The sequence below is a fragment of the Macrotis lagotis genome, chromosome 4 (assembly GCF_037893015.1).
Source record: "Macrotis lagotis isolate mMagLag1 chromosome 4, bilby.v1.9.chrom.fasta, whole genome shotgun sequence".
NCBI classification, from domain to species: domain Eukaryota; kingdom Metazoa; phylum Chordata; class Mammalia; order Peramelemorphia; family Peramelidae; genus Macrotis; species Macrotis lagotis.
The window spans coordinates 35,065,970-35,210,148 of NC_133661.1; the positions used below are offsets into that span (position 1 = coordinate 35,065,970).

The 144,179-nt window shown below is 41.8% G+C and overlaps 4 protein-coding genes across 5 annotated transcripts in view; all 4 read right to left on the reverse strand.

The window, feature by feature from the left end:
- The window catches only part of CHRNA5 (cholinergic receptor nicotinic alpha 5 subunit), a 35,715-nt gene extending 29,980 nt beyond the window's left edge, over positions 1 to 5,735 (reverse strand). The window contains exon 1 of the mRNA XM_074236316.1: positions 5,448 to 5,735. Coding sequence (XP_074092417.1) covers positions 5,448 to 5,583 — 136 coding nt within the window. The 5' untranslated portion in view covers positions 5,584 to 5,735. The remainder of the gene's footprint in view (positions 1 to 5,447) is intronic.
- Positions 5,736 to 19,966: 14,231 nt separating this feature from the next.
- Positions 19,967 to 28,304, reverse strand: PSMA4 (proteasome 20S subunit alpha 4). The gene is made up of 9 exons (XM_074232501.1): positions 28,167 to 28,304; positions 26,917 to 26,942; positions 26,671 to 26,713; positions 26,227 to 26,389; positions 24,692 to 24,769; positions 23,681 to 23,769; positions 23,135 to 23,265; positions 22,679 to 22,802; positions 19,967 to 20,369 (listed from the first exon to the last, which is right to left on the reverse strand). The coding sequence occupies exons 2-9, from the start codon at positions 26,917 to 26,919 to the stop codon at positions 20,215 to 20,217; spliced, it is 786 nt and encodes a 261-aa protein (XP_074088602.1). The 5' UTR covers positions 26,920 to 26,942; positions 28,167 to 28,304; the 3' UTR covers positions 19,967 to 20,214.
- Positions 28,305 to 31,595: 3,291 nt separating this feature from the next.
- On the reverse strand, positions 31,596 to 45,309 carry HYKK (hydroxylysine kinase). Of its 2 annotated transcripts, none has more exons than XM_074232502.1 (5): positions 45,278 to 45,309; positions 42,107 to 42,457; positions 38,387 to 38,526; positions 35,644 to 35,827; positions 31,596 to 33,905 (listed from the first exon to the last, which is right to left on the reverse strand). In XM_074232502.1, exons 2-5 carry the CDS (start codon positions 42,450 to 42,452, stop codon positions 33,451 to 33,453), a joined length of 1,125 nt encoding a protein of 374 aa, XP_074088603.1. In that variant the 5' UTR covers positions 42,453 to 42,457; positions 45,278 to 45,309; the 3' UTR covers positions 31,596 to 33,450. The 2 variants fall into 2 exon arrangements, with proteins under 2 accessions (XP_074088603.1, XP_074088604.1); XM_074232503.1 differs by lacking the exon at positions 45,278 to 45,309 and adding an exon at positions 44,139 to 44,444.
- Positions 45,310 to 46,716: 1,407 nt separating this feature from the next.
- On the reverse strand, positions 46,717 to 81,828 carry IREB2 (iron responsive element binding protein 2). Its single transcript, XM_074232504.1, has 22 exons — positions 81,658 to 81,828; positions 80,834 to 80,923; positions 75,724 to 75,889; positions 74,995 to 75,132; positions 73,668 to 73,889; positions 69,872 to 69,941; positions 69,423 to 69,606; positions 68,134 to 68,273; positions 66,032 to 66,203; positions 64,023 to 64,123; positions 61,714 to 61,830; positions 61,112 to 61,271; positions 59,751 to 59,886; positions 59,375 to 59,459; positions 57,826 to 57,982; positions 57,425 to 57,549; positions 56,259 to 56,363; positions 56,008 to 56,150; positions 54,503 to 54,650; positions 54,290 to 54,412; positions 51,530 to 51,715; positions 46,717 to 49,803 (listed from the first exon to the last, which is right to left on the reverse strand). The coding sequence occupies exons 1-22, from the start codon at positions 81,674 to 81,676 to the stop codon at positions 49,693 to 49,695; spliced, it is 2,898 nt and encodes a 965-aa protein (XP_074088605.1). The 5' UTR covers positions 81,677 to 81,828; the 3' UTR covers positions 46,717 to 49,692.
- Positions 81,829 to 144,179: the final 62,351 nt, after the last annotated feature.

The window sequence follows — 144,179 nt, forward strand, 5'->3', positions numbered from 1 at the left end:
GTGATGTCTACAGGATATCCAGTTCTGAGATATCTAATAGGTAGTTAGAAATGTAAGAATGGAGGTCAACAGAGAGACTAGGACTGGATACATAGATATGAGAATCTTTAGCTCAGAAACAATCATTGAATTCATGGGAGCAGAGGAAAGCTTCAAGTAAAGTGGTATAAAGAGAGAAGAGAAGAGGATGAGTCTTGAGGGACACCTACATTTATTGGGAATGACTTAGATGAAGATCCAACAAGAGACTGCGAGGCAAAGTATGGTGCCATTTATAATATACACCCAACTCCATTAATCCTCTTTGGACCATCGTGACTTGGTTCCTTAGGCAAATAGGTCATGGAACAGAGCAAGAGCTAAACTCAGAAACTATATCTCCCATTCAGCAATATGTCTTGATGGATAGAATGATGGACTTAGAGTCAGTCAACCAGCATCTCAGAACCAGAAACTCAGATTCTAATTCCCAGCATACAATTACACATACAAAAAATGGCAGATAGACCTAGAGGGGAAATCATAACAGTTTGGAGGGATGAGGGAAGGGGGGATACTGGGAAATCCCTTAAAAAGAGGTGGGATTTTAATTGAGGCTTGGGAGAAATCAAGGAAACTTGAAAGTGGAGATGAGGAGAGAGATAACCAAACCAAAGGCATGGAATGTCTGGTAATTGTCTTTCACTCTAATATAGAATATTTTAGAGGAAGGAGCTCCCACACTCACCCAAATTAGACATCCTCAATATGCTGTCTTCACAAGATGAATTTCAGCTTTAAACTATTCAATACACAGGTTTATTTCTTAAAATGCTCACGATTTCTTTTGTGATCTAGTGAAAGGTCACTTGGTCAAATCAGTAGAAAGTTACCAATAGCAAAATACTGACCAAGCAGATGCAAAAAAAAAAAAAACAACAAAAAACAAACCCTTTGCAAAAAATCTTGCAACTTCAGCTTCTCAGATAAGACTAACTGCTCAACATAGACAGGACATAGGAAGGAGCAGAATAGAATGGTATGATGTGGTAAAGGGATGGAGTCAATGAGTGATGGGGGAAAGTCCTGGGAGGAAGGAAAAGGAGATGAAGAAGAAGCTGAGAGATTTCACATAGGAGTCAAGAAAAAGCTTTTTTTCAATGGAGGGGAGGGGGAAGGCAAGGGGGGAATGAGTGAGCCTTCATTCTCATCAGAAATGGCTCAGGGAGGAAATGACATACACACTTAATAGGGTGAGGAAATCTCTCTTACCCTAGAGAAAAATGAGAGGAAAGGGATGGGATAAGGGGGAATGGGGGGAGGGAAGGGGGGAATAGGTGATAGAAGAGAGGGAAAATTGTGGGAGAGGGTACTCAGATACACACACTTTGGAAAGGGCCAGGATGAAATGAGAGAGATAACAGAATAAATGAGAGTGGGGAGGAATAGAGTGGAGGTACAGCTAGTAATAGCAACTCTGGGAAAAATATTGAAGCAACTTCTCTAGTGGACTTATGATAAATTAAGTAACTCACCCCAGAGACAGAGCCATTGGAATCTGAATACAGACTGAAGTACATTTTTTTCTTTCTTACTATTCTTGAGGTTTCTCATATTCCTGGGGGGGGATATGTTTATTCTTATGTTTACTCTTATAACATTCAACTTACATCAACGTATGGCATGGAAACAATGTAGAGACTGTCGGACAGCCTTCTGAGGGGGAAGAGAGGAGGGGGGGGAACTGTAGAGTTCAGGGCCTTGCAAAAAATGATGGGTACATATTACTATTGTATATAATTGGAAAACAAATAAAGTGTTGAAAAAAAGACTTACTGTTCAAAAACATGAATGCACTCATTAGGATGCACTAAGATTATTGTTTGTATTTGAAACAATGCTGATGTTTTTTATATTGCTATTGCAGAATTGTGTTCAAAATGGTCTCTTCGTGCCTTCTGATACATTAAAGAGCACTAGATTTTTAAAGCTGGTGGACCTGGATTTGAATTCCAGCTCAATTACTTACTCTCTGTATGAACAAATCACTTTTCCTCTCTGAGACTCAGTTTCCTCCTCTGTAAAATAGGGGGCTTGAGCTAAATCAGGGTTGTTTTTTTAACTTGGGGTCTATGAGCTCATTAAAAATATTTTAATAACTGCATTTTTTGAATTTTATTTTGTGCATTATAAACATTTATTTTGAGAAGAAAGAGGTTCACAGACTTCATCAGACAGTTAAAGTGGGCCATGATTCAAAAGAGGTTGAGAATTCCTGGACAAAGTAAGCTCCAAGTTCACTATCAACTTTGATATTTGATCAACCTATATTTGCTACCTAGTCTGATTTATGATTATTTTTTTTTTGCTGCCTCCTACAACAGCCCTGACAAGCAAAAGTAAAACAAGTCCCAGTGCTAAATAGAATCCTGAATTTAATGACCTGTCATATTCATGTGCAAGCTTTTTAAAAAAAAAACTGTAACAAAGATAGAAACAAAAGCTATTTTCCAGATCTGTGCTTCCCTTGGATTAAGAATGGAATCTCAACAATTGAAAGAGGAATGATGTCTACCTAATTTCTGAGTTTAGCTCTTGCTCTGTTTCATGCCCTATTGCCTTATGAATATTGACCCTGCTAGTCATCTTTTGGGGTCTTTACTTGTCACTAGTGTGACCCTGGGTTCTTGAACACTCTTCTGACAGAGCATAGACTTCTGGTTAGAAGACTTTGAGGTCAGACCACCTAAATTTAGAGAGGCTTCTCCACAGAGAACCAGCCACCAGATGAAGAATTGTTTTGGCCACAACTCATTAAGGGGTCTAACCAATGCATGGGGGAATTGTACTCTGTTTTCATGAATTCAATCCAGTTTCAATTCAGTTTTTGTGTTTGCTCTTGGGGGTACAAAGAAAAAAGAAAAATCAACCCCTGCCCTCAAGAAGCTTACATTCTGCTGAGACTGGGGGAGGAACACTGAGCACATGAATAATTAAATACAAAATATATGCAAAGTAAAAGTTTCTCAAAGCTTTGAAATAGGGAAAGCTTTTTTCCTATGAGTAAGACTTAAAAACCATATGCCCCTTCCCTTGGGAAAATGTTCTGCCCATCCTTGGCACCCTGCTTTGGTCCCAAGTTATCATAGTTGGTGAGTCAGTGAATGATTAAAAACTCACCTTACCAATAATATTCATTTGGTCCCAGACTGTGCTCGATAATCCACCCACACCTATACATTTTGCCATTTGTCCTGCCCCCAGTCCCAAGAATCAGTTGCTCTATCATTCTATTCTCTAGACCGAGGACTCCACAAACCAGATTTCCCTTCCTTCACAATTAGTTGATAGTTGTCTTCCACTAATAGAAGACAAGCTGCTTGAGGGCAGGGGCTGTCTCACTTTTGTCTTTGAATCCTTCTTAACACATAGTAGGCACTTAATTTTATTTATTTCTTCATTCAAATATTATAGTGAAAAGTACCATGGATAGCTGCTGTTGTCTTTCCCAAACACAAATTTTGGGAGGCTGACATAGAGTTATTCTCCTTGCTGAACTAATGAGGAGCCTGAGAAAGTGACCAGTAAATGAAATTAGAATTAGAATGTCCTGGCAGAGATCCATTGCTCCAGCAAGGTAATGATTCCCAAAGGAATAATAAGATTGTAATGGTGGATGCAGTGAAACATTCTTTTTATATTCTTTTCAAGAAATAAGATTTTAAAAATGAGTACTCTAAGGACTATTCCATTTAATTTAGAAAAAAAGATATCTTATTGTCTGATCTTGTTATTTCCTATACTTTTTGTTTCTTCCTTAAGGATGTGATTTCTCTCTCATCACACTCAGTTTGGATCAATGTACAACATAGAAACAAAATAAAGACTGACAGAGTGCTTTCCCTGGGGGGGGGGGGGGAGTAAGATTGGGAGAAAAATTGTAAAACTCAAAACTCAAATAAAATCTTTAAAAAAATAAATGGAAATGAGTACTCCTGGTCCAAATGAAATGCTAACTTTGTACCCATTTCAAAGACCGTATCCAAGTTTTCAGCTCCCTCTCCCAGCACAAGAAGAGAATCTAGAATCCCTGAAGGGGAAATCAAAGCAGAAAACTCAACCTACAAATTACTACAGATAATAGGTCAGGTAACAATAGACTCTCTCTTAGCTTGAAAAAGTTATACTTAAGGATATAAGCATCGATTTCTATTGCTTCATACCTTGACCTTTCTTTGCATTTTAAACACCAAGTCTCTAGACTTTTAAAGTCCCTAATTAAAGCATTACAGTAATTAAAGTGACAGCAATTAACAAAATGAAGCCCTTAGCCAGATCTCCAAGGGGGAGAAAGTCCTTCCAGCCTTATTTCTAGTCTCTTAAATCTGTCCTTAGCTTTTCCTTAAAAAAAAAATAAAAATGCAACTGATGCTACTTAATTTCTTTTGCAGTCTTTATACAGGACTGCTTTTCTCTTTACATGTAGGCTTTAGTGATTGTACAAAGACAAGTGGAAAGCAGAAAGGTGTGTGCATGTATATTCGGTGGAATGAGCTTTTGGGGGTCACAAGACCAAGACTGAGGTCACAGCTCTGATGCTCTGACCTTGCTTGTTGAGTAAGTTATTTTGATTCTCTGGGCTATTTCTTTACATACCCCTGCATATTTATGGGGAAAGTATGCTCGGACAAAGTCAGCTTCTGCTCCTCAGTTCCTCCCCAGACGCTTCATCATGGCTGTGGAGGTGACCCAGGTCATATTAACCTGATTTGTCCCAGCTGGAAAATCTCCTAGGATGAAGGATGTGCTGGCTGGCTGGCCTCTGAGACCCATCTAGCTAAATGAGTTCTGAGGGGTTCCTCAGCATTTTCAGGGTGACAAAGCTGGAGATCGGGTCAACTCTGAAGAGATTCTAGGAAAGCTGAGAACTACTTATTTCCAAGTGCCTCCACTGAGGCACTTGGACCAGGGAGCTCACAGATCGGTGAAGTCCGGAAACACACTCAGGTGCGGAAACTTGGATTTACATAAAGCAAACACACTCTCCAGAATCTCTCTCTCCCCCACCCCCAGCCTGGCTTGTTCACCGGCACGAGGTCCAAGCGACACCCAGGACAGCTCATTCGGGGGCTTCAGAGCCGGGGAACCGCTTCCTTCTTTGGGGGACTGCGGAAAACGGGTGCTGTCCTCGCACCTGCCCCATCCTTCTCCTGGGCTCCGCGCATCCCGACCCCAAGCGCATCCTCCCCAGTTTCTCTCCGTGGTCCTGAAACTATTACCTCGCCCAAGTTCCTGCGTGGGTCCCAGCCCTTCACCTGCCCGCCCTGCCTCTCCCCTACACCCCCCCCACAGCATCCCCTAGACCCTCTGTCCTACCCCTCCCCCCGCCCCAGGGACCTCTGCCCCCTCCCCCAGACTCCCTGCCTCGCCCCCCGGCCCCAGCCCGGCCCCCTCCCTCCGGCTCTCACCAGTCCACGCAGCGCTGACCGGGGCCCCGGCCCTAAGCAGCAGCAGCAGCAGCTGGAGGAGGAGGAGGAGGAGGAGGCGGCTGCTGGGGGCGAGGGCAGCGGGGAGGGCAGAGAGGAGCCGCCCCGCGGCAGCCATGGCCCCCCGGTCCTTCGGGGCAGGGTCCCGAGGTGGCACGGAGGCTGGAGGTGAAGGGCGCTGGGCGCTGCGTGCGGCCAGTCCGGCTGGAAGCCCGGCTCCAGAGCGGACCCCGCTGAACCCCGCCTCCCGGCAGGCCACGCCCCGGAGGCCACGCCCAGAGCCCCAACAGCATCTTAACCCCCTTGGGGGGCGGGTCTCCGCCCCACTCAGCCTCCCCCAACCCCCCAGCACCCGTCCCCTTCAGTTGCCGCCCCATCTCCTCAGTCCCTCAGTTTCCCGTCCCCCTTTAGTGCCCCGGCCCAGTCAGCCTCCCGACCACACCTTCACCCCAAAGCCCAATCACTACCGAGCTGGGGAGGGGCTCTCAATAATGGGCACGTGTGCAGGGACAGAAAAGAAACAGTGACTTTGCCCCAGTCTGCTAATAAACGTTGATTAAGCGCCCGCTATGGGTTGGGCACTGTGCTAAGAGCTGGAGATACAAAAAGGGGAAAGGCAGTCGCTGTCCCTCAAGGAGCAAACAAATGTGCCAAACACGCCAGAAACCTAGGAGATCATTAAAAGAAGGAAGACATTAGGATTAAGAGAGATCCTGCAGAAGTTGGGCTTTTAGTTGGGATGTCAGTAGGTGGAGAAGAGGAAGAAGAGGACCAGGCATGGAAAGAATGGCCGGTCAAGAGATGGGCTGCCTTGTTCGTGGGAGAGCCAAGAGGCCGGTGTCGCCGAACAGAAGAGTGCGTGCTGGGGACGAAGGTGAAAGAAGACTGGAAAAAGTAGGAAGGGTCAGGTTGTGAAGGGTTTCCAACGCCAAAAAAGGGTTTTGTATTTGAGCCACTAGCCAGGCAGGATCCACTCCCCTTCCCCGGACTTTGTCCATGTGTGCTGATCCTTCCTCCACCCCCACCCCCAGCCCCAAATCTGGACACTGTCCCTCTTCTGTACTTCTGATGGTCTGACTGTCCTTTTGTATTCTAGCCTTTTTTTGTTTGTACTCTGATATTTTTCTCTAGGTTTCAACTTACATTTTGAACGACTACATGAATTTAGAGCAGGAGAGCTTAGTGCCTATTTAGTACAGCCTCCTCAGCTGACAGAGGAGGCATTTAGACTTTCTCATTCCAAAATTCTTTGCATTCAAAATTCTGTAGCTAATCCTGCCTTTGCCTAGGTTGATCCACTATGAATTAATAGTGTATTAGCTAAAAAGATCATCGAAAAGAGGAAAAGACCCACAGGTACAAAAATAGTCATAGAAGCTCTTTTTGAAGTGGCAAAGAATTAGAAATTGGGGGGATGCCCATCAATTAGGGAATGGTTGAACGAGTTATGGTATATGAATGAATATTGTTCTGTAAGAAATCATGAGCAGCTGAGCTTTAGAAAAGCCTGGGGCAGCTAGGTGGCACAGTGGATAGAGAAACAGCCCTGGAGTCAGGAGTACCTGAGTTCAAATCCAGCCTCAGACATTTAATAATTACCTAGCTGTGTGACCTTGGGCAAGCCACTTAACCCCATTGCCTTGCAAAAAAAAAAAACTAAAAAAAAAAGGAAAAGAAAAGCCTGGAAAGATTTGCATGAATGGAAGCTAAGTGAAGCAAGCAGAACCAGGAGAACATTATACACATTAACAGCAATACTGAGATGATCAATTATGATGAGCTTCTCTGAGCAGTTCAATGATCAGGGACAATCCTGAGAGCCTGTTATGGATGCCATCCACATCCAGAGAAAAAACTGTGGTGTGGGAATGCAGAAGCAAAGTATACTATATTCACACTTCCAATTTCTCATGGTTTTTTCCTCCCCTTAGTTCTAATTCCTCTTTCACAATCTAATGTGGAAATGTTAAACACAATTGTAAATATACAACCTAAAAACAAAGCAAAACTGGAGAGAGGCAAGTGGGCTTTGGGTTAGGTGCTCTTGGACACTGATGACATATTGGTTGGTGGTACTTACTTGGTTTTGTTCCTTATCAAAAGGGTGCTCAGTTAGGCTAATGAGGTATATCCAAAAAATGACCATATAGTCAAAAACAAAAGACATCACGACAGGATTAAAAATATACAAGGGAGTGGAAACAGCATTGTCTCTAGGACTGGAAAAGTCCTGAGTTCCAGTCCTGACTCTGTCACTTACCTTGGACACCTTGGGCAAGTCATTTCAGTTCTAGGCTTCTATTTCCTCTCTAAAATGAAAGAAGTGGGTACATTATGTGGCCTCTAAAGTCCTTCTAAGTTCTAATTTATTTTATCCTAAATTGGTAAAAAAAAAAAAGTTTGTTGTGTGAATAAATCAATGAATGAAATTATCCCTTTGTCAAAGTCTGCCTCCAGTGCCTCATCTGAGTGACGTAGTTAGCCCTTCCTTCCCAAGGACTATGCCCAAGGATCAGAGTCTGGCAGAACCTAATTTCAAAAAGTTTTAATGAGGGGCCCTGGACTGTGTCTTTGAGGAGATCCAGGCCATCAAAGGGCAAAAGGCACTCATCCAGAAGGTCAGTCACTACTAGAGAGGATTTCTGACGTTAGCATCCCATGTAGATTATAGTAAGGTGTGGAGGAGTCAAGGAGGAAATCATGGATTCCAGAATTCTGCCTCTTTATGGAAATACTGTTCAAATGTCAGGATATAAAATTATGTATCCTAGAAAGAACACTAGGACCATAAGTCAGACCTGGATTTTAATCGTGTCCCTGTATTTTGTCTTTTTTTGTTTGTTTGTTTTGCAAGGCAATGGGGTTAAGTGGCTTGCCCCAGGCCACACAGCTAGGTGATTATTAAGTGTCAGAGGCTGGATTTGAACTCAGGGACTCCTGACTCCAAGGCCAGTGCTCTATCCACTGCACCACCTAGTCACCCCATGTGTCCCTATATTTTGAAGAAAGATTCTGTGGAGGTGGAGGGTGGTAAGAAGTGAGTGCATTTCAGGCATGAGGGATGGAGTAGTGCCCAATGTGTGAGGGATGGAAGGAAGACCAATCTGACTGGATCACAGTGTATGGGGAGGGTGAAAATATCTTCTAAGTCTGGATAGTTTGGGTACTGTTGGGAAGGACTTTTAAAATTAAGAGAGGAGTTTATATTTAATAAGTCACTTAACCTCCCAGCGTTCCACACTCTCCAAATTACCAAGGAAGTTACTGCATTGACAGGAATCATAGATTCAGAACAAAAAATAATGCTGCTGCAGGGTCAATGCTCCTCCATAGCAACATTAGGCAAGTCACTTTCCATTTGGAGCCCAGTTGATCTGCTTCTAACATGAGGGGATTAGACCAGGTGACCCAAAAGGCCCCTTCCAGCTCTGTCATTCTCTGATATCAGCAGGGATGACACGCAACTCTCTCAGATGTCTAGGTAATCCCAGTACTCTATTATCATCAATTAATATTTATAAATATCACCGGCTCCATCTGTCGCCAATGCTTAGCAATGTGGGCAGTGATTTTCAGTAGCCAGCTAGAAGCCTTTCCAAATCTCCATAGGTCCTCAATTCTGCTGCTACTGTTCATAATTGATTAGAAAGGTCTATTGGCAGGAGAGACACTGACAAATTCTCTCTGAACTTCGGTGGTTGAGAATGCCACAGACTTCTTAGGAAAGAGTCTTTTATCGCTAACTCTTCTCGGCCCATCTTGGAGGACTCTAATTCACAGACCATTGGAAAAACAAACTTCAGGTTTTTCTGGCTGCAAAGAATATGAGTAACACAGAACACAGTTGCAGTGATCTAGTTCTGAACAAAGCCATGAAAATGGAAATAATGGCCAACAGAGCCAACTTCTGTAAATAGCTAGATGTCATAGTGGAGGTCATATCTATGGCAAAGCCAAGAATGAGCCAGTATTAGCAGTGCCAGAGAACTCCTCGACCTGTTTCACATATTAGGCCTCAATCATAGGAACCACTGTCTTTACATCTTGTACAGCATGAAGATGATAGATAGATAGATGATAGATAGATAGATAGACAGACAGATAGATAGAGTTCCCCAGGGAAGGAAAAATGAAAAAACAAAAAATGGAATATATTTAGATTGACATTCTTGTATCTGGCCCAAAAAACAGTGTGATATAATGGAAAGAGGATAGGATTCGTAGTCAGAGAACCTGGGTTCAAATTCTACCTTGTACTACTTGTGTGACCTTGGGCAAGTCACTTAACTTGTCTCTTCTTCAGTTTCCTCATCTATAAAAGGAGAGAGTTGGACTAAATGACCTTCCTAGGTTCTTAATCTGGATCATGAATGCTTTTTTTAATAGTTGAGAACTATATTTCAATATAATTGATTACCTTTATAATCCTACACATATTACTTTGTTGTTATTACTGTTGCTCAGTCATTTCAGTCACATCTGACTCTTGGTGACCCCATTTGGGATTTTCTTGGCAAAAGATGCTGCAGTGCCAATTCCTTTTCCAGTTCATTTGACAGATGAGGAAACAGAGGCAGAGAGATGTCAAGTGACTTAGCCAGGGTCACCCAGTTAGAAGTATCTGAGACCAGAATTGAAGTCAGGAATAGTCTTTCAGACTTCAGACCCAGCCCTCCATGCATTATGGCACCACCCAGCCTTGTATTTTCCTTTATGCATTTCAAAGCATGATTCTTCAAAAGTGCCACCAAACTCCCAAAGGGGTCCAGGACACTTGCTCTACATTAGGGCATGTATTGGGGAACACTGGGGCATTTCTAAAAGATCAGCTATTAAATTTTTGGTGTAAGCATCACACTTCAAATCATAATATTACAAAGCAGGATTTTATTTCTTGTTTTGATAGTCTATGCTTAAGAAAGAGATGTTTAAACTTAAAAATATGTCCTAGGGGCAGCTAGGTGGTGTAGTGGATAAAGCACCAGCCTTGGAGTCAGGAGTACCTGGGTTCAAATCCGGTCTCAGACACTTAATAATTACCTAGCTGTGTGGCCTTGGGCACTTAACCCCATTTGCCTTGCAAAAAACTAAAAAAATAAAAATAAATAAAAATATGTCCTCTGTATTCCCTCCCCCCCCAAAAAATTCCTGGTTAGTCATTTACCAAAAGATTTCTAAGTTTGCTCTGTACTCCCTCTCTAGAGGCCCTTCCTTCTCCAGTGGTTTGCTGGGAGCAGGGCAGGAGTAGAGAGGGGTTTCATAAGACTTTACTAAGTTGGCATATGTTCTTCTTGGTCCTATTAGTTAATTAAAGTAATTAATAATTTAATTATTAAACACCTTCTTGTCCAGGCACTGCACGGAGGGTACAAAGCTATGAAACAGTCAGAGTTGCAGACCACATGGTCCGGTCCAGTCCTGACCCAGCCTGCCCTTGAGTGGCTTCTATTCTATTGAAAGATATGACATGTACACAGAAAAACATAATTCACTGAAGCAAGGTAGCTTAAGTGTTGAACTAAGAGTCAGGACCATGGGACTTTCACTAATTGTGTGACCCCTGTCAGCCTCAACTTTTTCAACTGTAAAATAGAGATAAAAATAGCACCTTTCTTACAGAAATGTGGTGAGGATTAAATGATATAATGATAATATTTGTAATCTTTTGCAAGGCACTTTTCAGAACTCACAGAATTGGATCCACGATGGCAATTATTATAGTACTCCAGACCAAAGCATCGATTAATCATTGTAAGTGATATCTAGAAGAAATAGTTTCTCGTGGTTCATCTAAGAAGCTGTTCATACGAAAATCAAATTCATGAAGGAATGGAGGGAGGGAACAAGAATGCCTGAGTACCAGAAGGCAAGGGTGGTCCAATGTTGAAACATTTAGCCAGCAGGTGGCACTACAGGGCTGTTAACTGCCTCCCAGTTAGTTGTTGGATATTGATAGAACCAGTAGGCAGTGTAGGGATACATAAAAGTAAATAGTGGACAGAGCAAGATCAGAACCAAGATAGGCAGATCAAAGATCAGGGAAATCCAGATGGGTAGATATGGCAGAGATGGATGATGAATACTCCTAGACAGGTATTAGGATGCTGGGCCGTGAAAAGAAAATTATTCCTAAAGGGATCTGTTGCTCAGAGAGGCAAAAGATTTGCCCCTTTTGGGATCAAGTTTGTTATTGTTCCGTGATAATGGGCAGATAGAAATTAAGGTTGCCAAAGATTGGTTCCTTTCCAAAAGGTAAGTCTTGGAGTGTAGGTAACTATCAAGGGTGTAATGTGGAGAGAGGGAAGAAGACAGAGATGTACAATAAGGAAAGACTTTTAAGTATGTTTTATAAGTGCAGATATTGCATATATCCCAACAAGAAGGTCAAAGTAAGACAGTTTCAATTGGCACCAAGAAATTCATAGCAGCACTTTTTTGTGGCAGGGAAGAGCTGAAAGGAAAGTCAATTCCCATCAGTTGGAGAATGGCTAAACCAATTGTGGTACATGAATGTGATGAAATTTTACCTTTTAAGGAGCAATTTGAAGAATTCAGAGAAGCAAGCAAAGATTTATCTGAAATGATGTAGATTGAAGTAACCCAGAATATACACAAAGACTACAACAATATTAATGGAACAAACAAAACACAAAACTGAATTCTCATTATAATGGTTATTTCAATTGTGTCCCCAATTCTTTATGAACCTATTTGGGGTTTTCTAAGCAGAGATACATGAGGGATTTGCCATTTCCTTCTTCAGTTCTTTTTAAAAGTGAGGAAACTGAGGCAAACAAGGTTAAGTGATTGGCCAGGATCACACAGCTAGTAGGCATGAAGCCAGATTTGATTCCAAACCCTATGCTCTCTATCCACTGTGCCACCTAGCTGCCCTAAATTAGCCTGGCTTAGCTTATAATAAAGAGATGAAAAAATGTACCCTACATTTCTTTGCACAAGTGGATGACAATGAATGTGGAAGACTTCCCTCTACTAATTCAGGTCAGCCTCTGCCATTTATAGTCTTAGAAAATTGCCCAGAGGTTGAGTGACTTGCTCAGGATCACAAGCCACTATGTGTCAGACAGAGATGGAACTAACACCAGGTCCTCCTGGCTTCAGAGTCCACCCTCTCAACACATGATTCCAAGCTCCAGCCTCCTGAGAATATCAAAAGTGTTTGGAGTAAAATAGGACACACAGGAAGAGAATCAGGCCAGATGACATTACATTCCAAGTCAGAAATAAACAGAGTTAACTGTGAGCAGCTCCTCGGCCTCACGAGCAGTTATTCACTCTAATGAGGTTGTTTGCTTGTGTAATGAGGTCAGTTGAGCTAAACTTGGAGGACTGAAGAACCTTCCTCCTACCCCCATTCCTCATGGTCGATCTCCAATGTAAAGATTACCAGACTGCCTTCTGTGGGGGGGGGGGGGGAACGGAGGCTGAAGGAAAGACTGTAAAATTCAAAAACCTTACAGAAAATGATGAGTAGAAACTACTATTGTATATAATTGGAAAACACATAAAATATTAATTAAAAATAATGTTCGATCTCAAGCTCTGGTTGTTGCTTAAGAAATTCTGCATGAATCCATAGCCATATGAAAAATTGCTCTAAATCATTAATTATTAGAGAAATGCAAATCAAAGCTTCTCTGAGGTACCACCTCACACCTCCCAGACTGACCAATATGACCAGCAAGGATAATGATCATTGTTGGAAGGGTTGTGGGAAATCTGGGACACTATTACATTGTTGGTGGAGCTGTGAACTTATCCAACCTTTCTGGAGAGAAATTTTGAACTATGCCCAAAGGGCAACAAAAATGAGCATCCACTTTGACCCAGCAATATCACTACTGGGTCTATACCCTGAAGAGATGATGAAAAAGGGTAAAAACATCACTTGTACAAAAAATATTCATAGCAGCCCTGTTTGTGGTGGCAAAGAATTGGAAATTAAGTAAATGTCCTTCAATTGGGGAATGGCTTAGCAAACTGTGGTATATGTACGTCATGGAACACTATTGTTCTATTAGAAACCAGGAGGGATGGGATTTCAGGGAAACCTGGAGGGGTTTGCATGAACTGATGCTGAGTGAGATGAGCAGAACCAGCAAAACACTATACACCCTAACAGCAACATGGGGGTGATGATCAACCTTGATGGACTTGTTCATTCCATCAGTGCAACAACCAGGGACAATTTTGGGCTGTCTGAAAAGGAGAGTGCCATCTGTATCCAGATAAAGAGCCATGGAGTTTGAACAAAGTTCAAGGACTATTCCCTTTAATTTAGAAAAAAAAACATATCTTATTGTCTGATCTTGCTATCTCTCATACTTTTTGTTTCTTCCTTAAGGATGTAATTTCTCTCTCATCACACTCAATTTGGATCAATGTACAACATGGAACCAAAATAAAGACTGACAGATTGCTTTCCATTGGGGCGGTGAGGGGAGGGATGTAAGATTGGGAGAAAAATTGTAAAACTCAAAACTCAAATAAAATCTTTAAAAAAAAATTCTGCATGAAGTCAAGGGCCTGCAAGATGAAAGCCCAACCAAAAAGCTTAATTTAAGATCAGAATTTTGAATGCTTTTCATAAGGCCAGTCTTTCCCCCGAACTCTGAATTCATCTCTTTTTTAAAATTTAAAACAATCTTGTCTTGATAAGACTATAAGTCATGCAATCTCTGAAGAACTCAAGGTTAAAGGTTACCCAAAGGGAACCCAGTAAGCATGAGCTGCAACCCATGACAAGAAAGGTCCGGAGAAGTGACAGATATGATGTCATCGGGTAGCTAAAGGACCAGAACAGGAGACAGAAGAAGAGCAGGGATCTGTATAGGCTGATGAAGAAAAGATAGGTTTGGGGGTCCAGAAGGTGAGACAGAGATAGAAAAGAAAAAAAAGAGACAGAGATAGCGATAGAGACAGATACAGAGAGAGACAGAGACAGAGACAGAGACAGAGAGACAGACAGAGACAGAGACAGAGACAGAGAGACAGAGGGAGACATTGAGAGAACACACCAACAACCAGACTTTATGTTCTTACTTCTGATGCCACGGTGAGACCTAGAGGCTGGTCCAGTGTGTTGAAAGGGCCCCTATTCAGAATTTATGAGTGGATCTAACTAGAAAAGAGTCATGTAGATGGAGAGGGCATGATTAGATCACCAGGGAATATCTAAGAATAAAAGGCATACATTTATGAAGGAAAAATGAAATGTGTTTTTCACCAAGTAAAGCAAAAAGCAAAGATGTACATATTTAAAGGGTGTTCAAATCAGCTTCTTCCAAAAGGCTGTAAAGCCCAATAGGGTTATTACAGTAATCAAAATGTTAAAGAGCTTGTCAATATTTTCATCTGGACAACTCTAAGAAAGGAAACTAATTTGTTTTTATTAGCTTTCAATAACAAAACACAATCCCATGAAAAAAGGTTGGATGGGAGTCTGTGGACAGTGAAGTATATCACCCAGCTGTCTCCAAACACATTCATCACCCAAGCCATTCCTATGCCATAGCAGAGCAATGAGAACAAACTCTCTTGCAGCAAATAATCAGAAATAAAACCAGGCTCAATCTTCATTGCTGCCAAGTTTTCCATTACAGAACCAGTGATTGCTATAGAAATCTAATTGTGGGAGGGGAAAAAAAGCAAAACAAAAAACCAAGTAAATCTCGAGAGGAGCATAATTTATGCCAAATCCTAGCCAGTATTACAAAAGCTCAATATGAAAGAAACCAAATTTGTTTATTATTATTTTATGATGAGATTCCTGTTAGGTACAGGATGTGGGACCCTCACCGAGGGTCCCATTTGTTCTGGACCCAGGCTCATGGCTCAGGTCAAGTTCAATATTGGTGAGCTTTCCCCTCTAATGAGACAGAGGGTATTAGTAGTGTGCTGGGCCAACTCATAGTCATTTTGGAGACCAGATTGCTATAAAGTGAAAAAAAAAGTGGTAATGATGAGACCAACTGGAATGTTATTGCAATAGTCCAGGTGGAGGGAAAAAGAGAAGGGAAGTAGTTAATTGATTTTTTGATGTTTGCCCATCATTCTCAAAGAAGACCACGACATCAGGGAGGTGATGCCATGACAAGCAAGTGAATCGGATATGAGCAAAGGAGGCTGGGCTAAGTCCCCAATCTCCCTTTCTCCTCCAGTCATCTCAGTGCAGTGGCCAGATGTGAATGAGGATGGCTGGAGATGCCCCAGGGTGTGAAGCTGGTGACTTAGCACAGATTCCCTCACTCAAATCCAATACATGTGCTTGTCATGGCGTCACCTCCCTGATGTTGTGTCTTCTTCGAAATGAATACAGTAGAATACAAAAAGTCATTCAGATTAGAAGAGGTTCAGTCTTCTACCTGATGCTGCCATCCCCTCTATAACTTCCTAAACAAGCAGTCAACCATCCTTTCCTTGCATACTTCTAGAGATGAGGAAATCACTACCTAACAAGGTTACACTTTCCTATTCTAAATAAAAATCTTCCTTGCTGTCATCTTGATTTTCTGGTCCTAAAATGTTAATAAATATAGGTTGTTTGCTTTACTAAAATAGGAGACTTAATTCAACAAAACATTAAGCACCTCCTAAGGAGAATGAGATTTCATAAATATTTGTGGAATTGAACTGAATGTATATGCTTTGTCATTGAGGAATTTACAATCTCATAGGGAATAAGGACAGGAACACAAAAACTATAATATAACTAAGAGGCAGTTAAGGGGCACAGCTGGGCAAGTGTTGGGGCTGGAATCAAGATCTGAATTCAAATCAAGTTTCAGACCTTTACTAGTGGAATAATCTTGGGCAAGATAGTCAACCACTGCCTATTTTAGTTTCCCCATCTATAAAATGGAAATAATATTAATAATAATACCTACCTCTTACAATTATTGTGAGGATAAAATGAGTTGAAACTGCTTTGTAAATGGTAAAACACTATATAAATGTGGTTATTATTAAGAAAAAACAAAATGAAAGACTGAGGCGCTTCTAGATGGGAATGCATTTTAAATCTACTTTGTGAAACATATAAATCTGTGTAAATCAAGAAACTTGGATGCTCAGTTCTCTGGATATTGGTGTAAACTTTTGGCTAGTCATATCTTTTGATGACTCAGTTTCCTTCTTTAAAGTGACAGCACTAACAATCAGGCACAATTTGGGGGTATCTGTGATGGAGAATACCATCTGTATCCAGAGATTGTGGGGTTTGAGCAAAAACCTAAGAATATTACCTTTAATTTTAAAAAACCCATTGTCTTATTATGTAATTTTGCTATCTCTTATACTTTATTTTTTTTTTCTTAAGGATATGATTTCTGTCTCATCACACTCAATTTGGATCAATGTATACCATGGAAACAATGTAAAGACTAACAGACTGCCTTCTGTGGGGGTGGGGGAGGGAAACAAGATTGGGGGAAAATTGTAAAATTCAAAATAAATAAATAAAATTTAAAAAATTAAAAAAGCAAAGCGACAGTACTTACTAGTGTAGTTAAATAATGTGAGTTTCTCTTTCAAAAGAGTTTGGGGGTGGCTAGGCGGCACAGTGGATAAAGCACTGGCCCTGGAGTCAGGAGGACCTGTGTTCAAATCCGGCCTCAGACACTTAATTACCTAGCTGTGTGGCCTTGGGCAAGCCACTTAACCCCATTTGCCTTGCAAAAAAAAAAAGTTTGGGTTTTTTGTTGTTGTTCAGTCATGTCTAACCCTTCATGATCCCCTTTGGATTGGGTTTGTTTTGGTTTTGGGGAGCAAAAATACTAGAGTGATTTGTCGCTTCCTTCTTGAGTTTTTCCCAGATGAGTAAACTGAAGCAAACAGGGTTAAATGACTTGCCCAGGCCTCAGTTAGTAAATGTCTGGGGCCAGATCTGAACTCAGGAAGGTGAATCTTCTTGATGAGCCTATTTTGGAAAGTCTTTCCTTCAAATATCTCCAGAGCATCCATCATATGCCATTGGTGAGATCAGGCCGAGGTAGATACAAAGGAAGGACTCTTGGTTCAGTGGATGGAGTGCTAAATTTCCTGTCAGAGGATCCAGGTTTGAGTCTCAGCTCTGCCCTTTAACTCCTGTGACCTTGTACATGTCACCCACTTTTGTGGTCTTCAGGCTCCTTTTCTGCAAAATGAAGGTTTTAAGTGTTCTTTGAATTCTAAATTATAATTCTGATATAATCCTTGGCCTTGAGGAGCTCCATCTGGCTGAAGAGATTATAGAACACTGGACTTGGAGACATAGGTCCTGAGTTCGAACCTGAGGTCTCTGGGTGACTCTTGACAAATGACTTTTATCACTGTGCCTATTTCCCCATGTATAACTGGAGGGATCAAGGGAAGAAAGCTCAGAGCCATGGACCCTCTTTGAGGTGGCCCCCAGAATCAGTCTCTGGGATCCCAGAGTCCTTGTGGGGGATGTAGGGGTAGAGAGAATGCTTGGGATGTGAGCGATACACATATTTGATGAGCGTCCTATCAATGCCTTCATCTGAGGTTTGGGAGATCTATGTCCAATGAACAGGTGATTTCTGTAGCTCACATTATTTCTCCCATCTGAAATGTCTTCCCATCTACTTTGTCCATCTACTCCTTCCTCGAGAATCCTATCTCCACGAAGCTTTCCTTGATCTTTCCAGTCCACTCAGATCTCTCTCCAAAAGCTGAACTATGATGGCTCTCCCACTGTGTCAGGGCTGCCACGTTGGCCCACTTGATTCAGAGCTCCTCGACAGAAGGGCCCACCTGGCCCTCCTATCGTCTGCTAACATTTCACCTTATCACGGCCACACAGATTGGCCCTCAGAGGCGGCCTCTCTTGGAATCCAAAGATTCCTTCAAGTCCCAGCTCAAGTAGTACCTCCTACCAGTGACCCTTCCTCATCTCCCCTATCCCTCGTTATGACTTTATATAGATTTTTCTACTGACTTAGCAGTGCAAATTATCCTCCTTCCCACCTCTCCTGCCCAGAATGGAAGCCTCATGAGGCCAGATACTATTCATTTGTCTTTGTGTTCCTATTATCTGGCACAAAGTAGGCACTTAATAAATGCCTATAAAGTTCCTTTTAGCTCTAAATCTATGATCAGGGCAGAATTCATAAAGACCATGGAGGAGGTAGGGCTTGAACTGAGTCTTGGACTAGAAACATGTGAACAAGGCAGAGGAGGGACTCCTGCCAAGGCTCAGGGTACATCCTGCAGCAATGTGGTCAGGAAAGGGCAAAATGAGATCAGGGAAAGGTGAGAAGCCTTTGGCTGGGTGGGACTTGATAGGGAAAGAGGCTGGAATCACTGTAGAATATGTAAAGGAGGGGTGGCTAGGTGGCATAGTGGATAGAGCACTGGCCCTGGAGTCAGGAGGACCTGAGCTCAAATCCAGTCTCAGACAATAATTACCTAGCTGTGTGGCCTTATGCAAGCCACTTAACCCCTTTGTTTTAAAAAATCTAAAAAAACAAAACAGGGTAATGGGGAGCCACTGAAGGTGTCAGAGCAGGAGTAACAAGGTCACGCATGTGCATTAGAAACTTTATCAGTTTACACAAGGTGGATCGAGAAGGCCCAAGGAAGGCAAGGACATCCAACAGATGGGAGCGAGGCTGAACTAGGGTGACAACAGAGTGAAGACATGAGATGTGGGAAGCAGGAGTTGTAAGGCTTGTCCACACAAGGTTAGGAAGACAGGAGTCAGAGAAGTATGACTGAGAGATACCAGAGGTAGAATCCATAGGACCTGGCTCCATTCATACGTAGGGGTGAGGAGGAAGGTCATGGTCATGCCTCTTCCACAGGCAGATTTAGGATAAGAAAAAAGTCAGAGCAGATTTAGCCTCAACATACAGAAAAGCTTCCTAACCAGAGCAGACCACATCAACACAATGCATAGCCTCAAGAGTCAGTGGGGCATCAAAAAACACAAACGTACTGAACAAAAATGTTGGGAAAGTATGATCAAGAAGCCTTGTTAACTGGACATTAGGGGCAAGAGAGGGCTAACTTCAAAGTGACAAACAAGAGAGCAAGTGAATGTTGTGTCCCAAGGAACAGACTAAGAGGGGCAAGGAATGAGTGGTTTTTAACAGGTTCTGTTTTGAGGTGACAATGAAGCATTTGTGTGGTCAGTAAAGCAGGTCTTAACTGTGAAACCTCACAACAGGTTATTTCCCTAGCTGGTGGCACTGACTACCTAAGTGATTCCTCATTCTTCACCTTTAACTGCCAATACTGCTCCTCCATGTATTCCCCCCCCCACCCTGCCCCCCAATTTCTACTCTGATGGCACTGAAACCTGTCCCCGGCCTTTGGTTCCCACCAAGGTGCAAATTCATGAAGTATCTAGACTATGCTCTACAACCACCAGGGTCTTTTCCTAATGCATCCCTCTCAACATGGTACTGTTCTATCAGACGGATGGATCTGCCTCCTCTAAAAGCATTGTTTTCAGCAACAAAGCTAGAATAAACACACAGTTCTCAGTCTTTTCAAGTTTTATTCAAAAAGCAGACATAAGAAGTCTATGAGGAATAATAATCATCACTGAAGTACTGAGGGGCACAGAAATGACAAGGACCCCATCCAGTAAGTAATGTCCTATTTCCTCACTGAAGATAAGAAAAACCAGATTGAGGCTTCTTCTGGGTGGAATTTTAAGAGCAGCTTGTTAAGCTGAAAAGAAACCCTAAGGTTATCTATAAAAAAAAAATCCTGATTTCAGATTCTATTTCTCCTTTTCTTTCTGTTCTTTTTCCTTCTTCTCACGTTCTGCTTTTGCTTCTTCCTCTTCGTGTTTCTTAATCAACTGTTCCACTTCTTTCTGTTTTAGAACTCGTATTATTGTCTTCCCATTTTCTCTTGTTAATGTTGCAATTTCAACTATAAACGAAACAAAGGAATGTTGATCCCAGATAATAACTTACTTTGAAAACTCTCAACAACTCCACTCTTAACCAAGCATCTTCCAATGTTCTAATATACTACTTGAGCCCAGCTCACGGTGCCTTCTCCACATTTCTAAACAACATGCCGCTGGCCCACACAGGATCTCTTCAGCCACCTCTCAACATTTAAGAGGCTGGAGAGACTAGTGACCTGGGCCCATCGGGACCCCAATGCCCAAGGACCAGCCACACGGTGACACCTGAGGCCTGAAGGGCCTGGGAGCCATGCTGGAGTCAGTTGAAGGAAAGGCTGACTTCCTATCTCCCCATCAGACCTAGCTGTTCCACCATGTGCTGACGGGGTCCACCAGAACTTCCTTCTCAGAGCCTTGCAGAGGATCAATGACTTTGAACTGGAAGTGACCGTGGCGATCATCTAGTGCACATTTTACAGTTAAGGAAAGGAGGGCCCAAGAGATTAGTGCCATTCCCAAGGTCCCAAACTGGGACTCAAATCCAGAACTTCTAGTTCCAGCTGTAGACAGGATTCCTATCCCTCCTCTCATGCTGCATTAGGACCACTCTGAGCACTTTTCCTTTCTACTTCTTACATCAAGACCTTCCAAATTTCATTAACTGCTCTTATGCCCCTTCCTGAAGGAGAGGATCTCCTGCTATGGCCAAGCAAAACAATCTGGGCCCTGTGAATGACAGTGCAAATACACAGTGTGGAAAAAAGCAAGAGAGATAGGGCACATTTCTACTACAACTCAAGAGGCTAACTTCTAACTCAACTGAACCAAGAAGGTACAAAAAAGTGGTTTTTTAAACTGAACTCTTGCTTTAATATTTCAAAGAGTCTATGATTTTACCTATATGGCACAATTCCAATACCTCAGTGCAAGGCTTCAAGAACTGCTCTGGCCAAAACACCTCCTACTTGGGAAGCAGCCTTTGGGTGTCATCCCACTTGGTAAGGCCAATTCTTATGACACTAGCATGGTGACAGAACCAGAAGCCTTTTTAGCTTGGTGGGTGACTACCTACAGTTCTATTTATTATTGTTGCTGTTTTTCAGTCATGCCCAACTCATCATGAGCCTGTTTGAGCTTTTCTTGGCAAAGATACTGGAATGATATGCCATTTCCTTCTCCAACGCATTGTATAGATGAGGAAACTGAGACAAACAAGGTTAAGTAACTTGCCAAGGGTCACCCAATTACTAAGAGTCTGAGACCAGGTTTGAATTCAGGAAGATGAGTCTTCCTGACTCTAGGCCTAGCATTCTAACCACTGTACCACCTAGCTATATTAAGGTTCTATTTTCTCCCCTTTGTAGTCTTAAGATCTCTGGGCATCTACCTGACCCAAAGAGACAGTGGTAGATTTCAGTGGAGGTTTTGAATCCACAATAAATTTGCTACGAGTATTAGATTCCTACTTGCCATTATTCATAGTAACAATAACAATAATGACAATAGTAGCACATACAATGTTTTAAAGTTTATATGACATTTGCTCCACAACAGCCCTATTTATGGCTAATTAATATAAATTAACAATGTCCCCATTTCACAAGAGACTGAGGAAAGTTATAACTTGCAGAAATTCATAGTGCCGATCTTGAACCCAGAATCCCCGATGCCATGTCCAGATCTCTTTTCACTCCCCTAGTATTCTCCAAAGGCCTAACATAAAGATAACTACAAAAGCCAGAAGAGACTAGGAGAAAAGTCATCCAGTTTTCAAAGTTAAAGACCAGCTATGCCAAGACTCCTTTATTCACTTATTAAATTCTTATACTACTCAAGTTTTCTGTGAAATGATTCCTAGTCCTACCTCTTCAACATAAGACCTGAGCTCTCGACCCCTTCTCTCACTTTATACTTGGTTCACACCTTTCTTTTTTACTTATTTCTTAAGGCTTTGAATTTTATTTAAAAAAAACATTAGTTAAAAGTGAGACAGTTCCACTATGGAAACAATGTAAAGACTGGCAAACTGCCTTCTGTAGGGAGTGGGGGGAGGGAAGTAAGATTAAGGGAAAAATTATAAAACTCAAAATAAATAAAATCTTTATAACAAAAAAAAAAAAACAACGTTAAGGCAGTTCTTCAGAATAAGACATGTACAAGGTCCGAGGGCTTTCCACACTTTTACGTTCCCCAGTACTAAACACAGCCTGGCCCTGAGCAAGCAGTCTGTTGAATCTTAACAAACACATCCACTCCTTTTAACTGGGATGGGAATTTTCAGCACAAGACAATTAGCTCATTGGACAGGTAAAGGTGAGGCAGGGGTTACCTTTTTCAGCAGAAAGTTTACTAACATCCATGGTTTTATTTAGCACTTTAATTGCTAAAGCAAGTGCTGACTTCAGAGTCATTCCTCCTTCCTTGTAGTCTTGCTTTAACATGGACACAGCCGCCTATAAGATACAGAGAGATCAATCAAAGCCCCGAATTTCCTCTAAGTTTCAAAGATAAAGTTCTTAAAATATACATGTCAGAAGACAAGCATTATCATAGGTGTTCGATGTAGAGAGTTTTCAAAGCACTTTCCTTGCCATCACCCTGTGAGGCAGCTAGTATTCAGAACCAACTTCAGCAGAGGAAGCTGAGGCTCAAAGAGATTCAAGTCTCTAGCCAAATGAACCCAGGTCACAAAGGTCAGACTTAAGTCTGTGAAACAATCCTCTCTTTCCATGACAACTCTGTCTCTAGGCAGTGCTTGGTGTTCCTGCAATTAGAGAATACTCACCGCACTATTATTCCCAATGCAAGTGGCCTTCCAGCCTCCATAATTTCCACTAGGGTCACTCTGATAGAGCTGGAAACCATAATGCTTATCCCAGCCAATGTAGAGCAGTGAAACACCAAAAGGGCGTTTTCCTAGAAAAACAGATCAAAACTGGTAAAGTAAATTTAGGATCCAAAATCATTAACACCAAACTCTTTTTCTGTAAACTAAGATTTTCATCAATTGTTGCTAAGTTCTACCATAAATCTTCCTGATGTTCATGGGAAAGACACAGAGCCATTAGACAGAATAATATTTATGGCATTCTTATGTAAACAGAAATTCCCCTGCCATATGTGAATATGTTGATTTTACTCTCAAGAGTTTAGAAACAAAATTTCAGGCCTAAATCACATGCCTGCAATAAGTAGTTGAAGAAGCAAGAATACTGTAAAAAATGGCTAATAAACATAATTTTGACCTTTTTGCTGTCAAAACAAGTAGTTTCTTATAAGCTTTTATACTTTAACATTTTTTAGAAAGTTTCAAATGATCAATAATCAGTACCTCCAAACTGTGTATAAGCTTGTTTGATATCACATAGTGCTGTAACCAACTGCTCACAAGGAATAGGCTCTTGATACTGTAAGAGATACCTAGAATGCAAAGGACTGACATATCAATATTTAAAATAAACCAAAAAACCACTCTCTGCTGTTTGGAGACATTATATTAAAGTCCTACTTCAGAGAAGCAAATGGCAATATGAAGGAATACTAACAAGTTCCCCAAGATTACAATCATATATTAAATCAAAATTGAGATTAAGGCAGTTGGGTGGTATCTTTTTTTTTTTTAGTTTTTGCAAGGCAATGGGGTTAAAGTGACTTGCCCAAGGCCACACAGCCAGGTAATTAAGTGCCTGAGGCTGGATTTGAACTCAGGTCCTCCTGACTCCAGGGCCGGTGCTCTATCTACTGCAACACCTGGCTGCCCTTGTTGGGTGATATCTTGAGAGGAACCAGGAAGACCTGGATTCAAACACTTTGCCTGGGGAAGCCACATAGCCTCTCTTTTCTCATCTGTAAAAGGGGGCTTAATAATATCCCCTATTTCTTACAGTCGATGTTGGGACAAAACGAGATAATGTAAAAAGCTCTGTTATCCTTCAAATTCTACATACATATATGTTAGCTAATAGGAGAAAAGGTTTGGTATTATGTTACGATGCAGACCAATTCTCAATTTTTGATATGTGTTAATATTTTTAATAACAATAAAAAAGGCGTGGGTTTGGCTTTGGTTTGTATGAAATGATGAAATTGTGAATCGTCTGCAAATTGAAAATATACAGTTCTGTGACTGACAATGATCTGCTTATCTTAATAGATCCCAACACCACAAAATCCATAACAAAAGCCTTTAAGTGGAAGTAATCTTTGAAGTTCTTTAGTCTTTTTTGGAGGGGAGATCTTTTCAATGATCTTTAACAACATGGACCCAACACTATGCCACAGATGAGTTCTCCCATGTATCAAATACAAACTGTTGCATGCTCTCCTCATCCTATGAACTTACCTTTGAGCAATGAGTCTCAGTTCATTAGTTAAAACATTAGCATCAGATGTGATACCTGCCACACTGCAGGCCATATCCCTGAAAGAAAAAACAAAAGGAGGTTTTAATCACAGATAAACAAGGAAAATTCCAGTAGAGAATATCTGAAAGTGTTAAAGAATATTAGTAAACATCTAATAATATTGACTCTAGCTCTGCTCAACACCATGACAAGTAAAGTTGGTTACCATCTATTATTTCTGAATGCATTATTAAGCCAAAATGTTTTCTTCAGAACATCAACATATAAAGGAAATTACAGAAACTTTACCTTTGTCATTGCAAAAGACCTTTGAAATAGCATTTTGTTTTGGGAAACTCAACCCATGTTGTTCCTGAATACTAGAGGGACCCCATTCCCCACCTGCTCAGAGTCCACTCTGATCCCCCTTCCTCATTGTTGTTGGAGCTCTTGGAAGCAGCAAGATACAGCTACTCACATCAACTATAATCTTTCTGGTAGGACAGCAGGGCACCAAGTCTCATCACTGGACCTGCTGCTGTTCCTTCAAAACCCTGGGCCATGCCATATACCCTGCTCAAAAGATACTTCTGTGTAATGTTTCTTTCAATTAGAACCTGCATTCTTTGAGAACAGGGGCCATTTCACATATTCATATTCATATACATATACATATTATATATATATCTGTATGTATATTTTCCCCCCCCTAACACACTCTGGAGCTTGGCATAAACTTAAGCACTTAATACAAATGTATTTCCTCCACTGTGTGACATTGACCTTACTGTGAATGGGAAAATGCTGGTGACATGACGTTAACAATCTGTGCTACATACCTACTATGAAGGAAATGCCAGTATTGTCAGGGGTAGGACTGAACATTATGGAATATTAGTTGAAAAGGACCTTGAAACTCATGTAAACTAGCTTCAACCTTTTAGAGAGTAGGAGATTTTAGGCCCACAGGGCAACCCAAACACAGTGAAGTTGGGGTGAGGTCAGGAGCAAACCTGATCTTCCTGCTCCTAGTCACTGCTATGTCAAGGCTACAGGCAGTTCCACTCCAGGTTTTTCTCCCTTTTCAGGCTGTCACTTGGGGACACTGCCTGAGATGTAGCAGAGAAAGTTCTCACCTCACAAAGGAAAGGCCATAGTACAGTATACACTGGACCAAGGGCCAAGGACACTGCTCAGGTCCTGGCTCTGGCACAAAGGAGCTGGACAACACCTCAGGCAGCTCTGCAACTACAAGTTACTGGTGAGGTGTGCTCCAGATCCTGTACAGATGAAATCTCAGGCTTTTTTCCCTATGGTAGTTTCCCATGGTCCCTTACATATGTCCTGAGTGTAGGCTAAGTTTCTCTCCCTGTGCCAAGTGCTGCAGAACTGAACTCAAGACTGCCCTTCACTCTGGATAACAGACAATTTGAGCCACTCACTTCTACAGAAGACCTGACCAGGGGCCTTAAAGCCTCATTTTACTCCACCATGACGTACTCTAATGTCCATTGTCACAGACCTTCTCACTTACTCATTGAGTTTGTAAATCTTTTCTGAAAAAAAGACTTCATCCAGAAGCTTGTGGATGTTTCGTCGCTCAGCCGCTAGCAAAACACCATCATTTGCTAAAATTCCCAGGCAAGTGCCGGCATGTCCGATGGCTTCCATGGCATATTCCACCTGGTACAAGCGACCTACAAAATAGGATCATTAAGCAAACTTTGTCACTGCTGACATTCAAGAGACTCCAGAGAAACCCAAAGGGACAGTTGTGGATGATGCCTTTAACTTTTTCTACACAGAATATTAGATTAATTTAGAAGAAAGTTCCACTGTGCCACCTAGCTGCCCTGAAAGTTCCATTTTTGACAAGTGAACTTAAGTGTTTTAAGAGCATCAAACAGTTTTGTTACTTTAAAAAAAAAGATGAATAGCTTTCTTATGATTTTAGATAAACTAATGGATTTCAACTTACCTTCTGGTGAAAATATAGTGGTCCTTGAGTCATATCTTCGAGACTATAAAAGAAATGTAAACAATGAAATTTTGCTATTCTCAAACACCTCCTGACCCACACCCATGAAACCTAGATGGTTCCATGCACACTGAATGAAAAGATAAGTTTAACAAATCTTGGAGAACTGCCTCCACCTTCTAACAGACTATGGTTTTGTTATGCTAAACAGATGTGAGGAACAATGTTCTTTATGACAAGACTTACCATGTTTCCTGTATTTTATGTTTTTCCTAGAAAAATAAAATAAGTTTATTAGTAAGAAAATATTATAACAGTTTTCTAGATATTTTAAAGTTTTTTATGCCAGTAACTGATAACAAATGTCTGAATTTTTTAAATTTAAAAGTACTACTGGGGGAGCAGTTAGGTGGCACCATGGTTAGAGCATCAGTCCTGGAATACAGAGAACCTGAGCTCAAATCCAGTCTTAGAGGCTTAATAATTACTTAGCTGTATGATCTTGGAAAAGCCTTGTGAAAAAAAATAATGCTGGACCAAAAAAACCACAGAGATCTCTTATCAAAAGGTTTTACTGACTGAAATTAGGATGGGAGTCTTAGGAAACTAACAATGGAAGGGAAGTGGGGAAAACCAACATTTATTTTTTTGCGAGGCAAGGGGGTCAAGCGGCTTGGCCTGGGCCGCACAGCCAGGTCATTATTAAGTGTCTGAGGCCGGATGTGAACTCGGATCCTCCTGGCTCCAAGGCCGGTGCCCTGTGCACTGTGCCAACCCGCTGCCTCCTAAAACCAACACTTATTAAGCATCAGTCCGGTACTATTAAGCATTTGATAAAGATCTGATTTGCTCCTGCGGGCGGCCCTGGGCGGGGGACAGGCCCATTTTACAGCTGAGGATCCGTGGGCTCAGTGACTCGGCCAAGGTCACACTCCGCGGGGGGCTCGGCCTCGCCACCCTGCCTGCCACCCTGCCCGCCACCCTGCCCAACACCCTGCCCGCGGGGGCTCGGCCCCGCCACCCTGCCTGCCACCCTGCCCGCCACCCTGCCCGCGGGGGCCCGGCCCCGCCACCCTGCCCGCGGGGGCCCGGCCCCGCCACCCTGCCCGCCACCCTGCCCGCCACCCTGCCCGCGGGGCTGAGCTGTGACCGCGGCTCGAGGAGTGCGGAGGCTCCGGGGCGCCTCCCGGGCCGCTCCCCGCTCCCTTCCCTCCCTCTCGGGCCGAGCCGCCCCGGGCCCGGCTCCCCGGAAGCGCCGCGGCCGAGGTCGGGCCCCGCTTGGCCCCCGCAGCCTCCCGCTCGGGCCTCGGGCCCAGACTGAGGCGATGCCGAGCCCGCGGGGCCCGGGGCCCGGGAGGAGGAGGAGGGAGCCGGGCCGGGCCGCGGGGCCAGGCGGGGGCGCGGCTCCTGCACCGTCATCGCGCCGGGCCCGTGCCCCGAGCGGGGCCGGGCAGTGTCCGGCCGCGGCCGGCCCGGGGGGGGCGGCGGCTCCTCACCTCCGCGGGGCCGGGCCGGGCAGGGGCCGGGGTCGGGTCCTCCGGAAGCGCCGCCGCTGGCTCCGCCGGTCCGGGACGAGGCGCCGCGAGTCACCGGCCGAACTCGGCTCTCACAAATGGCCGCCCGCGCCTGCGCACTGGCCTGGGGGCGGGGCCGCGCAGGCGCAGAGGGGGCGGGGAGCACGCGGCGCCGGGCCCGGCTGCGCGAAGGGGACTGCGGGGCCGGGGGCGGGGCTGGGGGCGGGGCCGGGGAGGGGCAGGGGCCGGGGGCGGGGCCGGGGCCGCGGAGAGGGGCAGAGGGCCGGGCCGGGCCGGGGCCGCGGAGAGGGGCAGAGGGCCGGGCCGGGCCGGGGCCGCGGAGAGGGGCTGGGGGCCGCGGAGAGGGGCAGAGGGCCGGGGGTGGGGCCGGGGCCGCGGAGAGGGGCAGAGGGCCGGGGGTGGGGCCGGGGCCGCGGAGAGGGGCAGAGGGCCGGGCCGGGCCGGGGCCGCGGAGAGGGGCAGAGGGCCGGGCCGGGCCGGGGCCGCGGAGAGGGGCTGGGGGCCGCGGAGAGGGGCAGAGGGCCGGGGGTGGGGCCGGGGCCGCGGAGAGGGGCAGAGGGCCGGGCCGGGCCGGGGCCGCGGAGAGGGGCAGAGGGCCGGGCCGGGCCGGGGCCGCGGAGAGGGGCAGAGGGCCGGGCCGGGCCGGGGCCGCGGAGAGGGGCTGGGGGCCGCGGAGAGGGGCAGAGGGCCGGGCCGGGCCGGGGCCGCGGAGAGGGGCAGAGGGCCGGGGGTGGGGCCGGGGCCGCGGAGAGGGGCAGAGGGCCGGGCCGGGCCGGGGCCGCGGAGAGGGGCAGAGGGCCGGGCCGGGCCGGGGCCGCGGAGAGGGGCAGAGGGCCGGGCCGGGGCCGCGGAGAGGGGCAGAGGGCCGGGCCGGGCCGGGGCCGCGGAGAGGGGCAGAGGGCCGGGCCGGGCCGGGGCCGCGGAGAGGGGCAGAGGGCCGGGCCGGGCCGGGCCGCGGAGAGGGGCAGAGGGCCGGGCCGGGCCGGGCCGCGGAGAGGGGCTGGGGGCCGCGGAGAGGGGCAGAGGGCCGGGCCGGGCCGGGGCCGCGGAGAGGGGCAGAGGGCCGGGGGTGGGGCCGGGGCCGCGGAGAGGGGCAGAGGGCCGGGCCGGGCCGGGGCCGCGGAGAGGGGCAGAGGGCCGGGCCGGGCCGGGGCCGCGGAGAGGGGCAGAGGGCCGGGCCGGGGCCGCGGAGAGGGGCAGAGGGCCGGGCCGGGCCGGGGCCGCGGAGAGGGGCAGAGGGCCGGGCCGGGCCGGGCCGCGGAGAGGGGCAGAGGGCCGGGCCGGGCCGCGGAGAGGGGCAGCGGGCCGGGCCGGGCCGCGGAGAGGGGCAGCGGGCCGGGCCGGGCCGGGGCCGCGGAGAGGGGCAGAGGGCCGGGCCGGGCCGGGGCCGCGGAGAGGGGCAGAGGGCCGGGCCGGGCCGGGCCGCGGAGAGGGGCAGAGGGCCGGGCCGGGCCGCGGAGAGGGGCAGAGGGCCGGGCCGGGCCGGGGCCGCGGAGAGGGGCAGCGGCCCGGGCGGCCGGGGCTGGGCAGGGAGGGCAGGGCCGGCAAGCCGGGCAGGCGGGACCCCACAGAGAACGGAGGCGCGGCAGGGGCCACGCGGCCATGTGTGGCCGCGCCACCGCACTCCCACTGGGGAGGCCCCTAGACCCCCCGGGGGTGAAGCTGGCATGCCGGCCCCGAGATCCCGAGCTTGCTCTCCCCGGGGTGCCAGGGCACCCCCGGGGGCGGGGCCCCTTCTCCAACGCAGCAGCCTCCTGTGCCCCCCACTGCTGGCCGCCAGAGAGCAGCCCCCTCCTCCCTCGTGACGCCTGACATCAATCAGCTTTTATATAAGGAGACTGGGTGTGAAGGGTTGAGAGTGCACACCCAGACTTAAAGCAGTGCCCAGAGCCGTAGTGTTCACCCCGCCAGGTCGGCTGCCAGCTGTGGCGGGCCAAGGACTGAGCTGGCAACATCACTCCTCCGTCTGCTTCCCAGGAATTTCAGTATGTGCCCCGGATCTTCCAAAGTGTTCCAGGGCACTTCTCTCTTTGATCTCCTTCACCTTCAAGGAGCAAAGAATAAGAATGCAAGGCAGAGACAGGAGCAGGGTCTGGAGCAGGTGCTCGCTCATGGGCCCTGCTCCACGGCCCCCAGCTCAGGTAAAGGCCCGAGGCTCATCTCTCCACCAGCTCTGCCTCTCCTCGAACCCACCCAGATAAGAATGGGGACAACCTTGCTTTGGCCCATTAGTGAGTGTCTTCTGAGGGCACTCCAGGCCCAGCTCCACAGCCCATTGATGGTCCTTCCCATCCTCATGCACCACAACTATTTAAAGACCACCTGCACATTCCCTGGGGTGAGCAGGACACTTCCCTTTCCCATCCTGTCTTTTTGGAAGCCGGCTCCTCAGTTGTGACACCATTGTACTGAATACCACTGGGACTGCTCTCACACAGATCACTTTTATTTCTTTCTGTTTTCTCTATTCTAGTCCCTCTGTCACATTGTTTTCTCAAACCATACTTTCAGATGGTCCAGTTTCTCCTGGCCTTCTCCAGGCTAATTGGTTCTAGATCACAATACAGCCACACCTACCTCCCCAAACCTGGGCCTCTGGCTCTAAGTCTAACCAGCCTAATTGCTTTGGGACAAAGGCCAAACCCAAGTGAAAGCAGCCCAGCCCAGTCCAGGAGGTCCCAGACATGGTGATACATCCTCCTGCACTTAGCCCAACAGACATCCCTGAGGCATCTACCCCGTGCAAGTACTGAGGAATACAAGGATGAAGACAGACCCCATCCCAATACAAGGAAGGGTCCCAGAACCATCCTGGGTGGCCGACAAGGCTCAGTCCTTGTTATATTGTTATTCAATGACATAGTCTATAGATGCTGAACTTGGCTCAGGGGCTTTAAACGTGCCTGGCACAGAAGGGAAGATACCACACATTCTAAGCTCTCAGGTAGCTCACAGTCCAATGGGGGAGCCAATGTGCAAATAGTATACATAAAATGTTTTAGTTGGGACTTAAAGGAAGCTGGGGAGGTCAGAGAAGCTCAGTGAACTGCCCCCAACCCTCTAAATGTACACATTTAAGTTTAATAAACATTATTTTCTCACTTTCTTAAGGCCAGATAACACTAGAACAATAAACCAAGCCCTGATTTGCAGTGTTTGTGGATTTCTGAGGTGGAAAGGCTAACACCAGATGGTTAAGAGTGACAAGTGGCTATCTCCAGCACCAGCCAGCCTGGGCTTTGCCAGTGGTCTATTCAGTTGTTGAAGTTTTTTTCAGTCACAGAAACTCATAAAGTCCTGTCTACTAAGTCTTGGACCAGTTGTGATCGGTGTTGGTTCCTCACCCTGATTCCTCATCAATAAAGTATCTTTACTTAAAATAATGTAAATAGCATTTATTTAGTGCTTTGAGGTTTACAACAAAGAATTATAACAAAGATTTTTTAGAAAAGAAAAAAATTTCAATAAAACTGAGTAAAATATTGAAAAAATTGATCTCCTATATAATGTTCCACACTCAGAGAACATTAGCAGCCCATTAGCATATCATCAGCATCCCATCAGCATCCCACCTCTGCGGCAAAGATGATGAATCTTTTCATGTTTCTCAGAGAAGAATCTTTTGAAGAAATATATTGACAAGGTTATATGGAAATATCAGAGGTCCAGCCATGAAGAGCTTGGAAGAGCCTGTGGGCAATGGAAGCTGATGATTTTTTGAGAAGGGGAGCTGATTAAAGAGATGGTACTGCCTTCAATAACTGGAATGGATCAGAGGGAAACAAAAACCACCTTCACGGATTAGGTAGGAAGTGTCAAGGCTCTCCAAAGGATCTGGGAAAGGACTGCAAACATCATCTAGCCTAAGCAACCCCCTTCCATTTTACAGATGAAGAAACCCAAGATCTAGAGAAGAGCCAAGTTGCCCAAGGTCACACAGGTTGTAAGTAGTAGGAAAAAAATGTGGCCCTCTGATGCTAAAGCCTGGGCTTCTCTGCTTAATGCCACAAGTCTTAAGAGACATTTGAAATACATTCAGTTGGAAGACATATTTTGCTGCATTTCAGGTGACACTGGCCTTCAGGGCCCCTCCCAGTTCTAATCTATAAATTGTTCAACAGATTTTTTGGGATTGAAGCTTAGAAGAAAGGCCGGGGGGGGGGGCGGCGGCTAGGTGGCACAGTGGATACAGCACTGGCCATGGAGTCAGGAGGACCTGGGTTCAAATCCGATCTCAGACACTTAATAATTACCTAGCTGTGTGGCCTTGGGCAAGCCACTTAACTCCAATGCCTTGCAAAAACACCCCCAAAACCCAAAACATCCAAATGTATGAAATCCAGTCCGGCTCCTTGATATTTTTATCAGGGTCTAAACTCTTTTATAATCCTCTATGGACTTCTCCCATGGCTGTATGTGATGGCCTTCTAATGGTGATGCTCTCTGCTACATCTTCGTATACATAATGTCTTTTGTTCACCTCACTAGTGCTAGTCACCAGAACATATTCTTTCTTTTCCTTTTGGTCCAGGCTTTGTCTTGTGATCAAACGAACACAGATTGTACTGTGTATTGTGTCTTCCCTGATCTGTCTTCTGAAAATGTTATATTTATACATTCAGTTTTTCATTTTTTAAATGGAGTAATACTATTATACCTTTCACAGCTAAAGACAAGAGTTCCAGAATTCAGAGTAGGAAGCAATTTAGGCAGACATGGTGGTATCTTCCCCCATTTTGTACAACAGGGTGCTCACTGTCCAACTCATGGTCACATCACTAGTGTTGGGGTAGCTCCTTCCTCCTCATGAAGTATTTTCTATCCTTAATCCCATGAGAGGGGCGGCTAGGTGGCACGGGATAGAACACCAGCCTCGGAGTCAGGAGTACCTGGGTTCAAATCTGACCTCAGACACTTCATAATTACCTAGCTGTGTGGCCTTGAGCAAGCCATTAAACTCCATTGCCTTGAAAAAATCTTTAAAAAAAAGTACCTTAATCTCATGAGAATTAGATTATGTGAGAATTCCACAGATATCCTATGTTCCATGGCATTATTATTAATATAAAAATCATTTCAATTAACTCATGTCTCATAGATCGATCATGAAACTAGATGAAGACTTAGGCCCAATCAAATAATTCCCAACCTATTTTGTGTAACAAAGAAATGTGGATTTCTGCCTTTACTGTGAATCCTAATTAATATCTTGTGCTTGAATAGCACTTCATTTGTGGTGATGTTTTTATATGGCTGCTGTGTAGGACTTGGCAGTCTCAAACCAGATGTCTTCCACGGCCTTCTGACCCACATCGAGCAGGTTCTGCAAGTGCTTCCAGCCTGTTTTGGCAGTGATCATGAGATAGTCTTTGTTCTCGGGGTAGAGCTGGCAGGTATAGGCAGCCATCACGAGTGACTGAGAAAATCGACTGCTCACCAGTAAAAAGAGAGCACCCCGTTCTTCAGCTGTCAGTGGGATGACGCTCTCGAAGCCAGCTAGCACATGGCCACCTGCGGCAAGGGAGTCCTTGCTCTCTATCATCATATACATGATGGTGATGGCTAACTCAAACACGTAGTAGCCTTGGCTCATGTCCTCAAAGTCCAGGACTCCAGACACATGATATGCTGGGTCTCCAGAAGCCTCGCTGCTGGCCTCCACCAAGATGTTATAGCCATTCAGATCCCCATGATTGATGCCTGAAAGGAGAGCAATGAGCAATGAAACCAATGGAAATAGGGCAGGGGGCAACAGAAAGGGAGTTAAGCCCTTTCTCTTCTATATTTTCACTCTCACTAAGATCATTCACACTTTTTCAAAAGTCAGGAAAAAATGAAATAATACTCCACAAAAGCTCAGCCCTGAGTACAGAAAGGCCAGCCAAGAGATGGGAACTAAAGGAATGTGGATGGTCTGAGCATGACCACTAAAAGCAAAGAGAAAAATAACTTCACAGAAAGCTGATATTTGAAAAAATCATAAATTGTATTTCCACAGAAATTCAAAAAGGAAATTAAGATTAGAGAGCATTTTATCCGAGTTTCTCTTGGTGAAGAATAATTTTGATTTCACCCCAAAATCTTAACACCACTCCTGTGGGACAAATGCTGATGGATGGTGGTAATGGGAGGGGAGGATCCTCTAATGGGAGGCCTGAGTCATGGGAGGGGAGCCAGAGCAGGAGCCAAATCTGGAGGCTTCACCCTCAGGCAGCTCCAGAGCCAAGGGTTGGAATCCCTGTTTTACTCCATTTTCCCTGAAGGCTGTAGTACATGGTGCAGTTATACCCTCCTGTGCTTTGGGCACAATAAGATGCACAATTCCAGAAGTTCTCGGGGCATTCAGTTGCCACTGAAATCCTTCCTGTGATTTATTCAAAGCACTTTGTCTGGCCCTTATTACTTCTACCTTATTTAAGAATATGTCCCCTACCCTCTCCAACTAACATGTAATAATGCCATTATAAAACATTACTGAAAAAATAGCAACGATGTAGGACCAAGCTGATCCTAGGACAATAGATGGATGGTCTGGGTGGGCCCAGCAATGAAGACCCTTCCAAATCTAGACAAGCACTGATCACTGGGGAGGAGGGGGAGTGGTGAATTTTCTGGCCAGAGCCCCTCTTTAAGATCATTCAATCAGTTCCCTAGGGGCCACAATCTGCCTGAGAGAAGATGTTTTCATCCTGACACAATGGCAGATGTTTGCATGACTGGAGGAGGAACGTTGCACCCCTCACCTGCCCTCCAGAGTCCTGTGTTTGGGCCCCATCACTGGCCATGCCACAAAGCATATCCCTGCCAGTGGGAGAGGCTCCTGGGTTGGTCCTGGCAAAGGCTAGATCTTGGATCCAAGTGAAATTCGGTTCCAGACAGGGACTGACAAAGAACTCTGGCCCCAGGGCCCAGGGATGGTGGAAAGCCTCACAAAGCTAGACATTTATTTTCCTCTTGGGGTTCTCCTGGTATGTTTCGGCACACATCTGAAGAAATAGATGGTCCCACTGGGCATGTCTTGTATGGAAGACAAGAGCTAGGGGCGGCTAGGTGGCACAGTGGACAAAGCACCGGCCCTGGAGTCAGGAGTGCCTGGGTTCAAATCCGGTCTCAGACACTTAATAATTACCTAGCTGTGTGGCCTTGGGCAAGCCACTTAACCCCATTGCCTTGCAAAAACCTAACAAAAAAAAAAAAAAAAAAAAAGGAAGACAAGAGCTAAAGCAGATGGGAAGGGGAGGGGCCACAGTCTGAATGGGCAAGAGGAGGAATGATGAGACCACAGATTCATAAGATTTTGGACAACCGGTATCTGGGGAAACCTTGTCCATCTCATTTCACCACCTCCTCCTGTCTAATAACCATTTAATGCCCTGGATAGAGATGACAGTCATCACTAATTTTGGGGGCTAATCTCCCAAGAGCAGGAAATACTCACATTCTCGGAAATGGCTTAACTTTGTCACAATCTCATCCTTGAAGCGTTGGAGCACCTGGTCTACCATCTCTCGGTTTTTGCCTTGTCCCAAGGCATGAATATATTTTTCTAGAAGAGGAGTATTTCTCAGGTTCCAGATGAAGTCCCCTCGCTGCAGGCTTCTCATCTTGGGATGATGGAATTTCTAAGGAAAAACCACACAAGCATGGTCAATACTGAGATGAAAAGAGGGATGAAAAGTGCTTTCCAACCCCATGGATCTTGCAGTCTAGTGGGGGGCTAGGGGAGCTGAGAGGGGAAAGACACTTGGATCCTTCTTCGTGGTGGAATTCAGTAGAGACAAAAGAGGTCCAAAGTACTCAAGGAAATATAGAGGAAGAGATCCTTCTTGTGGAGGAGGATGCCAGGGAAAGTTTTAAAAAAAGGAGGTATGTCCCGAGATGGAGGATTTTAAGGCAGAGATGAATGAGAAGGTAGAAAATTTATAGGATCCGAGATTTAGAAACAAAAGGGAGATGAGCGATCATATAACCCAACCTCCTCATCTTAAAGATTTATCTGTATAGTAGTATATGGTAAGAAATAGGAAAGTTGGGATTTGGACCCGTCTTCAGGGAAGATAAGTGAATCCAAGGGACTAACCATGGACAAACTGTATCCTACTGTACTGAAAGAAATGGGATTGCTGAGCTGTGGTCACAGGTAGATGTCCCACCATGGTGAGTGGGAGAGGAATGGTAGGGGAAAAAATGAGGGAAATGTCCAGATTTTTAAAAAAAGAGGAAGGACAAACTATGGGTCAGTGAGTTTCCTGGAAAAATTATTGAAGGATGGGTTCGGAGAGGCAGGATGTTGTGGACTTGTGAGTCAAGAGACCTGGGTTCTTGTGGTACTTTGGACACATAACTACCCTGTGGACCCAGGGAAGTCATAATCTCTAAGAGCCTCAGTGTTCTCATCTGTGAAAATGGGCTAATGTGTATATTTCCTACCTCATCAATGCTATGTATATTTAGATTATATTTATTTAGAATGGGAAGCTATAATCACCAAAAGCCAGAAGGGTTTCATCAGAACAATTCATACCATACCTTAGATTTTAGCAGACCATTCAGGATAGCTAGGTGATGCAGTGGATAGAGCACTGGCCTTGGAATCAGGAGGATGGGAACTCAAATCCAATCTCAGACACTTGCCACTCACTAGCTATGTGACCCTTGGCAAGTCATTTCACCTTGATTGCCTCACATCGGGGACTATCTCTAATTGTCCTGATCCATATCTGGCCACTGGACCCAGATGGCTCTGGAGGAGAAAGTGAGGCTTGTTACGTAGCACAGCCCCCCTCCCTCAAATCCAATTTATGTGATTGACACGGTATCATCTCCCTGATGTTGTGGTGGTCTTTGAGAACAAAGGACCAACCAGTCTCTCCTGGTATGCTTGTGGACAAAATGTGGAGATGTGGGCCTAGTGATGACTCCCTCAGATCAGCTCAGAGCTTGAGTTTGGCTGGACCCAGAGAGATATTTATGGTTCAATGTCAACCTGGAAGGAGGTTTTCCTTGGGATTTGTCTTGGGCCTTTAATGATAGAACATTGTTATCAATGACTTGGAAAAAAGCACAGATGCGAGACCAGTCCTTTCAGCTTCCACTCAACTCTGTGATTCAGTCAGACTGACCTCTCTGAGCTGGAGTGCCTCAGATGTTCTTCCTCCTCACCTCTGCCTCCTGCAAGATGCCACCCAAGGACCCCCTCCTGCTCCAAACCTTTCTACCCACAACCTCCCCAGCTACCTTTTATTAAACTACTTTGTATTTTAGATTTATTCTCTTCATATTTATTCCATATGTAGTTAGAATATAAAATTTATTGGTGACCTAAAATCTCAGTCTATAAACTCCTGGTTACTAGAGAATATTCTGTGCATTGTTTATGCTCCTTCAGCATGCTACACACAGCAGGCACTTAATAAATACTTATTGCTTGATGGATAGCTGAAAAACTAGGAGGGGCTAGGTGGGACAGCCAAACTGCCGGATAATATAAAGAGTCCGGCAGACTAGGATGCTGGGTCTAATCTAAAGGATGAAGTTTAATGAGGATAAATGAAAAAGCTTTAAAATGGCCTCAGAAAATGGGTATTTTCAATACCAATAAATACCAGTTTCTATAGACAGCAGAATTTTAAAAACTCATGGAGTGAGAAGAGAGCTCAGCAGCTACCCAGAGCCCCTGGGGGTCATCCCACCTTTGTCTGAAGAACTCCATCACACTTTAGGACAACTCTGATGTTAGGAAGCTCCTCCTCCTTACATCTTGCATCAGCTTCAGTGTTCTCCAAACGCACAAACCGGCCAACTGCAGCCAGACCAGACTCAAACATGCACCAGCTTTTTCAGGCTCTGGGTTCAGGGGGCTTTCTCTCCACATCCACCTCTGTTCCTCCCCATCCTTCAAGGTCCAATTCAGGTAACAACAGCCCCCTTCAGCCAGCCTGCCTCAATGAAAGGCTCCCACACAGTACTTCCACTTTCACCTTATACCTTGCATTATAAGTTTTGCTTATACATCTTATCTTTCCTGCGAGATGGATGCTTCTGGAGGGGCCCCTGACCTAGCTCCTCTTCTACCCCCAAGTATCTAACAATACATACCCAGTGATCATCTGGTGAATGACTGAAAAGCCACAAGGCTGAACCTAGTAGAGAAGAGCACCACCCATGAGCTTAGCCCTTACCTCCAGACTTCTATCCATCTGGGCCGCTAGTTTGCCAACGTCATATAAGAGCTTCGGAGTGACGGGAACCTGGGCTATGGGTCTTCCTGGCAGGTAAGTGAACAGCCTCACCAAGTAACTTTTGGTCCCAGAGCCACTGTCTAGTGAATGGAGAGAGATGATCAAGACTTCAGGAGGCTCACATCTCAACTCTGATTCATCAGAGGCACCTGGGTGACCATGGGCAAATAAATCACTAAATGTCTATGATGCTGCATTTCCTCATCTTAAAATAGGGAGAAAACACTAGCCACCTCAGCAACCCATTGCAAGACTTCACACACCATAAAACATTCTATAGTAGTTCTCTATATTCTCTTTATTAAGACAAAGACTAATCTTCCTGGAAATAATTGTTAAATTTTTTTTAAACGATGGGAAAATAAACTAGAAAGCAGGGAAGGCCAAGTCTATAGAACTCAAAGCCCCAAAGTCTCTACAAGATACAGTAGTCTGACAATTAGCCTGGGACTGGCCCAGCTGTGGACTTTCTGCAAAGAAAGGGCAGCAAACCCCATCGGTGGACATGGTGATCCTTGCACCCACATGCCTCATGGAGCTGTTGGGAGGAAGGTTTGTGTCAGCACGCCTAGGATGCAAACAAGATTGAATCACTGTGGGAGAGGGGTCAGAGCCCCTGAAGACAGGCATTAGGATGGTGGAAGCCTTCCTAAACTGCCTTCCTCAACTCTTGGTTCTAACCACTAATGAATGATCTCTCATCAGCTGTAGCCCTCACTGGACCCTTAACTAACAAAAGGAAGAAGAATATGCTACCTTTTCAGGTCTAGATCAGCTAGACTTGCACCCCATAAACTACATCATCTCTTAGAAAACTAGGCTTCTGTCCTCCCATTGTCCATCCCTACACCCGTCACCCTCTCAGGGTAGATGTCCGAAGGTACCACCCAGGTTCTCTCGTTATCAAGGCTATGGCCAAAGGGTGCAAGTGATAAAGAGAAGAACCTGGGATGTGCAGAAATACGTGTGTCCAGGGTCTGTGCAGCCATACCCCATTCCCTTCATGGCCCCCAAGGCAGCAACCAATACCCCCTCTGCTGCCTGCAGGGCCTCCCTCCTTCTCCTGGCTTCCACCCCCAAGTACTGTCAATCAAAGGATCATTTGGCTCCTTTTTCCATTTCTCCAGGAGACTGGGAGGCTCTTTACATATCCACAAGAGGAAGACCTGTCCATTCTGCTCCATAAGAGCTTAGGTTAAGCTGCCTTTTTCCTGACCTGAGTCCAAGGGTTAGTAAGAACAAAACAATGATCACTGAGGGCTCTCATCTTCTCTATCCACTTATATCCACTGTACAAGAGTAAAGGCGGGTTTGCTATAGAAACCCACTTCTCCTAGATTTCAAGGCTGCTGTCAAGGTGTGTGCAGCAGGTGCACCTGTAAAAAGGTAGAAAGATAAGGGAGGAGGTCGTTGCCGGCATTCTCTAGATCACTTCTTTGGGAAGCAGGGGTTTCTGTGAGCCCTGCCTCAATCACTCAGGATCTTCCCTTCTTTGAGAAAACTTTAAAATCCATCCTTTCAAAATTGTGTCTCTGGCAGCAGAAGTTTCATCTGCGTGTCTGGTCGGGTCCAGTTGTTACAGTTATAAGAAAAGAAACAAACCCAGAATACAGAGAGAAAAAGAGTCCAAAGGGGTCACTGAGGCAGTGGGAGTTCCTGTTATTATCCTGAAGTTGGCAAACATGGTTTTTAAACCAAAGATAAATAAAAAGCTTCATCTGTGATTGTTTTTTCTTCTTATTCCTGTATCAAAAATGTTTGTTTTGTGACAGTTGCTAAGTTTGGAATAGATAATAAAAACCATGAGCAAGTCCATCTGATGCACATTTAATGGTATACACAATTGTTACTGAATTGTGCCTGATGAATGTTTCAACAGAAATATCATTGATTGGGAGTGGGGAAACACATTCACGTTCAAAAAAGAGCACTAATTCCATTCTTGAGGTTCCTTCCATCCAGACACCAGAACTGTCCCTGCCAGGGGGTGATTTTCACTATTACCCTAGCTTGTCTTCCCTCCATCATCCAGGTCCCCACATCCTCTCTTGTATCTCTCCCTCCCCTTCTCCTCTTACTGAAAATACTGAGGTCCTATGACCCAAGCTTCCATTTCTTCCATTCTGTGTCTCTCAAAATGCATTGTCATCACCTCTCCAGGTCTCCTACTTTACCCCAGGCTCTGACCAAGACGGGGCTATAGTTTATGGCAACAGCTCTTAAATGGGTCTCTAGCCTTCTGGTCTCTCCAAACCCATGTCCACCTTCCCCCCTGCCGCCAAAGTAATTTTCCTTGAGTGAAGATTTGACCCTGGGACTCCCCTTATCAATCAACTCCAATGGCCTCTGATCTCTCTGGGCTAAAATATAAACCCCTCTGGTGAGCACAATGAGGGGTTCAAGGAGTACAGGACATGGCCTAGTTGGATGAGTCCTGAGATGTATCTCTTCTGAGAAGCCTGGCCTGACCTAGGGGAGTCCAGAAGCACATCTCCTCACTCCAGATTATCAGATACCCCCACTGTGTAGATCTGGTCAGAGTAAGCTGCCTTCCATGGATAGAGTGTAGGGGTTATTAGGAAGTCACATCAGTGCTGAAAAGACCTTGTTCAAAATAATTTTAATGAGTTCCAGAATCACACCAGTTGTAGAACCAGTGTTAGGTGGGCTTAAGTGGTCACCTACTAGCCTAAGGATGCCTTGACCATCTAGTCTCATCTACTTCTAATGATGGGCAGCTCTCTACCCTCACAAGGTAACCCTTGCCTTCTAGGATACCCTGCCTCAATCTGCCTCTTGGCATCACCCCACTGCACTCTACCCTTCTTTCCAAATACTAGAAGCCAGCAACACGGCCCCTCCATCTTGGGTCAAATATACCCAGCACCTTCAGCCAATGCACCCAGAGCAGCCCCTTTGTCCACTGGAAGCCTTTGGTGACCAATGACAAGGCCAAAGTGCCCATGTCTTTATGAGGGAGCTCACCCGTGTTTTGGGGGAAAGCTCAGCTGCTTTTAACTTTTTTTTTTAGGTTTTTGCAAGGCAAATGGGGTTAAGTGGCCTGCCCAAGGCCACACAGCTAGGTAATTATTAAGTGTCTGAGACCAGATTTGAACCCAGGTACTTCTGACTCTAGGGCTGGTGCTTTATCCACTACGTCACCTAGCTGCCCCTCAGCTGCTTTTAATGACACAAATTCTAACCACAGAATTGAGAAAGCTGGGGAGTAGTGTCGTGTTCAGTTCGATTTCCTAGAATTAGGCAATCATTTTATTTAGCTGGCTGGAGAACTAGATAAGAGTGCAGCGTGCTACAGAACTGACCAGCAGGAACCTTTAGGACCCAGGTCTGGTAAGGAAGCCCCCTATGGTCTTCACAAAATGCTCTGCTCACAGCAAAAATCCATCACATCTCATTTGGTACCACCGCTAGTGCCTGGCTATGAGTGCTGCTAGGCTATAAGGTCCCTGAGGGCAGGGATCAAGTCTCTTCTAAACTTGTGTCTACAGAAGTAGATAAGAGACATAACAAATTCCTTGGTCATCAGAATTCCCTGGCCTGACCGTATTATAATCAGAAGCCTCAAAGTGGGGTCCCCTGCTCCTTCTGTCATGATTTGCATGGGTAGTCCTGGCCATCGAGGGATGGGTCACCGCTTACCTATGGACATCAGAGAGGTCAGGCTGCCTCCTTTGGTGGGATGCACAGAGGCAATTGGAAAGCCTTCTGCCTTCAGAAACATCATGATGTGGCTCTGCACCTCAACCAGGTCTAAGTTCTTGCTGGATTCAGTGTTGTTCACTTTGAGAACATACTCGAGGGGGCTGCCATTTGTTTCAGTGGCCCTCGGAACACACACATGGAAGTTCTGATCATCGTAGCTGGGAAGAGGCTGGATCTGGGTCACCTTTAACCCGAACACTGACTCCACGAGGGCTGAGGCTTGGAGCTCACTGAAGGCAGGCTTGCTGAGGTCCTGGGAAGGCTCATGCTCCGGGCCGGACATGGTGTCTGGGAGGCAGATGGAGAAAGAGGCTCAGAGCAGGCCATCAGGATACCTTGTTCTCAAAGCAGATCCTGCCCCCACCTTTATCCCAAGCCCTCTTGGGTTACCTTATAACCTTACCCTTCACTAGACTAAATTAGGAAAGATTAACAGATTAAAGGGTGGCTTTTCCCAGGGTGATTTACATTGTCACAAGTTAAAAACATGAATTTAAAAAAGATGAAGGCTGGCAGATAGAATTTCTGGTCTCAGTTACAGGTGTGACAGAGATCCTGTGGGAACATCTCAGTTCTTCCCACTTATCCCTAAGACTGAACCAGAGATCAGGATTGTGGATCCAGTTTTCTTTGATACTACTAAAAAAGTTTCCTTGTTTATTTTCTAACCAGAGGGGTTTCTTTTGTCAGAAATGAGCTAAATAATCTCCCTTGTTTACTCCATACAGTATAAAGAAGTCTGCTTTGGGGATTAAAATATTCTTTGTCCTTGAATAGGTTAAGGCCTTTCATATCTTGGTAAATAGCTTAATGTTCTACTGAGTGACTTATTTGGGTGGCTTAGGCACTGGAAGTGATCTAGGATAATTTTTAGAGTCATGCAAATTAAAAATCTAATTTATGGCCTGTTTTGTTTCCTGGAAAGATCTGTCAGTTTTCAGAAGCTATACATCTCTGAATGAGAATCACAGAATCATGATAATGTGAAGGGCCCGTCCACCCAATGCTTAGAGGATTCCTTCTCCAGCACCTCTAATGGTGATCATTAAGCTTTTGTCTGGAATTTTCCAGAAACAGAAGCTTAGTTCCTCATGAAAAAAATCCCTGCAACTGCTGAAGAATGGAAATCTGATTCTTGGACATTGAAACTCTTGGTGCTGTTCAGTGGACCTAAAAATTACACATCGGGGATGGTCACATGCTCCTTTCAAAGACTTGCCACAGCAAATCAAAAAGCTTCCTGCATCATTTGCTGACAGGTATTACCTTAGGAAAATGAAAGCTCAATGATTTTCTTATTGTGAGATCTCCTTCTGCTGAAGGCCCCAACCAAGTCCTACCGCCCTCCTCCTTCCCTGGGCTGTATGCTTCAAATAAACTGAACTATTTGCTGTCCCCCAACACACTTGGCAAAATACTGCCTCCAAGTCTGCTAGTCTTTATGTCTGGAACTTCCTCCTTCCACATTTTGACTTGTTCTTTAAAGACCAAGTCAAATGCCACCCACTCCCTAAAACTTCCTACCTTTCCCCCCACCTTCACCTTCAAATTGGAAAAAGATATCTCCTTCCTCAAACTGCAAAGAATTTACTTGTTTTGCATCCAATAATTGTAGTGCAAAATGACACCTGCCTAATATTGGGCATCTATCGATTCTCTGTTGGGGTTTCTGTTCTCTCTAGATATTATAATACAGTAATAATGTTTCTTTCATTCTTGAAGATCATGCTATCAGGGAGGCGAGGCCACGACAAGCTCATGAATTAAATTTTGGTTGGGGGGGGCTGTGCTAAGTCCCCAGCAACCTCACTTTCTCCTCCAGAGCCACCCAGTTCAGTGGCCAGAGGAATCAGGACCCCCATGCCAGAGTAAAATGACTTTCCCAAGGTCACACAGCTAGTAAGCGTCAAGTGTCTGAGGCCGGATTGGAAAGCCCTCCTCCCGACCTGAAGGCCAGTGTTGTACCCACCGTGCCACCGGGCTGCCCCTCCTTGAAGAAAAGGACTTTGCTCAATGCCGTCTCTTCCTGGTCCCCAGGACACCCGGTAGGCTCATTCCTAACGAGGGTTTCCCTGAGTTCCTTCAGACAAGGCTGGCCTACAGGCTGGCCCCAGGGCCCTTCCTGACAGGTGGGGGCCCGGCATCTGCTCCCCTGAGAACACACTTCCTCGGGGGGTTCTCAGGCGCCTCCTCCCCCTCCTCTGGGATTCCAGTCTTCAAGGGCAATGTGATGTGGGGCGAGCTCTGGAACGACGGGGAGGGGGCTGCGGCCCCGGGCCCTGCAGAGGGGGGGGACACCGGCTCCGGGCCCTGCAGGGGGGGAGACACCGGCCCCGGGCCCTGCAGAGGTGGGGGACACCGGCCCCGGAGGGGGGGGACACCGGCCCCGGAGGGGGGGGACACCGGCCCCGGGCCAGCCGGCCCCGGGGGGGGGGGGGACACCGGCCCCGGAGGGGGGGGGACACCGGCCCCGGAGGGGGGGACACCGGCCCCGGGCCAGCCGGCCCCGGAGGGGGGGGGGACACCGGCCCCGGAGGGGGGGGGACACCGGCCCCGGAGGGGGGGACACCGGCCCCGGAGGGGGGGACACCGGCCCCGGGCCAGCCGGCCCCGGGCCCTGCAGAGCCGAGCAGAAAGGCCCGGGGCCGGTGTCCGCGCCGGGCCGGGCCGGGCCGGGCCGGGCCGGGGGAGGGCCTTCTTGCTTTCACTTTTCAGCTGGGGCATGAAGGGCCCCAGGCCACACAGCGAGCTCCTTATTAAGTGGCTGCGGCCGCACTTGAACTCGGGGCCTCCGGACTCCGGGGCCGGGCTCTGTCCATGCCGCCGGAAAGGCCATTCTGGAAGGGGTGGGGGGCCCCAAGGCGCCCCGTGCCCCAGCCCCGACCCCCCCAAGGCGGGCAGCTGGGCCAGGCCGCCGGCTCGGGGGCCGTTTGGCGGAGGCGCGGGGTGCAGGGGGGCTCAGGGGGCGGGGTTCGGACCCAGCCTCGGCGCCAGATTCCCGCCTGGCCCGGGGGGCTCTGGAGGTCCCCTCCGCGCCCTGCCCCCGGCAGCGGGCGCTCCCCTCGGGCCGGCCTCAGTTTCCCTGGGGCACGGGGCGCGGGCACCTACCTCCGGGCCGGGGGCCGAGGGCGCTCCGAAGGCCGGGGGGGGGGCTGCAGCGCCCCCCCGCCCCGCGCCGGGCCCCGCCCCCTCCGAGTTCCGCTCCTGGATTGGCCCGAGCAGCCCGAGGGCGGGGCGGGGCGCAGGGCACGCCCACCGCTGATTGACGGCTTCGGGCGGTGGGGGCCGGAGTGTGCAAAGGAAGGAGATTCTGATTGGTCGAGGCTCGGCCACGTCCCCCGAGGGCGCTTCTGTCCCCGCCCCACGCCGCACGCCGGACCCGGATTGGCCGGCGCCCCTCCTCCGCTCAGCCTCTCTCGCCCGACCTTTCACCCCAGAGGCGCTCGGCCCGGGGCCCCCAGCCCGCCTGGGGCCGCCCTTCCCGCGCGCGCCGCTCCCTCCCCCGGCCCCGCCCCCCGGACGCCGCGTTCCCCACCTTCACACCCCGGCCTTGCTCCACATGCTTCATCTTAGGAATTTAAGTACTATTTTTCTTGGAAAAAAAATAATTATTTTGGCAGTTTGGTATGGCGCTGAATAAGCAATTTTGGGTACAATTGTCTTTTTTAAAATTTATTTTGAATTTTACAATTTTCCATTTATTCAAGCTCTAATGGTTTTAATAGGAATGTCATTTCTTACCAAACTCTCACATTAACTGTTCCTACATATCAATCACAGTTTTCTCAGTGGTGCCCTTGCTGATGAGTAGAGAAGAATGACCCAGGTCACCAGTTTAAATCTTGGGAGTTTGACATTTGCTTTGTGAGCCTAGGATGGGCAAGTCACAGTAAGCTGCTTCTTAATAAAATAAGGATAATACTTGTAGTATCTCACAGGGTTTATATTATCACACAGGAGCCACAAGCTTAAAGTACTTTGCAGACTTTAAATATTGGCAATTAAGTTTATTAAAAAAAAAATTAACCACAGCACCTTGGAAAATGACATAACTTTTTTGGATCCCAGTTGGTCAAATAAATGAACAATTATGAGTCTCTGGGGTAAAATAGAAGAATGCCACACTTGGGGGGGGGGGTCACAGAACTACAGGATTTAGAACTTTAGGGCCCTTAAGAAAGCTAAATGCAAAACCTCTGTTTGTTGGAGGACCAAGCTAGAATCATCATCTTCCCAAAACCTTGGTCTGAGGACTTCAAAGCCAATTCTTTGCAGTGGTGTTCGTCTACTGCCCTTCCCAAGTCCCGCTATTTCTTTCCCAGTCACTCAATATCCTCATTTAGAAACAAGTGGCTTAAGTGATCCCTCATTTCAAAACTCTTAGAATTGGATGATCCTTATGAACAAATAGAGGTTAAGACTAAGAAGGTTGTGTGGGGTAGAGAGTAAACCTTAAGGCTTATTTTCATCTGATTTTACAAAAAGGATTTCTACTATCCTTAAGTATTTTTAAATAGAAAAAACAAAATCATTGATAATACAATTTTCTTTATTAAAAATAATTTACAACATTGGTAACATTATATGCACAATTGTCATCAATTGAACTTTGCCTCCAGATATATTTCTATACAATACTTAACATTGTTGAACTTAAAACTGTTATACTGTTTTGTTGGCTTTAAACAGTAGACATTGATTTGCAATTATTCAAATGTGATTACTATACATATGGTTCTATAGCCATATACTAGATGTCAAATGGATAGAAACAGCAACACTATCACAATTCGGGGAATAAACATTTCAAAAGCCCAAATAATAAAGTTTTTGTTTTGTTCTCCCAAATTAAACAAACCAAGGAAGGCTCAGGGTGTCCATTTTATTTCCCCTACCATCCTCAAGGATAAATTAAATGCTTAAAGAAAAACGTTGCCTTTAATTGGGACCACACCCACAGAGTGGCCAAATAAATTCTCTCCGCCCTACTACATAGGTAGGTGCAAAGGATGCTGGCAACACTGCTACTGTCAAGGTGGGGAATCTTCCAGGTAGCTGAGGCAGCTGCTGCAACTGTCTCAGTGCTTCATCTATATAGGAATGCCCCCTCCCCGCCACGTGTACAACCAACTGAGGTCAGGAGGCTGTGGGGACCACAGTCCTGCCCTCCAATCACAGGGATGCAGCTCATTTTCTTCCCTTCAGAAGGCAGACACAGAGAATAAACAACTACAACTTCTCAGGGGGTTAGTGTGGTTATTCATGGATGAACAAGAGAGCTTTCTCACTGATTTCATATCAAAGAGCAGCAGACCGATAAGTCATGAAATTGGGCGTTCTACTTAGCATAATTTATGGTTAAAGTATAAAAAAATTCAGATGCTAGGCTTTTACAACTGTATTTGAGGTGCCTCTGTGACGTATCCAGAGAACTTCCTTTTCTCAAACATTGTTTTATTTCTTCTCGTTTCAGTGTACAAGAGGCATTTTTCATACAAGAAATAGGGGCATCTAAAGGAACAACAGGACAGTTGGCCAATAGCAGTTCTTACTGAGAAGATGGACTGCTACTTCCACTATACAAACAGGAGATCCAGATACCTGGGATTAGACAACAAATTAAGGCTGGCGACCCACCACAACTGCCAGTGAACCACCCAGAATGTCCGTAAATGCTTTACTTCTAATGGAGAATTCCAAACGGCCTCTTCTGGGCCGCACAGCTCATTTGTCCAAGTTCTAGCTCCATCAGACGTTGCCAGATGGCACCAACCAAATGGTTTGCAATTACTGAAGTCAAGCATTTCCTTTTGAAAATCACCAGGGCCATTTTAACATTTAGAGTGTAATATTTCCAATATAACACAAATCTCCATGTAATTTAAAAAAATACAATGACAAAAATACACAAGAGCATGATAAAATATTGAAAAAACATGGTTTAAAAGTGAGAGGAAATAAATACTATTAGACAAAAATTTGTTTTTAATAAAGGGAGGAGGGAGGAGGAGAGAAGAAAAGTCATTTAGCTTCAATCTAGGACATTTTATCGCCCAAATATATATTTATGACTTATCTGTAAACTCTCACACTGGTAATTATGTGCAATAGTTATTCAGTGGTCCTTGTCCACTGGTTTAAATAGTTGGAAGGGTTTTTTTTTAATCATTCCTTATATATGCAATGTTAATTGATTTAAAATTGTAATAATAATATTTCAAAGTGAATACATTACCTTTGCTTTCACTCAGCTTTACTTCTTAAAATAAAATTCCTTAAATTTTAAAATAACTTATAAAAAGCTTCAGAAATAATCAACAAATCCCTTGGGTAATAGAAAAGTGGTTCAACTTCTTTGGGTTATATCAAGGAATTCATTCTGGTAAGCAAGAATATATGCTTGCAAGATAAGAGTGGTGTTCAGAATATGTTAAATAGTGCTGCCCTCAAATAGGGTAATAAAACAATTAGTATGAAAACTGACCCAAAGAAATAAAAGGATGACTCAAAGGAATAGAAAATGTTTTTAAATAATTCGAAAGGTGACCAAAACATTAAAATTAAAACTGCTTAGACCACTCATTCACCTTACACTCTGTAATTTTAGGCCATCTCCAAAAGCCCGGAGATCATTTTTCTTTTGCAGATTTTGAACTACAGTAAAAAGGTGAGTTAATGGTAAATGATGGATACTTGGAAGCAAGTCTCACATAATGGTGGATAACTTTTGTTTCACCTGTGATTCTATTCCATGCTTTGCAATTTAACCAGCAAATTACTAAACATCTATAATATGTTTGACTACTATGGAATAGACTAGTCTCACCTTTCTCCTGGATCCTCATGGATAAAAGCAGGCCCCAATCTGGAAAGGTCCCTCCTCATCTACACAAAACCCTTGTTTCTCAAGGCCGTACCCCTTGGATGAAGGCTGAAGCTAGCTCTGGACTCTATTTCCAGACAAAAGCAGACACCTACCTAAGTATGCCAGCTTTGCTTACCTCAATTCTAAGGCTACAGAATAAAAGCTGGATGTCCATTTAGACCCCAGCTTCTCAGCTTCCAGAATTCGAAAATCCAATTTGGCTTCTCTTACATCAATCTGTCACTCTTAAACCAACAAACAGTAGTACCCAGTTTTAAAGGTGCAAAACTAAAGGAAAACAACTGCAGGAAGGCTGCTCTTACATAATAGTCTTCACCACAATTCAAGTTCAAACTCTGCCTTGTTTATTTACAAAATGGTTTGATAAAATATCCCCCCCATCCCACCCCCCCCATACTTACAGCTCTCTTCCACAACACACTTAGGCTGATTTTAGCAATGTTAATAGCACCATTCGTATAGTATTTAAAATCAAGAAAGATCTCATTGTGGTCACTACGATGATTGACAATCATTTACACCCATGGATGAGATAAGTGAGCATACTGAGACTGTAGCTCCATGGTATGAATTCCTGGGTCCATCTCACAAGGCATTTGCAGTTACCAATTATGGAAGGATCCATGTTCAGTAGATACTAGGAGAATTTTCGAGCCACATAGTTTAATAATCCGCCATGTTTGTATAATGTAATTTCCACATCATTTTCAAACGAAGCAATCACGCTGAATACTTTTCCAGTGCTTGTCTTTAAAAGCAAACAAACAAAAACCCATTACCTACTAAGAACAAATTGTTGTTCCTCCTAAATAAGGCATTCTCTGAACCTTCTTCACCCCTCCCCTGGAGCATACTGCACTCTTGTTTCACAACTTATTCCCTCAGCATTATTAATGTTCTATTTCCCTGCCAGAATCAACACCATAAAGGTAGGTGCCAGGTAAACAGTTTTTAATAAAGGTCTGAATGAATTAATGGGAAATCCTCCAAATTGCCAGACAATGTTTCTTATTGCCTAAAGTCCTCCCTGTCAATGAAGCTCTTCTTGGTACCAAATGTCTTCCACAAGTCTGGATCTTTTTCTATTCTAGAAGAAGCCATTAAACCAACAAACAGATGCTTAATTCTTCTACCACTAATTCCGAAGGCAATCCTGGGCTCCCAGAGGTCATTATGCCAATGCCAGAGGGCATCGTATCTGGTAGGTCTGACATGGCAACCAATTGTGCATCAGCTACCCAAAATTTACTCCAGCTAAATGTGGGTGGGATCCATCAGGAGAAAAGAAGGCATTAGGTGAGGTTTTGCTTTGACCACATGTGGCAGACAATGCATCTGCCTGGTGAGCCCTGCCATTCCAGGGGACACCAGAGAACAAGGGGAGTTTCTTTCCCAATATAACAGAGATAAAACTTAGGCTAAGTTGCTCACTTTGCTCCAAGACTCAAATGATATAAAACATGAGGAAGATTTTTACAAATCTCCAAGGGTTATACAATGTTAGTTACTGCTAGAATCATCTGTAACTTTTAATTTTAGGGAGAAGCTGAAAGTGGACTTTCTTTCCTTGTCCCAGCCTCAGGACTAGTTGTGGGATGCCTCCACTCTACAATGAGCCAGAATTCCTGACTGGCACTCGACCATGCACAGCCTGGGTCTCCGTCAAGTTGTATAAACAGATTTTTCCTACCCAGTAAAATGAGGGATTAGAGTGTTTTTTATGTAACAGACCCCTTTCGGTAATCTGATGAAATCAAGGGATCCCAAAGGACACCCCCCCCACACACACAGCATAAAAGGAAAAGCTAAAATTCAGCTAAAGACGAGTGAAACAAAAATGTAATTCCATCTACAGATCTGCGGTATTTTTACTGCTAGAAATTTTAACACACAACACCAACATTAGGAGACATATCAGAACTGGAGGTTTTATACAATTTAAGGATCCTGTGAAGAACCATGAGAATTTATTCAACAAAGCCATGTGACTTATTGCTTAAGGACAGCAAGGTAATTAATGACAATAGAACGGCCACAGAAATAGTTTTGCTATGATATTAGGACTCAAGGCATGAAGTCTCACAGTGACATTAGAAAAGATGATCAACACCAAGTGGTTGAAAAACAAATTTATATCACCTCTCCCTAAGGTTCTAACTGGGGGCACTAAAATATAGATCTCAAAAAACTATCAACACAGGTCACAAGTACAGGAAAGCCTTGACTACCCATGAACTCCTGGGAGATGCAAACCTACAGGGTCTACAGCATCATCTGTGGCCTGCTTTGTCCCCTGCCTAGAACCTTGGTCAGGCTTTCTGTAGTGAGGATGTCAGAATGCAAAGGTGTGACAGGAATTAAGAAAGTAACCCAAGACTCCACTGATGCCCAGTGATGATCTGAGAGGAGGACCCTGTTCTCCCAGCTTCCCTTTGGAAGATACACAGACAAAGACTTGAAAACCTTGCAGATACCTTTATGTTTAAGGTGACTCCTGGTGACAGATCTTCAGGGAATGAAAAAGAAAACTGCTCTCTGCCAGAAAGGCCCAAGGAACTGGCATTTTCTCCTGGAAGAAACTGCAGGGGAGCGATGCCGATTCCAATCAAATGGTCTTTGTGAATCTTTTCATAACTCTCAGCTACCACAGCTTTCACACCCTATAATGAATATTTATTTCCATCAAACTCTTAAGAAAAGAGAAATGGTATATGATATGCCCCCAAAGAAGAATCTCCAACCCGCAGAGCCATGGCAGCAACTTCTCAAAAGCTCTCAAGACGAGTCTTCTACATTCTGACCTAGAGTGGGACCATTATCACCTCCTGTGACAGGTGTGGTAAAGGTGCTTTTCTTCCCAATGTAGTCTAAAGGTTCCAAACCAGTCTCCCAATACGTAAAAATATTCTTCTCGGTACTACTGAGATTATGGCCCTTGCACGAAATATGGCATTTTTTTCTCAAGGCTGGCACCACTGTGATGATGGTAGTCTACTGATCCTTCTTAGTACTCCTTAGGAAAATTTACATTTAAAAAGCTGAATCAAGACTGAAAAACTAAAAAACAAACTAACAATGGCCAAATGAAAGGTGCTAAGATCAACCAGTTTGAAAAGTTGGGCATCAACCTACAGTTAATCACAAACTTACTTTTCTCCAGTCATAAGGTGAATACAGAAGGATCTAGAGGGAAAGGCACAATGACTGATGCACCATCTCTTTATCCATTTTTAAATAACAACAAAATCCCAACCCAAACCTTCTTCCTTATTTTTTATTTGTAAGACAAAATTTTCTTTCTTTTCTTTTTTTTTTTTAGATTTTCCCCCCCAAGGCAATGGGGTTAAGTGGCTTGCCCAAGGCCACACAACTAGGTAAGTATTAAGTGTCTGAGGGTGGATTTGAACTCAGGTACTCCTGAATCCAGGGCCAGTGTTCTATCCACTGTGCCACCTAGCTGCTCCTCAAAATTTTCTTTATTACTAAGTTTAAGCACTAGAGACTTTTCATACATAAAACATGCTACATATAAAAGGACTGCAAATGAAAATATGAATTCAATTACATTCTACTGCTATCTAGAATTCTGTACCTTCAATTCAAAGCACCTCTCCAAGTTGTTAGTCGAATTTTTGTTTGAATTTAAAATATTATAACAGCCCTGTACAGAATCATTACTATTATTACATTATTTTTGAAACAAGTTTCTCTTGACCCTTTCAGTTTCCAAATAAAAAAAACGAAAAGGGCCTGGGTGGGGTGGAGTTGTAAAACAATCAAAATTAATCCACAAACTAGGCATGTCTAAAAATCACTTGCTACTTTTCCCATCCCATCCCTTTTGCCTGAAGCAAGATAATTCCCTCAAGAGTACTGTCAGATCTTCTGCAGCCTTAGCTGTTTAGTTGTATTCTTTAGTTTGAAAGTTGGGGCCCCAACTTTCTTAGTGCATAAAGACAAAATGTTTGTCCAGCCCTACTTAGCCAATACTTGTAAGAACATTAACATTTAACCCCAATCTTCTTTAAAAATGTCCTAATAAACAATCTAATGTTTCTGACAAAGAAATTTCTAAAATATACAGCTGAGTCAATTAAAAAAAAAAGACATTCCCCAACTGACAAACGGTCAAAGGATCTGAAAAAGGCAATTTACAGATGAGATCAAAGCAATCTATAGTCATATGAAAAATTGCTCTAAATCAATACTTATTAGAGAAATATAAATTAAAGCTTCTCTGAGATACCACCTCACACCTCTCAGACTGGCCAATATGACCAGAAAGGATAATGATCATTGTTGGAAGGTTTGTGGGAAGTCTGGGACACTATTACATTGTTGGTGGAGCTGTGAAGTCATCCAACCCTTCTGGAGAGAAATTTGGAACTATGCCCAAAGGGCAACAAAAATGTGCATATTCTTTGATCCAGCAATACCACTATTGGATCTATACCCTGAAGAGATGATGAAAAAGGGTAAAAACATCACTTGTACAAAAATATTCATAGCAGCCCTGTTTGTGGTGGCAAAGAATTGGAAATCATGTAAATGTCCTTCAACTGGGGAATGGCTGAACAAACTGTGGTATATGTATGTGATGGAACACTATTGTTCTATTAGAAACCAGGAGGGATGGGAATTCAGGGAAGCCTGAAGGGATTTACATGAACTGATGCTGAGTGAGAGGAGCAGAACCAGAAAAACACCGTACACCCTAACAGCAACATGGGAGTGATGATCAACCTTGATGGACTTGCTCTTTCTATCAGTGCAACAATCAGAGACAACTTGGGGCTGTCTGCAATGGAGAATTCCATCTGTATCCAGAGAAACAACTGTGGAGTTTGAACAAAGACCAAGGACTATTGCCTTAAATTTAGAAATTTGTCTGATCTTGCTATCTCTTATACTTTATGTTCCTTTCTTAAGGATATGAATTCTCTCTCATCACATTCAATTTGGATCAATGTATACCATGGAAACAAAGTAAAGACTGGCAAATTGCCTTCTGTGAGGGGTGGGGGGAGGGAAGTAGGATTAGGGGAAAAATTGTAAAACTCAAAATAATTAAAATCTTTAAAAAGGGAAAAAAGTCCTAATAATTGATTAACCATAGGCAAACATCATACAAATGTCTAGAAGGCATTTTAAATTTAGAAAGCTGCAGATAGATTTAAGGAAATTTATACTCCCACCTCTAAATTCTTTAAGAAAAGTTTCAAAGTATAAAATACCATTAAATATGGTCCTTTGGCAGCCCAGTCTCTTGAATTTCCAGAGCCATATTTCTTCCCTGCTAAAATAATCAATGGAATACCTTCTCTCTGGTAGAGTTCTGCAGCCTCAAATACATCCAACTAGAGATTAAAAACAAACAAATAAAAATTCACTGTTAAGTCCTTGGGCAGAGTCCTAGTAAATAATTAGCACAATCAATCTATCCTCACCGTTTGTCCTGATGGAAAATGAATGGTTTTGGGAGCTGGTTTTCCAATAAACTTATTGAGAAGTTTGATATTTGCAAAGGTGCCTCTTGTCATCACAGCATCATTACCCCTCCGGGCTCCGTAAGAATTAAATTCACGAGGTGTAAGGCTATAAAATAAGATAGAAATCTCATATTCTAAACTGGATAGGGGAAAAAAAAAAGATATAACTTACCTTCCCCTTGCTCCCAGCTGAGGCAAAAGAGAAATAATTATTGATTGTTGGGATGTTCATATTTAACACTTAATTAATTTTGCTCTATGCTTTCACCACAAGAAAATCACTTGATTTCCTTGGGTTTTGGTTTCCTCATCAACAAAGCAGTTCAACTATGACTTTCTGAGGTTCCTTGTAGGAGACTGTGAATTTTTATGGTTAAATTTGTCTACTAGACTGGATACACAAAGTTATAACAAGTAAAAAAATTAACGAAATTGTTGATTTTATTCCTACAGTTTAGAGCTGAGGAAAAAAAATAGAATAGAAAACCTTCCTTTCCTCAAAATACTTCCAATCTTATGGCCACAGTGAAGATCCTAAAAATGAGGGGAATATGACATTACTCTAGTTCTTGTTAAAGTATCAGAAATCTCCATAAAAATCCCAAAGTTCCTTCATGAGAAGGATTCTAGATCTAACAGGATCATAATCTAAAAATATTTATTGTTTTCTTTAAAAAACGTTTTTTAAAGACCCAATAGCAGAAATTTAAGAAACTGTAGAATATGACAACTCACCTTTCTAGAGAATAGCTATTTATTTACTTTTCAAAAAGCATGTTCAATAAATTCTTTCAATGAATGATTTAATTCACCAAGTAAGTGTAAACTTAGTAAATCCTTTCTAAGGTAACCTGAAGATAGCTCTGCAAAGAAAGTTCTGTGCATAATTTTTCACTCTGGTGCCAAGGTACTTCCTAGGTAACAAGCCAATGTCTACATTATTAATCAGTAAAAAGTGAAATAAGATCTACCTACCCTCAGATTATGATCTCATGAATTAACGACTATTTTCACTGTAAATTCCCAAGCATTATCAGGATGCAGAGAGCCATCACCCTTTGATGTCATCTACCCCAGGTTGCCTGTGACCAACTCACTCCAAATTGTATGTACAATTCCATGCATTCCTCATAATGGGCATGTAATAGGACCCGAATGATCAATCTTTATTCTGGCAGGGCACACTAAACTAGTCTCTTAAATGAACAAAATTTAGGTTAAAAAAAAGGGAAAATTGCTATTTTTTTTTCTGAGTAGCTGTCTATTTAGACAAAGGCTCAAATTAAGTGAGTTCCACAGTCAAAGGACCCAACAAGCAAAGATCTAACTGGGAGTCTGGCTCCCCTTTGACTCAAGCACACCCACAATATCAGCATAGATGTATGGGGATGGTCTTGGCAAGAAGCAGCCTTATGACTGGGTGACAAAGATCCCCTTTAGATCAAGTCTTTTAAAATACACACCCTCTATTTGTTAGATACTTAGCAGCGGCGCTACTCCGAGCAATGCTTCCAGCTGGAGATATATGATCTGTGGTGACTGAGTCTCCCAAATAGAGCAAGACATGGGCATTTTCAATGGGCTGCAGTGAAACTGGCTCTTTGGCCTATAAGATAAACAACGAAGATGTTTAAAGATCACAAATAACTTAACAAAACATAACTCCCATCAGAGAAACAATATTGTCTTTTAAAGTTTATAACTGAATACTTACAAGTTTATCAAAAAAGGATGGACATCTGATATAAGTCGATTTTGAATCCCATGGGAACAAAATAGAATCTGGTGCATCTAAGGAATTCCACCGCTTATTTCCTTTCTGTGAAGAAAAATCACAATAAAAAAATAGGCAAGTCACGTACATCTATAAATCTTGAATGGAAGGGCAGGCTAAATAATTTGATCCTTACTAAATCCCAGGATATAAGAACAAAAGGTCACCTCCAAATGTTGAAGGTAAGTTTTATGACCAAAAGAAGGGGGGAAAAAGGGGGGGGGGGGAAGAAAAGGAAATAAAACTTTTATATACAGTCAACAATTTTAAAAAACACAACCCCAACAAAAAGGACATAAAATATAAAACAAGTTGGGATAATATAGGCAGGCTTTGGAAAAAATTGTGGATGACAGATTTATAACAAATAATATTAAAAGAGAATTAGCCATGAGGATCTCTATTACAAAGAATGTCAACACAGAAATATATCACCATATCCTTCATTAAAAAAATTCAAGATAGTCTGAAAATAGCTTCTGACCTACTCAATAAAACCTATATTAAAACTGGAATTTTAATTTCCATATCAATATATATAGCTTCAATTTTAATTCACTATGCTTTGCAGTATTTTTGAATGTTAAGTTCTTTAACTTTTATTTGGAAATAAATTTAAGTCTACAAACTCTCCTAATGCTGGTAACTACTATCTTGCTTCACAGCACAGTCCAGCTGAAGTTACTTTAATATAACCAGATGGCTTCTCTTCTCTCTCCTACTTGCTCATTACGTATGGCCACTGAGCACTCTTTGAAAGTAAAAATCAGGAAAGGACCTAAACACTGCAATTCCTTCTACTCTATGAGCTCAGCTTCCTGACTCTCTCCTTCCCCCAACCCCATGAAAGTCCACAGCAGTAAATTGAACCTACCTGTAGTGGTCTTCATCATTCATTAAAATAATGGCAATTATTTTCCTTAACTAAACGTGATCAGATTCCTTTCTGAGGTCCTTAAATTATTTTAAAACCAGTCATGTCAGATCTGACACTGAAAACATTCCATACCAAACAATTATTTTCTAAACAAAATGCCTGTGACAGAAATCCAAGTGCATGGCAGAACTCTGGCACTATTTAAGAGAGCATTCTCCATTTTTTTTACCTCCATTTTTTCTTTCAATTCTTTAAACATAGAGAATATCACATGTTCTTCCTCTACTTGATGAAGTTCCTCTCGATTAGGCCAAATATCACATAGATAAATATTTCTTCCTTGAGGATCAGTTCCTATTTGAAAAGGTTTAAAACAGTGTTCAATGTAAATGAAGAAGGATAAAATGCTTATTGCTTTACAAAGATAGTAACCATTACCCAAGTAAATAATTTACCTATATATTGCTTCAGATTAAGCAACAGAATGTATGTACTATAGTATTCATGTAAGCTGATATATAATACAAAGAAAATAAATGTATCAGTCATATTTTCCTCTAGTAAAAATGATAATGTTTCAGAGAATAAAAACTACTTCCTGAAAGACTGTAAATTAGGAAATCAAATTACCTAAAGGTTCGGTCTGGAAATCTATATTCACCGTTCCTGCAATGGCATAAGCTACGACTAGAGGTGGTGAGGCAAGGTAATTGGCACGGACACAATCGCAAAGACGACCTTCAAAATTCTTATTGCCAGATAATACTCCACAGGCAACTAAGTCACCCTTAAATAAAGGGGAAAAACACTTCATGTCAAGAGAAGAAATAATCTGGATATAAGCAAAAGCAAGGAGGAACAAGATAAGTAAAACAGGTTCTATTACCAACTAAATAGAAACCTCAGAATGACCATGTGAAATCCTAGCATTTCTGTGATGGAAAATGTCATCCATGTCCAAAGAAAAAATTATGGAGTCTAAATGCAGACTAAAGTCAAATATATTCACTTTTTTTAAACTTATGTTTTATTTTCCCTTTCATTTCTGATTCTTCTTTTATAACGTGACTAATATGGAAATATGTTGAACATGACTGTATATGCATAGCCTGTATCAGCTTGCTCGCTGTCATAGGCAGAGGGAAGAGAAGGGAGGAAAGTAGAAAAATGTGAACTCAAAAGCTTACAAAAAATGAATAATAAAAACTATTTTTGCCTATAATTGGAAAAAATAACTGGAAGGGACCTAAGCAATCACTTAATCCATCCCTTCATTTTACAGCTGAAGGAGCTTAAGGAAGAGAGAAGAAGGAACAGCCAACTTGAAATAGTCTTAGACCTCCTGTCACCCAGCCCCGAATTCTCTCAAACCTCAACAAAGGAGGGGAAGAGAATCATAGACAGCTATATTTCATGGACCCAACGCTTCCCATATGAAACAAGGAGCAGTTATGAGGATGTTAGAAGGAATGGAGCTCATGACCAAAGTGAACCACTTAAAGGATCGAGAATATTTAATTGGAAGACAACAAAACCTGGGAGAGCATGGATGACATAATTTCTTCAATGTTTTCAAGTTATCTGAAAGGCTATTATGCAAAAAATTAAAATAATTTGCTTGTTGGGACAGATATGGAACAATAAGGAGAGTTGTAGAGTAGGATGAGGCTTCATTTCTAAGACTAGGGGCTACTTAAAAGTGGAACAGGTCATGTCAAGCTTTCCCCAATCAGCTCTCTGTTAGAGGCCTTCAAGCCAAGGCTGGTTGGAATTCTCACTGAGGGGGTTTATGGAGGAAATTCCTTTTAGGAATTTCAGGAACAATTTGAGTTAGACAAACTTCAAGATGTTTGCAACTTCCTGATTCCACAATAATGATTCCAATGGGCTAATTCACAAGGGAGCCCCCATTACTAGAGAGCGATCTTCAAGTACTGATGACATAATCACTTGTGAGCAAAGTTAGAGAGGAAATTTCGGTCCAGCCACAAATTGGATCAAAGCACCTTCTACTTCCCTTCTAACTTGGAAATTTAACATACCCTCTAGATATTATCATTTCGTTCTGAGCAAAAGCAGCCTATCCTTGACTCCTGTTTCTAGAAAAGTAGTACAGTGACACCAAAGTATGTTGCAAATTTCTTTCAAGATTATAAAAATAATTACTGACTTATGTTACCTCTTTTATTGCATTCAGAACAGTTTCTGGCAAGGGAGCTGTATTTCCAACACAGGTTGAACATCCATAACCAACAACTTCAAATCTACATTTAAAAAAAAAAAGGAAAATTTATCATATAGATGCATGTTTTTTTTCATTCTGCACTTATCCTTGTATCTCAGAGCCCAGCAGGTTACCCATCCTTCATGCTAGAGACTGAGACTCACCCATCATTTAGTTCTGGCCAAAAAATTGTAACTGCCCATTTTAGGGTTGCAAAGTGCTTTTCTCAATGAGTGGCAAGGGGGGGGGGGTGCAAACCATGCCTCCACCTCCCAATTTCCTACCCTTGAGGTTGTGTGATGGACTCATCACTCTAATATTTGTCACTCACCCAAGTCTGCTGAGGTAAGGTACCACTCCACTTGAACTGAGGTAATGTGTAACCATTCCACTACCAGGAGATAAGCTTGTTCTGATATAAGGCTTTACCCGGAGACCAGCTTCAACAGCTTTTTTTGCCAACAGACCTATATAAAGTCAACGCGTCACATAAACACCAGTTTTCAAATAAGAATAAGCTTCAGAACAAAAAAAAAATCGCTATTTCAAAGATATTTTAATAAAGTCTAGCTCTCTGCCTCAAGACTCACCAGAAGGTAATAAAGTGCTTTCTGGCATTGAGAAGGGATGACAGACAGTACTTCCTCTTCAAGGCAGAAGGAAAGGGCATGGCGAGATCTTTCACTGTGTATAAAGTACACCCAGCACTCCCATAATTTATTGGAGTCATTGCCTTCCTCCTGAGTTAAAACCCTACTCTTATAGCTCATTGCAATACAGAAATGGATGCAAGTTCTTGAAGGCCACACTAGATATAACTTCACCATGCCTCTCCCCAAGCCAGAAAGACCTCAGACAAACCACCTGCCTATCAAAGACTAGCCTTATTGAGCTCAAAAAGGTTCAGAATAAGTTTGGTTTTAAGATAATTTATTTTAAAATGACAGTAACTTAGGACAGCAAGGTGGTGCAGTAGACCACCAGTCTTGGAGTCAGGAGGACCTGAGTTCAAATCCAACCTCAGGCAATCACCTAGATGTGTGACCTCGGGCAAAGTCATTTAACCCCATTGCCTTGCAAAAAACAAAAACAAAAACAATTAAAAATTCAAAAAAAGTAATCCATAATACAGGAATTTCCAGCTTTCTACACAGTTTAGTACTTAAATGCATATACAAAGACATTAAAAATAATATTCACAAAAATAACTCAAGTTTTACGTTCAATTTTACACAAACACATTCACTAATTGCTTTGCAATTATTTTGAACTTTTCAGATCAGGCGCCATTTCTGATGATTTTTTTTAACACCTTTTTACAGAATCAGAGATAACATAAATAAACTAAGACCCATTGAGTAATTATCATGATTCCAGATTTGAAAATGAAATAGTTAAGAAGCATCTAAGACTTACATGCTCACCCTATTTCTTAACAAATAGGGTGAGAATCATCAAATTTTGTTTCTGAATAATTAAGCAAAAGTCTGTAACAAAAAACATTAAGTAAAAACATCCTGGAGTCAATCAAAATATGTAAGAAAGTCTTTGGGATATGAAGAGTCATATGAGGGATGAAGAAGTATCTGCTGGTGGTGGATACTTCTATACCATTTCACCAAATGGTGACAAGGAAATGGCCAATGAGAAACTGGGAAAAGGAACAACATTTGGCTGTAAGTTAAGTCATACCTGCAGCAAGCATGACGGATGGATTGCAGTTATTGGTACAACTGATCACTGCAGCAATGACAACAGAGCCATGAGACAATTTATACTCAATTCCTTCATATTGAATAGGCACGACATCATTTTGCTTGTCAGCGGCAATTTGAAAGCCTTTAAATCCAACCTACACAAAATTGTACAAATCTATTAGCTTCATTTGCCCTTGTCTGCAATACAGTAGTTTTCTTTTGCAATGCCTCCCCACCATTTAACCAACATGAAGCATGGAGGATTGGAAGGAGACATCATTCCACAACTGAGTCAATTTCCAAGTTATCCTTGTAAAGATCTTTCATTTTATCAGATCAAAGCTGAGAAAACCCTTATAACACCTTCTCATCATGGGAATCTCAGAGCACTCATAAAAGGCCTGGAACTGAGCTGCAATAGCCCTCAGGAAGGGTGCTCCCAAGATGGCTCCTGTGAAGTCCCCCTCAACCCCATGTGGGGCTGGGTTACTGAAAGCAAGTAATATATCCCAAGACATTGGGGTGCTGAGTTAATTGTCTTTTTGCAATGTTTAGTACTACTTATGACCACAGAAGGCACAACCTGAAACATTTTACCTTTTCATTTAGGCAAGCTTGGAAATCATTTTTCATATCACTCACAGCCACTCGATCCTGGGGCCTCTTTGGACCACTGACAGATGGAGCTATAGAATTCAGATTAATCTGGATTATCTAGGAGAAGAAAAAGAATTAGTATTCATAGTTGCAGTGGAGTACTATTTATCTTAGCAGTCTGAGTTCATCCAAATTATCATATTTTTATAAGACAATTTTCATAGTAGGCTTGAACATTGTACAAAAAGCAGAAGAGCATTTTATGCAGGGGTCTGAGTCCTGCACCATCCCCAGAAGGGTTTCTGGAGTCAGGTCCTCAAAGTTCAGATATCCATTTTTGTATAAATGAATTCTTGGGTTCAATACAATACATTCCTGAGAATGCCTGACTTTGTTGAATTTTCCTTTGGGATAAATTAAAAATTAATGTAGGGAAATAATTTAACGAAGTCAAATTATAAATTAACAATGGTTCTCCTTATGTAACAGTATTCTCCTTATGTGAGAGCAATCCGGGGGCTTCTGAGCAATGAGAGTTCCTTATTTGGCGGCCTTTTCCCCTTCGCTTCCTGTTCTTCCCTTCATTATCCCATTGTAGTTATCTGAAGAGCTGCAAAGGACCCTGAGAAGTTAGACTGCCAATCAGGTCATCTAGTGCCTTTTTCCATCTCACATAGGAAACCTCCTCTACATTATATCCCTGGACCTTTGAATGTGTTCAGAGATGACATTCTTATTACTTCACAAAGCAGCTCAGGCCATTGCTGGACATCCCCATTATTAAAAAGTTCTTTCTTACACATGAGTCAAAATCTGTTTCAATGAAACAGAATTAGTTACAGAAATCATGGCGCTGGGACTGGAAGGATTAATTGTGGTTCTGCTCCTTGGAGCTACAGAGCTCTAAGCTCACTGACTTTCCCATACAGCAAGCCAAAGATCACATCCAATTCAAATCTTCTCTTTTTGAAGTTAAATATCCTCAATTCTTTTAATTGCTCCTCCTTGCCCTTTAAAAGCCTGATTAACAGACTCAGTGCACAGTGACCATCCTAAAATGTACTCGGAACTAAACTAAGTACGCCAGATATTTGACCAATGTAGAGAACAAAGGCGATTCAATGTTTTCCAAATTTAGCCACGATAAATACCAATAGTGAACACAATGCTAACTGACAAGAAAACCCTGGGATCTTTTTCTACAGCAACTGCCATCAAACCAGATCTCTCCCATCTTATATTTGTGTAACTGATTCTGTAACAACAAACGAATAATGTATTCATGTTAAATTTCCATCATGTTAGACCTTTTTGAATTGTGACTCTGTTATCCAAGGAACTCTTACTTTGTGTTAGCTATAAATGTGGTAAACAAATTCTTCCAGGTTTTTTTTCACCCGTGGGAAGAAGTTGACAAGACTGAACAGTGGATTGTGAAATTCCATTAGGAACAAATTCCCAATTAATATGGATCCATTAGTCATCATCATTCTGTTGGTATGGGTGCACCTAACTAGACTATCATTTCCCCTCATTTTTCTTCATCTTGACCACATGTGAAAGACAACCAGAATTATCAGTCCTGGAAGTTCTGCAGGAACTCCATGATTTATTTATTTATTTACCTCCTAATTTGGAGGGAAGAAGTAAGAATCAAGGAAGATTTAAGATAAAAGAGACCAGATGACCTGATCAATTGTCTGACTTCTCAGATCCTTTACAGGTCTTTAGATATCTATGATCCTTGAGATGGGAAGAAACACAAAGGGGAGAGGATCCCCAAAATAGGCCAAAGGCACACTCAATGACCAGAGTACCCTGAATTGCTTTCAACATACCAACATAAGAACTATTGTTAATTTATGCTGTATTTGATTTTGTTAAATTAAAACTATCCCTGTATTAGTTTTCATTCTAAAGGAAAATTGAACAAAATTGGATACTGTCAAGGATCTTTTATATCTCGAACAGAAATAGCTTTTCTCCTAATAAAAACCTGAATTTTTAGACACAAAGGTTGATATACATTTCTTCCTACTACTTAAATATATATTTCAGAGTGGGAAAACTACCTTGAGTAAAATGGAGTAATTTATTTATATTAACTGCTAAGAAATTATGAAATTGGTTTAAAACACTAAAAGAAATCATTATAGTTCAAGTCTTTATTTCTAATGCAAAAACAATGACTATATTCCACGGTACTGCATTTCAGTGCAGAAGTGTGAAGTAGATGACCAAAAGCCTACATTCCTCAGGTGCTCTCTCAGGATAGTCCTGGGACACCAACTATAACTGCCTGGGCATACCTGGGAATACTCGGGCTCCACAGAAGAACCCTGGTCATTTCTAAATAACTTCACAGCTTTAAGGTACATTTCCATTGATGCAAGCTTGTCTTTATCAAAACCTGACAAGGAAAAAAACAAAACAGACTTTAGTAGGAATGCTGTTAAGCAGAATACTTTTTTTTTTTTAGGCAGGAAGGAAGATTCCTTATTACTAGGCATGAAATATCAACAATGAATTTTCTAACTGACAGAATTCTGAAAACTGGATAAAAATTCGATGCTTACAAAATTTGTAACAAAATTCCCACAGAAAACACATTAATATTCTTTCCATTGTCCAGTCAAATCAGAAACACTGACCCCTGAAACAGGACAATACTTATTTATCAAAGAAAGTCGGTTCCTGATTTGCAATGGTCTTGTTTCCCTGGAATCTCTGTCCAAAGATGCCTTTGGCTCCTATGAGATTCACCTCAATGACCACTAATTACCAAGAGTCTACCATGTACTGAGACCAGGGGCTAGAGACCAGCCTAGACAGTCTTTGCCCTCAAGAAGCATCAACACAGGGCTGTGAGAGGGACAAGGGGAGGAGAGCATCCTCAAGCACCAAGAATACTGGAAGGAGAGAAAGGAGAGTGACTGAGAGGAAGTGGTAAATTTGGGCTCACTGGCAAGAGGCTCACCATGGAGGACTCTGATTCTTTGAAGACAATTGAAGGAGAGAGGGATGGTCCCTGGGGCATGAGGAGAAGTGTGAACATTTATCAAAAACACCTATGATATATGCACTGGGGATACAAAGAAAGCAAAAGATCATTTTTGCCCTCAAGAAGCACGGAGTCTAACAGGGACACCACAAGAAGGCAGCTGAACAAAAAAGCTATGGACAGAATAGACTGGAGGTATTCAACTCAGGGAAGGCCTGAGCATGAAGGGAGTCTAGAGAAGTTTCAGCAAAAGGTAAGGCCTTCAGGGAACATAGGAAATAAGGGAAGAACGCTATGGGTCTGGGGGGGGGGGGCCACTGCAGGTTCTGGAGGCTCTGAAGGCCACACCCAGGATTCTGTGGTAGATTCTGAAGGAGACAGGAAGCCAACAGAGGTCACAGAACACGGATATGACAGGGTCAGCTCATCATGTTGCAAACTTTGTGGAAGGGAGACGAGTGAGGAGAGACTGGAGGCAGACAGACCCCACCTTGGCTACTGAGGTACCAAGGGTTGGTCCCAGGGGGTGGCCAGGTCAGAGAAAGGATGGAGAGATGTCACTGAAGAGAAAATCAAGACTAGCTCTGAGGGGCCAGGAAAAGGGAGGGGTCTGGAGGAAGGGGAAGGGGTCAGTCTTGGACATGTAAGTGTAAAGTGTCCATGAGGTAGCTGGAGGTCTGGAGAGAGGTGAAGGCTACAGCAGATACTAACTGGAATGGAATAAAAGAAATGACTCCCAGCAATCAGGGCTGAGCTGATCTGAGCAACCAGGCCTGTCCAGCCTCATTTCCTACTACTTTCCCCCAACCTATCTGAAGTTCTAGCCAAACTGGATCTTCCACCATATCCTGCCTTTTTCCAAGGACAAGCCTGATATGTCCTTCCTCCTTGTCTCTGTTTTTCAAGGACCACCTAACACGTCGTCACCTCTGTGAAGCCTTCCTTCATGGTCCCAGTTGAAAGTGGTCTCTTCTCTCACAAATGTTTCTAGGAAATTCTCTGTGTGGCCCACTCCTCTGCCCTATGGTTTGGGTTGAATCCAACCTCCCTGGATAACTCATATTCAACTTGTTAGGCTTTAATGTACTAGAGGGAAGTGACTGCAATTTTTCATCTCTCTCCCCAGGTCCGTGACTTGGGCACAATAGGATCTTAACAAAGGGATTTACCAAGGGGAGAAGTATGGTGTAGAAAAGTATGGACCAGAAAAGCCCTGGATTTCTAGGCCAGAGGCTTGAGTGTGAATCCCTGGGGTGAAGTCATTCCCTTCAGGACCGTGTCTAACCAAGCACATAAAACATCAAGTGACCCTCTTACCTGTATGTTCTAAGTGCTTTAAGGTCACATTATCGACAGGGAAAAAACTCAGAATAGCACCATATTCAGGACACATGTTGGCTATCGTGGTTCGGTCTGTCACAGAGAGCTGAGCAACACCACTTCCAAAGAACTCCACGAACTTTCCGGCCACTCCTGCTTGTCTGAGGTGCTGCATGAAGAGATGGCCAGAAAACAGTTATTCCCCACCTTAAGTGTGGCCTTGGACTCCAGTGTTTCAGGTTGCCAGTGGCAGGAGACAAGGTTTTGATGCATGGAACCAAGACTCAGTGACTTCATGTGCTATAGAAGCCAATCAAGCACAAGGAAAGCATTGAGGCTGGGCTCTCATACCAATGAAGTAATACATTTTAACAGGAAGCTTTGACTTTGTCTCCTCAGCTGCCCATCCACCAGTGGGACAATCTCAAGGGAAAAGCCTCACCTAACCCACATGCAGTCCACAATCTGGTGGATGACAAAGTAGAGAGTATCAGGGACAAAGAAAGGAGCTGCAGCAGTCATTCTTCCATTGCTATGCCTTGCTAACTAGTCACCAGGCAGACAGGCTCAGCCAGCCCATCCCTATCTCAGAGATCAGGCTCAGAGAGGATAAGAGGCTGGCCTGGCATAGAGTCAGGAGAGGAACTTTTCTCCTAAGACCTGTTCTCTTTCCACTATTGAAAACAAACCACTGAATCCCAGAAGGGTGAGGTCAGAAGGAGCCTGATAAGGAGATCATCTATTCCTGTCCCCTCCTTTTATGAAAGAAAGGCCTTGGAGCCTAAAAATGACTTTAAGAAAAATATTGACTGGTATGTTTTTTTTCTTTCCATGTGCTGAAAGAGAGGGCTCAATTTGAATTTCTTGGAAAACAAATGATAATTAATGCTGAAAGACCCCAGATTAAAAATGATAAGAAACAACAAAAGAGATAGACCAACAAGCAAATCACCATCCCAAATGACCCTAAAAAGAAACTTATTTTTAGGGCTGGATAATGGAGGTGGTATCATAGACTTTCTCTTAAGTCCTAATGGATTCCTCCTTTTCTACTAGAAATGACAAGTCTCAATTTAGTCTATTGCTTTTATCAATCATTTCTCTCCATCTCCTAATTATGGAATAGGACAACACTGACTAGAGAAAAATCACATTTTTTTGTTCCCCCAAGGGGTGTAGGGACATTCAGAAAATTGAAATTAGAAAGGAAACAACTATCTCCTCTTCATTTATCAGTCTTGAATTTATGCAGAGAGGGTCAAATACCCAATGTGAAGCACTACAGGCCCGTGACAAAACATCAAGAAGAGTGTCTGAGCCAGTAGACTCCTGAGAAAGGCCTAAATGCTAGGGCCTCCCTGCTTCCTTTTAGAACCTTGGACCATTCATCAGCATTTTCATGTGTAAAATCAGAGGGCTGGATAAGACAAGTTCCAAAGCTCTGAAGCTAATGAAATGACCAAGATGATACAGAAGAAAAGGCTTCCACTCTGTCAATCGCCTGGTAAATGGAAGATCCCTCTGCCAAGGTAGGTTGGCACCTACTCTATGAGAGGTCAAGTGACCAGGGGTCATACAGACAACACACAATGAAGGAGACTTTGACTCTGAGGACAGTTCTACTCACCATTTTTACTGCTTCTCTGTCTAATTAATAGTAGGAGAGGTTAAATTACTGATTTTGATATTAGAGATCAAATTAAGCTTTGTTCTCTAACACACCTAGAGTTAATAATTTTACTCATAGTCCTGAAATGTAAACAGTTTAATGATTTAGACTCTGATTTAGGCACAGTAATACTCTCTCCACTGAGGGACACAAAACTCTCCTGCTTGGACTTAGCAGATGGTTCCTGGAGTTGCTTTGGCTGAAAAGTTCATCCTTTTGAGACCATCCCAGTAACAAAATTGTTCCATAGGACCTCCCCAGGCCTGTCTAGGTAAGCCGAACAAGTCCATTTACAATGCACTGGCTTGTCCCTCAAGAACAACCAGGCTACGCAAGGATGAAGCAAAGCAGGGTTTTGGAGAGGGCAGATGACAATACTCTCTTTAAAATAAGGTAAACATGGCCATCTACTCAAAGTACTTTAATTTACCTTTGTAATACCAAGAACCACATCTATGGATGTGGCCAAAGAACTCGATGACCCAATCAATTCACAGCCAACCACCTCTGGTAAAGTAAGAGAGACTGGGAGACCAAGCATGACCGCTTCTGTCTCGATGCCACCAACTCCTAATGGACAGATTAAAATGCATCTATTAGCATGGTGTATTCAAAATTAAGCCAACTCATACAAACTGTCTTTGTAGGAGGCACTGGACAAGTCGTACCAATGCCCTGAAGCTATCTTCACCCAAAGTCAGAAAGCCAGGACTATTCAAATTTGAGGCTGGAATGCTGCCACGTGGCACCTATAGAGTAGTAAGAGTGAAATAGCTAAGTCTTCTGGATGAGGAAGCAGGGGCTTAGAACGGTGGGATATGAGGTTCACATTAAGAGTCAAGGAAGGGAAGAGCCATTGGCTCCTACCTGTCTTGACTCCTGTGGCAGGGAAGATAGGAGCTTTTATCATCTAGACATTGTGAGCTTAACTAACAAAACACAGAGTTGCCTGTTTTTCTCTACCTTTGATCATCAACTGTATGATATCAGCCGACTCTCTCAAGGGGAGACAGCCAGGAGTTGACACCTAGGCTGAAAGTCTTGCTTCCTCCAGGGCCACACTGGCTTCTCCTCTGCAACTCACATTAAATGTACACTCCCTGAGTGAAGGGCGTTTCCCAGGGCCCAGGTAAGAGAAAACCAAATGATCTGCACTGCTACTATCCAGTCTTTGTATGAAGAAGGTAATAGCTACAAGCTTCAATACCATTTAATAATATCAGTGACCGATCATCTGTGACAGATGGAATTTGTGCTCACTCATTAGTAACTGTAAAGATTCTAGCTTTAAAATGACATTTTTTTTTTTTTTACAAGGCAATGGGGTAAGGTGGCTTGCCCAAGGCCACACAGCTAGGTAATTATTAAGTCTGAGACCACATCTGAACCCAGGTCCACCTGACTCCAGGGCCAGTGCTCTATCCATTGTGCCACCTACCCACCCCTAAAATGACAAATTTTAAGGCTATATCTTTGACAGAATTATGATGATGCTCCTTCAAGAAGCTGGGTTCTCACAAGATGAGAGCTGGTTATTGTTAGATTAAATGAGAGAGGGGTGGCGCAGTGGATAGAGCACTGACCCTGGAGTCAGGAGTACCTGGGTTCAAATCTGGCCTCAGACACTTAATAAGAATCAATCACTTCAGAAATGCCTAAAAAAAGAAATAATCATAGCACCTAGGCTAGTTGCAACAAAGAGGTCATGCCATTACTTACCCCATCCCAGGATGCCCAAGCCATTCACCATTGTTATATGGGAATCTGTTCCAACCACACTGTCTGGGAAGAATAAATGATCTTCTTCAAACACCACTCTCGACAAATACTCCAAATTTACTTGATGGGCCATTCCAGTTCCAGGAGGGATCAGAGTTACATTCTTAAAAACTTTTGAACACCACTAAATTGTTTCCAGATTAAAAAAAGGGAAATGTTAGTTCCTGCAGGAAGCAATGTGATTAATTCATTTAAAAATTTTGGAATTAAGGCCCAATTTAAGGACTACAAGAAAACAAAACAGGAAAATATTAACTTTACAATATAAACTTTAAAGAATAAAACAGCTTCAAACATCATTAAGATAAATAAAATACTTGATATTTTCCTGATGTTTGAAATACTTTGTTATTTTACAAGTCTCCATGCTTCTCTGATGCTTTATATACCTTGAAAAATTGTAGCCTCTCTCGATTTCTGCCGAATTCTACCTCTTGATTTTTTAATACTGTTTCAGGCCTACAGGGAGAAACAGCTATTATTAAATTTACTGTTACATAGAACAAACATTATCATTTTTACATATACTCCATCCCATCAATTTACTGAACTTCTCAGAATCAAAAGATTTTATTTTCTAATTACGAAAAATTTCTTCTTAAACCAGAGGAGGGAAATTTTATTGACTTATGTTATCAAATGAGATAGCAAATGTTAAGTCCTCTTGCAAGCCTACATAAATATCACCTATCATTTGTCATTTGCTCATGTTCCTGCTAGGCCTTTGAAACATAACCAACACTAGGAGAAATCTGGGGAAATGCACCTTCATTTGTTTTATGATTAGACAAAAACCAAGATAAAAGCATGTGAGAGGTGGGTTTGAGAAATCTTTTTAAGGAAATCAACCAATCAATAAACAAACACTTATTCAACACCTATTATGTATCATTACAGTGTTAGGCCCTGAGAATATAATCATAACAATTGCAATCCGTGACCTAAAGGAACTTAGGTGAAGACATCTGACTGGAAGTGAGTTCAGAAACCAATATTTAAATTTCCCACCACTTAACCAGGAGGGAAGAAACAGGCTCTTTCAAAATGGTAGGTTTCTTCTGCTAATCCTCCATCAATCCTTATTCTGTAGAAATTTACTAGTATACTTCACATTTTTGCCATTTTATAACAATGCCAGTCAACATATGAGAACTAAATCTTGCCATATCATCATCACAAAACCTAGCTGGAACAATATTCAGGTCCAGACAAAAAGGTCCTATGTGAATGAACCCTGGAAGCTTTAGCTCTCCAGGACCTCCTAGTAATGTTTCCATCATCACATTTTCACAGAACCAACATAATGGTTTCAGACAGGAAATGCTGGATTTTAAATGGTCAAAGTAGCACATTATATAAAAAAAATGCTAATTACTAAAGTTTTAAGGAAGAAAAAAATCATTAGAAAGTTTTTTTCCCTCAAAAACAACCATTATCAAAACATATTTTATCAAATGTTATTTGAGGTTAATTTAATCAAGATGAAATTAGGAAGAAAATCGATTTTTGGTTACTGATGACCAGGCTCCTCAATGATAAACTAAAAAATAAGGTATAATAATTTTCCCCTAAGCAATATCAATTTTAACAGCCTTTTCCTAACCTGGATTCTCTGAATAATAAATTGACCAGCAATCACTTGAACCCATACCAGTTTTCAGGACTCTCTGGGGCACAGTTTCTCTAGGACTACTATAAAGACTGTAGGGAACAGACAATCTTTCTAGACCCTCAAATTTACAATGTCTTACTCTGTAATAAAAGTGAATTACATTCTATTTCTTTAAAGTAGGCTGAAGTGATTCCAAATGTTGTGTTCATACTATCATTCCCTTACCATGTCTGATTCTATCTGACTGTGAATGACTTCTATCAAACATCTATATCATATAAATTCATTAACATAAGAAGGGCTGGAATTTAAGAATACCTTAAAAAATAGAGATAGGGTGAAAATTTTTATTTCAAAATGAAATTATAATAAATTGTTTGTCTCAAGAGTTATGGCTGGTCCTTTCTGTACACACACAAACGCCCTACTTTCCTGGAGCAGTGGGGTGAATTGTAACTCTGAGTGCTGTTATTTTAAAGCTAAGACAAAATATCAGTACTAAAAGGATTTGACATTCTGCCAGCTTGAAGGGAATGAATATATTTTAGAGTATTAGCAAAAAAAAGAATCAATGCATTCTTATATTAATATATCTTCCCTTTTAAATTTCAAAGCTGACAGCCATCTAATTAGCCACGATGACTGGAGAGCATAGCATTGGCTTCAAAATTAGATTGTTGTTAAAAGATCTACAGTTTATGTGGAATTCTGGAAAAGTACAGTTGAGGATTCTATAGATTGTACCATATACAGTAAGCAGAAATATTTGAATTCAATAACAAATAAATCAAGAAGCTATGTACCAAGGCCACAGAAAAATGCATAGGTCAGTTGAATTCTCTTGGAATTTTTTAAAAGTGATTTATATTCCAATTAAAAAAACATTCGAAGGAAAGAAATTCAGACACTAAGCAAGATATAAACTATCTTTATCACTAAATGGAACAGTACCTCATTTCATTATATTTATTATATAATTTTCATGTCTTAAAAGAACTACTGAGGGCAACGGCAGGGATCCATGTTCAAGATTTGCTTTAAAGAACATGGAGTATAAAATTACCTCTAGCACTCCTACTAATCAAAACAAACGAAAACACTTATAATCAAATGCCCTCTGGAAGGCTAATACAGGAGGCTCTAGAGGAAAGAGAACATGCCTTGAAGATGGTTTCTAATCCCAACCAAGCATCTATTTCTAGATGTCCTGGACAAGAAGAGAACTTCACTGATGCTTAGTTTTCTCACTTACCAAACCAAGCCGAACACAAAGAGTTTTGAGGAAAAGATTTTCTCAAACTTAAAGAAGTCAAGCATCCACAATTAGAGTAGCCTGCCACAGCCTCACTAACCTTTGAAAGCTCCTAGTTATTGCCCAAGAAAATAACAGTTCTTGGAGTAAATCAAATTCATAAACTAAAGTGACACAAAATCTTTATCCAGGTTGAGCTCATGTTCACTTCCTGTCTAAGGAAAGACTTAATAAATTAAGTCATCTCAGTGAGTGCTTAAAAAATATTAAAACATTATGGAGTTGGTGAGGACCTTGGAGTTAATTCTCACTGTAAAAATGGGGAACTTGGGGGCAGCTAGGTGGTGCAATGGATAAAGCACCAACCCTGGAGTCAGGAGAACCTGAGTTCAAATCCAACCTCAGACACATAATAATTGCCTAGCTGTGTGATCTGTTAATCCCATTGCCATAAATAAAATAAAATAAATGTGGGAGCTCCGTCTCTGAGAGGGCAAGTGTCCAAGGTCATCCCACTATAGCAGAGCTGGTCTATTGGGATTCTCTTGCTCCCCAATAGCGTAGGTAACAGCCTCAATTCTTTACTCCGGTTTGTTCAAAAACTGAAAAAGAACTGAATACTTCCTAGCTTTGAGTATGGAGCCCTAACCAGGAACTAATCAGTGTCATAGGGAGGTTATTAAATGCTTCCTGGACCTCTAGTTCCATTGGGCAATGTCACTGGGCAAAATTCTGGCAAACTTTACTTAATAGCATCCCTCCAAACTAGTTGGAGCATACTTCTGAGCCTCATTGTTTAGGGGGACTTACATTTTTTACTAAGATTTGCATAAGGCTTCCAAGTTCTTCAACTACCTTTCCTTGAAAGTCATAGAGGGTGAATCAGTTTGCCTTATTAGTAAAAAAATCAACAGAATAGGATTTCCTTGGTGCTTTGGGACAATTCTCAAGTTCTAGTAACTTTTTTATGCAAGGCAGTGGGGTTAAATGACTTGCCCAAGGTCACAGGTAATTATTACATTTTTGAGGCTGGAGTTGAACTCAGGTCCTCATGACTCCAGGGTCATTGCTCTATCCACTGCACCACCTAGCAGTCACCTCTGGTAACTGATAACAAATTTGAATGCTTTGGTAATAGTTTCTTCGATTGTTTAAAAACTGCCATTACCAATAAAAATAAAAATATTATTATGTCATTTCAATCATGCAAAAACATCTAATATTACCACTACTACAACCTAGTAACCTTTAATGTTAATTGTATTTTGCTTTAAATAAAAAAAATCAAGTACTGGTAAACACCAATGAGATAGATTCATACTCAGGCACTGGTTGTAAATGAAAAGGACACAGGATAGGTGTGTTCTCAATCTGCGCAGAAAATTTTCCTGAGTTGCGACCCAGTTCTCCAGTATCGCATGGTCCTCGGCAAGCCGTCTGACCTCTGCAAGAGACTTTTCGAGGCTGGACTTTAAGTGGAGAAAGTTTGCTTGTTGTTTTCTGTAGGTCACCACCTCCAGGATTTGGAGCATTCTGTATTGCACTATTATTTCAAAAAGAAAAAGTCCATAAGGTGAGATAATTATAAAAGTGGAATAAATTAAGTTGTCAAAATAAGACAATCAGTTCAAGAAAAGACTTCAAAATGGGCTCATTAACTTCTAAAGGGAAATGAAGATTGTATAAATAAAAACCAATAAAACAAGAAAGCAAAGCCCAATCTATAGAAAACAAACAGGAATTACTTTAATACATAAGATAGAATTAGTTTTTTTATATAAGTATTCAAATGAAATCATGGCTGTCATGTTATATACTATTATATTTAAATTACAAAGCATTTTTTATAAATTCTAGACCGGGCTTTTTCCTGATTGAGTAATACCAATTTAAAACCAGTTCCTTAATCAGAGCTTTAATCTTTTTATTTTTATTTTTATTTTTTTTTAGGTTTTTGCAAGGCAAACGGGGTTAAGTGGCTTGCCCAAGGCCACACAGCTAGGTAATTATTAAGTGTCTGAGACTGGATTTGAACCCAGGTACTCCTGACTCCAAGGATGGTGCTTTATCCACTGCACCACCTAGCCGCCCCTAGAGCTTTAATCTAATGAGTAGGATAACAATCTCTCTCATAGGTTCTATGAATCCTTGGTCTAAGATTCATTCTACTATTTGCCCAAGGGATGGAAAAGCTGACTAAATATTTATCTCTTAGTATCATCAGAGAGAGGACTATTTGGGGAAAGAGCTACAATGTTACTAGAAGGGCAACAGAGATAAATTCTGAGTGGGCTCAATACTTTCATCCATCACCTCCATCCACAGGAATGTGACCCATAACAAAGGACTTAGGAAGAAAAAAAGGAAGTCACAAATGAATTTTAGAGTTTATTTTGACAAAAAAGATGGATCCTCTATAAAATTCAATAGCATCAATAAATCTAGAAATACAGAACAAACAAAATAAAATCTTTCAGTACAAAAAAAATTCACAAGCCTACAAATTTTTATGAACTGTTTTCTTTCAAAAAAAAAAGTATAATTACAAGAAAGCAGTAGCCCAAGTAATATAAACAGTTTATCACTCAGAGAGTGGGCTACTAATTAGTTGCAAGGTGGCTTTAATTAACACAGCTGTAGTGAAATACCATTTACTGAAGTCAATTTGCAAAGAATGGTCAACAGTGAGATCTGTAGGGCAGGCAGGATGGACATTCTTAGGATCTCCTCCAAGAGTTTTCACTGCTTCTCTCATAGCAGCAAAATCCACCATTGCTGGTATCCCTCTAAAAAAAAAGAATGATCAGTTCTTCAATTACAGTTAAAATGAATAAAATACTTAAGATAAAACCCCAAATGTCCTATTCTTTGTAAAGGCATAAGGGAGAAAGCTGCTGACTTGATAAAGCATGTAATATAATAAAACAAAAGCAATATTCTGGGTGGGTGGAATGGGCTATGCTTTAGGTCTCCCCACTCAGGAATCTCTAACTTGTAAACTGAAGGGGAAAAATCTGGGACACCAAGTGACTTCCCTTGTTATAGAAGAGAGGTGATTTGGAGAATCTTGAAGCCAGTTTTGGGGATTTTTGCTTTTGTTGCTTACTGACTCATAGTTAAGTTTTACATGTTACCTAGGCATCCCAACCCTGTCAATACATTTACAAAGTTTCCATATTTTCATTCTCAACATGGTAGTACAGAGTGTCCATGTCAACATACAAAGAGTGAAATGGAATTCTGATTTTAATGGAATACAGTTCAGAAAATGCAAACTTATTGATTATAGGCCAAGATAAAGTAAGGAAAAAATGTCCACCAATGATCTCCACCAGAATACATGTTTATAATACCAGTCAAGAGTATACATCACTTACGTAAAATCTTGAAGGAGAACTCGGGCAGGGAGAAAGGGCACTTCAACATTGTTTTGTTTACTCTTCCAATCTAAAATATTCATAACATCTTCCTTTTTCACTAGGAAGCCATCACAATTTCGAATGGCAGCTTCCAGCAGTACCCGTATGGAGTAAGGCAGAGCATCTGGAGGGAGAGAAAAATCATTCAATTAGCTAAGGATAGATCAATTTTTAACTGTCTCTTTTTTTTTAGGCTGCTTTTTTTTTGGCTAGGTAATGGGGTTAAAGTGACTTGCTCAACATCACACAACTAGGTAATTTATTAAGTGTCTGAAGCTGAATTTGAACTCAGGTCCTGCTGACTCCAGGGCCAGTGCTCTATCCACTGCACCACCTAGCTGCCTCCCCTCCCCAAATTTTGTCTTAAAAAAAACCCAGCCAAGTATGAAACCCTGGACACCACCACCACCACAGGGTGATTTTCTTACTAAAGGGAGAGCTCTATGGCCTCCTAACAAGGGCACTCAAATGTAACTGCCACAAAACTTGGGCTCTAAAGTGAACATTCCTTGTTTCTCAAGCTTTGCTCTTGCAGCTTCATTCATTACATTTAACTCACAGTTCTTAACAAGCTTGGTTTATCTGGTTTCTCAGCCCACAACAGATTAAAAGCAGCAATTCAAAAAGGGATGAAGCCAGAGCTAACAAAGACAGCCTAATCAAACATGAAAATGAAAGTAGAGACCAAAATACTACAGAATACAGTAATGATGTACAATAAATGTTCATAATAATGACACAGAACAGTTTTTTTAACAAGTTAAACTATATTGAGCACTTTGAGTTTAAGAAGTTATGAAATGGTGTAAGTTATCTTAAAAACAAGATTGATCAAGCCAAAAAAGTTTCAATATTTAAAAGGGAAAGCATCAATTATCTGGAAAAGTCACTTGAGTGGAATACTTTAGTCACTACCAATACAAGAAATTTTACTAAAAGAAGTTTCGTTATTTTCAAAGATTAACTTAACTCAAAACTGATTTTTTTTAAATAGATTTTATTTCTCACAAATCTCAATCTGTTTACAAGTTTCAATTAGATTTCAGGAAGACCCTGAAAGAAGCTGAAGACTCAGTGCTCTAAGAAGGAAAACCCTAGGAGTGTGTGCATTTTGGGGATGAGGAAGAATTATTATATTTAATTAATTATAAGACAATCATAGAAGGGAATACATATATATGTATATAGGTATCTATAGATACACACACATATATATGTCAGTAAACTATAGAGCTCTTTCTCTTCAGGTTTTCGAAACCTACAACCACAGAACATAATATTTTTTATTTGAGATATTTTCATTGGGAAAGAATCTTATCTAATTAGGGGATTTAATACTAAAGCATATTAAATGAACTAATGCTCAATCTTATTTCACTTCTTAATACAGTGAATGCTAGAGGACTGATCTCAATGAATATTGCAAATAGAGTTCCTTTAAACATTTTTTTCTTCTGCTCTCCAGTCTCCTTTCCACATCCTTTCTTCCTGTTTCCTCCTTCAGTTTTCTGTTTATCATCCCCAGAGATATTCTTTCCCAAATTCCCTCCCTTCCTCATTCCACCCTCAATATCTGGCTCCAGCTCTCAAATGACTGCCAAGTCAAAGACTCAAGGCTCTAAACAGGGAAGCCCAAGGCCAGCAAACAGAGATGCTGAGACTTTCCCAAGCAAGCCTTTAACATCTGTTTGATTTCCAGGTAAGCAGAGCTATTTAGAAAACAATAATGATTTAATTCTACTCCTCGGTTGCCCTTCATTTCTCTTCTCCCCTCAGGCCCACACCAAAAAAAGTCAAAAGAAATAGGCAAGGACTCTCAAGGTTAAGTGAGGTAAGCACACTGCCAGGTCTTTTGCCACCTCCCCACTGTCCTTCATCTATTACCACAAGGATAATTGTGGACAAAGAATTTCAGAATCCTTGACTAGGTACATTATCCCTGGGAAGGTAAATACTTCAAAGATACACAAAGAACTGAAGTGACTAACCCATGGCTAGTAAGTAAGTACAGTAAGCTAAGTACTCAGAAACAAAGTACTCAGAGCTTGCAAGAACCGGAAAGTAAGATTTGCACCCAGGTCCAGTCCTCTCCATTCCTTCAGTCTCTCATACTTCTTTTTTACGTAACATTTCAAACTATCCACACACTTTACACATATCATGGATTTGGTGGAAAGAGCATGGGATAGGGGTGGCTAGGTGGCGTAGTGGATAAAGCACCGGCCTTGGAGTCAGGAGTACCTGGGTTCAAATCCGGTCTCAGACACTTAATAATTACCTAGCTGTGTGGCCTTGGGCAAACCACTTAACCCTGTTGCCTTGCAAAAACCTAACCCCCTCCCCCCCAAAAAAGAGCATGGGATAGAGGGCTCGAGTCTGAGTGACAGCTCTGCCAAATGAGAGCTAATGGGGGACCTTGGGCAAGCAAGTCCTTTCCTGATTTCTGATATGTACCCTCATCTCAAAGAGGGTTCCAGCCAAACTCTCAACTGCAAACTTCCCAAGTTCAAACAAAATTAACATGCAATGGGGAAATGTTTTAACAAAATAAACATATAACCCAGATTTATGGTTTTCTAAATCAATGTCCCTCAATTTAACTTGATATGGATTTCCTAACTTCGAAAACAGGTAAGAGCAACACTTCATCCTTAGGTGATTGGTTGTGGTAACAAGTATGTTGCTGGCTCTTCTCACATCTGTCCTCAGTCCCCTCCTCTCCCCAGGACTTCCATCCCAGCTTCTGCCTGGCTTTTCTTTCCTCACTCTTATCTTATATTTTCATGCCAAGCCCTGCCACCCTCAAACGCATCTCTCTTTTGTTCATGTACCACCTAGAGAGGTACAATAAAATATGCTCACTCTTTCCACCTAATTACCTCCTCCCTATAGTGCAGCTTTGTGCTTGGACACCTTCTCCTACACAAAGGCCTCTAAATACTCTTCTCAACTTTTCATTTACCATAAACTCTACTGCAGAAACAGCATTTCCTGGTAGAAAGCTAAAAATCAGCACTTTATAATTATTTGCTCTGTTTACATTTTATAAGTTGTGTTGATGCCTATACCAAACTGAACCTTCCCTCTAATTAAAAAAAAAAAAACAAGCAATACACCCAATGGAAAAATGCACCATCTTGTGACAGAGGTAGGCTGCATCTCTTTTTTGTATCTCTTTCTTTTCTGTGGTTTTGGAGGCAGGTCAACTAGCCCTTCAGGAGTGTCTCACATTTTTTTTTTTTGCATGCCTTGGTGCCTTTTGAGGGACTGGACCCATTTATTCATTGATGAATTTCATCTCAATTTACCTTTAATTGGTCTACATTTAGATGAAATCTAGGATAATGTTCATTGGCAGATAAGTTACATATCCAACAGAGTCAAATAAAGCAGATCCAAATTCAAAATTATTTGTTAACAATCAAAAGCTTTTGGGCTATTGCTTTAAAGTTTTGCCATAATTATGTTGTTGCTTGTGATCTCTTAAAAGGAGAAAACATGTTTCTGTATTAATAAGTCTTTTTTCAAGGGGAACATGTCAGTTGGTTTTTAATCATTCTCAGCCAAGTGCTAGTACAGACTGTAAATGTGCTACCATATTGAATAACTACAATACTGAATCTTTTAATGTAAAGAATAAGCAAATGTCTCAAGTTATAGTCAAGTAATTCTATAAATACATAATGCATTTTAAAATAGCAGTTATAGTAAACAATTTTGATTAAAACAGTTTCCACATTGAGTTCATTGCTGGTATAAAGAGGAATCAAAAAGCTTTTGGTTCCAGTCAATTAAAATATTTTGAAAGAAAACTGTGCATTTTCTCCCACTTTGTGACCCAATGCTCACAGCAAACCAGAAAAAAATAACAAAATCAGATGAAATGTGATCACTTTGGTTTTAAATTGGCAGCATCTTTTACTAACAGAAAGGATATCAGATGGAGCCCGAGAACACAGGATGTGACAGTCTTTGTTTTGTCTGACATTTGACCAAAGACTCCAGTTAAAATGACAACACTACTCTGAGACCTCAGAGATCACCCAGCTGAACTTCCTAGATTGTCAGCTAAGGAAACTGAGGCCCAGAAAGGGCAGGGTTGGGGTTCCTCTAAATGGGAGACCCTGTCAGGTGTCTCAGAACACTGAAATCCTCTCCTCAAGCACACCACCATGCCTGGGCCATGCAGCATCCCTGAATAATTCAGTCAGGGGACTTAGATACAATGTAACCTCCAGACAAACCACAGAAATAATTCTGTTAATTTAGTCATTCATAAAGAACGAGGGGGAAGGGCAGCCCTCTGTGGAGGCCACCTGCCAAGGTGCCCATCATCAGGCCAATCCTGCTCTGTCTCCTGGCTCCACACCAGCCCAGACGAGAAAATCCTCTGCCTCCAAGGATCTTCTGTCCCCTGCCGAGTAACTGCCCCAGGCTCCTGGGACCCAATTAGCTTCATTAAGTTTGGTGACCCCTGCCAGTAGCCATGCAAATGCCACCTAATGAAGAGTAGGGCAAGTGGAAAGGGATGGTGAGATCATTCCAAAACTAAAACCCTCCAAGGAAAAAGGATTCAAAACCTTTAACAACCATTTATTTATTAAATGTCTACCGTGCACAGAAGATAAGAGATGAGACAATGCCTTGCCTGCTCTCCTGAAGCTTATACTTCTGATATGGAGAGGTAACACCAAATACATGTACAGAAGAGGTGAGAAAGTGAGGTTGCAGATGGGCAGAAGGTTGCCAGGGAAGAGGCGGCACCTGAAGGGGGAGAGGGAAAAATGGGGGGATTCCAATCCTACAGGTTCGGTGGATGAGTCAGCTGGGTCATCTCAGGACAAGATACTCGACACTGAACATTTCAAATTTCAGAAAATGAAAGTACTCGCTTCATAACAGAACTTCACTGATGAGCCCACTCAAACTTAAGCAGTATCTTTAACGGAAATAATGCATTTTTAACTTAACCTGGTTTCAAAAAATTACCCATTCAATATCAAGCAAGGAACTCTGCATGATGACAACCATAATGGGAGACATAAAGGCTGGTAAAAAGTACTATTACCATATTTGGAGCCTCCAAGCTTGGCAAGATTGAAGAACTTGTTATCTGAACTCGGGCTCAGGGCTTCGAGAAGATCCTCAAAGGCGCTTCCTGGGGGAAAATTTAAAAAACAATTGCTCAACTTCCTCTTATTAAGAGCGCGGCCACTTGCGGCCGCACCACTGGTCACCTAAGTGTGACACCGTCCTCATGTCAGCTCCCTGGGGCCTGCCGGGCGGGCAGCTCCGGAGGGGGCCGGTGAGAAAGCCCACCACAAGGGGGGCTCGGACGCTGGAGCCCCCCGGGCTGTTACCCTGGAAGCAAAGAGCCGCAGAAGGCGGCCCAGCGCGGGTCCAGCGCCCCCCAGCAGGGGCTGGCCCCGGTGGGCGCCGGCAACGGCCGAGCCCCCCGGCGTGACAAAGGTGACCCGGGCGGGAGGGGCTCTTCTCGGCTTAGCCGGGGGGGTCCCCCACGGCATCAGAGCCCCCCAGGGCAGGCGGCGCCGGCCTCAGTTTCCCCGCCTGTCACATGGATGCGGCCGGTGCGCGCCCCGAGGCGCCGGATAAAGGGCACGCAAGGGAAGGGGCGCCGGGCCGGCGGGGGCGAACGCCAGGCGCTCCGGGGCCCGGGGCTGTGCCGCCCCCGACGCGGCTCCCGAGGCCCGGCCCGGCCGCCGCTCCCGAGGGGGCTTCGGGCCGGGGCGGGCCCGGGCGGCCTGCGAGGCCGCGGCTCCCGGACGCCGCGGCGGCCCCGGCCCGGCTCGCAGAGGGGAGCGCGGCCCGAGCCCGGGGGCGGCTCGAGGCGGGGCCCGCGCGGGGCCGGGGCCGGGGCCGGCGCGCACTGACCTGCACTGGGGGCGTCCATCGCCGGCGACCATATTCTCCCTGCGGGGAGGGGAGGGAAGCGGGGCTGGGAGGAGGGGGATCCCGGAGGGGCGGGGGGAGGGCGGCAAACACCGCGAGAGCTGCCGCCAGGGCCACAGCCACGGCCACGGCCCCCTCGCGCTCCCCCCCTCGCCCGGCTCCCGCGAGACCCCTCCGGCCGCAGGAACAAAGAAAGAGGAGCGAGCGGGCGAGCCGAGGGGCCGGGGAAAGCTCGCGAGAAGGGCCGCGGCCGTAGTCTCGCGAGCGCCGGGCGCCACTAGGAAGCAGTACGCATGCGCCCCTTCGGGAAAGCGTGGCTCCGGGAGCGACCCGTAGCGCGGCCCCGCCCCGGGGCGCCGAGGCGGTGTCCCGGAAGGGCGGGCGGAAAGCCATTCCCGCAGGGCCCGCTGGGGGCGCTGCCGCGAGCGCTCGGCCGGGCCTCCCCCGCCCCTGGCGCGATGGGTCCGGGCGCCGGCTGCCCCGCCCCTTTTACAGCCGGGGAAACGGAGGCCCCGAAGGGGGGGAAGGTGGCGGCGCGGAATGTCGGGGAGCAGCGACTCCTCCCCCGCCTCCTCCAAGACTGTCCGCCACCGCCCACTGCGCGCCTGCTGGGGCCGGGCCCGGCTCCGGTCAGCCGGCATTCATGAAGCGCCTGCTGTGTGCCAGACGCGGGCTGAGCACTGGTCCACAGAACGCGGCCAAACCAAACCGCCCCTTGCCCCGAGGGGAGGGCAGGGCTGGGGGCCGGCCAAGGGCAAAGGCTCGGAGGAGGGAAATGTGGCCGGAGGGGCCGGCGCGGCCCCGGGCCCACTTGGGAGCGGCCGCGCCGAGGGGCCCCCACCCGCGTGGAGCCGCCCCCCGCCGCCCCGGGTCCTGTGTCCCCAGGAGGTGATGCCCTTGGCTGGATCTGAGGGGGCTCCAGACGGGATGAGGGCCGGGGCGGGGGCCTCCTGCTGGATGGCAGGACAAAGCTGCGGTGGGTGGGCAGTGCCCGGGGTGGAGGAATCAGAACATGCCGCCGGAGGGGCCCCGAGTGATGCCCCTGCACCTGGGGCCCCAGCCGTCCTGGACCCGTGGAGTGGGAGGGGGGGTGCCGAAGAGCTCGGAGAGGGCAGGCTCAGAGCCGGTGCGGTCGCTGCCATGCTGGCAGAGGTCAGGGAGACCCAATGAGCCCGGGCCACGGGGGTACCTTGGACAGCTTCTTCAGGTGGAAGCCTCGGTGTCCCCGATGGCCCAGGGGTCCTTAGACTGGACAATGAATACAATGTAGCACAACTGAATACAATGTAGCAGAGGCGGTGCTGGGTCCCAGGTCCTCTTCAGGGACTCTCATTGGAGCTAAAATGGACCTGGCATTTTGTCTCCACTATGGGCTTCTGAATTTCCTCCACCAACCAGTTTTGACTTTCCATCTACCCCAAGATAGTAGGGGAAAACCCTAATTGAACCTCTATAATCTATAGTTTATACACTTTATCTAGAAACAGCCGAAGATTGGCCACTAGGTGGTGATCTTTTATGGCTAAAGCAACTGCAGCGTCTGCAGTTGGCACAGATTTTCATTGGTGGGGATGGATGATTTTTGGAGAGTTTTGAAAGGATATAGAAATAAGATGAGAAAGCATGGCTGGATTACAGGTGACATGAAGGTGGAAGGTAAGGGAATACATATCACTGAAATCATAGAACCAAATGTGGCATCTACTCCATGGAGTGAGATTTTTTTTTTTTGTAGTTGAGTTTGTAATAATTATTTTTAGTATAGGACAATCAAAAGTAAAATGACACTGGAATTCACTTGTGACCACTGTCTTAATTTGTCTTCCCTATTATCATCTCCCTTCCTCCATCCCCTTTTGCTTATTCTCTTCCATTCCTACTTCCCAGCTGGGTAAAATAAGAACTCTGGACCCAACTGAGACTATCTATATATTCTTCTCTCTTTGATCAATTCCGTTGGGAGTAAGATTCAAGCGTTGCTCACCATCATCCCTATTTCCCCATACATTGTAAAAGCTCTTCCTTACACACCTCCTTTATGTGAGATAATTTTCCCTATTCTTCCTCTCTCTTCCCTTTCTCCTACTGCATCCCATTCCTACCCTTTCATTTTTTAGACCATCCTAAGTGTAATCAATTCACATTCATACCCTCTATATAAACTCTAACTGCCCTAATAACAATAAAATTCTTAAGAGCAATATATATTATCTTCTCATACAGGTATGTAAGTCTCTTTCCTCTTATTTTTCTTTCCTGTTTACCTTTTTTGTTCTTTGTTTTTAGGTTTTTGCAAGGCAAACGGGGTTAAGTGGCTTGCTCAAGGCCACACAGCTAGGTAATTATTAAGTGTCTGAGACCAGATTTGAACCCAGGTACTCCTGACTCCAAGGCCGGTGCTTTATCCACTATGACACCTAGCCGCCCCCTTTTTTTTTGTTCTTTTGTGTTTGGATATCAAATATTCTATTCAGCTCTGGTGTTTTCATCAGGCATACTTGAAAATCTTATTTCATTAAACATCAGCTTTTTGCCCTGAAGAATTATGCTCAGTTTTGCTGGGTAGGTGAGTTTGATTATATAATCCTAGCTTCCTAAATATCATATTCCAAACCCTTAGTTTCTTTTTATTTATTTAAATTTTTTGCAAGGCAATGGGGTTAAGTGACTTGCCCAAGGTCACACAGCTAAGGAAAGTATAAAGTGTCTAAGGCCTTATTTGAACTCAGGTCCTGATTCCAGAGTTGGTGCTCTATCCTTTGCTCCACCTAGCTGCCCCTCCTTAGTTTCTTTAATATGGAAACTACTAAATCTTTTGTGATCCTGACTGTGGTTTTATGATATTTGAATTTTTTCCTTCTAGATGCTTATAACATTTTCTCCTAGAAATGGGAGCTCTGAAACTTGGCTGTAATATTAACTAGGAGTTTTCATTTTAGACTCTCAGGAAGTGATTGGTGGGTTCTTTCAATTTCTATTTTGTCCTCTGGATCTAAGATATTGGAGTACTTGATAATTTGTTGAACTATGATATCTCATTTTTCAATCTTTTGATTTTGCTTTGTTTATTGTGGCCTCTTGCCACTCACTAGCTTTCATTTTTTTCAGTTCTACTTTTTAAGGAATTTGGCCAATTGGCCAATTCTGTTTTCTAAAAAGTTCTTTTCTTTAGCATGTTTTTTGTGCTTTTCCATTTGGTCAATTTGGGTTTTTAGTGTTAATTTCTTAAGTATTATTTGTTAATTATTTTTTCATAATTTTCTTGCATTACTCTCATTTTCCCCCTAATTTTTCCTCTACCACTTCGATCTCTTTCTTTAGCTCTTTGAGGAATTTTTGGGCTTACATCTAATTTGCATTTTTCTTTGGTGCTTTTGCTTGTAGCTGTTAACACAATGTTGTCTTCTGAGTGTAAGTCTTGATCTTCCCTGTCACTGTAGTTGCTTTTTATGATCAGGTTTGCTATTTGCTCATTTTCAGTGTGTTTCTTGACTCCAGACTTTATGTTAAAGTTGGGGTCTCACCTGGAGCCAGGAAGACCCCATCCTAAACTTCAGGCTTTTTTTCAGAACTAGTTCTGGAGGAGGCTTTAAGTTTTTGATGCTTCCAAGGTGACATGATGTGGAGGGAGATGTGCTCACTGCTCTTCTGGTCTGCCCTCTGGTCTTTATCCATGAAGGGCCCCTGCTTACCTACAGTCACAAGCCTTAGTGCTTCTCTCTTCAGCTCCACCCTGAGGCTGTTACTAGGTCCTCTGTTCTCCTGCAACTGCCAGTGCTAGTGTTCCTCTTGGTGCTGGTGCTTTGACCAGGACCCCTGCTTCCTTGTTACCAATTACAAGTGTTCCTCTCCCCCCAGGACCAAGACTACAAACTGGAGGCAGACAATAGAGTTCCAGCAGTGCCAGCTGCATCCAGTACTAGGAAAGGGTTCCCTGCAATATTTGTCCTTCAATTTTGAAGAGGATCAGACCAATCAAACTAATGGTGGCATGACTTGGACAGTATGCTTATTATAGTGAGGGATATGTAGGTCAAGGACATCCTTCTCACTTTTTCCAGAACCATTTCACCCCATGGCCCCATTATAATGGTTCGAATGCTGTCTCTTGGCCTTTGAATGGTCTCCTCTCCCATATCATCAAGGCACCTTGGCACTACTACAGTGCCAGATGAAGCAGCAGTATGTGGTTTCTGGCCTCAGAATGGCAACACGACAGTTATCCAAACCTGTTTCCCAATCAGTACTATCTTTCCTCACATATCAGCAAAGCACTATGACAACTGCTGGGCCAGTTGTCCTCTATCCTTACTGTTTTGGGGCTAAAAGCTCCTGAAGCTTCAGCTGCCATTCTCACAGTTGCCTCCAAGGCCCACCACAGATCCTGTTTGTGCACTTCAAGCCAACCCCAACCCCAGTGTCACAGGCCTCTGCTACCAACTGAACAATGTCCCCATCTGACCTTTTGTTGGCTCTGCTACTCCAAAATTTGATTTGAACCATTATTTTTAAATTGTATGGAGGAGAATGTGGGGAGAGTTCAGCTGGGTTACAGCCTTTACTCCACCATAGTGGCTCTGCCTCCAACACAGGTGTTCAGAAGTCCATGCCCAGAGAGGGCAGAGCCAGGACAGCTCACCATGGAACTCTGAATACTCCAAACAATACCTAGATTTCAGTTTGGATCAAAAAACGTTTAAGAAGCAAAAATATCTCATTGTTCCCTAAGGATTTTTCTTCTATAATTATGAAGACCAAACATTAAAAGAAAGCTTCATTTCACCAATCATTTATGAAGCTAATGTGCTAAACTAAATTGTATTAGTAGATTGCAAGGATAAAAATGTCCATGATATTTGATCCAGAGATTTTATTGTTAGTAGAGTGCCCCCTAGGGATACTGATAAGACCAAAATACAGTACTTTTTTGTGATGACAAAGAGTTGGAAGCAAAGTAGTTGTTCATCAGTTGGGTAATGGTTAAAAAAAAATGGTGGTCCATGAATGTGTACAATAGAATATTACTGTCCAATAAGAAATTATGAATACAGAGAAACATGGAAAGACCTATATTAACTGATTCAGAGGGAGGCAAAGGGAGCGAAAACATTAATACACACAAGGGCTATAACAATGCACACAAAATTAATGCCAAAAAAAGATAAAAAATAAACGTTAAATTACAAAAAACAAGCATGGATCTGAAGAAGAGATATGAGGAAATACTCCCTCCCCCTTTACCAAAGTTGACAGCCCATGAGTGTAGGACATCAAACATTTTCAGACTTTTTCAACATATTGATATGGGGTTATTTTCCCTTTTTTCTTTTTTGTCTTAAAAAAAATTTGTTGTAAGAGAGGACTCTCAGGGAAGAGAAGAGGAATGCCAAGAGAAAATTTTCTGATGTTAAAAAAAGACAAAAATTTAAGAAAGGATACCAGGATATAGATGGGTATAGTATTAGTTTTTTCATGTGTTGTTTGCCATGACAGCCTCTATGTGGCAGCAAAACATGGCATTGTTCCTTCAGGAAATGCAAGCATTATAAATGAGAAATGTGAACGAAGTACAGGCATTACATCAGTGGTTAATAGCACATTGTTAATGATATTAGAAACCATGACCAGATTTCTTGATGACTTCTTGATAAATATACTTTAGGATCAATACATTCAAATTCATAACATCCTTAATGGTTACCTCAGAAGGTCATGGGTACCTATTTAAATACTGCTACTACCATCATTCTAAACATTTTTGCTTCCTCAGACCTCAATGAGTACTCTTCAATGCATTTATGTATTATTTTGTATGATAGTAGTTTCTGATATTTCCTTCCTATGCTGAGCTCTTTTCAAGCAGAATTGCTATTCCTAAACTTTGTATGTTCCCCAGCGACCAAGTTTTGCTTCCAGTGGGAACTTCATAAGCATTTATTGACTGGAAATCTGAAACTCCTCTTTGGAAATAGAGTCCAGAACCTATAACACATTCTGCTGAAAAGCTGCAGTGATTAGCAGTCATACTCAAAAAATGGAATTGATTTTTGGAAAAACAAAAAATTGTTCAGAACCAAATTTAAGGAAGCAGATGGGTGCCCAAATTGTTTCAGAATAAGTGTGGAATGACTACAGTAATGAGATGGATTGTTTTGGGTAGCAGCTCATATACTGACTCTCAATATTAAGTTCCAAAGGAGAAGTTCTATAAAGATTTTGAGGAGTGGCAACACCTGTGGAATAAGTGCCTAACCTTTCAAAGAGGACAACTTTTAAGAATGTTACTCATGTAGATGGACAAGTTCTGATACATCTGCTAAGAAATCCTATGACTTTATAGTCATACTTTGTATAGACAAGAAAACCTTCATATTTCTCTTCTGGTTGCTTCTGCTCACTCTGAAGACTTTTCCTTTTTTCAAGCCTTCTTTAAGTTCTCTTCTGATCCATACATACTACATATATATATATACATATGTATATGTACATATATATATATACATATATGTATAGAATGGATAGATAAACACATTTGTGTGACCCTGGGCAAGTCACTGAACCCTATTTCTCTCAGTTTTCTCATCTGTAAAAAAAACTGGAGAAAGAAATGGTAAACCACTATAGTATCTTTGCCAAGAAAATACCAAGTAGAGTCAGGAAGAGTCGGACACGAATGAAACAACTGAATGAATATATATATATATATATATATATATATATATGAAGTTCAGTCATTTTCTACATACACAATCTATAAGAAAAGAGGTGTGTATTATTCCTGAGGGTGGATACACTTCATTTTCTTTCCCCAATTATTCAGATGGGAAAGGGGCTTGTAATTCAGGAGGAGGGATGGAACAGACATCTTAGTGCTAGCTACACATATTCACAGCTTGTGGTGGAAAGAAAGCTGGGCTTGGGATTGGAAGGTCTGAATCTTACTCCAACTCTGACACTTGGGGCATATGACTGGAGTGCAATCACTTAGAGAGGCTGCAAAGCTGTGAAGCTCCCAGGGCCCTAGAGAACTAGAGCCCAATCAGCTCAGCTAAAAGATGTAGAAACTGATGTTATAGAGGTTAAGGTCCTTTGCAAAGGTCATATTAATAGTGTTGAATTCCCCTGTCTAACAGATTCATTCAGCTCAGGAGAGAAAAGAAACATGTGTACACTTGGGTGGGGGTGCTAGCAGGACAACTAGCAGAGCTGTTTATTGATAGTATCAAACAGTTCTTTATAGCCCAAAACCACAAAATTACCATACAGGATAAAAACAATGATGTAACTCTAATTTGGGGAGGATGTAACCTGGTAGGATATAACCCAGGTCAAGAAGTTCAGGAACAGGGCTATCAACAAGTGAGGCCATGAATAACACAGTTGTGTTATCAAATCAGAGTTCCATGGGAAGCCTTCAGCTTGAGGGGCACCAGAGCTTAGATTTTTGTTAGTCATAACTGACTTTCTAACCCAAACTCGCTTGAGTGGCCATCAACAAATAGGAAGTGACAATTTGGGTCTCCAACCAGCCCAGAGCCCCACATTCTCTCTGGCATGAAGGAGAAATAAGACCATATTGGAAGATCTCATTGATCCTAAGGAAAAGCAAATGCTAGGTGTATGCACAGTTGACTATTTCTGGCATCAGAGTTGGGGCCAGAATACCATATCCTAGGAACAATTTAAATCCTGTAAATGCTCTCTAGAGACACAGTTCTCTTTGGCACTTCCTGCTGGGCTATGTTCTGATTCTTAACTAATAGATGCAGATGTTACAGAAAGGAATAAGCTTTTCCAAAAACTGTCACCTTGGATCAGGTTTACTCTGAGGCATCTCTCTCTGCAGGAGGAGTTGCTAAGCAAAAATGGAACAGAAGGATGCCCAGAGATGATCTTAGCAACCTGAGAGGAAAGTTTCCCTTTCAGCTCCAAACAAATAGCCGGAGGCTTAGCTAAACTATTAGCAGGATGATGATGAGCTCATGTGCTCAGTAAATGTTCTGCCAGGAAATACTTCATCTGATGTACCAGCTGAGGCTCATCCTGCAATCATGGGCTTTAAAAGCTGGAAGGAAACCTCAAAGTTGTCTGGTGTGCAGAGCACTCCCCAATTGTCTCCTCAACTGTGGCAACAGTAGGGAGCTCCTTGTCCACTGAGGCCTCCAGTTCTGCTGAGGATGAGCTATTTTTGTTGGAAAGTTCCTCTTCAATTGTAGCAATTGCAGTCATCTATTCAGAGCTGCAGTGAATCTTAGGTAGCCATCATCTAGTCCAGTCCTCTCATTTTTGTTGTTGTTGGTTAAGAGAAAAGTGGAGACCCAAAGAGATAAAGTGACTGTTAATCATAAGACATTTATTTTGTACCTATTAAGTCTTTTGGACACCAAACACACAAGAGAGACAGTCCCTTACCTTCTATTGGAAGAGATAAATTTACTGATAAGTGAATAAATACAAGATATATGCAATAGAAAGGGGTATGCTGTACAAAATAAGATTAGTCCTTTTTTAAGATGATGGTACTAAAGATATTAGAAATCAGTGCTAATGCCTTCTTTAATATAAAAAGTTTGGGGGTCTATAGACCAGGGTGTCACAGAAGTCCCAGGAATGAGTTTCAGATACAGTTTTGTGGATGTTAGAAGGGGAATAGAGTCCTGTGATCTTAGTGCTGGAAAGAGCTCATGGGCTTGTGTAAGGAGAACCTCCAGGCTTTGCCATCTGCCCTACTCCTGAATATTTAAGTCCTCTGAGCCTTACCTGGGTGCTACATCACATGCTATTATATCCATCTGGACTCTGAGCCTTGCCATTCCACCCTTAGGCCTTCTTTACATGAAGATACAGGAGATGTGCTTCTGAACTTATATATATTATCTTCCCCATTAGAGCACAAACCTCTTAAGAACAGAGCCAGTCTCATTTTAAGTCTCAGTAAGAACTTAATAAATGAATGCTCACTCATTAATTTATATAATACAACATCTTCATTTTACAAACAGGAATACTGAAGCCCAGAGTGGTTAAGGGATACTAGAGTTAACCTGGAATCCAGACTTCCTGACTTTTTCCACCATTGTTGCTCAGCCATTCCAGTCATATCTGATTCTTCTTGACCCTATTTGGGGTTTCCTGATGAAGATACTGGAGTAGATTGCCATTTTTTCCCAGCTCATTTTATAGATGAAGAAACTGAGGCAAACTGGGTTAAAAGACTTGTCCAGGGTCATGTAGTAAGTGTACCTGACATTTATATAGCTTTGTAGATACAGGATATCTCATTTGATCCTCCAATATCCCTCCCTGGAAGCTAGGAAAGAAAGGGCTTATTATCTTCCATCTTACATATAGGGTAAATAGAGTCTCAAGAGAGATTAGATGTGCTTAAGGGCACATTGTGTTCAGATGGGATAAAGAAATCTGAGTTTCATTCAGACAAATGATTTATTTAGCAATGTGGTTGCAGAAACAAATCAGCTCCAAAAACTTGATAGCCAAGAACCCAGAACCTTGAATTCCACAAAGTTAATATATAATTTGGAGGGAGTTAAAAACAGGAAAAACAGAATAGGAATTGAGAGACCTGGTTTCTTACTGATGAAGGGGATTAGGAGACAGACAGACAGAGAGAGAGAGAGAGAGAGAGAGAGAGAGAGAGAGAAGTAGTTGTATTTGGCATTCCTTTAGCAAAGTGTCCTTTGGGAGAGGAAGTAATCTTGTGGTTTCTTCAAAATCAGGTGAAGCAGTTGAAATGTGGCTTCACAAAATCCTGGATACAACCAAAATGGAGTCAATAATGCTCATTTTAATGTATCCTTTTCCCCTTTGATCTTGGGGTTCTCAATCTTCAGGATTACTTATTTAATCATTTTAACTATTAGAGATTTCTGGACAATATGATAGTCTGCCTTAAGGGGCATCAAAGTGGGGTGAAAGGTACAAAGAATACATTCAGAATACTAATCTCAAAAATCCCCTAAGGAGACAACCTTTATTAAATATACTCAATAGTAAAACTAAGTCAGACTACAAATCAATCTATCTAGATGGTCCACCATGGACTAATTTGAGAAGGGAGATTTATGTTATCAAAATAATCAAGAAAATTCAGTGAATATAGACACTCTGAAACCAAAAGACTGGAGTAATACAATAACAATCATCATTATTAAGTAATACCTTGTAAATTGGTAACCCTTTCCCAATGTCTATCTAATTAGTACATTTTATGGTGAGTCCCAGATGTTCCATGTGGTAGTCTCATGCCTGGAAGCATGTCATCTTGGACATTCTGGAATAGGTCTCATTCTCAGGGCAGCTTCTTGACAATTTGGCTAAAGTTTGCCTGTAACAACTCAATACAATTCAGTACAAATTTGGTTTTCTACTAATTAGTTCCTGTGGTGAAAAATAGTTCATATTTTATGGTTCTAATTCTATTAACAACAGAGCTCTAAGAAGAACATCAATATAGGAACTCACAAATCACCTGAAACATCAGAGAAGTTCAGTTTTTACAGGCCACTTGCTGTTTTTATCTTTACCTAAAACCTGTACCTGATATAGAAACTGCCTTTAACAAACTGAAGGAAGGGTTGAAAAAAAATGATGAGGACCTGAACTGAAAATGAGCTCTTCTGTTGTTTTTTTCAAAGTATGGACAGATTTATTTACAGATTAAAGGGAATACATTGAACTAATATCAGAAACCATAGAAAATAACAGTGTCTATTAGTTAGCATCTTATGTTCAGAATCATCTATAGTCTTAGTCACTTATAAGATCCTTAGTAGTGTTCCAGCAAGGACTGCCAGAGGATGTTCATCTATGGCCTCCCTGCTATAGTTCTTCTGGTTTTTGCTGTAGCTCATGACTCTTAATAATTGGAATTTAATGATGTTCCAATCATATTCCTTTTAATTCATCTGCATTTTTCTACCTGGAGTTGCTATCCCCTATAGTTTCCTCAGCTCACAGCAGATTTCTCCATTACTTTCGCAAGGGATCAGTTCTTTGTCTTCAAAATTCCTGGTAATTTGGATCATAAATTAAAAATTAAGTTCCAAATTGTGTCTGTATCTGAAATCTTTTCTTCAGTAATTGTTGATAGCATATATAAAAAATCAACTAGGAATCAGAAACATAACTCTCTTGCATCTCATATATGGTTCTCCTTTTTTATGTTTTACATGAGTCTTGTATTTGAAAACTTTCTGAACTTTCTGTTCAGCTATGATCATTTCATCAGGAAATTTTGGAAATCCTCTATTTCATTAATTATCCATCTTTCTTCCTGGAAGAGTATGTTCATTTTTGCTGGGTATTGATTGTAATCCAAGCCTTTTTGCCTTCTGGAATATCATATTCCAAACCCTATGATCCCTCAATGTAGACATTGCTAAATCTTCTGTTATCCTGACTGTACCTCCATGACATTTGAATTGTTTCTTTCTGACTACTTGCAGTATTTTCTTCTTGACTTGAGAGTTCTGAAATTTGGCTATAATATTTCTGGCAGTTTTCATTTTGGGATCTCTTTCAGGAACTAATTGGTGGATTCTTTCAATTTCTATCTTACCCTTTGCTTCTGGGATATCAGGGCAATTTTCCTGGATAATTCCTTGAGAAATTTCTGGAGAAAATATTTTGGTCATGACTTTTAGTAAGTCCAATAATTTTTAAATTATCTCCCCTGGATCTGTTTTCCAGGTCAGTTGTTTTTCCATTGAGATATTTCACATTTTCTTCTAGTTTTTCATTCTTTTGATTTTGTTTTATTGTTCCTTGATTTCTGACAGAGTTATCAGCTGCCCTTATCTCCAGTTGAAGGAATTATTTTCTTCAGAGAGTTTTGGGATCTCCTTTTCCATTGGATTAATTCTGCTTTTTAAAGGCATTCTTCCCCTCATTGACTTTTTGTGCTGCTTTTTCCATTTGACCCAAACTGGTTTGCAAGATGATATTTTCTTCAGTATTTTTTCATATCTCCTTTACCAGGCTGCTTGACTTGGTTTTCATGATTTTCACACATCACTCTCATTTCTCTTCCCAATTTCTCCTCTACCTCCCTTACTTGATATTCAAAAATCTTTTTTGAGCTCTTTCATAGTCTGAGCCCAATTCCTATTTTTCTTGGAGGCTTTGGATATAGATGCTTTGACTTTGTCATCTTCTGAGTGTGTGTTTTGATCCTCCATGGGACCAAAGTAATTGTCTATGGTTGGATTTGGAGTTGACCATAAATACAGAATAACATTAATAAATTTAGTATTGAGAAGACAAAAATCTTCCACTGTTCACCTGCCCTGATTATAGAAGGAGAAACATGGTTATGATAGTATTAATACTACTGTCCCCTTAAAGGTATAGCTATAATAGGGGAAAATTTCCTTATTTCTGTTTAATTCTAGGCAAAAGTCATAGTTAGCAATCAAGAGTTCAGCAAAGTTCCACATTATTCACAAGATAAGAGGCAAGTGCAGAATTAACCAGGTAGAAAAATTTCCTGTTCAGAAAGAAAATAGCATAGTGGGAAACTGAGTCAGGAAGGTAAAAGTTTTAGGCTATACAAGACCATCCACTCCCACTCAACTTTACAGACACAGGTATCCATCGACCTGTAGCAATTATAAGACTGTACTCCCTTTGCCATCACCCTTGAATGGTGGATTATTTGGTTTAATGATATTTCAGACAACCATACTAACTTTACAGCTAAGTGGTACAGTGGATAGAACACCAGCCCTGGAGTCAGGTGGACCTGACCTCAAATCCCCTTAGATACTTAATATTTACTAGTAGTGTGACCCTGGACAAGTCACTTAACCCTGATTGTCTCACATCCAGGGATATCTCCAGTTGTTTTGATCTGGTCACTGGACCAGTATGGTTCTAGAGAAGAAAGTAAGGCTGGTGGTGACTTAGCACAGCTCCCCTTACCCAAATCTACTTCATGTACTTGTCATGGCATCACCTCCCTGTTGTTATGATCTTCTTTGAGACAAAGGAAAAACTTTATCATCATCTGAAATCAAAATTTAGAATAATATCAAATTACATTCCCATGAGATTTTACCTCAAATTAAATGAATTCCACTTACCACATCTTTTGGCTTTCATTTTTTTCTCTTATGCTTCAATAAAAATTAACAAGGAACACATATATGGCAGCTTATTTGTCTTTCATTTATAATTTAAGAATACTTATACACTAGAATTTCATAATACAGTGAATATATGAGAGTTGACTCCAAACCCCATAAAAATTCTGACTATAATAAGCCTTCAATCTGTATTGCCTGTTCACATCTTTAGCTCTAAGTTCTATTGTTTCTAAACTGGTGCAAAGAGGTTACTCAATACAGATCATTTATTAACAAGAACAAATTCATAATTTTCATAAGAGATGGTCAAATAATTTTGAATGAATCTCACTTTTTACTTTAAGCAAATTTGTAAATTTTCCCACTTTGACTGGAAAAGGTCCTAGTGTCTCAAATTACAGAATTAAGAACTTTATCACAGCATGTCAGCAGGGCTGATAAGATCTATGACCTTGTCCAAGTAGAAAGTTCCAAGTCATATTGTGGATAATGAAAACTTGAGGAAGATTTTACTATTTTTCTCTCAGCATTAACTACTTCTTCTTCTTCTTTCTTCTTCTTCTTCTTCTTCTTCTTCTTATTATTATTATCTATTTATACTACATCAAATATTTAACAGTTTTCAACATTTTTACCACATTCTTCTAACAGCATAATTCATAACCTAACAACATCTTGACTTTTGTCTTGCCACTCAGCTTCAGGCTCTGCCTCACTTTAAATCCAATTCATGAACAAGTCAAAGCATCACTCCATGATATCTTCGATCCTCTTTGAAAAAAAAGAAGGAACGACAACACTGAAAGGTTCTGCATGAGGTCTCTACATAGAGACCAGAGCAGGTGTTGTCATGCTAAACTTCTTATACTAAGATTTCTATGAAGCTCCCCATGTGCTAAGCACTTTACAGTCATGTCATCCTCACAACAACCCTGGGAGCTGAGTACTATTATTATTATCTCCTTTACAGAGTAGGAAATTGAGGAAAACAGAGGTGAAGTAGCTTTACTTAAGATCACACAACTAATAAATTTCTAAGACTGGATTTTAATAGGGGATTACTTATTTTTCTGCATATTTCTTTAATACCAATTAGCAAATGTGATTTGTATTCAGCTCTGATTTACCAGAATTATCCTAATATCTTAATAAATATCCTAATAACTTACTGGAAAAGAGAACCTCTTTGGAATTTAGTTTAAGAACAAAATATCAACCAAATCAAATCTGAATTTATAATGGTAACATTTAAAATCTTGATTTTCTTAAGGGGCATTTACTGGAAGAGCCTCAAATTTCAGGATCTTTTTTCATGAGTTAACTCATGTTCAAAAAAATTTATGGTGGCACTCCTAGCTCCCCATAACTTTTAAAAATCATTCAAAAGACCAAATCAATTCCTTTGTTTTTCTCAAGATAATTCCACTTAGATACCTTAAGAGGGTGAATAAAAGACATATGTCTCTTATTCTGAGGCTTTTCAGTTATAACTCAGGAAAAATTCCTTATTATTTTTAATGCCTTTTCAAAATAAATTATACCAAGTATTTATTTGTTGTCCAATCATGTCCAACTCTTCCTGACCCCATACAGGGTTTTCTTGGCAAAAATACTGAAGTGATTTGACATTTCCTTCTTTAGTAGATTACGGTAACCAGAGGTTAAAAGGTTTCCCCAAAGTCACACAGCTAGTGAGTGTCTGAGGATGGATTTGAACTCAGGGCTTTCTCTTTTATATCCCTCCAGGGTCCTTCTAACTTTTAAACTAAGATCTCTTTTTATATTCTAATTAATCCTCTTACTTTTACTACTTAAGTTTATCTTATTTTATCTTCTCAATCACGTTCTAGTCTAATATTCTTCTGAATTTCTATTATCCTAATTTCCTTATACAATGTCAATACTATATTCTATAAAATATCCATTTCCTTATACAATGTCAGTGCTACATTCTACAAAGTTTAAAACAAATTCTTTTGAGTGGGATATCAAATCTCACTAAGATAATTTAACATTTATGTTGTATGGTTGTTTCAGTCATATTTGATTCTCTGTGACTCCATTTGGTGTTTTCTCAGCAAAGATACTGGAGTGGTTTGTCATTTTCTTCTCAAATTCCTTTTACAGATGAGGAACTGAGACAAACAAGGTTAAATGACTTGCCCAAAGTCACACAGCTAGGGAGTGTTTGAACTCATGAAGAGTCTTCCTGACTTCAGTTCTAGCACTCCATCCACTGTGCCAAGAGTTGTTCAACAGTTCAACCAGAGAATTCAGCATTTACAAAAACATTCAAACCACAATTTGAAAATTTACACTAAGAACTTACCTTTCAGTCACAAATCCAGTCTCTTAATTAGCTTACAATACCATAAATTCTTCCAGACTAGGGCAAAAAGATGACCTTTCCTCTTATGAACTTTTCCTCTCTACTCTGACTCCCTTACTAGGCAGAGTTAGAAAGGCAGAGAGATAGAGACTTTTTTCTAAAAACTACAACAAGTTTTCACTTTTTGTTGTCCTTTCCCTTTGGCTGATCAGACCATAAGAAAAAATTTTATTTACCAAAACAAAAATAGAGACAATATGTCAAAACAGACACATAGAAGTTGAAAAGCCAGTGTGCACAATTTTCTGAAATCTAAAACTTTTAATCTGCCATAATTGGAAATAATTCTTCAGATCAAATTTGGGATCCATCAAGAATTTTATATATCTTATATAATCTTTTCATAATTTGAGAACTCTATTCTTAGTCATCCCCTTCTGAATAGGGAATTTTCCCTGTTTTTAGGCCAATAAAAACTTCCCTAAGAGAGCGTCCATCAGCTTACTAGAGCTGACCCCCATGGTACCTTCATCAGAGGACCACTCACTTCCATCTGGATATGGTTTGAGAGAATGAGGAGGTCCTTTGGTGGAAAGGACCCTATGTCTTTTGATGCCCTATGGGGTTCCTATAGTGAGAGTCCATTGTTTCATAGAGACTCTAGAAGTCTCAGTCTCTTTGTTGGCCACCTTAATGGTAAAGATGGAATAAAGAAAATGGTATTAGTCAGATAAGCAATTTATTTAGCAATGCATGCATTTGCAGAAACAAATCAGGTCTAAGATTCTAGATAGCCAAGGACTATTGGGGAGGTAGTAAAAAAAAAGAAAAGCCAGAATTATAGAAATTGAGACATCTGGTCTCTTACTGGTAGAAGGGATTTTGAGATACTGAGGAAAGAAGAGGGGTAGTCTTGTGACATATCTTAAGTTGGGTGACCTTTAGGAGATGAATAATCTTCTGACTTCTCCAAAATCAGGTGATTTAGAAGCAACTGAAATTTAACTTCACAAAATAGTGAATAAAAGCAAAATGGAGTCATTCTTTTTAATGTGACAACTGCCAGTTTCACAGATGTGATTCCTCCTACCAACTCCCAAACAAGTTTTTTTTGGACTCCAATTCAATTCAATTCAATAAACGTTTATGTAGTCCCTACTTAATTGGACATTGGAGACCCAAAGATGGAAAACACCATCTCTCCTTCCCACAAGGCGCCTATGAAGGGAGGAGGGAGAGGAGATGTGATCTGTGGGTGAATGAATGTGCTCAGGGTAGCACTCTTGCCATTATGCCCCACTATCTGTCTAATGAAGAATCCCCATGAGCTAGCAAGCTTTCTTCAAAACTGATGCCAGACAAGTATTTGAAACTTCTGCAATCAGATTTAAAGCTCCTGAGAATAAAGAAACACAAAAGGACAGCTGTCTATGGCCTATGATAAAAGAAACGGATGGGAGCTCATTTATCATCTCCCAGGGAGTCCAGAATATGTGAGGAGTGTTTTAGCAAAAGCTAAAACTCAGCCGTGTTTAATTATATAGCCCTTCTCTTATCCCCAGGCTACCCAGAGCCTATGGAAACCAATTAACTCAAAACTTATGAGTCACATTGTGCTCAATTGGTCACCAGAGGGAGTCTACATTTAGTGTGTCTTATAAAGGAACGTTAAGCTAGAATCTTCCCTGGAAGATTGTACTTGTAGGACATGGGATTGTTTTTTCTCCCCTTCAATGATTTCAGAGTACCTTTTGTGAAACAATAGTTTGTGACCCCCCCCCCCATCCCTGCCCTTGCAAGGACACTCATGACTTTTCCAAGATTCTGGTCATTAATAATCCAAATAACAGCCATTCATAGAAAATGAAATATTGCTGTCAATAATGTAAAAATTTTAACTCACTTACTGAATACTTTGTTTCTTCCACAAAGAAGATGAGTCAGAGTAGAAAGTGGAATTCTTTAGCTTAGAGAAGACCAGGGAATTGGGGGTGGGGGAGGGAACATCTTGGTTTTGGGAGTATTGAGAGGATTTGATGGTATTTTTCAGAATTGTCTAAAGGAAGAAAAATAGGATTTGCTCTGTTTGACCAGAGGGCAGAGTTAACTAGGAACAGTGAGTAGAAGCTATAGAGAGGCAGATTTAGGCTTAATAAAAACTATTTGGCAATGAGAACTATCTAAAATAGTAATAAGCTGCTTTGGGAGGCAGTGGCTTCCTGCTCATCAAGCAAAACCAGAATACCCATTTGTTGGGGAGTCTTGTTCACATATGGTTTGAACTAGACCATCTCTGAAGTCTACCTACCTCTGAATTTTGTGAAGGAAAATAAAGAAGAGTTTGTCCTCATTTTGATGTCACAAATGTCCTTCCAAATATTTTGTTCAACTGTCACAAGCACAAGAATTCATTCATTTGTTGGCTCATTCACGAGCCTATTATGTGATAAGTGCTGAATGCTGCGTTGTATGTTAAAGGAATGGAAAACATGTTTCCTGTCCTCCAGAATACATAGCCAAGACAAATACACCCCCTACAAAGCAAGGGTGTGCATGTATGTTTATATATATAATCTATAATCTATATAATATGTATGTATGTATGCATGTATGTAAGTGACACAAACAAGTGATAGAGGATCTGGGAGCAAAGTGATCATTCTATGTTGGGCTCATTGGAGAAGTCTTCCTAATGAGATGGGACTGGAGGATGGGAGAATATGAAAGCTATTGATGAAGACAGAGGATGCTTCATAAAGAGGGAATGATGAGGGCAAGGATATAGAGGCCAAAAAACACAATTCAGAGGTAGGGTCAGGATCCAAGAGCTCATCCTTGATTGTAAAATAGTTCATAGATTGTATTTTGACTGCCAGCAGACTAAGAGACATGGACATGCAGGTCAAACAACAAGAAATACTAAAGCCATTGTCTTGATTCTGACTTTCCAACTCCCATCTTAATCCTTGAGTTCCAATTTTTGTCTCCGAGTGAGGGAGGCAGACAGAAACAGAGAGATACAGAGACCCTGGATCTTCCTCTCTGGGCATGAGCAATTCTATCTTTAAACTGGCCTCCATTTTAATGCAAAATGAACTACCATATCCACTCCACCTGGGTTTTTGTTTTTGTTTTTGTTTTTACCATTCCCCTAATTACTAGCCATAAAATGAAAAGAGGTCCCTTGCTCTGCTCTTTAAGATCTTTGAAAAACTAGTAACCATTATAATCCAGTGTGTCCCAAAACTAAACTCATTATCTTTGTCCTGGGGTGTTACAATAATCTTCTAACTTGCTCTCTGCCTCCTTTCTCTTCCCACTCCAGTCCATCTTCCATTCAGTTGTCAAAATGATCTTCCCAAAGTACAGTTCTGACCATGTCACCCTCCAGTGTTTGCTCATTACCTGCAGGATCAAATATAAAACCCTCTATTGGATTTTTAAAGTCCTTCATCACCTGACCTCCCTGTCTTTTCAGTCTTCAAATACCTTTCTCCCTTCCACATAATCTGTGGTCCAGTAACTCTGACTTCCTTGCTGTTCTTCCCAGAAACCCTTTGATCTCTTAATTCCATGCATTTTCTCTGACTGAGGCCCCAAACCTGGAATGCTCTTCCTCTTCTCAGTTCTGGCTTCCTTCAAATCTCAATTAAATCTCATCTTTGGAAAGTAACCTTTCTTTGACTTCCTAAATGCTCAAGGTCTTCCCATTGAGATCACTTTCAATTTACCCTATATATCTCATACATGTATATACACATATATATATCTTATATGTATCTACATATCATATACATATATCATATATCTTATATGAACATAGTTGTTTACATATTGTCTCTCAAATTAGACAATGAACTTCTTGAGGGCAGGGACTATTTTTTCACTTGCTTTGTATATCTAGCCCTTAGCATTGTGCCTCACATACAGTAATTAATAAATCCTTGTTGGCTTGACCACATGACAAAAATTATTCCACTTCACCAACTGCCTCTTCAGCTGTGAAATGAGGTTAACAATTTATTAGCTACCTCAGGAGGTTTTGGTGAAAGCAAACACTCTAAATGTGAGTTGCTAGTATATTATTATTATTATTATTATTATTATTATTATTTAACCTAAGAAAACTCCTTTCCTCCACAGATTGACAATTTAGTCTATGCCATAGTCTTAGAGAAGTTTTTAACCTAAGATGTGTAAAGTTCTTTTAAAACTTAATTTGATAATTTGGTTTCAACATTATTGGTTTCCTTGGCAATCTTGTATATTTCCTTTAATGTATTTAAAGCCATTATTTTGAGAAAGGGTCCATGGGCTTCACTGGGCTGCCAACAGGATCCACAATACACAAAAAATAGTTAAGAACCCTTGTCTTAGACAGTAGTTTAGGTCACTAAAAGATTAAATGACTTTTTAATGGCCACATAGTCAATATGTGCCTCCAAGGTGAATATGTTTTCTTCCGTGTCTCATGTCCCATTTCATTGCTTTTTCTTCATGTGGAGGTGACCCAGATTTCTCTGAGACTTTTTGTCAGTAGAAAACAAGGACTGGCAGATAGTCCCAAGCTGGAAAGTCTATATTCAGCATTTTATAAGACTGACATCCAACATTCAGCACAAATTCAGAGAGATGGCCGTCAATAATGATCTCACTAGCAGCAAATTACAAAATTGTAAGGCTAAGGAACTGCCCTAATAATTTTGGAGTCCTTAAAGTAAGTTTAGGGCTTTTTCTTTGTGTCCTTTTGCCTGGCACCTAACAGGTGCTTAGTAAATTAATATGAATGTTAATACTTTAATTTAGTCTTAGATAATGTCATATGTCTGGATATGAAGCTTTCACTTTTGCTTACTTAACTGAATTCATGGAAAGGAAAAGGAAAGACACAGTGTGAAATGAAAGAAAGTGAAAAAAAGCTAATAGGAATGGAGGAATAGTAGTCTTCATGAAATTTCTCTTGGGAGAAAAATGGAAGGCAATAGGAAAATAGTGAAAATAAAAAGGACATGAAAAAAATTTGGGAAAATGACTTAGTAATTCTATTGATGGAAATATATATATATATATATATATATATATATATATATACATATATATATATATACCAAGAAGTGAATCAGAAGCTCTTTTCCCAAATAGTGAATTTTTTCTATTCTTATTCTTACTGTATTATTTTCTATTATTTTGCTCCCTCCAAAAACAGGCCAACAATTACAGCAGCAACAGCAATAACAACCATAACAAATACAGAAGTAACCTAAATGTCCAATGATAGAGAATGGTTAACTGAATTGTGATGCATTAAGGTAAAGGAATAATATTAGTTAGCATTTATATAATGCTTACTAGGAGTTAGGCATTCTGTTAAGTGCTTTATAATGAATATAATTACAATTTGATCCTCCCAACCATCCTGAGAGGTTGGTATCATTATTAATCTCATTTTATAGTTGAGGAAACTGAGGCAGACGGAGGTTAAGTAACAGTCACATAGCTAGTAAATACCTGATGTTGAATTTGAACTCAAAACTTCCTGAATCCACCAAATGTAATGCCTAGAACATTAAGGCTGACAAAAATGAGCAATATAAAGAAATCTGGAAAGATTTGGTGAAATAATGTATCTATCGTAATACCTGGAACATTAAGGCTGACAAAGATGAGGAGTATAAAGAAATCTGGAAAGACTTGTGTGAAATAATACAAAACAAAGAAAAAAAGAAGCAGAAGCAGAAAAACAGCTTACATATTATAAGCATGTTAGAGGAAAAGGGGGCAGAATAAATGGACAAAGAACCCAGATGGTGTCTCTCTGAAATTGTCTTTTCAGGGTGGAATGGAAAAGTTATGGCTTTTTATGCATGAAATTTATTCATATAAATACATATAGTTGTCAAACCTGTTTAAGTCATTATATTGATGTTCGATACAAGTGGCTGGAAAAGCATGGGGTGAAGGGGTGAGCAGCAAGTCTCAATGTGCATTTGGGGTCTAGAACAATATCTGGGCTTTTCACACAACGCTGCTCTGAACAGGACCCAAAGGGCATTCCCATTTCCCATGACAAAGATAGATGGCTGCCATTAAAAGCTTTTCAGACAACAACTGCTAAGTTGATGATGTAGTATCATTGCCGCTGGGCAAAAATGATTGCCACTCATCATTTTGTCACAGCCAAAATGGTTCATCGTTTGAAGGATCGTTTTGTTGTTGTCATTGTTTATTTGTTGGGGGGGGGTCCTGTAAATGCTGTTTCTGAATGTGAACCGTTCAGAAAAGCAATGCCATCTCCCAAATAGCCAGAGCTAGAGAAGAGGGACCAGGACCCCATCCTCAGATTCTACCAAAGGACAGAGAAAATGTATATCCTTAGTTTCACCATCTGAACAAGGAGCTGGTTAGTTTAGACAAGCCACTGATGGTTTGCTTTCACTTGATCAATTAAGCTAATGTTTGACATTCTTTTCAAGGAAGACAGTGGAACGAAGGAATATTTCATTTTTCAGGTGTTTGGTGTTAGCACCCTGGCTAGGGGAAATGGGGGAGCTGGGACAGTGAGACCAGCAAAAAGTACCCTTTATTGCCTGCACTTCACTCTCACTGGCTTGTGAGGGAGATCTGTAGGTGGCAGACTTAAGAAGAAGGGAGATAGAGAATAGACTGGCTCAACATGGTCACTTTTAGGTAGAATGGGTTGTTTGAAGGGGAAAGAATCAGATCCTGGTAAGGTTTTGGGAAATTGAGAAGGGCTGGGGAGTTTGGGTCTGAAGGGACATTTTCTTGACATAGACTTGTCTCTATGTGTCTCTCCAATATGTGGGAATCATTGGGACGGAAGCCAAAGGAGAAGTATGATGTGTGTATGTTTCTACCTCATGAATGTCTTATGTGTTGTGATTGTGTTTCCTTAATTCCCTGTCACCAAGGAAAGTCTGGTACAGGTGAGTAAGTGATGATAACACCTTTCAAAGATAGCCGTGTCTGGCTGAATTTCTGGTATAGGAAGTGTTCTGAGATGTCCTTTCATCAAGTGAAAGATTTTTTTTTGTCTGTGTTTTTTGCAAGGCAATGGGGTTAAGTGACTTGCCCACAGCCAGGCAATTAAGTGTCTGAGGTTGGATTTGAACTCAGGTCCTCCTGACTCCAGGGCTTGTTCTCCATCCACTGTGCCACCTAGCTCTTCCCAAAAGATGCTTTGAGAATCCTGACATGACATTATCTAGACTTTGCAGAGAAAAGAAAAATCATTCTCCCAACACAATAACACTTCATTCAGGTCAGGATGCAGGGTTGAGGAGCCCATGATCTTGATTTCCTCTCTGACTGGTTCAGTAAATTTGGAGGAGATCAAACTCTATTCTTTTCCCACAGACTACACCCCCTAATTCTGGCCAGTCACCCCACAGATTCTATTCCTGCTTTATAATCATTAATTAGTTATTAATTAAAATTTATCAGATAAGGAAGTAGGAATAAGCTCACTACAACCAATTGTTAAATAACATGAATATTGTTTTAAAGTTCAGTTCAATACCCACTAAGTCATAGGTAAAGAAGAAAAGTTGATGCTTCATCTTGGATATAGAGACTGGAATATTGTACCTTTTAGTCTTGCCCCAGCTAGACATTCCCCCTTACCCTTTAGGTCCTTAGAAAGGTAAGGAAGGAGACACAAAGTCACAATCTAATGATTTTGTAGTGTCTTACCTTGAGGCACTATTGTGAACCACTGAACACACAGCACAACCATATACTAGGAACAGCAAGGGGGAAGGAATTTGACAGAATTTTGACTAGCTTATCTTATCACTGGCAGAAAGTGACCTATTCCTGGTAATGAAAACCTTCTTTAACCAGTGTGGTTCTATCTGGTATGTCAGTAAGCTAACAATAGAGACAGAAAAGGGGAGAGGGCATGGTCTGGCCCCCCTACATTTTTGTGTCTCCTAGGACTCTTCATGGTCCTGTTTCTATTAACACAAAATTTCCTGGACCCCAATCATAGCATCAGATGGAGTTTTTAAGGACAATCTAAATGGGAAGTATATGGTGACCTTAACACCACTCTTTGTGTGATATACTTTCAGGGTAGAGAAGACTCCCCCTGCAAATGTCCTCTTCCCCCTTCTATAGGCTTGGGATCCTAATTTCAGAGGAACTACCCTCCCTTTGCTTGAAGGCTTTATTCATTGTTTTGATGCATGTGACTATGGAAGTAGCAACAATGAACCCTTCTCAGTTGCAGACACCTTTGTGTGAATAGTGGATCTGAGAATGGTGAGAGGAGGATAATTGTGGCCTGTGGTGGCATAAAGAGAGCAGAACAGAGGAGAATGGGGCTAAGAAGAAAGGCAACTAGAGGAGGGGGAGCAGCAGAGGGCAGGGGGTCTAACCGAAAGGATCTCAGAAGCAGCATGTCCCAATGGTTCATTTGGTATTGTCAGTCACTTGGGTTCAGATGTTAGTTCTGCTATTTACTCTCTTCAAGTCCCTTAACCTCTCTGTGGCTCAGTTTCCTCATCTGTAAAGGGACAAGAAGACCAAGGGTTCCTTTGCACTCTGGAGCTGTGAGTCTATGACTTCTGTCTGCCTCACTGTTTTGCCAAGGGCTGGTCCTGTCTCTAAATAAGGGTTTTTACATTGAAACTCAATGCAGCAAATGAAAGTCGCAGAAGGCACCTTGGCACTGTGGCAGGGCCAATGAACTTGGAATCAAGAGCTGGGTCCAGATTCCTCCATTTAACCAGGTGTGAAATCTTGAGCCAGCTGCTTCCCTTCTCTGAGACTCAGTTTCCCGTCTACAATGTGGGAACAAAATACATGACCTACCCCCGTTTAGCTTTAGAGGGGTGTCATAAGGCAAGCCCTCCGGAGACAACTCATCCCCTCAGCAGCAGGAGCTGGTCTGATGCAAACCATTGGCCGTTTTTCTTGGGAAGTATTTGAGTGTTTGCATGTGGCAGGAAATGATTCAACACATACCTGGGTAGAAACCAGGACTGCCCCAAAACCCGTAGATTTTCCAAATCTGGCCAGAGTGATGTATTTTTATAGGGAGTGACAAGCAAGAAAAAAAAATAGAAATGACATGAAATCTCCTTAAAAAGTACGGAGGCTTTAGTCCAATCTTAGGGCTGGCACTCAATGGCAGGGGCAGGAGATGGGTTGGTGGGGGGAGACCCAGATGTAAAACATTCGTCAAACCCATGCAGTAAGCTGTGAAGGTCAGCCTGGCCTTGGCAAGATTCTTTCCACAACTCAGGAACACATGTGCAAAGGCAGGTGGTACTAGTTATCTGGGCTGGGAGGGACAAGGAATGCCCTAGAACTTTCTCAGAGGCCCTGGGGTGGGAGATGAAGGGAATGAAAAACAGACTTGACAGGGTCATGGGACGGACTCCACCAAGTGGTGCTAGAACTTTAGGACTGGAAGAGTTTGAGTTTTGGCTTTTGCTTTTTGTTGTTGTTGTTTGGTTGGTTTTTTGTTTGTTTTTAGATTTTTCAAGGCAATGGAGTTAAGTGGCCTGACCAAGGCCACACAGCTAGGTAATTACTAAGTGTCTGAGACCGGATTTGAACCCAGGTACTCCTGACTCCAAGGCCAGTGCTCTATCCACTGCGCCACCTAGCCACCCCCTGGCTTTTGCTTTTTTAAGGAAGAAACTGAACCCAGAGAGGCTAAGGGATTTAGAAAGTTACAGAGGTCATCAGTGGCAGAACTGGGATTTAGATCCAGGGCCTCTGACTACAAATACAACCCTACCCCACTGTCCCAAAGAGCAGAGAAGGGAAGAGAGCCTTGTTGCAGGTTACAGAATGAATTATTGGCAGAATAATAATCCCTATTTCCATGGCCTTTATAGTCTAGAAGCTCTTACCACCAATTCTTCCACGAGGTAGGCAATGTCAGAGTTATTGTAACCCCTGGGATGCCTTCTCTGAAAACCAGTGTACTGTGTGTACCAGTGGAACAAGTCATAGAACTTAAGGGAAACAAGATGCTTGCTGGATGGCATAGTAGACAGAACCCTGGGCCTGAGTTCAAGTCTGGCCTCAGACATATTCTAGCTGTGTGACCCTGGGCAAGTTACTTAACCTCTCTCTTCCTTGGTTTCCTTAACTGTAAAACGGGGCTCTCAGAATTGTTGTGAGAACCAAATGAGATATTTGTAAAACAATTACCACAGTACCTAGCACACAGTAGGTGCTTTCCCTTCCCTCTTTCTTCCTTCTCTTCCTCCCTCCCTTCTTCTGTCCATCTTTCCTCCCTCCCCTTCCTTCCTTTCTTCTCTTCTTTCTTCCTTCTTTCCTTTCTTTTCTTCCTTTGTGCCTTCTTCCTTCCCTTCCTTCATTCCTCCTTTTCTTCCTTTCACCTTCTCTTCTTCCCTCTTCTCTTTCCTTCCTTCCTTCCTTTCCTTTCCTTTCCTTTCTTCCTCCTTCCCTCCTCCTTCCCTCCCTCCCTTCTTCTTTCCCTTCCTTCCTCCCTTTCTTTCTTCCTACATTTCAGGGTTTCTCAGAGGATCAAATAAGATAGTACTTATAAAGCATTCTGAAAACATTAAAGTGCTAACTATTATCATTATTGTTTCTCTATTTTACAGATAAGGAAATGGCAAAATTCTTTTAATGACTCCCCCCCCTCCAACTCTCCTAAAACAAAATATCATCTGCTTAGCACCATATCTTCTCCTGGTGTACTATGGTTGCAAGTCATAGACTTGTGGCTACTTAGCTGAGAATCTTACAAAGACACCAGTGTGGCATGAGTGAGTTGACTGCAACTCATGGCAAATAAGGAATTATTCAGGAAAATCTGGGTAAAAATGGCATAAAGGACTGGGAAAAAAAACTGAGCCAGAGATAGCCTATGGTTAGCCTTTATATTTTGCTGACAGCTGCTTGATGTCAAGATACCAAGAAAAAATTCTCATGGGTGAATTTATGGGACAACCTGAATGAGAATTGCACAAGTTGGGAAGGATAGATAGATTGACCTCCACTGGTCAATGGAAAATCTTTATCAGTGAGATCATAGACCTATTAGAGTATGGTCATGCTCCAATGACCCTCAGAGAAACACAGTGAAGGGTCACATGGCTAGAAAGTAAGAGAACTCTAGAACCCCAGATCCCCATATTCCAATCTAGTGTTCTTTGTCACCAATGGTTTCCTTCCTTTGGGCTGATGCTTTCTCTGGGGCTCTGGTGTGATTGTCAGGGTTTCTGATACTGAAAGACTCACTATCATAAATGGACAAATACATATCCCATAGAACAGACTAATAACTTCCACTGACATGGTAATTTGAAGGATGCCAATTGCTTTTCTCATAATACTCCCCCTTCCCCAAAGGGAGTAAGTTACTTTATGGATAGAGAAACTGAGACAAATTTAGGTTCACTCTCAGGAAAAACTTTCTTTTTTAAAGAAGTTTTTTTCCAATTACATGCGAAAATAGTCTTAGACTTTAATTTTTTAAAATTTTGAGTTCCAAATCTCACTCTTCCTCCTGTCCTTCCCCTTCCCTAAAATAACAATTTGGTTTAGATTACACATGTGCAATCAAGCAAAACAAATTTCAATATCAATCATGTTGTGAAAGAAAGACAAAAACCAAAAAAGTGAAAAATGTAAATATATAGATATGAATAAATATAAAATATAAATAAATAAGGTGAAAAAAGTGAAACAATTCTGTCTTCAGACTCCATCAGTTCTTTCTCTGGAGGTGGATAAGCATTTTTCATCATGAGTCCTTTTTTAATTATCTTGGATCACTATTAAGAATAGCTTAATCCCGTTTGATTTATCATACACATTTGATCATCATAAGGTTGTACACAGTAATAGCAACATTGTGTTGGATATGATTGATCAAAATGGAAATAGATTTTTCAAGACTCTCTATATATAATCTTCTCAAGGGATAGGAGGGAGGGGGAGAATTTGACATTCAAAATTTTTAAAAATGATTGGTAAACATGATTTTCATGTAATTGGGAAATATATAACAAAATAAACAAAAATAAAAATAGCCAAAAAAAGAAATGGATTATAATTGCATTGATAGAAATGACATCAAGGAAGGGGAATTCCCATTTGCTTTTCCTCTGTGTGCTAAGGATCATGGCACCTTTGTATATGATTTGCATTCAAAATCTTTTATTTACTATTTCCCTCATGAGAATGTGAACCTCTTATGATAGAATGTAAGTCCCTTATGATCAGAGACCATTTCTTTTCTATTTTTATTGCCAGTGCTTTGCATGAAGTAAATAAAAAGCTGTTTCCCATTATTCCTTCATTTAAAGAAGTGAAAAGGAGTGGAGTAGAGAATAAGTTAATCTCTAGCTTATATTCTTCCTATAGGCTGCCAACCTGTGGGCTAAATGATATTCTATGAGACCAGGTATATTTGTCTTGAGACAAATACTTCACTGAAGATTGGAATTCATATCAATTGTATAAATAGCTCCTCATAGTACTTCACATTATCATGAGGCATCTGATGCATTTCAAGGAAATGCAGTGTGCCCTTCAAATTAGTCATTAAAGGAATTATTAAGTTGGGGAAAATGACTCTTGGTATTTAGAGCATAGAGTTTGGGGGGCTGGGCGGAACTTTGGAGATCATTTGCTCTAAAGACATCATTTTACAGAAGAGGCCAGAGAAGTTAAAATACTCATCTAGAATTTAATATGTGGTTCTTTTAGTTGCTCCCTCTAAGGAGGGAGGAAATAATATTGTTGATTTCTCAAAAATATTGCCTAAGTCAAAATTCTCATATTGTCAGCTTTATTCTCCCTATGAGCTGAATCCCAGACTCTCAGTCAAGTACCAGACATAGCTACAGCTACACGAGATACTTGGGGGAGACCTAGACACATCCTAATTACTTCAGTTCCCACCTTTAATCCATCTGGTTGCCTTCTAAGCAAACCAATGTACTCATGTGTGCTACACTGTAATACCCATGAGAAGCATGGTGCCAGGTTACCCATACACCTGCAGATGGGCCCTTCTCTCTGCATCGAAATCTGCACCTGGATCACTTTCTTTCTCAGTAAGAATCCAAATATTCTGGCTGACCTAAATATCCTTTCAATGATGACTTAAACCTTTCCCTTGAAGGGTCTGGGCTACATACTACTCCAGTACTTGGGAAACTGGTCTTCGGGTCCTCTAGAATCAGCTTCACCTCTTCCCTTCATTTCTACCATTGATAATTTAAGGTCATAATTCAAATGATAACAACAACTCATGTTTGGGGAGCAACTCTGGCTTTACAACATGAGGAGGGCAAGATCATTGATGTTTCCAAGTGGGGATGGATCTGAAAAATGACAAGAATTAATGGTATTCCATAGGCACCAAACAAAGAGGGACCAACCAACCCAGGGAAAGAGGGTGGTCCAAGATTGTAAATCAGAGCCAGTGCTGAATGAAACCAGCTCACTGGACCACCAGTTGTGAGAGATGAGGGGAGGGCAAGGGCTGGAGGGGTCAGTTATAGTTCCAAAGCCATCTTGGAGTGGGTCAGGGCAGAACATCACTGAATCATTGAAGTGGGTAGAGACCTCTGAAGTCATCTCGTCCAAACTCTATTTCCTCATCACATCTGAGCAGCCTTTCCTAAAAGACTCAGGCAACTGCCGCCCAAAGCAAGTCATTACACTTTGGAATTTGTTAGAAAGTTTTTCCTGCCTTCAAGCCTCCCACAGGCCTCTCCTGGTTGTGTTCTCTGGGACCAACCAGAGCAAAGCTAAAAGCCATTTTATATGAGCTCTCTTAAAACCTGAAGACAGTCGTCATGTTGCCCTTTCCACCTCACATCCAAATCTCTTTTCTGAGCAGAACATCACCTCCTCCTCCAATTAGCCTTCATTGGGCATTATTGGAAGTTCCTTCACTGTCCTGACTATCCTTTTTTGGCCATCTTCCAGTTTATCAATCTCCTTCCTAAACTGTGGAATATAATTTTGATTGGGACTAAGGCAGAACATAGAGGAACCATGGCTTCTTTCTTCCTGGATGCCATGATTCTCTTTAATAAAGTCTAACATTGCATTACATTTCCTGACTGCCATATAAAAAAATCATACTGATTCCTATTACGCTTACAGGCCCTTAAGGCCCCCCAGATTATTCCTTATTTTTATTTTTTGATTGATATTTTATTTTATTTTTCCAATTACAAGTTATGAAAGTTTCTTAACATTCATCCACTTGCATATTTATAAATTACACATTTTTCCACCACATCCCAGATTTTTTCCAGATGAATTACCATCTGGTCAATTCTATACTGGCTTTTACTTATAAAATTGATTTTTAAAAATTTAAGTCTAAAATGACACCATGATCTTTTTTTTTAAATTTGGTTCAAATCAAATGAGAGACAGCATGGTATTGTGTGGATGAAGTGAGGGTTAGGTTTGGAGACAGATGCATCTAACATACCACTTATATCAATGTAGGCAAATTATCTTATTTCTTTCTAAATCTTGCTTGTACAGAATAGTTTGCTAGTTGTCTCCCTGGTTGGATTTTTTTTCGTGGCTTTTCTTTATATCCAGTTCTTGCCACAAAATTGGGGCTTAAAGAAATAAACGAATGCTTGTTGACTAATTTGCTAGTTTCCTCATGCTTCATGATAGAAGTGGGAGGGATTTGAACCCACATTCTCTGATTTTATAACTTGACTCTTTAGTCAGTGTCTCTCATGACATCTTTATGCACCTCAAGGTTTTGGCTTCCTCATCTGAAAAAGGAAGGGGCCAGATTAGATGATCTCTGAAGTCCCTTCCAGCTTCAAACCAATTATCTTGGGTCACAACTAATGTTGCCCCTTTCCTTTCCTTCATTATCCCATCTTGAGCTTCAATAGTGTTGGGAAAGACCTAGGCTTAAAAAGGCCAAGGTCTTCCACTGCATCCAGGACCATCTCCAGTCATCCTGATCCATAACTGACCACTGGACCAGATGTCTGAGGAGGAGAGAGTGAGGCTGGTGACTTTGTACCATCCTCCCTCTTTTAAATCTAATTCACTTGCGTGTCACTTCCCTGACAACAAATGGAGAAAAAGCACAAACAACAAAAGGAGGCATTGTTGTGAGCAGGTCCTTTTAGAGAAATTGTGATGATTGCCACAATACCCTCCCTGACCAGTCCAGAAACTTCATATTTCAAGTCCCCCAAAGATAGTTACAATTTCCCAGAATTTTTCTTATGCTGTTTTAAAACCAATTAAAAGTTTTCCTTTGTCAATCCTCAATCTGGACCTCAGGCTAGTTAACAGATTAAAGTGTGAATAGCTGATGATGACTTAGTGCTTTATCCTTTTCAGTTAATATTTGCATTTTAATTGGGCCCTTCAAAGTCCCCAGTAAGCCCATTGTGGCCCAGGGTTCAAAATTCCAAAGGAGTGTATTAACTGGAAATAGAAGAGGTCTGTAATAATGGAAAGGAGAGGAGATAACGCAAAGAGGAAAGTGCTAGACCTGGAGTCAGGAAGATCTGAGTTTGAATCCTGTTTTCTACATTAACTAATTGTATGACCCTCAACAACTTGCTTCATCTCTCAGTCTCCTTATTCATAAAAACAGACATAATAATAACACCTACCTCATAGCCTTGGTGTGAGGATCAAATTAGAGACTATATAGAAAGCTCTGTACTGTACACGCTATGAGTGAAGCAGAATTGCAGTAGCTCAAAAGAAATGTGAGATGCACACAACCTCATCATGTCCCACCCTTCATCTCTCATCCATCATCTCTCCTTCGGAAAGATGTTCTTCATCCTTTCTCTGGGGTCCATAGCTGGTAACTGCATCGATCTTAAGCTGTTTTCCTTTAAACTGTTGTTTTATTCATTATTCCCCTGGTTCTGCTCACTTGAATCTGCATCAGTTCTAATCACTTTCCCTAGGATTCTCTAAAATGACATTTCACAAAATTTCTTCTGGCACAATAATCCTAACAGCTTGTGTTTACAAAGCAGTCTAAGGTTTATTATGTGCTTTACAAGTTATCACATTACATTCATGTGTCTTAATTTGTTCAGCCACTTCCCCACTGAATTTCCATTTTGTTTCCAGTTTTTTCTTACCACCAAAAACAAAGTTGCTGTAAATATTCTCACAGCAATGGACCTTTTTATAGTCCTAATAGTGAGTGGCAATGATAGGTTAAAGGTAAGCACAGTTTAGTGCCTACTAAGGGAGAGGGCATGTTTCCAAATTACTTTCTGGAAAGGCAGATCCAATTCATAGCTCCACCGACAGTGCCTCTCTTCCAGCTACTCTACCTAATAATGGCCATTTCCCATTCTTATCTTTGGTAATCTGGGAGGTGTGAGGTGGAACCTCAAAGTTCTTGTAATTTTCATCTCTCTAACTATGAGTTGTTTGAAACATTTTTCTTTGGTTATCAATCATTTCAATGAGAACTTCTAATTCACTTGTTCCAGCTACTTTTTTAAGGAGTGGGAAGATAAAAAGTTGGCATTCCTACTATTAAGGTTACAATTTGGACAAGTTCAGCAGGTATGAGGGAATATGGGGAGCCTTAAAAACATCAGGAGAAACAGGGAGAAGGACCCAGACAGTCACTGTAAAGGAGCTGCCAACTCAACCCCAGCCTTAAAGAAAAGTGAGAATTCTTGGAAACAGAGACAGAGACAGAAGTTTCCAAGGGAGTCAGCTTATGAAAATGCACAAAGTGGGACAAAATATGGAGCGCAAGGGAGCAATTAGGTAAACAGTGTGAAATAAAGCTAGAAAAGTTGGGTGGAGTCAGATTCGTTTTCATAAACTATTATAGAAGGAACAGGAGGCCACAGAAGACTTTTTTTCCAATTGTTATTTTATTTTTCCAATTACATGTTATGAAAATTTTTCACTATTTATCTGCATGCACATGCATGTTTTGAAGTTACATAATTTCCTTCCACCCTCTCTTCCCACCCTTCTCCCCTCAGCAGGAAAAGTCAGGTACATGCACATTTGTGCTTAACATGTTTACAGATTAGTTGTTTTTTGGTATATGAGGAATTAGGATTGAGGGGAAAGGAAGAAAATCATGAGATAGGAAAGAAATCCATAAGGGAAATTTCTAAAACAGTGAACACAGTTTTCATTCAGATTTGTGGTTTGTTTTGCTGCTGTTGTTTTGTTTTGTTTTCCTTCCTCTGGATGGGGATGGCATTGTCCATAGCCATTAAAATAATTGCTAGAACTGCTGAGAGGAGCTGAGTCCAATGAAGAGTTTTGAGTGGGGAAGTGATGTCATCAGATGTACAACGTGGGAAGATTATTTAGCATCTGTTGAGCACAGATTGGAAGAAGATGGAAGCAGAGAGCCCAATAAAGAGACTCTTAATAGTCCAGGAAAGAGGTGTTGAGCAGCCAAGAGGAGAGTAAGGGAGGGATTGGAGGGATATTTTGGACTAGACTCCAATTTGGACATTGACTTGGCACTTGATTGGACATGGGAATTATGAACCTAGACAATTAGGAAGAGGTTAAATATTCTTTTCTTTTAAAGGGAGGTTTGGAGAGGGAGGGTGTGTACAGGGAAAGATAATTAATTCTGTTTTGGATGATTTGAGTGAGATTCTGTGGAGATGTCCAGGTGGGTGGGTGGAGTTGTGGATGTTGAAAGATGTATATGCTACCAGATGCAGTTGCTGTCATAGAGCTTATGGTTCTAGAGAGGTCCTCAGTGGCCATCTCACTTTACAGGTAAGGAAACTGAGACCTAGGGAGGTGAAGTTGATTGCTTGAGGTTAAACCAGCAGGAAGTATCAAAGAGATGTGAACCTGGGATCTCTGACTCAAAAGACTATTCATTCTTCTTTTACTTTGTATTGTTAATTTTTTCGTTGTTACCAAGGAAGATTTAGTGTGTGTGTGTGTGTGTGTGTGTGTGTGTGTGAGAGAGAGAGAGAGAGACAGACAGACAGACAGACAGACAGAGAGACAGAGACGGGGAGAGAGAGAGAGAGAGAGAGAGAGAGAGAGAGAGAGAGAGAGAGAGAGAGAGAGAGAGAGAGAGAGAGAGCTTGTGAAAGTGTATATCCGGAAATTATTGCAATATCAAAAGAAAAGCATCAATAAAATCTTTTAAAATGAAAAAAAGCCCAACCCAAGACCACTGTGTGAGCTTGCACAAGTGATTTACCCCTCCAGTCTTTGGATTCCTCCCCCAAAAAGTGAGCAGCTGAACTAAACGACCTCTGGGATCCCTTCCAGGGCCTCCTCCTCCTCCTTTTCAGTGCCAGTGGCAGCCCCAAACTCTCCCTTCAGCAGCCCCCACCCCCAGCCCCGGTCTCCAGATCTGCTCTCTTAGAACCCCCAGCTGATCCCCAACACTATGCCTTTCGTCCTGAATTTCCCAGACTGAGTAGGTGGTCTCTCTCCAGCAGGTCTGTAATCTTCCCAGGGATTCAGAGCCCTCATTAGTGTTGCTGGCCAAACACCACTTTGCCGCCCTAGAGCTGCTCATCCGGGGGACTTGAGCCCCGGCCCAGATCTCATACTTAACCTCTGGGTCACACTGCAGCGATCCCCTTTGGGCTGAGCTGGGGAGGGAGGAAGGGGGTCGAGGGCTGGGGACCTCAGCCGGAGCTGCTGTTGTTCTTGGCCCCCTCCATCATCTCTGAAGGCGGTCCAGGCAAATATTTGCATTCTCTAGCTCATGTTGATCTCAGTTGAACAGGGCCGGACTGAAGGGCCTGGTGGGCCCAGGGTCTGCCCCTGGAGCCTTTCTTAGACACTGACCCTATCCCTAAGCCCAGGGATGCAAAGACAAGTACACATAGACATTTGCACCCACCTGGATGGGTGTATATGTGTAGGTGTGTGTATATGCCTGCTTACACCTCAGGCCTCTCCCTTAAAACCACATGTACCCACAGATATGTAGGGGATCTAAGCACCATATGCATCCACAGCCAGTCTTTCCAGGGGGGGGTGGGGATACAAATAGACATTCACAGACACACAGACACGTATGCACACACACAGACTTACCTAGAAATAGATTTCCAGGAAGCTGGGAAGTATGAGTAGATAGACATAGACCCACAGGCGTACGCACACACCTCTCATTTCCAAGTGGTGCGGCCATAGCTGACACACACACACACACACACACACACACACACACACACACACAAGTCTGTATATCCATAATTATGCGTGTGCACACACGATGCATATAGATTTCTAGGTGAGTGGGAGATATAGACACATGTGCACATGCACAGCACAGTCACTGGCATATCCACATGGACATTTATCATTCCCAGGAGGTGGGAATAGAAATATTAAGTTGTCTACATACATATTTTCATATTTACATATAGCCACACATATAGATAAATACATTTACAGGAGGGGGAAATTTAAATATATAAACACATGCATTTACAGATAAATATCTACATGCACACACACATTATACAGATACACACACACATGCATCTCCATCTCCAGGAGGTGGGAGTGTACACATTACATGTATGTGTGTATCACATGTGTAATATACACCGGCATGCAGATGCACAAGAATATAGTCACATATATAAATACATTTTCCGGGAGGGTGGGAAACACACACACACGTACACATATGTAAACAATGCCTACATTTACACATATACAAGTGTGCAATACACATTCCATGTGTTTACACATACATGTATGATTTCCAGGAGGTGGGAATCCAAACATTATGTATGGGTGAACATATATGTAAATATTTACGTGAGAGACACACATGGACACTCAAAGACACATAGAAATACTTTTCCAGAAAGGTAGGAAATGCATGCACAAGAATACATCGACACATCATACACATACAAGCCATAAATGCCTGTATCCTTTCCAGAAGAGATATACACAGAGATGTTAGCTATGCATGCAATATACATCCACACATGCATGTGCATAGATAGATATAGAAATACATATAGAGATAGCTAGATATAGATTTATGATATAGATGTAGCTATATAGATAGATATATAGATAGATTAGATAGATAGATAGATAGATAGATAGATAGATAGATGGTGTATAAGTATGTGCATGCATATATATATCCAGGAAGATGGGAGGTCACTGAGATGGGGGGAGGTGCACACCTTCATGGAGGAGGTGGTGTGGAAGCCAACCCTTAAAAGAAGCAAGGGAATCCACAATCAAGATGAGGCACAAGAGGAGGACATGGTGGTGGGAATGGCTTCTGCAAAGATGTGGAGGAGGGAGATGACTGTCTGACATTTGCATTTATCACAGAAGGGACTAGTCCAAAAGATTTGGGGAGCCGAGGTCCTCTAACCCAAGGAACATTCTTTTTTCCTGTTGAATTGCGTACAACATGAAAAATGAGATTACAGTCATTTGAAATTAGGCAGCTCCTTTCTCCCCCAGAGCTCAGTTTGCTATAGATTAGCAAAGGAATTTATGGTCCCCGCCTGCCCCCGCCTCTTTTGATGGGCTTGAAAACGGAGGTCCATAAGGTTCTAGTTAGGGACATCTTTCCCTCATAAGTTCAGCACCTGTGTTCCCTGAGAACCCTTGTTTTTGTGAAGGGCCTCTAACATTTCAAAGTCTTTTCTCGGTCGTTATTTTAGTAATATTCTTAGGCAGCCAAAGCAGGGATTATCAGAGAATCAGAATTTTAGAGCTGGGAAAGAGAGCCCTCCAAGTTCACCAACAGACCTTTATTTTATAGCAGCTAAGAGTGGCCAGGGGATTCATCCAGTGTTCAACGTTGGGATTTGCCCTTAAGTTTTTGAATTCCACTGAGTTGCCCCTCTCATCTAATTCCAATCAGCCATTCACTCCATTGGGCACCTATCCATCACCCATCGTGGGCCAGTCTAACCACCATGGTATTGGTTATGAAGGATGTCAAAGTCATTGTTGAAGTCAGTGCCCTTATTTTACTGATGTTGAGAATAACACGTTGGATGACCTGGTTCAAATAACTGCAAACATTGACCCCCTTGGGGACCTCAGTTCCCTTACCTGTAAAATGAGATGGTTTCTCTAGGTCTGGTGTCATTAAGATAAAGGTCAATGAATTCCCAAGGGTCTGCGGATAGATTTCAGGGCACCTGTTAACTTGAGTGGGGGAAAAGGTGTCTTATTTTCACTAACCTCTAATTGAAATTTAACATTTCCTTCAATTATTGTTTTTTAAAAGATATTATTCTGAGACAATAGCCTAGTGTTCTCCAGACTGCCTAAGGGATCTATGACATTAAAAAATTAAGAACCTGGGTTTAGGAAATCTCTGAGGTCCCATTCTTCTCTAAATCCTAAGATCCTGCCTATGACAAAATGGGGACAAAAACAAGGGATGATAATGGAGACATCCAGGCTGTTGCAGCAAGAACACTAGATGTAGGGTGAGGGGACATGAGTTTGCCCATCAGCCTCTGTCACCTCCATCTGATCTTGAGCAAGCTGTTACACCACTCTGTCCCTCAGTTTCCTTATCTGTAAAATGACTAGACAGATTCTGTACTGTTACTCTTCTGTTCTTTTATTAATGAAGGGGAAGCCTATTCATTTCATCTGTAAAATAAGGTAGAGGCGATTGCCATGGTCCCCTTCCACTCTAAAATCTATGATCTCATGAAATGACTATGAAGGATGCTCATTCCACGAGGAAGGAAGAAAAGGGAATATATGGAACCATATCAGACAGAATAAACTCAGAGGGGAGAGATGCAAGTGTAGGTTAGGGAGAGATTGTAGAAGACGTCCCAGTAGAGATGGACCTTGGATGAAGCATATGGTGTGGACAGCACATCCAAGCGGCCTCCGTGGCCCTTCACCCAAATTGTCCTCCACACCCCCTCCTTTCTGCTCCTTTGATTCCTTAGGGTCCTTCACAGCTCAACTCAAGGGCCACGTCCCCCAGGAAACGCATTCTGATTCACCCCCCACCCCATGACTTCACATGGATTGTGCATTTACATTTTTATATTCTTACTGTTTTCCCCTTCGAATGTCAGCTTGAAGGTAGAGAGCATTTTAGTTATTTATTCATTTGTTTTAGTTTAACTTCTTATTTCATCCTTTAAGTGCTCTTCCTGGAGTCAGGAAGACTCATCTTCCTGACTTCAAATCCATCCTCAGGCACTTACTATCTATGTGACCCTGGACAAGTCACTTAAGCCTGTTTGCCTCAGTTTCCTCATCTGTAAAATGAACTGGAGAAGGAAATGACAAATCACCCCAGTATCTTTGCCCAAAAAAACCCCTAAATGGGGTCACAAAGAGTCAAACACAACTGAAATGACTGAGCAACATCATTCAAAAGACTATAGTCACAGAAGAGTTACTGGTGGACTTGAGTGAGGAGAGTTATTGATACCAGAGAAATCTTAGATTTGGATAAAAAAACAACCCCCCCCCAACAAATCACTGCCTTCTATCTTTACACAGAATTCTTTTTTTTTAGGATTTTTGCAAGGCAAATGGGGTTTAGTGGCTTGCCCAAAGCCACACAGCTAGGTCATTATTAAGTGTCTGACGCTGGATTTGAATTCAGGTACTCCTGACTCCAGGACCAGTGCTCTATCCACCGTGCCACCTAGCCGCCCCTAGATAGAATTCTTTAAACTTGTTCTTCTAGGATATGAACTGATAAAAAAGTAAAAATGTTTAGGGCCAAGGGACTCCTTTCCTATACATACTTATGTGCATACAAATATGTATGTATAGAATATATATAATATATATATGTATGTATCTATGTCTATCACAAGGTGACCAAAGAAAGAGGAAATGGACCTATATGTACAGAAATCTTTGTAATAGCTCTATTTGTGGTGTTAAAATAAAAACTAGAAATAAAGGGAATGTGGCTGAATAAATTGTGATGTATGAATGTAATAGAAGCATTATTGTGCTAGAAGAAATGATGAAGGGTGTGGTTTCAGAGAAGCCTTGGAACTGATGCAGAATGAAGAATTTATATAATAACAAACCAGAACAATTTATATAGTAGCAGCAACATTATAAAAGCAAACAATCGGGGGCCCTGGAGTCAGGAGTACCTGAGTTCAAATGTGCCTTCAGACACATGATAATGGAGACATCCAGGCTGTTGCAGCAAGAACTCTAGATGTCGGGTGAGGGGACATGAAACAAACTTTGTGCCTTCTAAGAGGAGCACATATTGAGGCATTTATTTCAGACATACCTGTCTTACTTAAGAGTTATTGTTTTTTAAATTGGAAAGGAGACAGGGGAGAAAATCAGTTATTTGTTATTAAAAAGAATATAATTAATTTTAAAAAGTACTATCCTTACAGCAATTCTGTGAGATTTGGACATTTGGAGAGTACTATTAATCTCCATTTTTACAGGTGAGTAAATTGAGTTTCACAGAAATGAGAGTATTTTAGCCATGGAAAAGCATAGATTTGGGTTAGATTAACTGATATGATACAGAAAAAAATATCACTCACTCACAGAACCAATTTGAATTAGAATCCTGCTTCAGATACATACTACCTATGTAGTATGCAAGCCTGTTTACTCTGTGCCTCAGTTTCCCTATCTGTAATTGAGGGGAGAGGGCTACTTCTTGTACCACCTCTCCCATGGGGTTGTTTGATGAGGAGGCTTTGCAAAGTTTGTCTTGCTTTAGAGATTGGGTTACTCGTATATCTTTAAGTCCTTTCCAGGTGTGAGCTCTGTGGTCTTAGAGGAAATCCCAGAATTAAAAGTGATGCCTTCCTTAAGGGCAAAGTCTATCAGTGTAATAGAAAACCTGGGGAGATGGTGCACACACCTGCCTGGGCTAATTAAAAGGCATGTTCATTCATTGGGCAGGGAATTCAGGTCTCCTAAGTCATACACCCGATGACTATTATGAGTATCGGTGGCAGGGATAATGTATTTCAGAGAGGATTCCAGGGTTTGACCTTGAGTCAGTGACTGAGCCTCCTGAGCCTCAGTTTCTTTGCCTGTGAAATTAAGGTGTTTTGACAAGATGCCTCTGAGGTTTTTTTTTGAGCTCCACAATTCTGATCCCTTACTCTGTTTCTTTCTCTGCTGTACAAGTTCTCAACATCAACCTTCCTAAACTAGGTAAGACCCCCTTAGAGCTGCCTATATTTTTGCTGGCCCTTTTGGGAAACGCTACCTGGCACACCCACCCTCTTTTGGTCTAACAGGTAGGTGGACTCTTCAATCCAGGAATTCAACCATGAGTAAGAGTCTCACCTCTCAGACTATTTTCTCTTTGTGTAAGACAGAACAAATGACAGAGGCTGAACAGGCACAGATGGACTGTCATTTCCCTTATAGATCTCATTATATTTAGTTTTCTTCCAAACTTACCCATTACTACAAGCCTATGGCTATCTTTTCAGTTCACAATTTCATCTTCAATTCCTCCTTCTCCCTCAACCCACAGAACCAATCAGTTGCCAGTCTTCATCAACTCTCACTGAGACCCCTGTGGTAGCCTCCTGAGTGGCTTCCCTGCCTCAGCTCTTCCCTCTCCATAATTTATCCTCAGACACCAAGGTGATATTTCTAATATCTCCTCCATTCAGTAAATGCCACTGGCTCCCTACTACCTCTAGGAGCAAATATTATATCTTTATCTCGTTATTTTTAATTTTAACTTTGTATAAGTTTTATGATATACATGATTATTAGTATAGGAATAGATAAGTAAACAAATATATTAATAATAAAATATAATTGAGAAATAATATATAATACTATTTATAACTAAGTAAATATAAACATACTGGGGAATATGTATTCAAAGTTTATTTTTGAGTTGCTTTTTAAAAAAACTGATGGATATGTGGGCAAAAACATTTTGGAAATCATTGATCAAGACTATTGTTTGGACTCAGTGCATGCTTTGCCTTTTTAACAATAGATTTAGAGGTGGTTTAGGGGTGCAGATAGATCTAAACTATTGAGGTCCTGTTAGGGCAACACTGGTCCAGTTGGGGCTTTCCAATGTCTAGCTCTCTCAAATGGAACATACAAAGAGAGGGACCCCTGAAATATGGTTCAGGAAAGCAAGTGATCAGAGCCTTTGATGGAATACCTGAACAAACAGCCTTTGTATTTGGTCTTCCCAGTCTCTAGTGGGGCTGGCCCTTTTGCATGCTATGTAGAGGACATTTATTTCTGCCTCTAAGCACTACACTCAGTTTGTTCCAAGGAATCAATCATCCCATTCATCAGATTATTTGGACCTGAATTTTAACTTCATCTGGAAAGAATGAACCCAGCCAAGTAACTGGGGTCCATTAATGCAAACCACTCATGTAATTGGTGGGAGAATGGGATGTGATGGAGATTGACATTCCAGGCCGACTTTCAAAGGACCAGTGGTCAGTGCTGAATGAGTGAGGCAGTTTGTAGGATGGAGTTGATACATTCCTTAAAAAGTGACATTTCCGGCTCAGCCAGAATCACTCTCCCATAATACTCTTCCAATCTCAGAAGGAAGCAAAGGTCAACTTGGACCCTGTTGGTTCCTCCTTTTGTATCTGACATCTCTACAGATGTATTTTGTGCCTGAGTATGGAATTGATCTTTCTAAAATGACTGGGAAAAAAGGAGGAGAGGAGGGATTTTGCTATATTCTTAATGGTCTAGAAAGGGTACTCTGGTAAGCCTAGAAGGGTGAGACTGTTTACTTTAGTATGGAAATTGCAGAACAGCTATAACTAGCTTGCTTCAAGAAAACTTTCATCACTCTGAGGCCCTGGGATCCTTTTGTACATTGTGTCCACAATAGCCACTCACACAAAAACACCAACCAGCCGCATTTCATAAGGACCTGCTGTGTAATGAACTGGAGAAACCCAAGAACATAGAATCTCAGAGCTGCAGAGGATGTTCAACCAGTGGCCAAATGGAAGTCACATTTCTTTCTTTTTTTTTTTTTTTTTGCTAGGCAAATGGGGTTAAGTGGCTTGCCTGAGGCCATACAGCTAGGTAATTATTAAATGTCTGAGACCAGATTTGAACCCAGGTACTCCTGACTCCAGGGCCGGTGCTTTATCCACTGCACCACCTAGCTGCCCCAAGGAAGTCACATTTCTACTGATGGACACAAGAGATCTAGTGGACTTCATGTGATGGGCAATTTATTACCCAGGGAAGCAATATGGAACAGTTGGAACCATGCAAGTCCTTGCCCAAGTCTCAGTTTCTTCATCTGTAAAATGACTACAAAGGTCCCTTCTAGCTCTGGATCTATGATTCATTTTTCTATAGTTCTGATTATTAATAGGTTTCTTTCCTTTTCAAATCAAACCTAAATCTGCCTCTTTGAGGCTTCCATTGTCCTTGCTTCTAGCCCTGCCCTCTGAGGTCTAGAAAATAAATCCAATCCCTCTCTTGCCTGGCATTCTCATTCAGGTCCCCAAACACATGAAGACCATTGTCAGGAACACAGACTACACAATCCCAGTTTTTCAACCATCCTTATCTGATATGGTCCCTAGACTCATCATCACTGACTCAGCCGCTCATTTCCTGTCCACTCTCAAGCTCATCATTTTCCTTCTTTGGTCATGGTGCTTTGGCCTGAATATAATATTCCAAGCTATGGTGTGAGATCTGGGTAAGAAGACAGCAAGATTTCCATTTTCCTGGCCCTATAGGCTATGCCTCTGTTGATACAACCTTAGATCTCATTAGCGTTTTTGGTGTGCCATCTCACACTCTTATGTTCTACTTGCACTAAAAAGCATAATATATCAGAATATTCATCAATAACGCAACATGTATTTGTGTAGGAGTTTACCAAGCACCAGACATTTTAATGAAGTGCAGGAGATACAAAAAAAACCAACCCAAGTCCCTGTCTTTATGGAGTTCACATTCTAATGAGAGAGATGACCCTAAAACCATAAGATGTGTACATGAAATGGGTAATGTAAAAAGGAAGATTATTTAAAAATGAGTACTTTTTTAAGAGTCTTAGAACTCCGGAATATTAGCTGTGTGACCACCCTGAACATTGATTTCCTCATCTGAGAAAAGAGATAATAATACTTGCCTTTGGTGTGTAGAAAGACAGCATGGACTGAATCTCCTAGTACTCATGATGCATGCCTTCCAGGGTTTGTTTTTAAGGAGAAATACTTGGTAAACTTTGAAATCACAATAGAAAGGGAAATTCCTAATATTATTATTCCTATTATTCCTATATATCCCCCCCATGAGATCATACCCCTCTATAATCCTTTGCTTGGGTGATTGAGGAATTTATATTTATCTTGTTAAACTTCAGTTGATTAAATTTGACCTATTTTTAAAGACTGTTGAGATATTATAATTCCATAATATTTATATTTACAAGCTAGCATGAGATCTATAAAGGACTTTCCTTCCAACAACACTGGGGATTAACCTTTTGAGTGTTTATTATGGTTTTTCTTAGGCTGGAATCTATGATGTCATTGGTATAGAGAGCCCTTGATGATCAATGCAGATTAACAACTTGCTATAAACTGATGGTGTTAGTGTTGCCTGTGGGCACTGAGGTGAAATGACTGACCTAGGTCACACAACCAGTATTACTAGAGGAGGCCTATTGGACATCAAGGCTGGCTCTCTATCTTTCATGTTACCTCTCTTATACAATATTTTTATTTGCATTAAACTGTGTGGAAACTGAGGTTTGAAGTTGGAGGTGGGGGGTAGGATACCTATCTAAGGTAATGAAAGTAGTAGGGATTGGGTTGGGAATTTGAACTCAAGTCTCTTGACTCTAAGTTTCATGTTCTTTTCATTCTATTACACAGACCTTTTGGGAACCCAGTTCTTTCCTCTATTACCTTCCCAAGCATTGGCTCACCTGCAAGGAGGTCATCCTGCCTTTTGCAGTTATGACTGTGGTCCCCAGTCCCATGACTCCAGTTTTTCAGGCTCCTCACTCAGTTTAGTAGGCAGTGAGGTGAGCATTTCCAATGTACCTCCATTATGAACAACTCCAATGGATTTCCAGAGGCCCAGGCATGCAAATTACATGTTGGGAAATAGCTTCAGGTCCACATCCATTCATAGAATTGCAGGCAAAATGATGACTCTGGGTCCACATGAAAGACATTCCTGGAAAATGGATCCCACTGAGATTGTTTTTTTCAAAGAGCTTTTTCTGAAATGTTGCAGGAATCGCTGGCCCCGGGATATTAGAGCAAGGAACTCAGGCCGTTTCTCATTACTTTATTGCTCCAATGTGAGTTGGATTAACTTAAATACTTGGGCAATTCACATTTCCCCCCAATTATGTGTGGCATTAAGAGTCTCTGAGGAGCCTAATGTTGGACCCAGAGAAGGGGCTGGGGGGAAGCATGGACTCCATGGGATTTCTCCTCTAATCCTCCATCAGCATTCCATTCTTCATTCCAAGGAAAAAAGGAATGAGAGGCCATTTTTACAATTTCTCACAGTTTTTTTGTTTGTTTGTTTTTAAGTGATGGTGGTGTTTGAATAGAATGACAGTGTGGTCTATTAAATAGAGAAAACCAGGCTTGGAGCCAGGAAGACCTGGATTCAAATCTGACTTCTGGCACATAATGACTATAGATCACCTAACCTCTAGGTGCCCCTATGTGACTCTCTAAGACTTCATTTACAAAGAAATTACAACCTCTTTCAGTGGAGAGAGCTTCCATATTGGGAATTCTTGATATTGATAAAAATTAAAGGTTTAGAATTTTCCTTCCCCATATCACTGTCCCTTAAAAAAAGACTGCTGGACCTGTAGTCAAGAGATTTGAATTTGAATTTGAGTTCTACTATTTACTAACTGAATAATCTTGGACACAATATTAAATGTCTCAGGGCCTCAATTCCCTCACCAGTAAAAGGAGATTAATGAACCACCTACTTCCAAAGTTCCTAAAAGGAAAGAATTCTATAGTTCAAAAGTACATTAGGAATATGAGTTACTATTATAATAACCAGAACCCTCTGGAGTAAATCAGTCTTCATGGCCCACTTTATCCCTGAAAGTACCAAAACTTTAAAAAATTTTAAGTTTATTGACTGGGAACATTTTGGTTTCTTTCCACCATCTTGGTTCTGCCCCTCAATTGGGAACCATGTAAGAGACTAATAACCCTTCAAATACCTGTTGTTACAATTTCTGGATTCTTTTCTCTGGGTCAAAGTCTCTGGAGTCTTTTCTCTGGAGTCCCTTTAACTAATTCCCCCAAATGAACACCACAATACAAGTGAATTCAGCCCTCTCATTTTCAGAGAAGAAAATCAGGAACCAAAGAGGGGAAGGAATTTAGACAAGGTCACACAGGCAGTTTCACAGATTAATGGAACCATTTCACAGGTCAATGGAACCATGTGTGAGAGAGATGCTTCCCTGCCTTCTTAAAATACAATAGGACAACTTCTCACTCTTCCATAACCAAAATTTCCTCATAAACCCCAAGTAGTAGGTAGGAAGTATAAGTATCATTAACATCTTACAGGTGAAGAAACTGAGACCCAGAGAGGGGAAAGGTGCCCAAGGTCTTGAAGTTCAAAAGTGTCATAGTTTTTGCCATAGGATGAATGAGTTTGTTGGTCTTCTCTCTCTCCCTGTCCACAAAAGGTTCTGGGGATAACCTGTAAGAAATCCCTGGAGACAACCTGTGAGAAAAGCTAAGGTAGGGAAAGAGTGGTAGGCAATGCTAAAAGGGCTAACTATCCCATGAGATAGTCAGCAAGGAATAAGCCTAGGGCAGTGAGGTCTGTTTCATCCTTGGGTAAGGGTAAAGTTCTACTCCAACTCTTATTAATGTAATTACAAGGTGTTAAGTTTAAGGGTAGCCATGTCTTTCAGATGTGTGAACAAGATGACTTACACCCTGTGATCTCTTTATGAAGTGTGAATCCCTCTTAATTGAATCAAGAAGGGGATAATATGATTGGTTAAACAAACTAACCACGTCCCTAGGGACTTTAAATAGTAGAGGAATTTTTTGTTTCTTGTCCTTCAAATCACTCTTCACTTTTCTTGTTTGCATTTCCACTAAGTTATCCTCTCTGTTTCTTTGGTGAGACTTGCCATCATGGATTAAGCTTTTTTATTCTGCCAATTTTTTTTCGGCTGTACAGGCCAGAAATTTGGCTTCACAATGCTTATTTCTCTCTTAAACCATTCAGAAACATCCTGCTGTGGTTTGAAGCTCTTTTGGGAATCTATAGGATCCTCTACCTCCTCAAGTGTTAGTTGAATTTTCTTTTTGCCTTATGATGCTTATTCAAAGATGTATTAACTCTGTTGCCTGATTTAGAGGCCACATTCCCTTTTGCTTTTAATATCTTCATCTGACAAAGCTCAAGGTGGTCTTTGTTGAATTTTCTTTTTCCGAGATTTTTGATAGCTATGGTCTTTTCTCCTTATTTCCCCTATTCTTCTCTTTCTGACTCCTTCCCCTTTGATGGCTATTTCCCTGAGGGCTGTGTTTCAGACAGTCTCAGTCTTCTTCCATTCTGGGCAATTTAAGGTCCAAGCACCTTGGGTTTCTTCCTCAAGGGGGTGAGGAGACAGAAACAGCCCCAGATAGATGCTGAGTCCTTTTCCTCAGAATTAGTGGGGTGTCACACAGCCTCACACACATATATATCTTGTTCCCTTTCTACCATCCTAGTGAAGCTAGGGCACAGAATGCTCTCATGTTGCTATTGCAGCCTGAGAAAATTTCTGTCCTTTGGATCTCCAAGGGGCAAGCATTTTTATGATACCACCTATGGTATTGGGCACTATGTTAAGCATAGGTAGAGGCCCTTTTATAATCGAGGAAACCAAGGCAATCAAAGGCTACAGGGCCTGCTAAATAAGGTCACAAAGCCAGGAAGTATTTGAATTCAGGTCTTCCAGACTCCAGCTCCAGTACCCAACAGTGCCACCTACCTGTAAAAGACTAATTACCCTTCAACTACCTGAAGATTGTTATAATTTCTGGATTCTTTTCTCTGGGTCAAAGTGTCTGGAGTCTTTTCTCTGGAGTCCCTTTAACTAATTCTCCAAAATATTTTCTTTTTTTCTAGATTTTTGCAAGGAAAATGGGGTTAAAGTGGCTTGCCCAAGGCCACACAGCTAAGTAATTATTAAGTATCTGAGGATGGATTTGAACTCAGGTACTGCTGACTTCAAGGCTGGTGCTCTATCCATTGTGCCACCTAGCCTCCCCTAGCCCTCTCATTTTCAAAGAAGAAAATCAGGAACCAAAGAGGGGAAGGAATTTAGACAAGGTCACACAGGCAGTTTCACAGGTCAAAACTTAGGCTCTAGTTTCCTTAAATCTATAGAAAAGCTATTTGGGGTGTCAGTGGAGTAGAGTGGACAGAAATTCAAATTTGTATTCAGAGGAAACTTCATTTAACCTTCCTGTCCTCTTTTCATTAAGAACAGCTAGCATTTATGTAATACTTGAAGATTTGCAAAATACTTTACTTAGTTTCCTCATCTCTAAAAAGAGAGATAATAAGCACCAGCCTCCCAGGGATGTGGTGAGGATCAGATGGGTCTGAGAAAAGTAAAGTGACTTGCCCTGGATCCTACAGCCATTAAGTGTCCATGGTAGGATTCGAACTTAGTTTTTCCTGACTCCATATCTAATACTCTCTTTAGCCACCACACCAGTTAGCTGCCCACCATTTTCTGATCTTTTCCAGTTCTTTATCTATGGTTTTGTGATATTCTCCACTATACTATATTTCACTTTTTATTCGATTTAAAAAAAATTGTTCAGGGATTTTCTTGTTTGTTTCCATTTAGCAAGAACATGTCATGGAGACACCCATACATTAGAGATTGACATTGCAGAGCCATAACTAGGGTGAAGCAAGTAGCATTTTGAACTGAGATGCTACAAACACTTGTACTCCTTCAGCAGACAGGAACAGCTGAGCTTAGCACCAAGTTAACATGAGTAATTAATTAAAATCTGAAGCTACTAGCTAGCTAATTCACTCAACCCCTGTTATACCAGGTGGTCCTTCTCAGCCTCATCTCACCAATTCCCTCCCAATGGTCTTTGTCTATGAGACAAAGAGATTCCCTCCCTGGGTCTTTGTTTCCCCACCATCCCCACCAATCCCTAAATGGGGACATTATCTATCACCATCACCACTAATCCCTAAGTGGGAACATTATCCATCACCATCACCACCAATCCTTATGTGGAGGCAGGCATTATCCATCATATCTCTTCCCATAGAGCTTTGCATTGTAATGTTCTCCCTAAGGTACCTCCCAATCACCTCCAATTGAATTTATCTCAGGTGTTCCAACTGCTAGATATATCACTACAGCGAAGGGGGGTGGTGATCCCCTCATTTTAAAAAACATTGGCATGAAAAGTTAGATTTTTGAAGACACATCTGCAGAAGGTGGCCCACGGCTTCCAGGTCTGTTATTGAGGACACTATTCTAAGGGGCCTCTTCATTTAAAATTCACAATTCACATGAGCCAGAATGCTCTCCAGTTCTGCCAGTTGCTGCCCTCTAATTCAATTTGTTATCAACTCCTCACAGGGCCTATTGTATGAGTGGTTTTCTTTTTCTCAGACCCATGTGCCTTGGGGCAGAGATGCTGAGGAGGCCTCCAGAATGCATCTGTCAGACACCCATGCCACAATCTGCCCAAGAGCACCAGTTTTGAACTGTTTCCAGATGCCTAATAATCTAATACTTAACAATAATAATTTGAGACTTCAAGGATCTGTGATTTCAACAGGGTGGGCACCCGTTGCATTGATTCAACTCAGAGTCCCTCTATACCTTAGCAGACAGTCTTTGTGGGTCACAGTAGGTTAAAAAATTCATTCTCCTTTGACCCAACTGGTAATGAATTTCTAGGCTCATTCCATAGATTCAGAGTTAAAATCAGGAGCAAAGGTCATCCAGTTCCCTTATTTTATTTATATGTTAAACAAATTAATGAATTTAATAGTCATCAACAAACAGAAGGATTTCTGTATACAAAGAAAAAAGGGGACGTTTATAGATGAAACTGCAAAGCTTTGTCATAAAAATTATTTATAATCATATTTTAAAAATCAAACTAGATAGTAAAATAAATAACTCTATTGGTCTTCTATCCTGAACTTTTTATTTTCTTTTGCTTGATTTTATTATTGTTCTTTCATTATAGATCCATTTATAAAATATTTAAAGACATAGAAGAAAAGAAGTTCAGAAAGGGACACAAACAGCTCCATTTTTCCCCATCTTAGGATCACAGACTTAAGAGTTGGAAGGGAGGAATCAGAGGCTATAAATTTACTTACATATTTGATTATTTTTTGGTTTTTTTCTGAAGGAGGTGATGGAGTTAAGACTTTTCCTAGACACCTGGTAAGTGTCTAAGACTGGATGACTCCAGAGCTGGTACTCTGTCCACTTAAGAGGTCATCATTTTATAGAAGAAATTGAGTCTTAGAAAAATAAAATAACTTGTGGTTTACGTGGATCTCATCAGTGTTGTTTAAATTCAATGATCATCCCCATGGGAATGGTCCCCAGATCTGGAAATTCAGCCCCCTCCTCTCCCCTGAAATCTAGACTTGCATCATCAACTGACTCTTGAACATCTCCAACTCCAGATGCCCCTTGGTCATCTCAAACTGATCATGTCGGAAACAGAATTCACTCTTTCCTCTTGCCAACTCTTCCTTCTATCAAATTTCCCAATATATCCTCCTAGTCACCCAAGCTTGCAAACTCAACTCTTCACTCGTAATCACCTCCCAAATGTAACCTATTGCCAAGTCTTCTTGTTTTTACTTTTCAGCATCTTTTGTCTATATTGTCTTCTCTCCTCCAAGATCCAAACTACCTGGCGGACTCATCACTTCACATCTGGACTATTGAAAAAGCTGGCTGGTGGGTCTCTCTGCCTCAAGTCTGTCCATCTTCCAACAAACTACCAAAATAATCTTCCTAAGCATGGCTCCTCATTTAGGAGAAATGTGATATGCACAGATTTAGAGAATCCAACTTAAATGTTCATGTGGACTACTTGTGCCTGACCTGTGGTGGAACATTCCAAGCTCGGATTGGCCTGATCAGCCTTAGTCAGACACACTGTAACTTGATTCTAACATAGTGGTATCATTTTGGTCCTCTTTGAGAACAAAGGGCAACCACCAAGCTATCAAAATGATCTTCCTAAGCATGGTTCCCATTGCCTCCAGGATCAAAACCAAAATCCTCCACTTAGCTCTCGAGTCCTTCATAACCCAGCTCCTTCTTATTTTTTTCCAATCTTTTCCCAATTTACTTCCCTTCCTGTCCTTGAGGATACACAGACACTGACTTTCTTATCATAGCCCCTACTTGCTCAGTCTTGGTGCCTTTTCATTGACTCCCCCATCCCTCTAGTCTTCTCCATCTTTTTCTCTGTCTTCAAGACTCAGTTCATTCCTTATGTTCCACAAGAAGTCATTCCCCAGTTCTCTCTTCTCCCCTCTCCCCACCCCCTACACACACACTTCCCTCTGAAATGACTTTCCATCGACTCTGTTTACATCTTGTTAGGCCATATCTGTATATGGCTAATCTTCCCCACTAGAATGAGGACTCCTTAGGGGCAGTGCTGACTGTTTTTGCCTTGCTTTACATCCCCAGAACTTAACCTGGTATACAGTTGGTGCCCAATAAATGCTTATTGATTGGTTTCCTACCCAAGATCACACAAGTAATATAGTGTGGATTTCAACTGAGTCCTCTTCTTCCAAACTTGTTGCTTTTTCCATTCCTACACAATAACTTACTTGCTCTCCCTGTCTCCTGCTTTTACAGATGAGGACTCTGAGGCCTGGAGAAATGAGGTGACTAACCCAAGGTCACACAATTCTTGGATGGCAGAAGTAAAATTTGTCACCAGCCCATATTTAGAGTCCTTTAGGCTTCTAGGTCCTCCACGAGATCATACATCACTGACTCAGACTTAGAGAACCCAGGATTCCTCCCATATCCTAATGAGAGGTCTCAGAAAATGATTGGGATACTGGTTGCTATGGAGATGAAGCTCCTCTCCACTCCCCAGATGTCTGTGTCCTTGAGCAACACCCTGTTTTCTCTGTCTGGTCACTCACTCTGTGAGTTAGGAAGCATCAATATTTTTACTCCCCTTTCTGAACAGATGAGTAAACAGATTCAGAGAGAAGTGGCTTATCCAGGTCACTCAGCTAGTAACTGTCAGAGGGAGGATTCTAGTCTGGGTCTCCAGTGGTCCCACCCTGTGTAGAATATAAATCATAAAGCATGACACGTATCACATATATACATATATATTTGTATATGCGCCTTGTCATCAGGTACATAGACTATGGCTCTCTAGGATCATCCACTGACAGCTTATTGGAAGGCTTGGAATTCTGGGGAGCACCTTTTCCCAGAAATGTTAATGTCTTACTGTCCATAGAAAACTATATTTGAAATTCCAAGATCTAAATTTGAGTTCCAGCTGTATGAACTTCTAAGGAAAACTCTGATTTACATTTTCACCATCTATCAAATGAAAGGATTGATTGAAATCAGGGTTTGCTGTTTTTTTTAACCTTTTTGGGGGGTAGTGGTCCTCTGTGGCAGTCTGGGGAAACCTATGGACCCTTCTCAAAATACCATTTGTTGCCTATACTTATTATTCAAAGAAATGCCAAATTTCAATTAGAAGTTAATAAAAATTCAAGATGCATTTCTCCCCTCCCCCCATTCAAATTCACAGAGCCTCTGTAATTTTAGGTTAAAACCCTCTGGCTTCAATGATCTTTAACAGATCCTTCCAGAAGTAAAGTTCTGTGATTCTCCTCCCCATTGTCCTAAATGCACATCATCCCCCTCTCTTATAATCTTCAAAGATCAGGGATGTAGTTTTAAATTTTAATTCTAACACTTACTAGTATGACCCTTTGGGCAAATTCTTCTTCTTCTCTGAGCCTTAGTCTGCTCATCTATAAAAGGGGAACAATAATATAGAAATGACCCATCTTCCAGGGTTGAGCAAAGGAAAAAGCATTTTGCAAAACTTGAAATGCTATGAATGTGTGAATTATTACTGTTATCATTACTATTATATATTTAAGATTCTGGATTCTTATAGCAAAACCAGTTCCCCATGACATGATATTTTTATAAGATTGAGGACAAAAGGATCATAAGTACATATTCAAGAGTTGGGGAAATTAAGAGTTCTTGAATGACTCTCCTATCCCCTCCCTGCTCGCCATCCCTTAATTAATCAGACCAGTGCCCTGATTGGAGGCACCTAGTTTCAGAGATTATCTCACTGGGACTGTTGGCAGTTTGGCCTTTCACAAAATATCAGGGTCCAAAGTAGATGAAGCGTGTTTCACACTGACAGCAGGAAATATCAGTCCCTTTGGGGAAATTGGGAAAGCAACTTGGAAACTTGTTTTGCTGTAACTGGAAACCGCCCAGTCTAATTGTCTGGTCTTTGTTCTCAGGGGCTGGTTTGTGGGCAAGAGCTTAGCTTGCTATGCCTGTCCCAAAAGCAGGAAAATCTAACTGAATGGAAAAGATTTAGAAGCCTGTTCCAACACACCTGAACCTTCCTTTGTTAAATTAAAATAAAAAATGTGAACTCCAAACAAAACAAAGCATAGAACTCCATTACCACAATCTAGGCTACTCCCCAAGGCTCTCTCCTCACCCCCTCTTCATTTTGAGCTCTCCTAATGGGTGATTTTATCCACCCTATGGCTACAATTATCACCTCAATGTAGATGACTCTCAAAGTGACAGTTACAGTGCCCATCTCTCGGAATGGCTCCAGACCCAGATTCCTAACAGCCTCCTGGACATCATTACTTGTACTATCAACTGATACTTTGAGTTGGACATATCCAAGACTGAGCTCATCATCATCCTTTCCTTTAGGATTCCTGCTCCCTCTCTCCTTCCTATAACAATTTTCCTAATGGCACTGATCTCACCCCTCCCACTCTCCCCAACTTGAAATTTGGAGTCATCTTTGACGTTTCGTCTTTCTCACCCCATCCATCCAATCTGTTGCCAACCATCTGGCTCCTCTCATCCACCCTCCCTGAGACCACCCTGGTTCAGGTCCTCAGTTCTTCTCAAATACACACTGTGACCTAGTTGAAAAGGTCTATCACTTATTACCTTTGTGATCTTGGACTAGTCACTCATCTTTCTGAAGCTCATATTAGTTTAGAATCTCATCCTGGACATTTACTAGCTGGGTGACACTAGATAAGTAATTTATCCTTTCTGGGCCTTAATTTCCTGATCTGTAAAATGAGTGGGGTGAACACTTTGACTTTTGGTCTTCTTCGTGTTCTAAATTATATTTCCTCTCTGCTTCCTCAATTTCCTTATTTGTAAGATAAAGAAGTTAAATCAACCATCCATCAATGAACTTTTATTTTAAAAAAAGTGAACTTTGCAAAATTATAAAGGACAAACACATCTCCAAAGAAGAGTTACCGTAAGTCATTCCCACCCTATGCTTTCTTAGAGGTGGGAGGTCCACTCATGTTTCGGGTTGCACATATTTTTAGACTTTCAATGTTAAGATCAATTCTGCTGATTTACACTCTCTTCTTTTTACTTTTTTTCCTCTAAAATATTATTTGTTATATTGGATGGATCATTCCCTAGAAGGAGAGGAGAAGGAATAATTCTGGGGAAAGTTTTGTTTATGTAAAAATAGTTGAAAGATAACAATAAAAATTATTTTTAAAAATTTATTAAGTACTCATTATATTCCAGATGGTACAAACTGTTGGATATATAAAAAGTGATCTACCTCTAAACCCAATTTTATCTTTAAATCTATGATCCTATCATCATAAGACTGGACTCGAGGCAGCAACACTTGTCTATTCATTCCCAAGTCAGACATCTGTTAGTCATGAACAACTCAAAATCTTAGCTTTCTTATCTGTAAAATGAGCCTAATCACATTATGCTCTCTAGTTCAGAGATATAGTATAAGGAAATCCATCTATCAACTAATATGAATTTATTAAGAATTTGCTTTGCACTGAGAACAGTGCTAAGCTAGAAATGTGAGTGCAGCCTTATATCTAGAAATATAACAATATAGATGTATATAGTCATACACACATCTATATGCATGTATGTGTGTATGTGTTTATATATATTTTTATATAGCAATAAAATGCTCATACCTAAAATTGCCTATTTCCTTTCAGATATATATATATATATATACATACCTAAATACATATAGATGCATATATATGTATACCTTTATAAACCTATAAATAGTTTCCCTGATGCTTCTAGCTCAAGGTTATCTCTCCTTCCAATTTCTCTTCTTTTTGTTGTTGTTATTGTTGTTAGGTCATTTTTCAGTTGTGTTCCACTCTCATGACCTCATTTAGGATTTTCTTGGCAGAGATACTGAAGTGGATTGCCAATACCTTCTCCAGTTCACTTTACAGAGGTGGAAACTGAGGCAAACAGTTAAATGACTTCCTTAAAGTCACATAGTCAGTAAATTTCTGTGGCTAGATGTGAACTCAGAAAGATGAGTCTTCCTGACTCTAGCAACTATCTATGACCCTCTCTAATTTTACTAATTTTACAGTTACTCTGTGAAAGTACTCTGGGGGTAGAAATATTTTCTACCTGGCTGCCCTCCTTGAAACTTCACTATCCTATCCCTGAGCCAGGGACCTTCTCTTTCTATATCCCTTTTCAGTTTCTTTTTTCTCTTTTCTTTGCAAGGCAATGGGGTTAAGTGACTTGCCCAAGGTCACACAGGTCATTAGTAAGAATCTGAGGTCACATTTGAACTCAGGTCTTCCTTACTCCATCAGTTTCCTTTTGTATGACATCTTCTACCATTAGATTGTAAGCTCCTTGATGGCAGAAACTCTCTCTCTTTTTCCTATTTGTATCCCTAGCAATTAGCCCAACCTAGCATATTTAATAAATGTTTATTGATTGACTGACATAGAAAATGGAGAGATGCTGCTCTAAAGGATCTTACATTCTACTGGGTGGGAGGTTTCGACCATAAGACAGATGGAAAAGCCTAGTGGTCCCTAGGGTGTGGTGATAAAAACAGATCATAGTGAATCTCCTCGAATATTGAGTCCACTAATAAAACTGTCTCTTTCTGAGGCGGAATCGTCCACAATGCCAAGAACTTTGGCGATGAGAACTTAATCTTCTGAATCTTCAGAATCTGGTGCTGCTGTGGAGGGAAGGATCAACTCACTTGAAGAAGGGGTTGCCAGGTCACATCTCCCCACTCTTTGCCTCCCAGAATGATGGTACAGGGGCTGAACTGGGAATAGGATTGTTGGTCTTGGCGGGGGGGTGATGCCATTGCTGGGATTTCTGGGCTTACCACACCTATAGGAATACACCAGGCTCCCTCTCTAAAGGCTGCTATGCTTAAAATGATCCCTCTAGGAGTCACTCCTTTGGGGCAAGTTGTTGTTTCAAGAAGGTCCCTGTGAAAATGTAAATATTTTAGAAAGATCCATGAACTGGGAATTGTCAGGCAACCTGAGCTATGGGGCCAGTGCTTTCATTTACCAACCAGGTGACCATCATCTCTGTGAACCTCACCTTTCTCATTCATAAAAAGGGGATACAGATATTTTGTGCTTCCTACTTTATGAGTTTATTGGGAGGAAAGAACTTTACAGGCCTTAAAATGTTTGATAAATAGGAGTTATTATGATGTCCTGCTTCTCAGGGATGAGATTCATTTAAGATGATATGTAAACATATTATGAAAAATGAAAGCATTACATCCAACTATTCTCTATGTCAGTTAATCCTTAAGTATTGATGATGTAATTCCTCCTATATACTGAGCTTTGTTGTAACCTCTAAGAAAGGAAAAAGACAATTCCTGTCTCAGGGAGCTTACATAATAGGGGAGATAGCTGGCACACAACTGTATAAACCAGTTGTATCTGATAAACTAAAGATAATCACAGGGAGAAGACACTGAGGGGCATCACAAAAGGCTTCTTGTAGAAGAAAGTCAGATTTGAGCTGGGAAGCTAAGAAAGCTAGGAGGCAGAGAGAAGGAGAGAGTTTCAAACTTGGAGGATGGTCAATGGAAATGCCCTGAACCAGGAGGTGGAATGAATTGGGTGAGGAAGAATGAGGCCAATGACACTGAATTTCAGAGTTCAAAGATGGAGGAATGGGTAGAAAGTATAAGGTAGGAAGAGGCATAGCTATGAAGGCCATTGAAAGACAAATAAGAAGCTTTATATTTGATCCTAGAGGAGTCAAGGAACCATAGGGGTTTATTGAATAGGAGTGGGGACATAGTCAGATCTGTGCTTTAGGAAGAGCATTTTGGCAAGTGAATGAAGGATGGACTGGAGTTGAAAGAGATTAGTGGCAAAGAGATCCTCAATTAATGATCAAATCTGAGGTGATGAGTGCCTGTGCCAGTGGTGGCCCTACCAGAGGAGAGAAGTGGGAATGCATGAGAGATGTTATTGAAGGGAAAATGGATAGATCCTGACAACAGATTGGTTGTGGGGAGTGACAGTTCATGAAGAGTTGAGGATGACCCCTAGATAGGGAGTCTGGACTGGAAAGATGGTGGAGTTGTCAATAGTAATAGAACCTTAGGAAGTTCCTATTGTGATTCAGGACAAAAAAGTGAGGTGATCCTGTAGGCTAGCAATTGGAGCTGAACTGAATTAATTTTAAAGGGGATAAGTATAAAGTTCTATACTTGAGTCCAAAATACTCAGTTTCACAAGTAAAAGATGGGGGAGGAGTAAAGTTTAGATAATGATTTGTCCAAAACAGACTGAAAGCTCAATAAGCAAATAGCGTGATCCAGACAAGAGTATATAAAGTGTGATACTGAGACTTCATTGATAGAGAATTCCCAGAGAAGGAAGCTCCCTCTTTCAATGCAAATTGCCTAAGTACTGGAAGATTAAAGGTCACATAAATAGCACATATCAGAGGTGTGATGTTCAGTTCTGGAAAGGTAAGAATTCCATTGGACTCTTTCTTAGTCAAATCACGTCTTCAATACTAAAGTTTCAGTGGGGCAGCTAGGTGGCACAGTGGATAAAGCACCGGCCCTGGAGTCAGGAGTATCTGGGTTCAAATCCGGTCTCAGACACTTAATAATTACCTAGCTGTGTGGCCTTGGGCAAGCCACTTAACCCCATTGCCTAGCAAAAAATATATATATATATATTCTCAGGAAGGACCCTGACAAGCAAGAGTATGTCCAGAGGTGGGTGATTGATACAGCAAAGGTCCTAGAGACTACTGCAAACAAGGATTTTTTCTTTTTTTTTAGTTTTTGCAAGTTTTTTTAAGTGGCTTGCCCAAGGCCACACAGCTAGGTAATTATTAAGTGTCAGACTGGATTTGAACCCAGGTACTCCTGACTCCAGGGCGGTTGCTTTATCCACTGCACCGCCTAGCCGCTCCTGCATATGAGGATTTTTTGACGGCACTGAGGAGAGTTAGCCTGAAGAAAGGAAGATTGCATGGGATTATAGATTTTTGGGAAGCTGCCTTCAAGTATTTGAAGTTCTGTCTTGTGGAAGAGAAATTAGACTTGGCCCCTAAGGGAAGAACCAGCAACGATGAGTGGAAATTGCAGAGGATTTCAGCTCCACATAAGGAAACACTTCCGAATAATTGGAGCCATTCACAAGTGGATTGGGGTTCCCTCTCTTCAACCAAGGGCTGGACCACCCCTTCGAAGGTATATTTTAGAAGAGATTCTAGATGGCTTAGTTCCAGATTCTGTGTTCCAGGCCTGCCTAGTACTAGGGAACGGTTCAGAATGTATTATCAAGGAGCCAACTGTTGCTTATCTTGGACCACTGAGCCATCCTTTTTCTTGACCCCCAAAGTCATTGGCAGGTCTCAGCACAGTGCGGGATCGGGAACTTGTTCCAGAGACAAGCATCACAGAAAAACAAAAGAGAAGATTCACAGGGAAGATATACATCCACCTGCCCCCCAAAGCCACAATGGTGCATCCAAAAGAGGTCACTCCTGGTTCTCTTATTCTCCATCCTGCCAGAACAATCAGTTCTTTGATCATAGTATAGGGGCCATTTTAGGAACACTAGACCAGAGATGTGTGATCTCCTAACATATGTATTGCTGGGCTAGGAGAGGCTGGCATCTTCATTGATCTATTACTGGAATCCGTTTCCTTCCTTTTTCCACAGTTCAATTGCTCCAGCTCTCTGAATGTGCTCACACATGAGATCCTATAAGAATTTTAAGATTGGATGGTTTCAGAATGGATGTGATTGCCAGCTGTGACCCATCATGATCCTTCTAGCCCACCCACTTTTTATCTATTCTTCCAGTTCATTCCCTTTTCTCTGTCTTCTTTGACCTCCTTATCCAGCTCCTACCTCTGAGTTTGCTACTTGGTACGCCACCAACAAATATCCAGAATTCCTCCATCTCACTGACTTTAGCCTGTTGCTAACCTGCAGACTTCATCTTTGGATAGCTCCCACCATCTGAGGTTTCTACTCTTGCTCCCAAGTCTTATGAGTCCTAGAAGTGATAATCAGATTGAATTATCCATGTAGCATTGGAAGGGATCTTAGAGGCTATCCAGCCCAACCTCCTCTTTTTATAAATGAGGGAGTAGAGGCCCCGAGAAGAGGAAATACCTTGTTCAAGGTCTCACAGGAGAATGAAAGACAATGGCAGGATTTGAACTCAGATCTTCTCACCACAGATCCAGTTGTTCTGATTTCACCAATTACAAATTTACCATGGGCAAAGCAGTCAACCTTTAATGTCCCAGGGGAGTTGAGGGAGGGAGTCATGAGTTGCTCAGGCCATAGAACACCAGAGCAGTTTTTCAGTCTTTATTAGTGTCAATCAGAATTACAGTTGGCAATTTTGGTATCCAATGCAAGCACCATAAAATGTACAAGGAGTAATGGTTGAGGAAACTTGGGTGAGACATCTGTCCTTGAAATGCTAGGTCCTTTTGGGGAGGAAACCTTGGGACACTGTTGTAGGGGAGAAGCCCTTTCCTGGGGAGGTCACTGCCCAAGGAAGGGAAAGAGAGATTGAGTGAGGAGGAGCTGACCTAGGGAGCAGGAATGGGGTGTTTGTGTACATGTGTCTGCATGTGTGTGTGAGTGTGTGTGTATGTAAGAAAGAAGAGAACCATCTGGTAACTCCCTAACCTATCTTCTTGCTTATAAGAAACATTGGGGTTTACAGGTAGAAAGCTAACTCTGAAACCAGAAAGATCTAGATTCAAGCCCTTCTTCTGACAGGTTCTAGCTGTGTGATGGTGACCAAGCTATTTAATCTCTAAAAGCTGCAAAGGAAGATGGACTTCCTCACCTGGGAGCTCTCCTTCCTGGTGAAATCCCAGGACTAATCCCCATTCCTATTCTTGGTAATGAGGTCATTGTGTTATTGGGTCATAGACTTAAAACTGAAAGGGACACTAGAAACCATCTAATCCAAACCCTTAATTTTGCATATAAGGAAACTGAGGCCATAAAAGTTGTGACTTTTCCGGGTTTACACAAGCAGCAGTACTGGGATTTGAACTCTAGTCCTAGGACTTCCACTCTGTCCTCTTTCCACTGTGCTGACTCAGTTATCTTTATCTGCTGAGTAACATAGCACCCTGTGAATTTCAGCATCCTGGGGGGGTGGCAATACCCTGATCACAGTGCCATGGTTCTGATTCGGAACCCAGCATCCATTCTTCTTGTGCGCCCCCAAACCAGACACAAGCCTCCTACTCTTTCTGAATTCCCTGATGTACACATCCAGTCTTTCACCTTCACATGTAAGTATCGATACATAGCAAACATTCCCTCCAATTCCAAACAATTACATAAACAAATCACTCCAGCTTCTGTTCTATCCATTCACTACCATCAAGGACACAAGCAGATTTTTATTTACTTCTTCTGAGACTATCTCTCTCTTTTTCTCTGGACCAAAACTCAACCAGTCACTAGAATCAAAGACACATCTTGATGCTCATTAAATAACCTGTGGGCGATAAGCATTCATTTAGAAACTGCCCTAATGTTCCAACAATGAGTTTTCTTTTCTCTTTTTTTAATTTTTTTTATTTTTTTTGTGGGGTTAAGTGACTTGCCCAAGGTCACACAGCTAGGTGATTATTAAGTGTCTGAGGCCAGATTTGAACTTAGGTACTCCTGACTCCAGGGCTGGTGCTCTATTCACTGCACCACCTAGCTGCCCCCCTAACAATGAGTTTTCAATTAACACCTATTATATATTGGAAAAATGCTTGGAGATGAGGATTCAGAGGCAAAAGTGAAATAATTCTTGCCCTAGTAATTTATAATCCAACTGGGGGATATGTTATCTGTCCATCCATCCATCCATCCTTCTCTAGCTACCTAGCTAGCCTGGGCAGCTAGGTGGCAAAGTGGCTAGAGATTGGCCTTGGAGATAAGTGGTCCAGAGTTCAAATCTGATCTGAGACACTTGCCACTTACAAGCTGTGTGACTACATCCTCTCTTGTTGTAAAAGACCCTTCACTTAACCTATAGTCTTCTTTTTCTGTGACATGATCACAAAGTCTTTCTCCTTCATGTCATCCTTCCCTGAACATTCTCCAACAATGTCCTTCCTAAAATGTGGCATTCAACATACCAGCTGTAAGCTATAGGGTAGACTGTCCCTTTCCTGGGCCTGGGGACACCAGACTTTTTTCTTACTCCTCAAGATCATAATCTTTCTTGGCTGCCATATCAGAATATGGATGGGCAGCAGTTGAATTTTGCCAATAATCCTTTTTTCCAGATCTTTTTCCATTCAAATTGTTTTCTAGTTGGATCATATCTTGATTCATAGGATCGTGGATTTAGAGCTAGAGGGGCCACCAGAAATTACTGAGTCCAACCCCATGATTGTCCAGAGGTAGAAACCGAGGGCCAAAGAAATGAAAAGCCTTGTTCAGAGTTCCACAGGGAATAACGTAGCCAGGCCACGATTCAGACTCAGACCCTAGGATTCCTGTTCCAGTATTATTTCCACTTTGCCACACTATTTTCCAAAAATACAAAAGGAACAAGAGAGATATGGGGGAGTGGAGCAGAGTAGCACTGCATACTAAGAAGGAAATGCAGAACCCAGAGAATGGAAACATGGTGGAGTTCATTTGGATGAAGATGAATGGAGGGGAAAAAAAGACATGATATTGTTATAGGAGTCTATTTCAGACCACTTGGACAGTAAGATGAAATAGAGAAGGTGTTTGGAAATTAGGTCATAGACTTGGCAATGAGGTATGCTATGTGGTGATGGAGAACCTCAATTATTCAGGTTTCTATTGATGTTCTTTCTCTTTTAAAAGGAAAAAAATCTATAAATCTTTGGCTTGCCCTACAGGTTACAGAAATGGGAAAAATAAAATATCTTGATTTTTTTTAAAAGAGAATACTACATCAGCCCAACTTCTATCCCTAGCAAAAATTCAGATTTTATTTAAGATATATGTGTGGTTGAGTCTTGCAAAATAAAACTAACTCTGTTTTAGTATGGCATAGACAGATATCTGATTTGGGATCTAGCCTGCCTCTCTTCAAGGGGAAATTGTAATTTCCACCTTTATGGGGAGCAGGAGGAGAGTTCTTCTTCCTTTGCTGATCTCAAAGATGGGTATTGGCATCGATGGACTGACAACAGCTTAATAACCAATTCTCTGGAAATGCATCTGAAATAGTCACATTTTCTCCATCACTTTCTTAAGTCTAAACAATCAAGAAAACAATAAATCACACCATGGTTTGCTGTATTCGTTGGTTTCTAGGATGTACGTGCTCACACTGAAAATTTAACAGGAGACTCTCTGGAGTTGGTACAAGCTTCTCCCTATACATCCCTGTATTGGACAGTAATTACATCTGGCTACCACATTTCAAATTTTAGTAGTTTAGGGGTACATTACTTTGGGACCTGGAAGAAATTCTATTTTCCCCTGACTTTTCTTAGGAGAGGGTTATGCTCTGTTTTTAGATAAGGATAGCTCCCTCCCAGGAAACACTGGTTTTCTAGAACTAGTTTTTAAAACTAACTTTAAAAGAACTAGAAAACACAGGCACCTCATTATCAAAGGAAACCACAGTAAATAGAAATCAAGGAAGATTCAAATAAAAATAATAAATATCAAAATAATTTTAAAACCCGGTTTAGAATAGACCAGACTACATATGAATAAAGGTATTGGAGAGTGAGATAAAAATCTTAGCTCAATCAAGAAAGGCAATGATTTCACTAAGAAGAATCTGCTCTTAGCAATCTTTAGGTTGGCAAGTGCTAGGGATCAAGGGTTCCATACATGTCACAAATGGCAGCCAGACCTTCTCTGCCTACCACTCCAAAAGCCCAAAGTTAAGCCCAAAAGAGAGAAAACTTGAAGAGGAAGAAGGGTTAAATTGATCCACTTGGCCCAAGAGAACTGATGGGTGGAAGCTGCAGAAAGGCCAATTTAGGTTGGATTTCCAATTATCTAAGCTGTCCCCAGTGGAGCAGGCTATCTGGAAAGGTAATGTCCTGGAGCAAAGACAATCGGAGGACATGAGAGAGGTGTGGCAGGAAGGGATCCTTGTTCAGACACAGGCGAGATTAGATGAATTCTGAGGTCCCTTCTAGCACCAGCTTCTATAAAATGAATAGATTTAGATTTGTCCTTTAAATTTTTTTTTAAATTTATGGCAATGAGGTTAAGTGATTTGCCCAAGGTCATGCAGAGAGACAATTATTAAGTGTCTGAGTTCAGATTTGAACTCAGGTTCTCCTGACTCCAGGGCCAGTGTTCTATCCACTGTGCCACCTAGCTGCCCAGATTTGTCTTTTAAATTAACTTTTAATCAGAACTTAGAGAGAATCTGCCTAATTCCAAGAGAGTTTCTTTTGCTATTTCTATTGCTATTAAAATTTCCATGATGATTTCCACCATTGGTTTGATCAATTCTTACCAATTTTCCAGCATGAACAAGAAAAAGATTCTATCTCCCCATGTGAAAATTTCACATATGAAAA

Bases quoted from the DNA above. Each gene is read 5' to 3' on its own strand.
- PSMA4 (XM_074232501.1), bottom strand. The intron at 26,390-26,670 runs GTAAGTTGAAAT...CCTATTTTGTAG, and splicing joins CACTATATTTTCACCAGAAG to GTCGCTTGTACCAGGTGGAA. The intron at 23,266-23,680 runs GTACTGATTATT...CTGTTTTTCTAG, and splicing joins AGCTTATACACAGTTTGGAG to GAAAACGCCCTTTTGGTGTT.
- HYKK (XM_074232502.1), bottom strand. From the start codon at position 42,452: ATGTCCGGCCCGGAGCATGAGCCTTCCCAGGACCTCAGCAAGCCTGCC. The intron at 35,828-38,386 runs GTAAGGGCTAAG...GTTTTTCCTTAG, and splicing joins AGATGGATAGAAGTCTGGAG to AAATTCCATCATCCCAAGAT. The intron at 33,906-35,643 runs GTGAGTATTTCC...CTCTCCTTTCAG, and splicing joins GTTAAGCCATTTCCGAGAAT to GCATCAATCATGGGGATCTG.
- IREB2 (XM_074232504.1), bottom strand. The intron at 69,942-73,667 runs GTATGAATCTAT...TTCTCCCTGTAG, and splicing joins CATTTACAACCAGTGCCTGA to GCCTGAAACAGTATTAAAAA. The intron at 69,607-69,871 runs GTATATAAAGCA...GAAACAATTTAG, and splicing joins AGAGGCTACAATTTTTCAAG to TGGTGTTCAAAAGTTTTTAA.